The 120,997-nt window shown below is 37.2% G+C and overlaps 5 protein-coding genes, 2 long non-coding RNA genes and 3 pseudogenes across 8 annotated transcripts; 2 read left to right on the top strand and 8 right to left on the bottom strand.

Annotated features, from left to right (window-relative positions):
• Positions 1-21,089: 21,089 nt before the first annotated feature.
• LOC125589803 lies at positions 21,090-21,788 on the bottom strand (annotated as a pseudogene).
• Positions 21,789-27,908: 6,120 nt separating this feature from the next.
• On the top strand, positions 27,909-29,036 carry LOC106445618 (cold-regulated 413 plasma membrane protein 1). Its single transcript, XM_013887202.3, has 4 exons — positions 27,909-28,187; positions 28,282-28,389; positions 28,460-28,530; positions 28,612-29,036. Exons 1-4 carry the CDS (start codon positions 28,018-28,020, stop codon positions 28,854-28,856), a joined length of 594 nt encoding a protein of 197 aa, XP_013742656.1. The 5' UTR covers positions 27,909-28,017; the 3' UTR covers positions 28,857-29,036.
• Positions 28,825-30,574, bottom strand: LOC106445617 (pentatricopeptide repeat-containing protein At2g15980). Its single transcript, XM_013887201.3, has one exon. The coding sequence runs from the start codon at positions 30,572-30,574 to the stop codon at positions 29,090-29,092; it is 1,485 nt and encodes a 494-aa protein (XP_013742655.1). The 3' UTR covers positions 28,825-29,089.
• Positions 30,575-45,572: 14,998 nt separating this feature from the next.
• LOC125590319 lies at positions 45,573-48,561 on the bottom strand (annotated as a pseudogene).
• An 11,612-nt stretch (positions 48,562-60,173) lies between these two features.
• Positions 60,174-61,610, bottom strand: LOC125590713. Its single transcript, XR_007326715.1, has 3 exons — positions 61,569-61,610; positions 61,340-61,435; positions 60,174-61,237 (listed from the first exon to the last, which is right to left on the bottom strand). It is a non-coding gene; the product is annotated as an uncharacterized LOC125590713 (long non-coding RNA).
• Positions 61,611-66,669: 5,059 nt separating this feature from the next.
• Positions 66,670-69,027, bottom strand: LOC106445616 (phosphatidylserine decarboxylase proenzyme 2-like). 2 transcript variants are annotated; one of them, XM_048764443.1, is made up of 5 exons: positions 67,673-69,027; positions 67,477-67,589; positions 67,212-67,312; positions 67,090-67,137; positions 66,671-66,984 (listed from the first exon to the last, which is right to left on the bottom strand). In XM_048764443.1, exons 2-5 carry the CDS (start codon positions 67,484-67,486, stop codon positions 66,850-66,852), a joined length of 294 nt encoding a protein of 97 aa, XP_048620400.1. In that variant the 5' UTR covers positions 67,487-67,589; positions 67,673-69,027; the 3' UTR covers positions 66,671-66,849. The 2 variants fall into 2 exon arrangements, with proteins under 2 accessions (XP_048620401.1, XP_048620400.1); XM_048764444.1 differs by lacking the exon at positions 67,673-69,027 and having other exon boundaries at positions 66,670-66,984; positions 67,477-67,633.
• A 14,086-nt stretch (positions 69,028-83,113) lies between these two features.
• Positions 83,114-86,197, bottom strand: LOC106449342 (annotated as a pseudogene).
• A 3,519-nt stretch (positions 86,198-89,716) lies between these two features.
• Positions 89,717-91,100, bottom strand: LOC106445615. Its single transcript, XR_001288510.3, has 4 exons — positions 90,861-91,100; positions 90,662-90,705; positions 90,481-90,568; positions 89,717-90,165 (listed from the first exon to the last, which is right to left on the bottom strand). It is a non-coding gene; the product is annotated as an uncharacterized LOC106445615 (long non-coding RNA).
• A 7,013-nt stretch (positions 91,101-98,113) lies between these two features.
• Positions 98,114-99,890, top strand: LOC106445614. The gene is made up of 2 exons (XM_013887199.3): positions 98,114-98,773; positions 99,458-99,890. Exons 1-2 carry the CDS (start codon positions 98,328-98,330, stop codon positions 99,738-99,740), a joined length of 729 nt encoding a protein of 242 aa, XP_013742653.2. The 5' UTR covers positions 98,114-98,327; the 3' UTR covers positions 99,741-99,890.
• Positions 99,891-107,719: 7,829 nt separating this feature from the next.
• LOC125590400 lies at positions 107,720-108,618 on the bottom strand. Its single transcript, XM_048763962.1, has 2 exons — positions 108,084-108,618; positions 107,720-107,979 (listed from the first exon to the last, which is right to left on the bottom strand). The coding sequence occupies exons 1-2, from the start codon at positions 108,616-108,618 to the stop codon at positions 107,720-107,722; spliced, it is 795 nt and encodes a 264-aa protein (XP_048619919.1).
• Between the last annotated feature and the right edge of the window lie 12,379 nt (positions 108,619-120,997).

The following is a 120,997-nucleotide window of genomic DNA, read 5'->3' as shown; positions in this document are numbered from 1 at the left end:
GGCATCTCAAACCTTCTCCATTTTCTATTCCAAATATCATTTTGTAGTAAAATTTTCTTCAACCCCACTCTATTTTCAACTCTAAAATGAGGTAATTATGGCTAGGGTTACTCCATTTATGGAGTAATCTTACTCATTACTCAATTTTGGAGCTGAACTTTTTATTTATTTATGAAATAGTGTCTTAAGTCTTTAATGTTTTTACTTCAATAATATTTAAAGATGATACAATAACATGAAAGGAAATAGAATATTCCAGAAAGGATTATTTAATAATTTTACATAAAGATGCATAAAATAATTAAAAGAAAAAACAAAACAATCATAAAGAATATAAAATAAAGATAACATAAAATAAGTGATTTAATAATCCTGCAAATCGCGTCTGGATCCGTTAAGATCGGTAAAGTATTGTCCAAACGGAGAAAAAATGAGAAGGAGCTTGTTGATCTTGTGATTCAGCATTTCGCTTTGATGTTATTTGTACTTGCTGAGCTTGAATATACACAAGGACATTAAGAATATCAAAGATAAAGAAGCTCATTTTTCATTATGAAATTCATTAGTTGATCATTTGTGGGGAAAATATTCTAATGCTCGTTATTGAACCAAAATATATATTCTCCTTTTATGATTTATTGTACTTTTTAACAATAAATGTTTAATTTAAAAAAAAATATAGTTGAAGAAATTTTCGTAAACATAAAATAGTTGGAGTTAATTGGTAAAGTTTTATAAGTATAAGATATTATTAACAATTATTAATAAAATAAAAATAGTATCATTTTGAAATATTATGTTTGGACTAACAAAGTGGAGTAATACATAGGAGTAAAACCTAACTTCATTTTGGTGTTGCACTATTTTAGAGTAGAAAATAGAGAAATACATTGAAGATGCTATAATAATTATTAAAATTATTAAATAAATTTATTTGTAGAAATTAATAACAAATAGTTTATAATCAATTAATATAGTATATAATCTCTTAATTTATTCTACAGATAACAAAAAAAAGTTAATTATTTTACATTATTGTTAAATGTTATTTTACGCACAAAAATTTGTATGGAGATTTTATATTTATAAAAATATTATTTATTTAATTATTAGTTTATTAAAATGGAGCACTCTATGAAAAGAAAAGAAAAGAAAAGAAAATTCGTTGTTTATAAAATATCACAAAATTTGGTAAGTCTCCATGTATGAGTTTTCTTCATTTTGTAACCTTTTGTTGTTTAAAACTCTTACTTTTTCTCAATTTAAAACTTTTCAACCTCTTTCCAATCGCGTTTAACTTGAAAACACCAAACTTTATATCAGTTTCTCATTTTTGTCTTATGTGTCTCTCACTAATTTATCTTGTTTTTGCAGGTTCTCATCTTTCACTCTTTTAAAGGTAGATCTATAAATTTTGGATATGTATTTTTTTGTGTTCTATAAAGGTGGATCTATCTCATCTTCCACTCATTTCGAACGTTTTTGAATATGCATGCTTTTCAGATGTGAGTCAGACTTTAGAAAAATTCTGACGGAGTCTTCTCCCATATAAGGTGGAGTCCAAGCTTATATTTATAAAAGAATGATCTATAACTCCATATATAATAGTTTTGTTTATGATATGTTTTGTGAACTGTATGTGTACTCTTTAGTTGTGAATTATTTTCTAAATTTGAATAAATGTTAATGAAAATAATTTGGTAAATATGTTCATGTGTACAATATTATCTTGCCAAAAGTATTTGATATTATGGAAGTTATTGATACAACTTCAATAAGAAATCACAATAAAATTAGTCAAATCTATTAAACCTAAGTGAGAAGATTTACAAGAAAACTTAGTAAAATTAAAAAAAAAAATCAAACATTACATAAGTTCAAACATATAACATTTTCACTAGAAGTCTTCTGGAAAGTCTTTGGAATACTCGGAACACTTCTCAGAAGACTTTTTGGAAGACTTAAATTTTAAGAGGAAAATTAAATGTAAGCAGAAAACTTAAATTTTAAATAAAAATTAAAATTTTAAATCTCATCAAAGTTAAAAAAGTATGTCTTATGATCTAAGAATACACATTAAACCAAATGACTTGATATTCTTGAAGTTACTTAACCCCTTTGAAAGTAAAAAACATATCTTGAAGTTAAAAATAAAAGTTTTACAAAAACTAACATAGTAGACTTCCCCAGAAGACTTATCTTATTAGGTAGAAACATTAATAAACATGGATGTTGGTAACATCATAATTATCTCCAATTAAGTTATCAATTTCATTCAGTTGTCCTAATATTGATTAATATACATGAATTAACAAGAAAATATTGAAAAGTCTTAATAATTTTTGAAAAAAACGAAACTTTATTAATCATTGACTTATACGACTTCCACAAAAGTCTTCTTTGAGAAGACTTCCACGGTAGAAGACTTATAGGAAGTCTACCATATATGTCATTTTTGCAATTGCAAATTTACAAAAAATGCTTCCAGGGAAGTTTTCCACCGACAGTTGAGAGGACTTCCACCGATTGTTGAGAAGACTTCTCAGGACTCTTCCGACATAAGAATTCTGTAGAAAGTCAAATTTAGGACACAATTTGGTCAATTGCAAAACTAAAATTTTTTTATGAGAAGACTTCCAGGGAAGTCTACTCGTTTTTTTTTGTTGACAAAGAAAAGTTGAAAGACTTCCAAAAAAGTTGAAAGACTTCCAGAGAAGTCTTCTCTAAGTCTTCTCTAAAAAACACATAGAAAGACAATTGTAAAACTAACATATGCATTGACCAGATAACTTCCACATAAGTCTTCTTTACGAAACAGATCTGAAAAAAATTCAAAGATCATTCTTTGATCCGGTGAGGTTCATGCATGTTTAGCTTCTCCAAACACACATAACTTTTTATTGAAAATTATCCACTCGTTCTTGACCAATAATTATTAACTTGAATAACTCTATTAAGCTTAAAAATTTTGAAATAAAAAGCTGGGATTTTGGGATGAAATAAGAGATGAAGTGAAAAGGAAATGGTTTGTGTGTGTAAGAAATATGAAGATGTAGATGTTGATTTTTGGTGAATTTAGAGCTTGAAATTGGTTGTTCATGGTCGCTGGTGTATTGATGAAAATGACAATGTTGTAAATAAAAGAGGAATATGAGGATGATTGAGTAAAACATGTATTTTCGAAAGTAAAAAAATAATAATGGCATTTTCAGGAATAATCCGAACTTATGGGGTGAATATGACAAATGAAAGTTCTGAAAAATCATGGTTTGTTTTGCATTTGGCTTTTTGTTTAGGTCATTTTTGCAAAAATCCCCTTGTTTTTTTCATTAACTGATTAAAATTTGGAAAACTAATCAGAAATTTATTTTTTTAAATTTATTTTTTAAAAGTCGTGATTGGTAAATAAAATAGTTTTAGAAAAACTAAAACTAAAATCTAAATCTTGATCGGGTAAAAAATAGTTTTTGGAATAATTAAAACCACAAATTATTTCAAAAACAGAAACAGTCTACACCTAAAATGTAGTTGTTATATTTCTATTGATAATTTCTGTTTTTATTTTATTTAACATTTTAGAATATAATCGATAATTATTTTAAATACATATTTTATTTAGGTATTATTTATATTTTGTGTGTTTTATATGAATATGTAGTAAACATATGGATGAAAGAAACTGAAAAAGATCTTGGGTAATACTTACATTATTAAGATTTTTAAAAATAATTGAAAATATCGAGGAAATTTCCAACTTAAAAGTAACATAATTTTCAATACAAAATTTTATCATAATTTAAAATCTTCTTTTATACCATGTTTTGTATTGTTTACATAGTTACAACCATCACCTTTAAGTTTTTTTGGAAACTCGCTAGGCGTTACTTGTACGCTCAGGTTGGATTTAACACCTAATGAAAAAAGCAGAGTTTGATCCATGATTAGTGGCGATTATTTTTAGCTGGTTTTCAATTTTCTAATACACCTATATATAATTAGTAATTTATATACGTTGAAATAGTCATCCGACTTTCTCTATATCCTCTGACCTCTCTCCCCGCTTTCAAATCGGTTTAGTGTAGCTCTGACGTTCAGACAGCGCGTGAGGGCGCATTTCGGCACCAGAGGCTGTCTCAGTCTCTCGTTTGCTCTTTGCTTTGTCGTAGACGGCACCGGAGGCTGTCCGTTTTCAACGCAATTGTGTGCTTGGAGATCTCGCCGGTATTCGTTTCTACGCGTAGAGGTGCGGTGCCAATGTAGTTCTACTGGGTCATGGACTACAAGAAAACATAAGTTTAATGAGGGCGGTTTTCCTCGTGAGTTCGTCGTAAAAGAGGCTTTACGAGGAATTAGCGAGGAAACACGTTTCGTCGTTACTCGTTCGTCGTAACACATATTTCCTCGCCAATTCGTCGTAAATTAGCGAGGAAAATATTTCGTCGTAAAGACGAAGTAATCATTTCGTCGTAAAGACCACGTAAATATTCCACGTAAATATTCCACGTAAGGAGATCGCTAGATTTCCTCGTAAATACCTCGAAATGTGTTCCTCGTAAACTACACGTAAATGCGTAGAAATATTTTCCTCGTAAAGTACACGTAACAACCACGGAAGTATTTCCTCGTAAAGTACTCGTTTATCTTTCCTCGTCATATCCTCGTAAAAGTTTCCTCGTAAAATACTCGTTTATTTTTTCTCGTCATTTCCTCGTAAAGTTTCCACGTAAATAGGTCGTAAATTAGTTACGAATTTACTTCGTAATTTTATTTTACAGAATTTAAAAATATAATTAAAATTTTTTAATTTATTAATAAAATTAAATTTTTTTTAAAAAATCAATACCAAATATTTTATATATAAATAAGTTTTGAATTTATAATTCAACAACCGAAAAAAAAAACTAAGAGTCGTTCATCGCCCGGTAGAATTCATCACTCATCCTCTCTACATCCGCCTCGAGATGTGTGTCGGATGATGACTCGCCTGGAATGGGATTTTGTCGTCGCAAGTTCCTCAACAAGGACTCTCATTCCGGATTTGTGGCCGCTACAATGTCCAAGAAGCCCTCGAGTCCACCCATACGAGCTGTGAACGCAGATCGCGTCGAGTCCATCTCATTACGCAGCTGAGCGGACTCTCTACGCAGCTGCTCGGACTCTCTATGCAGCGCAGTGACTTCATCTTCCCGTGTCTGAGCATAAGACGATGTCGCTCTCGGAACATCATTGACGGAACCAATCCCCAACGTACGTCCCTTTTTTTTAGGGACAACCTTAAAAACAAAAAAAATAAATATTGTTAGTAAAAATTTAAAGTTAAATTAAATGAATAATAAAAAAAATTAAATTTTTAAAAAATTTACCTCCTCGTAAATCTTATCCACTTCATGTGAGGATAAGGTGACGGGTAATCCTTCGGTGGACTGCTGGGTCAGCTGGGTCTGGCGGTCGTCAACCTGAGCAACCAAGTCGTTGAAGATTTGCTCGGACTTGCCATCTAAAAATTGGCCCGCCTTATTCTTGTGGGTTCTCTCGTAAAGTTGTATAAGCCAAAAAATATTTAAGAAAGTTAGAATATACATATATATATATATATATATATATATATACTAAAAATTTAATTAAATAAAATATTTAATTACCATTTCCAAACGGACACCGGCGTGGGGTTTTTGGCCCGTAGAGTGAAGCATCGACATGTGGCCGTGCTCATCTACCGTGTTACGGGAGGCAGAGCAAGACTGGGCGATTTTGATGGACTCAGGATCCCGCCAATAACGGATGATGCCATCCCACACATCCGTGGTGAGCTCAGCGGGTTTGCCACGCTCATACCCCTTCACGATCCAGTCACCCTTCCAGTTGGAGAACGTGTCCAACAAGCGAACTTTCACCTTCGCGTAAAACTGTTTCCTCACCCTCTCAGTGACCCCCATGGACCAATGATATTTTTTCTGCAAAAAAAAATTAAATTAATAATTAGTTAAAAAAATATATATAAATCATGAAAAAGTAAAAGTACATATAATTAATTAAAAGTAACTTACAGCGTAAATTTTGAACCACATCTTTCTGACGTAGATCGGCGTCTTTCTCCAGTTCGGATGTGGCATGGAGAAGTAACCTTTGATAGTGTCAGTTACGTCTGATGCAACACAATTGTCAACCCCAAACCTGAAAAAACAAATTTAAAGTATAAATTATTTATTAATGTTATAAAAGAATTGAAAAAAAATTGAAAAAAAAATAATGTAACATACCACAAAGTTCCGTCCAGTCGGTCGGGGTCTATGACTGGTAAACCTTCTCTGTCTGGCTGACAGAGAAGGACCTCGACAGTGTACTGCGAGTAAGGAGCACTCGGAGGCACCATCAAATAGGGATGAATCTCGGCGGGCATCGGAGGAGGCACATGAGGAGGCATCGTCGGAGGAGCCATCGGAAGAGACACATGAAGTGCACTAGAAGAAGGCGACCGAGAGACTCTCTGAGAAGACTGGGTCTCGGGGACTGTTTCCGGATCCGAAGAACCGGGAGCTGAAGAAGACGGGTCTAAACGACTACCAGGCTCACCGAACATCTCTCTATAATGGGGAGTAAGTCTGTTTTTTCGAATCGTCTGGAATTTTTTTTTTAATTTTTAAAATTAATATCAACAGTAATTAACAAATTCTATAAACCTATCTAAATTCCCTACACTAACCACCTAATCAACACTAATTAACATAAAATCCGTAAACCCATCTAAATTCCATACACTAACCACCTAATCTATCATAAACTAATCAAATTAGAGAGGAATTAGAGAGAATTACCATTGCTACGAAATAGAGAGGAAGTGGAGAGGAATTTGAGACGAAATAAAGAGTGAGCGCTCGGGAGTATATATAAGAGATTACATGTCCTCGTAATTTCCTCGTAAAGTTACGAGGAATTACAAAGGCTCGCGTTTTACAATACGAGGAAATAGCGAGGCCCGCGTTTTACTATACGAGGAAATAGCGAGGCCTGCGTTTTCAGATTACGAGGTCTTTACGATGATTTTGCCTTACGTGGAATTAACGAGTCCTCCCTTTACGAGGAATTAGAGAGGCCCGCTTTTCTATAAATACCCACAAGTTTCCTTCTCAAATCACACACAAACTCACAAATCACACACTATCACAAATCACACACTATCTCAAATCACACACAATCTCAAATTAGAAAGATTTGAAAAAAAAGAGAGGAGAAGAAAGATATTGGAACACATGTGGGCTAGACTTACGTAGGTCTCGCCACATGTGATTCCAATATCTTTCTTCTCTTCTCTTTTTTTTTTCAAGTTTTTATTCTACGAGGAATTACCAAGGCACGTGTTTTCCAATTACGAGGTATTTACGACGATTTCCTCTTACGTGAAATTACCGAGCACCGCGTTCTTTATTTTTTTATTTCGTCGTTATTTCCTCGTTAGCATACGAGTTGTTTACGATGATTTCTGCTTACGTGGAATTAACGAGTCCCGCGTTCTTTATTTTTTGGATTTGTTGTAAGTTCCTTGTTAGTATACGAGTAAATAACGAGGATTATGTTTAAATCCCTAAAATCCGAAACCCAAAACCCCAAACCCCATCTTTCTTATCTTCTACTTCATATATTCCAAACCCCAAACCCATCTTCCCTTTAACCTCAATCTATTCTTTAACCTCAATTTATTCTTTCCATTCCAAACCCCAAATTCTAAAACCACAATTCCTTAACTTATAATCTCAATATATCTTATTTCTAAAACAAACACCCATTACCGTACATAAAATCAAATACATCAATCGGATACATCAACATTCTCGTCATCACTAGAAACATCATCATTTTCATTAAACTCGTCTTCAACAGCTTCGTCTGTGGCATCGTCTGTAAGATCTTCGTACTCGTGATTATACGGATCAATGAGAAGGATGTCATCAATTTCTTGTTCAGGTTCCTCGACTTCATTTATCTGTTCATCTTGCAATGGTGGTTCTTCTCCACTGATGATTCGTCCTCGAGGTGTAACTTTGATCACGGCTAACCAATTTATACCTAAATCTCTCATCCGAGGGTATGGAAGGAAGCTAACTTGGTCTGCTTGTGAAGCTAAGATGAAAGGCTCGAATTTGTTGTATCTTCGTCCACCGTTGACATCAACTACACCGAATTTGTTAAACCGAACACCTCTGTTGACGACGGGGTCGAACCATTCACATTTGAAGAGGACGCATTTCAGCTTCAATATCCCTGGGAATTCGACTTCAATAAACTCCGTCAAGATCCCGTAGAAATCTTTTTCCCCTTTCACACATATTCCATAGTTACTGGTTGTCCGCTGTCTACCATATTCATATGTGTGAAAAGTATAGCCTCGTGTGAAATACATCTGTGATGTGGTGACCTTTACAAGTGGAGATTGAATTACTTCGTGTAACCACTTAGGATAATCTGCATCGTCGTCATAATCAACCTGCAAAAATAAAGAGAACGTTGAAATACGAATCATGTATGAAAAAGAGTTTGAGTTAATACATGATTCTTCAACCACTTAATAAAGTGTTGATCTTTCCTTTTGTCTACGTCACTTGTAAATATACCTGGAAATGTTTCTTCGACTTGAGAAATAAATAGGTTGTAAAATCACATTTTATATTAATTAATCTTTCGCAATTATATACTTATATGTGTTTAGAAGTGTCCATATATGTTACCTTTCAAAATAACGCATCAATGGATCCTCGCAATTGAGTAGAATATAGGTGTGTGCACTATGAGCGTTGTTCACTCGACCACCAAACCTCTTTTGATTTCCCACCGAGTCGCCCAATCTGGCTAAAGATGTCTGGAACACCATGAACTGCATATGTTGGCGCAACACCACCATCATCATATCTTCTTGGAGCTCTTCTCCGGGTACGTACTTTTGACGCAAAGTAGTACGATGTGAAGTGAGAAATTTCTTCCGTCAAACTTTGAGCAATTATAGAACCTTCAACTTTGGCGAGGTTCTTTGCTTTTCCCTTCAAATATTTCATGGCTCGCTCATACTGATACATCCATCCGTAATGTACAGGTCCACGAAGCAATGCCTCATATGGGAGGTGGACAGCTAGATGCTCCATGACGTCAAAAAATCCCGGAGGAAATATCTTCTCCAAGTTGCACAATAAGATGGGAATGTTCTCCTAAAGTTGTTCCACAACTTCTTCTTTAAGAGTGCGTGTGCTCAGATCCCTGAAAAATGCTCCAATGCCTATTTTATATTCCAAAAACAATTAAACACATTATTAGTCATATATTATTGCAAACTAAACCATTATAAAATTACTGCGCTATAATATACTACCTGCAAGTGCTTCATGTACGTTTGTTGGAAGTAGCTCCGCAAATGCAAAAGACAGTAGTCGTTGCATAAAGACATGACAATCATGACTCTTCATCCCGGAGAACTTTTGACCCTTTTCAACACATCTGGAGAGATTTGAAACATACCCATCGGGGAACTTCACTTCTGATGCCACCCACTTGAACAACACCGACTTTTTTTCTGAAGACAATCTGAATATCGGAACGAGAACTTGTCCATTACTTTTTATATGTAACTCACTTCTTGAGCAAATATCCGGCAAGTCCAACCTCGATTTTATGTTGTCTTTTGTCTTCCTTGGGACATTCAATATTGTATTCATGATGTTCTCAAAGAAATTCTTCTCTATATGCATCACATCGAGGTTGTGGCGTAGAAGAAGATCCTTTCAATATGGCAACTCCCAAAATATACTCTTCTTGTGCCAGTTGTGATGAACACCGTAAGAATCATGCATATTACGAGGGACATGCCAATTACCAACACAACGAACTGTTTCGTTAGCTCCGTAGTAGTCGATTTGCGTTTCAATTTGTTCTCCAGTTAGATATGGAGGAGGAGTGTCTCTCACAACCCTTTTGTGCCTAAACAAATTCTTGTTTCTTCGGTACGGATGGCCAATGGGAGGAAATCGACGGTGACAATCGAACTAACTTGTCTTCCTATCATTTTTCAGTTGAAACGCATCTGTCGTTCCATTACAATATAGACAAGCTAATCTCCCATGTGTAGTCCATCCAGACAACATCCCATAGGCAGGAAAGTCACTTATGGTCCACAAAAGCATCGCTCGCATCGTAAAATTCGTCTTCGTTGAGCAGTCATACGTCCTCACCCCTGTTGACCACAAATCCTTCAACTCTTTTATCAGTGGTTGTAGGAAAACATCCAGAGACCTTTTTGGATGGTTCGGACCAGGTATTAATATGGTCAAGAATAGCAACTTCCGTTGCATGCACAGCTCCAGTGGCAGGTTGTATGGCGTAAGAAAGACTGGTCACAATGAATATTGTCTCCCTGACATTCCGAATGGACTAAATCCATCTGTGCATAATCCGAGATACACATTCTGGCTATTGCTAGCGAAATCCGGATGTACTTTGTTAAAATGTTTACAGGCTCTTGCATCTGATGGATGAGTCATCTCACCATCCGTCTGAGTATGCTCGACATGCCATCTCATCTTTCCAGCAGCCTGCTCTGATTGGTACAATCTTTTCAATCTGTCTGTAATTGGTAGGTACCACATCCTTTGGTACGGTACCCTATTACGTCCCCGTCCTTGCGGCTTGAATCGTGGCTTCTTGCAGAATCGACACTCTTCTAACTTTTCATCATCTCCCCAGTAGATCATGCAGTTGTCGATGCAAACATCTTTCATCTCCGAAGGCAACCCAAGACTATAAACCAGTTTCTGAATCTCATAATAAGAATCAACAGACACATTGTCTTCCGACAAATACTCTTTAAACAAGTCTGCCCATTCATTCATGCAACTTTCAGGTAGATTGTGATCAGTTTTAATATTCATCATTCTAGCAGCCAACGACAATTTAGAGAGACCTTCTCTACAACCACTGTAAAGTGGCTGATTCGCCGCGTTTAACATTTCATAAAATTTTTTTGTATCTATAATAGGTTCTTCATCTTCATCATGAGCCACGAATGCATCAGCTACCATATCATGAACCCTATCATAATCTACCATCTCCTCCTGATGGTAACAATGTTCATTATGCAAATGATGATCAACCGGTTCTTCCTGGAAATTGCTATTACTACTACTAGCTTCATTCTGATCATAATTATAACCTTCCCCATGTTGAAACCAGATATAGTAATTTGGCGTGAAACCTCTATTTATTAAATGCTTCCAAACATTTTCACGGTTTGCCAATTTCGAATTGCTGCATTTCCGACAAGGACAGAACATCTTACCACATTCTTGGGCGAGCGGTGTCGAATCTGCTTGATGCATAAATGTCTCCAGCCCCACAAGGTATTCTTTCGTCACTCTCCCGTTAGCATCTCTATGCATATACATCCACTTCCGCAACTAGAAAATATTCCCGGAGCCCTCCATTTTTTTTTCTTTCACGTTTTTGTTTTTTGGTGTGTTTAAAATGATGTTAAAACGTCCATATTTATAGGAAACTTTCGAATCTGGTAGTTGTAATTTTCCTAGGAATTTACGAAGAAAATTAGTTAGGTGGCCGGAAAAAAAACGTGTTAAAACTAAAATTTCCTCGCTAAGTACACGTAAATTATTTCCTCGTAAAGAACACGCTAATTTTACGTCGCCACGTCACTTTACACCGACTTTACGATGAAACGGTTTCGTCGTTAATTTACGAGGAAAAAACGCTGATTTTATTTTTCCACGTAATTTCCTCGTAAACTCGACGTAATTTTACGAGGATTACTTTTCCTCGTTAATTTTCGTCGTTAAGCTTGTGTTTTCTTGTAGTGATGGAGTTTGAAGGTGGTGTGTGGTATGGTTTTTCGTGGCGAAGTCGGCTTGGCTTTTGAAATCGGTCCCTTAAGCCGGTTGGAGGGTTGGTGGTGCGTGGAGGTGTTTGTTCGGTTTTATCTCCAGATCCGGTTCTCAGGTGTTGTCTCTGCTTCTCCCATTATGTATATGAGTGGCAGTGGTTGTGGGTCTCCTCGCCTCTCCTTTGTCACTTGGAGAGTCAAGCCCTTTCATCTTTTTCCATGGGAGCTTCGGAGGTTCAGTTTAGCTCGTGATCGTGCTTAGCTTGCAAAGCTGGCATGTGTTGGTGTCAATGGTGGTGGCGCATGGAGTGAAGGGACAATACAATGTCGGTTGGACTTATCGATGGCTCCTCTGAGGTGTTGCTGACTCCTCCTCTCATTTGCATTTTTCACTTCTCGGCTTTTGGTTTCAGCTTTCATCGGTGAGGTCATTGTTCTCTCTTTCCAATGTGTTTCTAGCTCTAGATTTTCTTGGTTATCGATGTCACCGGTTTTAACTTTTAAATGTCATATTGATATATGATTTTGGTCCTCGAAGTCGGCGTGTGGCGAGGATTGCAATTGTTTCAGTTTTTCATTTTTCTCTATGTCTCCTCGGTGACACCTCAAGGCAAAGCACGACATCCCAGTTCTGTGGATTCACCTTGAATCTCATGGTAGTGTTGATATCTATCCTTTTTATGCGGGTATGGAGCTATCTCTGGGTCAAAAGTGGCTGCCATCTTGTGCCCGTGTTTATGCATTTCGTCATTGGCAGAGGTGCCCTCGTGGTCTTTGTTTGTGTGTGGCTTTAGCGATGTAGCGGAAATTTTACAAAGAGGCAATCAAGGTCTTCTTGGTAAGCGCTGTTCTGTCTCTGTGTTCACTTGTGCTTTAGTGATAGTCTAGATATTAAGACTAGTAAATCCATCGGAACTAGATACATTTAGTGACGATGTGAGTAGATCCCAGCAACCGAGGAAACAAAGTGAACCTCTCCTCCTCATGGTTCTTGTTGAAGGTTCGAACGGCAACTGATTCTCAAAGATTTAAAATCCGGTTTCGGGATATGTGTTAGTGCAGTGACGACTGAGTTTTAGAAGCTGAAGAAAAACATCTCCTCAAGGTGTCCATCTACCAGTCGTGAAGTACTACACGGAGTCGTACAAGAAGTGCTACATGAAGTGAAGCTGTGTAACTGACTTGAAGACTGGACTTGGAGTCGACGTAGAGCTAAACTACAAGATACTTGGAGGCTAAGCAAGCTATGATTTACCCTGGAGAAGGGTAAATCATCAAGGGAAGATTTCCAAAAGGCTTTGAAGAAGTTTTGGAAATATTCCATAAAGGAAAATTTGTGAATATCTCTTCCTTGAGAAGTTGGGAAGGATAAGCCACGAAGTCTACATGTATAAGTAGACAGAGACGTGCCTTGGGATAGGTATCACCTCAAGAGAAGGTCGTAAGCATAAGGATTTTGGTGTTGAATTAGAGTAGACACAAAACATAAGGGCTAGGGGTCATGAGGGGGTCAGAGGGGTTCTTGGGTTAGTTTGATCTAGGAACGTGTTAGGCTAGTGTCTCTGTCTGGAGTGTGACATGTTAGTCAACTCGGAAGAGAGCTAGTAAGGCACTTTATCTATGTAAAGATAAACCTTCATTGTAATCATGTTATAGTACTTTGTGAAATAAAAAAGAGCATTGTACTTGTATGTATTACTCTCTGTAACAGACTCGTCTTGCACCTTCAATTGGCAGGTCACCTAAGTTACTGGTGTGATCCTGAAGGCAAGAGGGAAGACTGAAGACAGAGTACACCAGGAAGCATGGTGGTTGAGCTGAAGCATGGTGGTTGAGCTGAAGCAGTGTCTGAGCGCCGAAGCAGTGTATGGGTGATGTATCACTACAAGAAATATGTACATTGTTAGCGCTGAAAATATGCTATATTAGATGTTTGATAGCGAATTCATAAATGCTATGTATACGGCAACCATCATAGGTACCCCTTCTACGATAGCATTTTTTTGGAATGCTATGAAATATACACATATCATAGCAATACTCGTATGATGTTATTACCTTTTACCATAACATTTATAGTTTGCTATTATAGAATGAAGATTATAATAGCATTTATCTATGAATCTTGATAATACATTTTCAGTGCCATTGAATTATATATATATATATATATATATATATATATATATATATAAATTATCTGGAATGTATATTTAATTTCTTTTTAAAACATAAATTAGAACTAATTTATAATTAAATCGGTTAAGTTGACTAAAAATAATAAATTGGTATTTTTATAAATTGAATTTTGGTTTACAATTACATTGGTTTACAATTACATTGGTTTACGGTTACAAATTGGTTTAGTAATTAACCCTAATTAACTCTAAACCTAACCTGTATGTTGTTGTCGCCTCCCTAATTAACTCTAAACCAGAATTAAAAAACTAAGTAAACCAGAACACCCTAATTAACTCTAAACCCTAATCTGTATGTTGTTGTCGCCTCCCTCCTCCTTTGCCTCTTTCTTCTCGATGTCTTACTCTATTCTGTCTCCAAATGACGCATCTCAATCTGATGATGACCAGTGCTGGTGATGATATCTCAATCCAATTGACTCATCTCAATCTGCAGCCACAAGAAGAAAATGTTCCACACTTTAAAGTAATGTTCCATTGCAATTATCGAACAGTTTAAGGGCAAGAGAAAGTGAAGAACCTTCTACATCTCAGTCTTGGAAACAAAGGACCTTCACCATCGACCTTCAACAGCTTCTTTGTTGAGCACACAGTGCGCAGATTAGAAAATATAATCGGACAGTTAAAGGAATGAAGAGACTAAGATTAGAAAAAGAGAGAACAAATTCTGCAAACATACAAGACGGGGAGGAAGAGGAAGAGAGAGAGATAGCAGGAAGTTAATAAGAAAAGAAAAAAATCGATTAATTATATCCATTGGATTGAGATCAATCAACGGTGGAGATTAATACTTTAGTAATCCTCACCATTCACCCTCATTGGTCGAGGCTTTTTCTATTTCTATTTTTTTTTTTTTTTACTTCTTTGTTATTGTAGTTTCTCTTCTTTTGTTCTTGGCAACTATTGTAATGTGTAAATATAATTGTAATTAAGTTAAAATTTAGGATAAAATTATTGAAAAATAAACTAATAAAGTTCATTACGAAAAGATAGAAGATTAATTTTATTTAAAATTAATATTTAATGTTTTATGATATAGGTTAATGTGAGGTATGTGGTTTAGGGTTTAAGGTTGAGATTTAGAATTAAATATATGGTTTGAGTTTTAGAATATACTTGGAGTTTTATTTTTTATATTTTATTATAAGTTTGAGGTTTAGATTTTTAAAACATTAGGGTTTAGGGTATATGAAATGAATATGGTTTATGAAAAGAGTTTAACGTATAAAATTATGGTTTTGGAATTTGGGAATAAGTATATAATTTGAGATTAAATTTCAAAAATGATTAAATTTAGAATTTTATATTTAAATTTAAGCTTTAAAATATTATTCTTGAAATTTATATTTAGGATAGAGGGTTTGAAGTATGTAGTTAGGTTTAGGGTATGTTTAGGGTTTAGAGCTTTAGGATAGATGGTTTGAGGTATATTAGTGTTAGATTTTTTTTTAATCATATTCTTGTTATGTTGTCTTTGAATTTTATGATGAAATATTAAATAAAGATTTCTCACAAACAACAGATCTATAAATAAAAGTTTATATTTCATTCATTTTATAAAACATATATTATTTCTTATATCATCTAAAATATACATCAACTTGCAATACATATTACAACTCCCATCCGTGCCTTAACCCATCCGTGCCTCTAACCCTGCAAGCAATTACATACAAAGGCCAACTAATATAACAGAAAACCTCATCTTCCTCTTCCTGAAAATACAGAGGATCCTTATCCTAATGACATTGAATTACACGATTAGATAAGTTGTCTCATGGCACAACAGACCCAAAAAGATAAAAACTAACAAGACGTTTGGGGTTGGGGAAGCTCTTGTGTCCCTCCTTGACCACGTCTTTATCTCCAATACACAGAACATCCTTTTTGACATTGTCAAAGAACTACAAATTTATGGAGAATCACAACAATTCAATCATCTAGATAGAGAGTATCCAGGGTGTTAATAAGAGCAATGATGAGCTGCTTACCCCTCTACTATCAGGGAAACAACGCCAAAAGAAGCCAGGACGAGGCCGACTTACAGCATCCTTAATAGCATCCGTTATGACACCAGTAACGAGCACACAAAACAACAGACCTGAAAACACAAGAACACACCTCATAAGTAAAGAACTGCAAAGAATCTGAAACATCAAATCGTTATCAATATCAGACATGTTACTGCCTTCACCATCCCAAGCTATTGATTTGGCAAGTCATTGCATCACCTGAGAGTTATTACGTTTAAGAGTTCCATGTTAAGTCCATCTTATGAACAACTGTTAGAAAGATGGCAAGGACATACATACCGCATCAAGGCATGCCTGAAGCTGTGCAGCTTCCTTACAGTTCAAAGAATATATAAAAGGTGATCCAATAGTCCGCTCGCCAAAGCAATGTCTGTGCCGTTAGTACTCGTGTCACCATCTACCTATAAGACCATACTTGTCATAAACCAGAGCCTGTAAATGAAAAATCGATATCTTTACAACAATGTTTGAAATGTTTAACTCACTGTGATCATCCCAGAGCCTTTTGCCATACCTCCAACTCAAATTGTGGTTCCTCCAATCTGAGCAGTTTCAGATCTTTGTAAGATATATGAGATTACAGGAAAAATAATGCAACTCAGTTTCTTAAACCTAACTGTGATTCAACTGCCACACTCTTGCTTACAATATCAGTTTTCATGATTGCAATAGCAGCAGAATGCCAGAATCTGCCATGCATTAATCAACAATGCACTCGCCTGAAAGAATTCAAAAACTTACTGATTCAAAAGCTCATAAGCACAACATAATTAGGTCCAAGTCTAGTTGATTACCGTTTTGGAAGTCTCAGTAACCTTCTTACAGTAAACTACAGGAGCAACGACCATATTCTGATATTCATTGTAAACACCACTGGGAAAAAAAATCTCACAAGAAGAAATTCACAAGTTGGGAATATTTTCTTCTTAGCAAGATCACCAGATGCTCCAACCACCGTGACACTAACTGTTGACTCCTGTTCCCCACCATTACGCTACGTTGCAAGCTTGTCTGCTTCTTATGATGGAATTGATAAAAGTCTTATCTTAGCGTTTCTCAGCCGGTTTTGAGTTCGTGACTACTACTGCCACTGAAACCAATTGTAATCTCATTAGCGAATAGAAACCAATCCACATTTAAAGTTTCAAGCTTAACCCGGAAACAAAAAAAAGAGCACAGAGAATCCAATTAAAGTTACCATCTTGCAATACAACAGAGCTTTAGAACGGACTTCCTCTGCGATCTAAGACACAGCTCCTGAGGAGAGGAATGAGAGTGAGAGTCGTCAGTCTCCATTGACGAGGGAAGAGTGATTCGAGAAGACGACTCCGTCTTCTGCCTTCTCTTCTCTCGAGACGAGTTTTGAAGAAAGGTACAAGCGGCGACGGATCTCGAATACGGCGGATCTATGAAGCAGAGGCGAAAACGGCGGAGACAAAGCAAGACCCGACCCAACCCAAGCTCTGCTTATCGGAGACGAAGCAAGACACACCCGAGCTCTGTCTCCTCTCTATCCCTGTTTCGTCTCTTCTCCCTTCTCTTCTGTCTCTCATGTCTCAGACCCTTTTTTTTACTTTTTTTGTGCACTCGTGGCTCAGACTCAGACCCTAGAAAGGAAAGGGAATAACAAAGATAGGGTTTAGGTGGTTTAGGTGAGAGTTGAGGGTGGGAAAATGAGAGTTAGGAGAAGGATAATGATTAGTTTAGTGATTTTCATTAAGGTAAAATTTAGTTTTAGGTTCCAGCTTGTTGAAACTTTATCGTAGCGTTTAATTATACTATAGCATTTATCTAACGCTATGATATAATATAAAAATTCCTTGATCATCTACGATAGCAGTTTAGTAAAACGTGCTATAAAAATGTGCTATCAATGTAGACTTTTTTGTAGTGTATTCTAAAGCTCAATCATCAAGGGGGAGATTGTTAGTGCAGTGACGACTGAGTTTTAGAAGCTGAAGAAAAACAACTCCTCGAGGTGTCCATGTACCAGTCGTGAAGTACTACATGAAGTCGTACAAGAAGTGCTACGTGAAGTGAAGCTGTGTAGCTGACTTGAAGACTGGACTTGGAGCCGAGGTAGAGCTAAACTACAAGATACTTGGAGGCTAAGGAAGTTATGATTTACCTTGGAGAAGGGTAAATCATCAAGGGAAGATTTCCAAAAGGCTTTGAAGAAGTTTTGGAAATATTCCATAAAAGAAGATTTGTGAATATCTCTTCTTTGAGAAGTTGGCAAGGATAAGCCATGAAGTCTACATGTATAAGTAGACAGAGACGTGTCTTGGGATAGGTACCACCTCAAGAGAAGGCCGTAAGCATAAGAGCTTTGGTGTTGAATTAGAGTAGATACAAAACATAAGAGCTAGGGGTCCTGAGAGGGTCAGAGGGGTTCTTGAGTTAGTTTGATCTAGGAATGTGTTAGGCTAGTGTCTCTATCTGGAGTGTGACATGTTAGTCAACTCGGAAGAGAGCTAAAAAGACACTTTATCTATGTAAAGATAAACCTTCATTGGAATCCTGTTGTAGTACTTTGTGAAATAAAAAAGAACATTGTACTTGTATGTATTACTCTCTGTAACAGACTCATTTTGTACTTTCAATATGAGTTTAGCGAAACTAGATAAGAAATTTCTGAAAGTAGCTATTTTGTTCGAACCAGTCTTGTAATCGAAACTATTATTCCCATTTTCGGGTTGCATTTTTAAAATTTTAATTATTTATATAATTTTTTTAAAAAGAATGTGTGCGGTCTGGTAGAAGCTGACATGTTCAAACAACAACACGTCCTGTGTTCGAAACTAAAAGGGATTTCATTTTGCTCCTTTTATTTACGATTTGCAACAAGGTAATAGTCTTACTCGGAACAATTTAAGGGTTTACTATTTTTGCAATTTTTTCGCGGCCACCATTAAAATTTTCATAGAATCCTTCAAACTATTGCTTTTTAATTATTGTTTACACCTTAAACTTCTATATCTATCCTATATTAATTGATTTTGAACTTAGAAATATAAAAATAAAATCCAAGTTTTCGAACTGTTCCGCACAATCGTCCGAATATAGCTAATCACCCCGTTCGGTTTACATGGAGCTTTAACCGACGCTCCATATTTCTGAACAATGATTTTAAGTGAGCTTCAAAAGCATTTCTCCATACTGAGAATATCGACAGTGGAGAACAACCGTCAGTCTTTGTCTCTTACTACCTAAATAGGCTCTTTCAATTCAAATATTTTTTTTTACTTTATAACCAGGCCCCATCCAATATTGCATTTAACCCAAGATTCTATTGGAGGTTTCCGTTTATTTCCCTCACTTTCCACTTCGTTGTATATACTCATTGAGCTACGAACCAACAATGTAACTTTTGGAATTCATATCAGTTTATACTATTTATAAATTAATTTATGAATTTATATGCCTAGAATCTCATGTCAATACTAAATAAATCTAGATCTTAAGGTTTCGAATATATCTGGTTATTCGCAGCGGAATGATGAATAAACCAAATCAAAATTTCTATCACTCCAAACGTCGTGCCTCTACTGGTATCCACACGCACACAAACTGGATCAAGACGGGATGCTAGTACCGTTGAGATCAAATCTCAAAACTTGACGAACACTTCGCCTTTATGAATAGGTTTCGGCCATAAGTAAAAAAAATCCATCCACATATCATAACATACTTTCGTATATATACATATGTGAAGCACGTAACCAAATGCAATTAGGTTTGTTATGGGCTTAGCCCATTATTAACTTTGTCCAATAATAATGACCATCATTATATAATTCAAAGTAATTTTAACCTCTTTTATAAATTCACATCACGTATGTGAATATATATATATATATATATATATATATACATATATTATATCATATATAATAATTAGTATAAAACCTAATACATAAATGATTCAGTTTGCTTAGGTGTGTGACCCTGTAGGATCATATAATATTAGTAATGAATTCTCAATTCATAGAGTATAAACGGTTTCTAGCAAAACATTATAACCACCTAATATTATACGATTGTCGAACCTCGACGTTACAACGTTATTAAGAGTAAGTACAAATGATTTTAGGACATTCCCAACAATCTCACACTTGTACTAGAATCATTTATTCTCATAATCCCTTTGTCTCTATATCTCGATCTCAACATAAGGCAAGCACCAGTGTCATCCTTATTAAGCTAGATCACGTTTATCGAACTCTGATTTATACTGATAAAACAAACGACTGACAATCACCTCGTTTGAGCATGACCATGCATTTCTCAGTTTCAAATCTTCGATAGGCCATGAGATATTTATCTCCCGTTATATAGGAGGGACAAATCTCATCTTGTTCCATCCATGTTCCTTACAAACTTCATAGAACACCTAATCAATGCCTTTATAATCACCAGTTACGGCTGACGTTTGACAAGGTCAAAGTGAACTAATCCATAAATAAAGAATCATGACGAACTCAGGTCTAAGGACTATACTCTATAGTCGTAATGAGAAACTCTCATGACACTCATATAACAATCTTGTAGAGTTCTCATAGCGGGTCATTCTGATCATGTGTTCTCTAACACATATCCATGTGATTGACTTCAATACCACATATTGAATGACTCCATGAAATTCAGTCATCAATCACCTCACATACTAGTCATTCTCAGTTATTAATGTCCCAAGTTAACAACCTTAACTAGGGACCTCAATAATTTATAACATCTCTCACCTATAGGGTTTCATGATCAAGTCACGTACTTGATGACCTATAAGAATGATATAAATTATTTTGGAACTTTTATTTAATTATCCAATAATAAAATAAATCTGAAACAATTTTATTAATTTAAAAACATAACCAAATGTATGTAAACCTGAACATCATATCATAAAAGAAAAGTCTCCCACTAGAATCAAGATCACATCTTAAGAAACTTTATGCCTATAGCAGTAGTATGACTCTCATGCTTAGATCATGGAAGAGGTTTAGTCAATGGATCAGCAACATTTGCATCCGTTGAGACTCTGCTAATCTTCACATCTCCTCTATCGACGATATCACGAATGAGATGATATCTCCTTTGAATGTGTTTGGATTTTTGGTGGGATCTAGGTTCCTTTGCCTGTGCGATGGCTCCATTGTTGTCACAATAAAGATCCACTGGGTTAGAAATACTCGGAACCACACCTAGTTCAGCAATGAACTTCCGAATCCAAATAGATTCCTTTGCTGCTTCAAAAGCAGCGATGTATTCAGCTTCAGTTGTTGAGTCTGCTACGGTGCTTTGCTTGGAACTCTTCCAACTCACTGCTCCTCCATTAAGACAAAAGATGAAACCAGATTGTGATAGGAAATCATCTTTGTCCGTCTGAAAGCTGGCATCAGTGTAACCACTCACAACAAGTTCATCACTTCCTCCATAGACCAAGAACTTATCCTTAGTATTTCTCAAATACTTGAGGATAGTCTTGACTGCTGTCCAGTGACTTTCACCTGGATCAGACTAGTATCGACTCGTCATGCTCAAAGCACATGCGACATCTGGACGAGTACAGAGCATGGCATACATGATAGATCCTAGAGCAGAAGCATATGGGATTCTACTCATGCGCTCTCGCTCATCATGTGTCGACGGACACTGAGTCTTGTTGAGAGTTATGCCATGGGACATCGGCAAGAAGCCTTTCTTGGAATCATGTATCTTGAATCTATGCAAAACCTTATTGATATAAGTATCTTGACATAATCCAATAGTCTTATTTAATCTATCTCTATAGATTCTTATTCCAAGTTCATCACTTCCTCCATAGACCAAGAACTTATCCTTAGTATTTCTCAAATACTTGAGGATAGTCTTGACTGCTGTCCAGTGACTTTCACCTGGATCAGACTAGTATCGACTCGTCATGCTCAAAGCACATGCGACATCTGGACGAGTACAGAGCATGGCATACATGATAGATCCTAGAGCAGAAGCATATGGGATTCTACTCATGCGCTCTCGCTCATCATGTGTCGACGGACACTGAGTCTTGTTGAGAGTTATGCCATGGGACATCGGCAAGAAGCCTTTCTTGGAATCATGTATCTTGAATCTATGCAAAACCTTATCGATATAAGTATCTTGACATAATCCAATAGTCTTATTTAATCTATCTCTATAGATTCTTATTCCAAGTTCATCACTTCCTCCATAGACCGAGAACTTATCCTTAGTATTTCTCAAATACTTGAGGATAGTCTTGACTGCTGTCCAGTGACTTTCACCTGGATCAGACTAGTATCGACTCGTCATGCTCAAAGCACATGCGACATCTGGACGAGTACAGAGCATGGCATACATGATAGATCCTAGAGCAGAAGCATATGGGATTCTACTCATGCGCTCTCGCTCATCATGTGTCGACGGACACTGAGTCTTGTTGAGAGTTATGCCATGGGACATCGGCAAGAAGCCTTTCTTGGAATCATGTATCTTGAATCTATGCAAAACCTTATCGATATAAGTATCTTGACATAATCCAATAGTCTTATTTAATCTATCTCTATAGATTCTTATTCCAAGAATATATGCAGCTTCTCCCATGTCTTTCATTGAGAAACAACCTCCAAGCCAAGTCTTTACAAAATTAAGCATAGAAACGTCATATCCAATGAGAAGTATGTCGTCTACATACAACACTAAGAAAACAACTGCGCTCCCACTAGTCTTCTTGTAAACGCAAGGCTCTTCTTCATTTCTAATGAAATCAAACTCTTTGATATTCTCATTAAAACGAAGATTCCAGCTACGAGATGCTTGCTTCAAACCATAAATGGAACGTTGAAGCTTGCATACTTTCCCAGCACTTCCAGGGACTGTGAAACCTTCAGGTTGTGTCATGTACACATGCTCTTCGAGATTTCCATTAAGGAAAGCTGTTTTCACATCCATTTGCCAAATCTGATAGTCATAATGAGCAGCAATTGCTAGGAGAATCTGAATGGACTTAAGCATTGCAACTGGTGAATAGGTTTCATCATAGTCAATACCATGAATTTGTTTGTAACCTTTAGCCACCAATCTAGCTTTGTATATCCGTATATTACCATCCATGTCAGTTTTCTTCTTGAAAATCCATTTACACTCAATGGTTTTAACACCATCAGGTTAATCAACCAAAGTCCACACTTTGTTTACTGAAATGGAGTCCATTTCGGATTCTGCGGCTTCTCGCCATTTATCGGAGTCTGGGCCCATCATAGATTCCTCAAAGGATATAGGTTCATCACTCTCTATTATCAATAGATCATGATGATCTGTCACCCAAACCCCATATCTAACAGGTTCGTGACGTGTCCTTTCGGACCTACGTACCTCAGGTTCCACAGGTGTAGATTCTACGACTCTTCGTAAATCTAATTGATCATCTTCCTGAGAGGATGAAACATTTTCCTGTGTTTTTCGAACTTCTTCGAGTTGTACTTTACTCCTATTGTTCTTCTTAGAAAGAAACTCTCTCTCAAGAAAAACGCCACTACGAGCAACAAACACTTTGTTCTCAGTGGAGTTGTAAAAGTAATAACCTTTGGTTTCTTTGGGATAACCAACGAATAAGCATTTATCAGATTTTGGTCCAAGCTTATCTGTAAACATACGTTTGACATAAGCATCAGAACCCCAAATTTTTAGAAAAGACAAATTTGGAACCTTTCAAGTCCACATCTCATATGGAGTCTTTTCAACTGATTTTGATGGACATCTATTCAGCGTAAACGCATACGTTTCTAGAGCGTATCCCCAAAAGGATGGTGGAAGATCTGCATGACTCATCATAGATCGAACCATATCTAATAAAGTTTGATTTCTCCTTTCGGACACACCATTCCATTGTGGTGTTCCTGGAGGAGTGAGTTGTGTAACAATTCCACATTCTCTTAGATGATCATTAAACGCTTGACTCAAATATTCTCCACTTCGATCAGATCGAAGAGTTTTTATTTTCTTGTCAAGCTGATTTTGTACTTCTTTCTGAAATTCTTTGAACTTTTCAAAAGATTCAGACTTATGTTTCATTAGATAAACATAACCATATCTACTGAAGTCGTCAGTAAATGTAATGAAGTACTGATAGTTTCCTCTAGCATGTATACTCATTGGTCCACATACATCAGTATGTATAAGTTCCAACAAGTCTTCGGCTCTTTCACTGTGTCCAGTAAAATGAGCCTTAGCCATTTTAACCAATAAACAAGATTCACATTTTTCATATGATTCATAATCAAATATATGATTCATAATCAAATGAGCTCAAAAGTCCATCACTATGAAGCTCTTGAATGCATTTCCCATTTATGTGGCCCAAACGACAATGCCAAAGAAAAGTCTGATTCGTGTCGTTAGATTTGAATCTTTTGGTATTGATATTATAGACAGACACGCTTTGGTCTAGAATATAAAGTCCATTCTCTAATGGACCGCTACCATAAAAGATATCATTACGATCAAAGGAACAACACTTGTTTTTGATTGAAAATCGAAATCCTTCCAAATCCAAACAAGGAATGAAAATAATATTCCTACTTATAGCAGGTACATAGTAGCAATTCTTAAGTTCTAAAACCAAGCCTGAAGGTAAAGACAAATGAAATGTTCTCACGTCTAATGCATCAACTCTTGCTCCATTTCCCACTCGTAGGTCCACTTGATCTTTCTCCAAAATTCTAATGTTGCTTAGGCCATTCATATTCGTACAAATATGAGCACCACAGCCGGTATCTAATACCCAAGAAGTAGAACCAGAAGTAGTAACATTTACTTCTATAACATAAATACCCTTAGACGATGTTTCAAAAGTCTTTTTCTTTTCCAGATCTTCCAAGTAGGGTTTAAACTCTTGTTTGAGAACAATTCTCGGGTTTCGATACCATTGGAGGAAATTTGATCCATTCAATTTGTCCTTCTCAAGGGCATATTGGAATGAAAATGGGTTGTGAGGAGTTAACATTGCTGGAATAGAATAATAGCGAATATTAATATGATGTTCAGGAATTACAGAAATCTTAACAATTAAAAAAACTCATATTATATTCAAATTATTTTTCTCAAACTGAATATAATATCCAAGATCCATATTTCACTAAAATTCGAGTGAGCATTGGCTCATCGCCCGAATGTATAGCTATTTAGGTAAGCAATACTTTGCTAATTATATCCAATATAATTCTTGGTTGTCAGATAACATCTTAGGTCTTATCCAACCTATGTCTCTAAGCCCAAAACCGTTTTGATAGCCTAGTCAAGTAAACCAATTTTGTTTCACATGGTAACCGTTACCATCCACTTCACTCATGTAATTGTATACACCTTGCTTTGGCAAGCCCATCTTACAACAAAACGAGCCTTGATGGTTGATAAAATTGGATAGACATCAAAAGTACTTGATATTAATTGAGAAACAAATTTTAATTCAATTTTAGTTTATATTTAAAATTTATATCATATATAAAAGATAAATACAACTAATACATATCTAATATGTAATTTAATTGAATTATAAATAATTAAATTAACTTTAATCTAATTAAAATAATTAATTATTTATATATTTGATTTTAGAATTTAATCTAATTAAATTTAATCAAACGATCAAATCAATTAGACTGACCGGTTGAACTAATATTGAATCAACCGGTGTCCTAATTTGCTAATGCGAATTATGTCAGTTTGAGAATCACATTCATGTATTACAATAATACGTGTTAACTTTTAACAACTAAACATGCATGAACACATTATAATATGTACGCGTTAAGCAACAAACAACACATGCAGTTCACAGATATCTGGCTTGTGTAATTCAAATACCACAAATTTGAAACAATTTCAAAACAAACGATTACAATCATATTATAATCCTATAACTTAAGCAACTACGATGATCACTAAACAATTTAACAAGATCGATCATAACAAATTATTTATTTATATCAATATATAAACTAAATAAGATTCAATTTCAATATTAGACAAGTAGGCTCTGATACCACTGTTGGAATTCATACCGGTTTATAACTATTTATAAATGAACCTATGAATTTATATGCCTAAAATCTCATGTCAATACTAAATAAATTTAGATCTTAAGGTTTCGAATATACCTGGTTATTCGCAGCGGAATGATGAATAAACCAAATCGAGATTTCTAGCACTCCAAACGTCGTGCTTCTACTGGTATCCACACACATACAAACTGGATCAAGACGGGATGCTAGTACCGTTGAGATAAAATCTCAAAACTTGATGAACACTTCGCCTTTATGAATAGGTTTCGGCCAGAAGTAAAAAAAACCCACCCACATATCATAACATACTTTCGTATATATACATATGTGAAGCACGTAACCTACTGCAATTAGGTTTGTTATGGGCTTGGCCCATTATTAACTTCGTCCAATAATAATGACCATCATTATATAATTCAAAGTAATTTTAACCTCTTTTATAAACTCACATCACGTATGTGAATATATATATATATACATATATTATATCATATATAATAATTAGTATAAAACCTAATACATAAATGATCCAGTTTGCTTAGTTGTGTGACCCCGTAGGATCATATAATATTAGTAATGAATTCTCAATTCATAGATTATAAGCGGTTTCTACCAAAACATTATAACCACCTAATATTATACGATTGTCGAACCTCAACGTTACAACGTTATTAAGAGTAAGTACAAATGATTTTAGTACATTTCCAACAGTAAAATTCATGAAGCTCATGTCCGATATCATTTGCCCGGATTGAAATTCTTTTAAAGATGAACTTAATTATGTTCGTCCAAATGTTCCATAACATCCACATGAACATTCTTCTTTTATTTAAAAGCAAGGCATGGACTTAATTGTACCTTGTGTTGTGTGGAAAAAAAAAAGAGCTTCCCTAGCATACATATGTCACATATGATATGTGTAGTTTGACTTTGTGACTAAAGCAAAAATTAATTTTACTCGACAATTTCTGAATGGCCTAAAAATGTGTGGATACATCCCAACAAACACAATGCTAAGAAACGATTCAAACTTTAGTTGGTGAGTGCACAAGGCAAATAATAATGTTCAAAACCAAAAATATCTTCTGCCGACATCAAATACTAAATAAATAATTTAATCCATCTGGAAAGTCTATACTACGCTATGTTTCGATTTTCGCTCAACCGTTGATAATTGAGGTTCGATTTTTTTCCGGGGCTACGGATTAGTATCTTATTTATATATTTATTAATTTATATTTAAGTATATTTTAAATTTTTCTGGTTACAGAATTTATGAATCGAAATTATAATAGAAATCGAAACCACACAAGTGCAAATACGCTTTTCTTGTTTCACTATTGACTGACTACATTTAAAACTGGTCGAAACATATAATTTTACAATTAAATTAGATTAAATATCTCAGACTTATGTTTCACCATCCTAATCTTATGATTTATCCATGCTAAGATATTCTTCCACTATAATTAAATTACAGCTGGCTCGAATCAGCGTTGCTTACGTCCACCAATTACACACTCGTAGAAGGTCCATCGTAACGTGGGAGAAGTCACAACTCGACACGTGTCAACTGTCTTCCTCAGCCATCGATTGGGTTAGTAAAGTATACTATAAATGTATAAAATACTGTGAACAAAAAAATATAAAAGATCGATACTACATTTATATAAGTTAAAAATATTTCCTAAAAAGATCTCACGTGCCACGTGGCGAGGAAGTATACAGCTATTCACTTCTATATTATGTTGTTACACCAATCACGAGTCTTTCACACCCATCTTCTCTCTCTCTCTGCTCTCGAATTTTCAAAGTCGCCAACTTTTTTTCTTCCTCTGTATTCTTCGGCGAAGTAAATGACTTTCACGCCGATGAGGAGTGACCATGGAACCCTTCAAAACATGCTTGGAACAGATCTCAACGAGCTCGCTACCGCTGCTAAGAACCTTGCTAATCACACCTTCATGCTCACTGGTTTAGGCTTTGGTACTTCCATCCTCGAATGGATTGCTTCAGTCGCAGCCATGTAACCTCTCCCTCTCTCTCTCTCTGTCTTTTACTCACTTATCTCTCTCTTGCTTGGTTTCTTTATGCTGATCTTGTGATGTAATGAAATGCAGATACTTGTTGGTCTTGGACCGAACTAACTGGAAGACCAATATGCTCACATCACTTTTGATTCCTTACATCTTCTTCAGCCTTCCTTCTGTCATCTTTAGCCTTTTCAGGTAAACCAGATGCAACACTTCGATTTATTCTGAGATGTGTCTTTAACTTATAATGTCTTAAATTTCATAGAGGAGAAGTTGGTAAATGGATTGCGATTGTAGCTGTTGTTCTACAACTCTTCTTTCCTAAACACTTCCGAGGTTTGTTACCATTCTAAATAAAATTGATTCTTCTTCACTAGCTCATTGCTGATTGACACTTTCTCTGTTGTTGTTTGTAAGAATGGTTTGAGTTACCGGCTGCTGCGATCCTACTCATTGTGGTGGCTCCGAATTTAATAGCCTACACATTCAGAGACAACTTGGTTGGCTTGATTATATGCTTAGGAATTGGAGGTTACTTGCTTCAAGAACACATTAGAGCTTCTGGTGGATTCAAAAACGCATTCACTAAAGCTAATGGCATCTCCAACACCCTTGGGATTATTGCTCTTGTCGTCTTCCCCGTTTGGGCTATCATCTTTTAAGCAAACATCATTTCACAACTTCTCTGTTTCTTTTCCCCATTTGTGTTTATGCAAGAGTGATTTTTATGATTACTGTCTCCTCATAACTTGTCAACCAATCTTGTTTTAGTTTTACCCTCTTGACCTATTCACAAGTCGAGACTTTCAGAAATAAGAATGGTCAATGATGTGTTTGTTCAATATGAATTGAGTTGAGATTTGTCATTTGCAACATACATAGAAAGCTCAAAATTCTAGCTTTCTTCTTCCTCATCTCTTAGCTTGAGTGATTCAGCCATTTCTATAGCCAACAATGAAGATGTTTCTTCATCACCTGCTCTTCCATACCCGTCAATAAAAGCTTTATACGTCTCTTGGCTAGGTTTAAGTCCTCTTCCAACCATCTCAGCCTGAATGCTCAACGATCTATCCATCTTCCCTTCTTCACACAACCTCTTTATCAGCAACTCATAACATTTCCGACTAGGACAAAACTCTGATTCCCTCACCGCTTCCTTCACGATCTCCGCGGCTTCAACAACTCTTTCTTTGTTACCATCACACAATCCTTCCACTAACCCTTCAATGGTTAAACCCTCTGCTACAAAACTCTTACTTTCCATCTCCCTATAAACAACCATAGCCGAATCAACATCCTTCACTTTACAATACCCTCTAACGAGATGATCATAAGTTAAAGAAGTACACTCTAGTCCCTTCGACCCCATCTCCTCAAAAAGCTTCTTGGCTTTAGTAACCTCTAAGTTACTACAAAGGCCACCAATCATAGTGTTGTAAGCCACAACATCATGAACCACTCCTTTTAACCTCATCTCTTCCCACACCCTCTCTGCTTCAACCATCATACCTCGAAAACAATAGTTCTCCATCAAAACACTAAAGCTATAAACATTAGGAAAGCATCCAACCACTTCCTCCATTTCTCCCCAAATCCTCTCCACCATCTCTGTTTCACCTTCTCTGTAGAAACTCACCATCATCAAGTTAAAAGTGTTAACATTTGGCTTAACCTTCTTAGCTTCATCTAATCCAAACACTTCTCTGTATAGCTTATATCCAGTGGAAGCATCTCTACGCCTTGAGACCTCTGAGATCAAAGCATTGCAAGTACTAATCTGTAAATTGATTCCTCTAGACTTCAACTTCCTCATCACCATCACAGCACCATCGATCTCTTTCGAGTCGAGACACGATTTCACCAGCAAATCGAAGACGAACGGCGCAGAGCCACATCGATTGTAACTCTTGATCAACGAGCGGAACACTCTCGGGACGCGATCTTCGGAGGAGGGGATACGGAGAGCGAGGCGGAGCACGTCGCGAGCGTGGCTTTTGAGGCGAGATCGGGAGAGGATGTGGATTAGAGTTGAGCAGGAATCGACGTCGTGGGAGCAGAGAGAGTTGCGGCGGGTGAAGAGGAAGAAGCGGAGAGAGAGGTGCGCGTTGTTGCGGAGGCGGAGAGCGATGTCGGAGAATTGAGAAGGAGTGAAGCCGGAAGGGGTGAGTGATCGGAGAGTGGACCATCGGGATTTGGAGCGGTGGTGAGTGAGGATTGAGACGGCGTCGGTGACGAGTGGATCTGGTGGAGAAGTAGGGTTTGAGGGATCGGACGGTGGAGAAGAAACGGTGGTGAAGAGAGAGATTGAAGAGAAATGGGTCGAGTCGGGTTTGGTGTTTAGGGTCCGGTGGAGGATCCGTTTTAGTGTTGAGCTTGACATTCTCAAGTGAGTTAGTTATGTTTCAAACTTTTTTTGAAGGAATGGCTTTGGGGTACAGTTTTGTTCCAGTATTTCAGATTTTTTGTTCTAGATTCCACTTTAAAATCTACTAGACCTTAGACCCGTGCAAGCATCGAGTATGTGTTTTCATTTTTATATACGTAAATTTTTTTTTCTACATTGTTTTTTTTTTCGACCGGCAGCTATTCTATGACTCAAAATTGAGGTACTCTAGTTATTCAGACCGGAATAGAACAACCAATAAAGCAAAGAGATCTAAGAAAAGAACGAACATTCCTAGCTAGAAAATCAGCAATTTCATTATGCGTTCTTAGCAAGTAGCTGATCTTGAAGTCCGAATAACACATCTGAAAAATTTGAATGACCTCTAGTTTAGTTGATAAGTTTGACCATGCTTGGAGGTCCTTTATCATTGCAATCACGTCCTTGCAATCTGTCTCAAATCTTTAACATGTTGAATGGTGAAGCATGCTCTCCATTGCTCATTTTAACGCTTCCAGTTCCGAGTGTAATGATGTCTCACGCCAGTTCTGTGTCCCCATAAGTTGGTTTTTTCCCGTGCTATCCTTCCAAACCCATCCAATTCCGCTGAATTGATCCGTGGAAGTCCATGAACCATCCACCATACAACTATTATCCAAGCTTAAGGCCTGTGTTTCTTCAACAATTTGTGCATGTGGAAGAATAGGTATGGAATCTTTTGCGTTGTACCAGGCCTGACACTTACTCTCTGCATTTCTACATTGTTAATGGTAAGTATTTTTAACATTAACCATATTTTTAAGCGTTTATGGTTTTTTGAAAAAAATAATGGCAGGTCTTTTTCTTCCTTTAATTCTTTTACCATTTTTGCAGATAATTTCATAATTTTTAAAATCATATATTTGTTTGATCTTACTCCATAAAACTTTGTAGTATATATTTTAAATTATTTTTCACAAACAAAAATGTATATCACAAAATAAAGTTGCACATTCTATTCATAAATTTAGATTGAAAAGTAAACTATCCAGTTATAAAAAAAAGTAAAATTAAAATTTTAATAAAACACTTATGATATAAATTTCAATTATTCATACTAAAACAATATAGAGTTAGGTCATAAATCTTTCTAATTCAAAATTTTTAGCACCCCTTAAAATAAATAAAATAAATTTAAAAAATTGGAATTATAATTTCTATTAAAATAATTTTGTTAAAAAATATTATTCCGCACTATTATTGTTTATTCCTAGAGTTTGACCTGTGACCGTCTGAATATTTGTTTTCAATTAAAATTTTTTTTTTTGTACTAAATGGCATAATATATACTTGTAAATTAAAATGTATTATAGCATAAGTTAGGCCCGTTTTATTGAAGGGTGGACAGAGCACACTGTCCAGCTCGGCCATCCGCCGAGCTGGACCAATCCAGTTCGGCGGATGGCCGAGCTGGACCAATCCAGTTCGGCGGATGGCCGAGCTGGATCGACAACACGACAAGCTCGGCCATCCGCCGAACTGAACCAGTCCAGCTCGGCAGATGGCCGAGCTGGATCGAACACGCGACCAACTCGGCCATCCACCGAGCTGGACCAGTCCAGTTCGGCGGATGGCCTAGCGAGATCGACAACACGACCAGCTCGGCCATCCGCCAAGCTGAACCAGTCCTGCTCGGCGGATGGACGAGCTGGATCGAACATGCGACCAGTTCGGTCCAGCTCGGCGGATGTCCGAGCTGGAACGATTGTGCTTTCTTCATCACGTCCTCACAGTTCCCCCCTTCGGGATTAGAACGAACCTGCTCTTGTTTCATCTCGATCGGAGTCATCGTTGGAACTTTACAATTTAAAAACCGCAAGAACTCGTTCTCTCTAATAACATTCAGATTGATCGTATAAAATGACAACGGTTAGCTGAACACCTCAAATTGTCTACGCTATATGAGGAATTTGAATATTCTTCGGAATCGACGTCGTTTGGAAAGCACTCTTTTTATAAAATCGTAAAAATGCCTAAGTCAGAAAATGGCCAGACTGGGCCCAGAACGCGGTTAAGAGCCCACTTACAATTTTATACAAATCAAGCCCAATCGTTACGACGGTTTATCTTTCGTTATGCAGGAGAAGATAAAGGTCAAGTTCGGAGGATAAATGTGAAGTTTCCAAAGATAAACACGAATATCGAAAGAAAATGGAATATTTCCACGAAGCGATAAACTCGACCAAGTGCAGAATGGGAAAGAGCAAACCGCCTCTAGGAGGAGTATATAAGGACGTCGAGGTTGAAGAGGCAAGAGGACAATTCTTTTACTCTTAGAACTCTCTGCATTTAGAAACTTTAGGCATTATTCTCGACATGTTCTGTTTCTATGACTGGAGCCCGATTACCAGACGAACTCGCACAGGCAGTTCGATCTCTTGGTTCACTCTTTCAATCGAACTACGTTTGGCTTAATCCTCAAAAGGGGTACGTTGGCAGCCTTTCATAAGGTTCAGTCCGAAATCAATCAAAACCTTTTCCGTATCTTTTTCTTCTTCTGTTATCGAGCTGCGACTCAACTAGGTTTAAGGTTTTAGGTTGCTAGAACTAGGTAATTCGCTGACAGCTCTTGCGGCCGAAGCTTTTATAATCTCTTGTAACAACGCTCTTACGTGGATTCGAAATAAGATCTACCTTTTCTATAAATTTTTTTTTTGTTATCTTTTCATATTTTCCGCATTTATTAGGTCACTTGTCGTTGGCTCTCGCAGAGAATCCGAGACCTCAGAGAAATTTAGGGTTTCTTGACTTTCCTCCAATTACGGAAATCGATGGTGCAAATTTCAGTTCCCACATTAACTAAATCGCCTGTATTAAAAGGAGATAACACTTTATTATATTAGATCAAATTGCATCAAGTTATAAATTTTTTTAATATAATATTATGTACAAATATTTTTTTTTTATTATCAAACATCTATATTATAAAATAATATATTCTACTATATATGTAAATTAAAAAACATAAAAAAAAATATGCATGAAAATTGTTTATAAAACAAGCAGTTTATGAATTTATGTTAAACACAAGTTAAATCAAACACCCGCGCGGAGCGCATATCAAGTTCTAGTTATGTTTATAGTGTCTTTGTTCTTCTTAACCATATCCTGACACAATCAAAATTTCTACATTTTATAATTAAACCAGAATATATTATTCTTAGCACATTATTATCATTAAAAACCTAAATAGCTAAAACAAGTTTGCACATGGCACATGTAACAGTGAAGTTATCCTAAATATATTAATCATGGAGCGTTACAATATGTTTTCTTAGCCACGTGTCATCACGAAGATGATTATTAGAATTGTTAGAAAAATAAGTTGGTCCATATAAGCATATTCTATGTTTTTTATTAAAACTAACTATCAAATTAATTAGTAGTGCACAAAAGAATATTTTTCTTTCCTTAAATAAAAGCTACGGAGTTACCTAAAATTATTAATGTATATATGACAATTAATGCTTATGAATAATACATATTTGATAACAATTTTTGTATCCTCTCTCTTTTTTGTTTAATTTTACATTATTAAAAGAAATTAAACAATCACATTAAAGTATATAATAAAAAAATTCAGATTTATTCTTATATGTAATATTTTGAATTTATAAATAATGACTATAAATTATTAAAAATGGTAAAACTCCCACGTTGAAAATTTTGTGATTAATGGTTTAATTTTTTTTTTGTTCAAACAATACAAATGATCATATATGAGAGGGGTGGGCGTTCAGATACCTGTTTCGGTTCGTATCGGGTATTTAGAAATTTCGGCTATTTCAGTATAAAGGTATAGAACCCGTTAGGGTATTTCTACACTTCGAGTCGGGTTCGTGTATTTTATATTCGGGTTAGGATATTTTGGGCCAGGTTCAGATATTTAAAGTTTGAAAAAAATAAAAAAAATTATTCATTGTTTATGTTTTTTTTTTTGTATTTAAAATATACTTTTAACTTATCTGGTTTTCTAATTTTTAAAAGATTAAACTACTAATATGTTTAGAGATAAAACTTTAAAAATAGAAAGACACTAATTTAGTTGTTGTTTTAAAATTTTAGATGAACTTTTGTTAATGAAAGAAACAAGAGCTTGATATGTATTTTTAATGAGTAGCAAATAATTTTGTCTATAATTATATGTATATTATCTAATTTTGAGCAATGTGCATCATTAATATAAATATTTTGAATAAAATAAGAGAAGTAAACTAGAAATATTGGGTTAAGTATACTTATGTTTGGTTATCTTTAGATATCCGTTCGGCTTTAGTTGGATATTATCCATTATAGTTTGGATTTTACCTGTTCGGGTTCGGATATTACCCATTGTGGGAACCAAACTTTAGGCATTGGAGAAAAGTCAAGAAACCCTAACTTTCCCTGAGGTCCCGAATTCTCTGCGAGAGCCAACGACAAGTGACCAAATAAATGCGAAAAATATGAAAAGATAACAAAAACGAATTTATAGAAAAGGTAGATCTTATTTCGAATCCGCGTAAGAGCGTTGCGATTATTACAAGAGATTATAAAAGCTTCGGCCGCAAGAGCTGTCAGCGAATTATCTAGTTCTAGCAACCTAAAACCTAAAACCTGGTTGAGTCACAGCTCGATAACAGAAGAAGAAAAAGATACGAAAAAGGTTTTGATTGATTTCGGACTGAACCTTATGAAAGACTGCCTACGTACTCCTTTCGAGGATCAAGCAAACGTAGTTCGATTGAATGAGTGAACCAAGAGATCAAACTGCCTGTGCGAGTTCGTTTGGTAATCGGGTGCCAGTCATAGAAACATAACATGTCAAGAATAATGCCTAAAGTTTCTAAATGCAGAGAGTTCTAAGAGTAAAAGAATTGTTTCCTTGTGCCTCTAACTTTGACATCCTTATATACTCTTCAAGAGGCGGTTTGCTCTTTCCTTTTCTACCCTCGGTCGAGTTTATCGCTTCGCGGAAATATTCCATTTTCCCTCGATCTTCATGTTTATCTTCGGAAACTTCACATTTATCTTCTGAACTTGATATTTATCTTCCGAACTTGACATTTATCTTTTCCTGCATAATAAAAGGACAAACCGTCATAACAGTTCAAGCCCGATTTCATAAAATCATAAGTGGACTTTTTGCCGTGTTTTGGGCCCTTTCGAGCCGTTCTTCGACCTAAGCGTTTTTATGATTTTACAGAAAGGGTATTGTCGAAACGACGTCGATTTCGAAGAACAACCAAATTTCTCGTATAGCGCAGGCAGTTCGAGGTGTTCAGTTAACTGTGGCTGTTTTACACGAGAAATACGAATTTCCTTCAAGTGAACGAGTTCTTTGCGGTTTTCAAACTGTAAAGTTCCGATGATGAATCCGATCGAGACGAAACAAGAGTCAGTTCGATCCGATCACAGAAGAGGGAGCTACGAGAATGGCATGAAGGCAGCATGGTCGGTCCAACTCGTCCATTATGATCGGTCCAACTCGCCCATTTGGCGAGTTGGACATTGTGGTCGGTCCAACTCGCCCATTTGACGAGTTGGACGGTTTTATCTGTCCAACTCGCCAAATGGGCGAGTTGAACAGTGTGGTCAGTCCAACTCCCCCGTTTGGTGAGTTGGACGGTGCGTTCTTTAGTAAAACCGGCATAACTTCTGCTACAGGATGCTGATTGACCTCAGACCGGTGGCATTAGAAATCTAACTCAAAGCTCTATCTTGTGTCAGAAGATGGGCTCAATCAAACCACGGGAAGGTCTTCACCCATAGCTAAACATCTGACGCGTCTGTGCAGTTCTGCAGCTCATTAGGTTCGAACGAACAAGTCGGACATCTTGTTTGGTTCCGTGATCCATTTCTCTCGAGTCTTTTGCTCAGGAACTTTTGTCGAGAGTGTGTCGAGAGAATTTTCGTACTGAATTGCAATTTTTAGGCGTTTATTTCGAGATAACCGTTTTTGACCCCAACAATGTTTGCTTCTTGTTCTCGGTAAAATAATTCTAGAACGTCGTACAACCTTTTCAATAAAAATTATACGAAATTTATTTTGCGAGAAATATTTTCCGGGGACTTTTAGACATTGATTCCGTCGTGACCGATTTTGACCCCAACACCCATTTGGGTTCGGATATCCAATCTCTCCGAATTCAATAACCGTTCGGGTATTTTGCTACTTCAGTTTGGATTTTTGGATTGGATTCAGATATGGGTTTGGGTATCCGATAAAATGTCAAGTCCTAATAAATCATATGAATATGAAGTCTCATTAATAGATGATCATATTATATATATATATATTAATATCATTTGAAATAAATTATATACTATATAAAAATATTAAAATATATTAATTTCAAAATTTGCAGTGAAATATTATTGAGATCTTAAAATTTTAATTTAATTTTTTTTTTTTGAAATATCTAATATTAATTTTTTTTGTGATTAATGGTTTAAATATTTGTTACAACAAATATACAAATGTTAAAAAAATCATATGAATAGGAAGTGTCAATAATAAATAATTATATTAAAATATATTATATATCTATCTCAATATCACGAATTTTAATGTATACCATATAAAGTAAATAAAATGATTGTTTTGATTTATTTACCAAAAATGTGATTGTAAATAGACAAATGGTATTGGTCTTAATTTATGTGCTTACTTAAATGTATATACTTTTATATATACAAATTATTTTTTAAATAGGTGGTTTCTAACTTCTTATTTGATCCTGACAATCCTAGAAGCACACTTCTTCAAATCAAAGTTATTCTTAATATTGGAAGCACTATATATATTATTTCATTCAGATTAAATAATTTAGTCTTAATTTTTATTCCTATTTTTTAAAAAAATATTATGACAAGATTCCAATCACCTCCTTTTGAGTTTGTTCGAATAATGAGAGATTTGATCATTCGTCTAATATTTGTTTCTCCCTAATACCTGATATAGCTATTATAATTGTAAATATGAGAGATTTGAACTATTTATTATAAGTTTTTTGGTTTATCATTTAATAAATCAAACAGTTATTATTTTATATAGAGTTTACATGTACTAGAATGGTAAAGTATTATATATTTTTTTTTATCTGTGTACTCTTAAGTAACTAAACCTCAAAAGTGTAGGCTAATAAAATAAGTAATTTGTTTTGTTGTTGTATAATTAGATGATTTTTAGACCGAACTGGTGAATATATACTAGATTGACATTTATATTTCGAGTCCGCGGTTATATTATATAACAACTCGATATATTAGATTTGAACACTAACCTGTTAATAGAGTTTGCCGGTGATTTTCTTCAAAAATTTATTCTTAGATATGTATCTCGAGTAGAACTAATTTTTACAAATGTCTATCTTTTTAAATTGACACTTATGTAATTCACCGAATTCATAGAAGAATTTTAAAAAAGAAACTAAACTCATATCAATGAAACATAGACGAAAAAGAAAGTACAATTTTATAGAGGTAGAAAATGAAATCACTTATTGAGAGTCAATAATAAACAAATCGAGAGCAGAAAACCTAATCCGTTTTCGTCATTATAAAATCGATGTAGCCTATTTGGTTTTGGTGATTTGTGTCAGCCGCAAAACTTAATTTCCTTTTGTGTATATGAAGCCTTAAAAATAATTAAAATGAGTTGTAATACGTTAACTTTTCAACAACGATGATATATTTAAGAAACCAACATTTGTATTCGTCATTTTAAAATCGATAAAGATTGCTGTGTTGCAAAATGTTAATACCATTTAATGAACAATCATTATTATAAAAACTGGGGGCATAGGCCTCCGCGCAAGCGCGGAGCCAGATATGTTATTGATATATTGTGTTGTGTTGTTTTGCGTATGAGACTTTGCCGTTTGTTTTATTTTATATATATTTGTTCTCCGATGTTATCTATAATGGTGAAGATTGGGATTTACAGGCGAAACAACTCGATTAGGTTGATATAAAAATGACCAAATAATTCATATTTGTTGTTATTTTCATGGCTTATCTCCGTATTGATTTGATTAACCATTAGTGTTATTAGCGCTTTCATGTTTGAAGTTGAGGTTTATGGGTTTTGTTGTGATTATGTAGGTAGTTATTAGTATATAAATCAAATAAGTGCTAAGGAGATGCTGTAGTTTGTGAAGTTATTGAAACTGTGCAGTAGATGTGATTGTGAGTAGAATTGTGTATTATGTGTTTCGTGGGTTTTCTTTTTGGTAAACCTTAGGTCGCTTTGTGTGGCTAGAATACGTTGTGGTGAGTTTATGATTTTTATTTTATTTTTAGTGTTCAAATGGCATATTGCGAAGGTACGATTATATGTTTGTTGTTTCTTTAAATTTGTTTTTAAAAAATGTTTGTGGTTTTATATGTGTTGCGGTTAGTTTTTTGTTGTGGTGGTTTCTTTGAGTTCGAGGGAAGGTTATTTTAAATAATGCAGAGTTTGTAACTGAAGTTGCATCTGAAATTGAGATATAAGTATAATCATATGTGTTACGTTTAGCAACAACACAAACTTAATATAATTTGTTGTAATATTTTTCTCCTAAAAGGTTTTATTCTTTGTTTGGCTGAAGGAACTCTCCGAATTGTTTTCTTTTCAGAATATCAAAACATACAAACACTCCAAAACAACTCTTATGATGAAATGTCTTTACTTGAGTCAAAAACTTTGGCTAGTGGTAGTTTGAGAATTCATTCATCGTTTATCTCTTGCTTTCTATTGAACACATGAGGTTTCATTGGATTATTATACCTTAAGCAAAAGGAATCCGATTTTATATGTAACAAATACTACATCATAAAATTTAAGAATCAAGAATAACTGTGATTATTGTTTGTTATAAACATTGTGTATTACCATTAACCAAGACAAGAAGAGATGGCCCATCAGGCCACGACCAGGCTGGCCCATCAGGCCACGACCAGACCCAACCACAGCCGTTTCCAAGAGGAGAGAAAGTCGGCGGCTGAGGAGAGAGAGTCGGCCTATCCTTTGGCCGACCTTAGATCTAGATGTTTTCCATTTATGTGTTTTAGATCTTTTCCTATTTCATGTTGTATTAGGTTTTGGATAATTTCATTTTTCCTATTCCTTGTAACCCCTATATAAGGGAACACTTTGATTGAGTAATAATATACAGAGACACACGAAAATATTCAGTCTCAAACCCTTCGTTCACAACACGTTATAAGCACGATAGTCTCTAGACCCTGAGACAAAACCCTAACCTAAAATCCGTCACACATAAACCCTAAATCAGGCGGAACTTCAAATCGATCTATCTCTCCAACCCCGAGGAACCAGAAGACGAGCCACATATCAAATTGAAGCTCTAGACGAGAAGAATCTATCTGGGAAAACCGTTCGTCAATCCGATCTCAGACGCGCCCACACTCGCAGAAACAACAGACGGCGCCGACTTAGTTCTTTGGAACCCTAATCCGAACCAACAAGATTTTCTAGCCAATTTCAAATCATGTTGAAAGATAAGTTTATCATACCTCAGTTATTTGATGATACCTTGTTTAGAATATGGTGTTTCATGTAATCTAATACTCTTTGTTTAATTGTTTCATGAGCTGAAGAGGAGTTAGTGCGAAGAACCCTAACTTGTTCTTGCTTGAGTTCTGGCTTACATACATCTGATCAGATCCAGCCCTAAGGTGTTCCTGATCCCAGACGTCCTCAGCTCCCTGTTCAAAACAAGGCCAGCCCACGTTTCAAGTGAGACAGCTCGCAATCCAGATCAGCGTGCATTCGCAAAGGAAACAGCTCGTGATCCGATAGGAGCCAGCGTCCGTCCGCATGAAGGATAGAGTTTCATCATCTCTCTTGGTGGTCCGGTTCAACCCTTCAAACAGAGGTATACCGTGATCTGAGAACCTAGAAAGAACAAACCCTAAAATCCTAATCCATGATTATGGACTCCCTTTGTTCTTGATGAAACCCTAAATTGATATAACCTAGAATTGATCATCTCATAAATAACTAGATTAAAATCGATTCCCTAGAACATGTTTGATTGTTTGATTGTTTCTGATTTGAATTCAAGAAACCCTAAATTTGGAATCGTAATCCTAGAAACCCTAAAACCCTAAAATCGGTTTTGACTTCATCTGATCTATTGATCATTGAGGTTTCTAAATTAATTTATTGATTGATGATCTGAGATATTAGGATTGTTTGATAGATTGATTGATAAATCTAAATCTCTAAATTCGAAATCCTTAAGGCCTTGAAACCCTTAATCGGCTACTTGAAAGTTTTAAGATCCTAAATCTCGTTTTGATTTCCTAAAAGTTTTGAAATCTTAAATCTAATAAAAGTTTTAAAAGATTGAAAGTTTAAAAATGGTTTTTGAATGAGAGTTAGGTTGCTAGATTGATTGATTCTAAAATCTAGTTGAAACATTACCAACCTTGAGAATTGGTAAACTTGATATGTATTGTGTGGCATTGTGTTTTGTCATAAATCATATTGGACGACCGTAAGGTCTAATGCATTGCACACACACGTGGCCTTGAAGCCTTTTTGGCTTAGTGCATATCTATGTAGCCATGTGGCCAAGCATCCGGATGGTTATAGAAACCGGATTGCATAATGATCCAATCCTTAGGATTGTTGTATCACATAAATACCGTGAAGCTTAAGGCATCACAATGTATGACCGTATGGTCTAGAGAGACATCATATCTGAATGATCATGCGACCTTGTTTGTATATCTCATGAACCGATCTTTAAGATCGTTGTATCACAAGACATGGCCGTGTGACCTGACTCACACCATGATCGATTGTTTTCATAGATGCGTAAGACTTGTTTGTGGCCGAGCTTGTAAAATATCATGCGGCTACATGACCACATTTTGAACCTAAATTTTAAATGACAATGTGACTCAGATATCGAAAAAGGACTTGGTGATACAATCACCAAGGACAACAATGAGAATGAATTGGTACAGTATTCCATCATCTCATTGAAGGTCTAAAAGATCAGTACATCACTATAGAAAATCCACTAGACTTTTGGGATGCTTTACAGCATAGAAATTACCACCAGAAAACGGTGTTGCTTCCAAAGGCAAGAAATGACTAGAAGAATCTAAGATTCTTGGATTACAAAGTCATGGATGAGTACAACTCAGTCTTGTTTAAGACAGTCTCGATGCTGAGATTTTGTGGTGAAGTAGTAACCAAGGAAGAGTTACTAGAGAAGTCCTATTCCACATTCCATGTGTCGAAAGTCATACTGTAACAACAGTATAGAATAAAAGGCTTCACCACTTATACTGATCTAATTTTCAAAAGGACCAAATTTCGATACGACTAGTCTTATTGCTTTATGATTGCATTCGTGTTTACTTTAATCTAAGGATCATTCACGATTTATATGGAATTGGTTTTAAGTTCATTATATCTTGCCTGATCTTACTTGAACATATGAATGTTTTTACTGATAAAGAATTGCCTAAAGGGCATAATATCCAAGTAAGAAATCGTGAAAGTAGTATAGTGAGCCTAGTAAAGAAACTATGGCTAAGGCATTGTCTAAAGGACATTAGATACACCCAATAATATGTGACCCATTGAGTTATGATAATATGGTTTCTAAATAGAAACAATGGGCAAACAAAAGGAAACAAGTTCCTTCAGATTTTGAAAGAAAATCACCTAAGACCTTATAAGAAAGTGATCGAGACTATACCTAATGATCTCTACTGATTTAAACTATGCTATAAGATCAGTATGATGAGAGGCAAGAACCGTGGTGACCATATTGAGAAACACCACGAAATTTTACACTATATGGCATGATAGGATTAGCCATCCTAGTATAGAACTTGATGCAAAAGATTAATATTGAAAAGGCACAGAGTTATCCCGTAAAGATCTCACGTTGTGAAACATGTACACATAGGGAAACTCATTAGGCTTAATTATCCCAAAGCACCACGACCTTATAGTATGGTCATGAGGGGGAGAGAGGATAAACCCATGATCAATACTACAAGTTCGTGTACTATGGTCTAAACACCATGATATATGGCTCGGCCATTACTAGACCATAAAGGGCCATTACCCGGCCAAAGAGAGGCCATGATACAAACGGCCAAGTCCAAAGAGGCATGTGACTTGTCCATTACAAGACCTGGCCATGACTTGGCCGTGACTTGTCTGAATAGTGCAGGCTTGTTCACACACAGTCCATGACTCGGTCAAAGAAGCCGAAGAGACCATGAGAGACAACGGTCTGGCCGCAAAGGCCATAACCGGTCCGCAAAGGCCATTACCTATAAAAGGACTGTCCATTACCTATATGCTTGGGGACATTATGAATATACATGTACAGAATGATAATAAGCATCAGGCCATATAAGTGAGCATAGATATTCCCATCTAAAGAATGAATACGGGTCATTAAAACCAGACAAACCATCTTAAGAGATTCTGAGATAAAACCACCACATACATATATGTGCTGTCTAAGATGAAACCTCAGAAGAGGATTGGGAATATATGTTGGATAGGAGTAATACTTTCTCCCACAAATTCAAAGAAAGCTTGAGCCAAAACATGGGTGATTAAAATAGTGGCCAAGTACGGATTGCATGATCAAATGGATCCGACTATCCAAACATTAAAGGAGAAAGATTATAAGCTGGATAAAGAAAGAGTAAAGGAATGATAAGAATGGTTTTAACCATCATTGTCTTGGCAAGATCCTCGGACTATACATTATGATATAAGACGTCCAAAGAAAGATAATATAAAGATAGCCAATTGAGAAGCTAATCGAAATGCCAGACACTGACCCGGAAAAGAATGACTAACCAGCTTAGCACCAAACAAAATTTAAAGTCCTAGAAGAGACATAATCAAGTTGCTATAGAGTCTATGCAAGATAGACAAAGTGTTCCATAAGAGTAAAGAAACTCGGATAGAAAGAAAAGGTGCATAGACAGATCCGAAGTCATGATAAGAGAAACCATACCAGACATAGAGATAAAGGCTGGCCAGCTACACATCTAAGGTACCAAACCAAGAAGTCTTGGGATGCCAAGCTGCTAGGTAACAAAGGTCCTGGATAATGAAATCTCAAAGTGATCAGATCATGTCTGGAACATAGTGGAATCACATGAAAGTGTCGACACACACATTTGTATAAAGATACATAAGAGAATAGCACTTGAACATAAGCGAGGATCATGTACCCACGAATAAGTACTCATCATACAATCATAGAATCATAAAGATTATAAAGAATAGAAAGATAAACGTGGAGGTTCAAAGTATCTAAAGAGAGATGAGCGTATTGGCCATGTACATATACAGAAACGCCATCTGATAAACCAGTGAAATAGATGAATCTTGTGAGATAAAGAAACCGTGAGAGAGGACACATGATCACGTGGCCAAGAGTGTCTATGTCTTCATATTAACAGTATTAGATCATAGCTTGTTTACACAAGGTACTCACAGAGATCAAAGGAACAGATTATAAGGAGATGAACTCGTATGTGGTGATTGCTGCTACAGATTTTCGATATTAAACCAAGTCTGGTCATAAGAAAGAAAATAGATACACTAAATGTAGTAAGCAGCATATAGATCACTGGATAAGATAAGATAAGATAAGATAAGATAAGATAAGAGAACAGCTTTGTTCCTAAGCTGATTCATAGACTGAAGCAAAAGCAGCTGCATAAAGTATATAAAAGAAATTGATCACACATGATCATTGATCTTGGAGTTGTGTAAAAGACAATCCAATAACAGTCCATATACATATGAGAATTTATAAAGAAATTCCTTGTGCTTATACTAAACCTAAAGAAGGTTAGTAGATATAGAATGAAAATCTATGTGGGTGTCTGGCTAAAAACGTCCAGCACACCAGCTAAGAGCATCCGGCTCTCTGGCCAAAAGCGTCCAGCCCTCAGGCTATAAGCATCCGGCCCCTTCTACCAAGGATGTCCGACTCATATCCTTTGATCACGGCTAGTATAAAAGATCAACCAACAGGTTGTAATCCGACATCAGATCCCTTAAGGATCCGGGATAGCAGAATAGTTTACAGCTGCTGTGTAACCTACACAAGACTTTGTCGTGAGGATAATAGGAGATATTTGATCTACCCTTCCCGATCGGATACCAAAAGTATTGTAAGCCCGTGGAGTCAAGATCCATGACCTAACAATATATATTAAGCGTGTGATATGATCCACAACAACTAAGGTCATGAGACGCCATCATATGGCATTACCTAAGGCAAAGGAATCAATGTCCACATCCATGAGTGTGTTCGGCCTAAGAGCCACAACAAAGATTGATCATGAACACTCATGAAACAAGTAGTGAACATGTATAGACAAGGTCTATGACCTGGACATATATCGACCAGATTGAAACATGGTCGAATGATAAACCATATTTAGTATGCTGTCCATAAGTACTTGGTCTGTCCGACCTAAGTAAAGGAGTTTGATAAGTAGACAGTCACGTCTAGACTATGGACAGATGCAAACACGTTTTGCAAAGACCAACATGTGATTCCCGAGGATAATGTGGTTCACATTGCTTAGCACACATGCTTTAAACGGGACACTCAATGTCAAAGGACATGAGAAACGACCTAAGAGGTCTAAGTGGTCTTAATTACGGTGCAGTAATGAAACTGGCCGATTACTCCCTTCCTACACAGACAGGATAGATCACGCATCAAGATGCGTAGTATGTAGAACTTACACCGAGGTTCACATCAGGGGGAGTAGTGCGTGTTATACTCTTTTTTCTTCATCATGGTTTTGTCCCACTGGGTTTTCCTGATAAGGTTTTAATGAGGCAACATTAAGCGTACTACAAATCCTGTATGGTTATGGCATCCAAGGGGGAGTGTTATGAACATTGTGGATTGCCATTAACCAAGACAAGAAGAGATGGCCCATCAGGCCACGACCAGGCTGGCCCATCAGGCCACGACCAGGCCCAACCACAGCTGTGTCCAAGAGGAGAGAGAGTCGGCGGCTGAGGAGAGAGAGTCGGCCTATCCTTTGGTCGACCTTAGATCTAGATGTTTTCCATTTATGTGTTTTAGATCTTTTCCTATTTCATGTTCTATTAGGTTTTGGATAATTTTTTTTTTCCTATTCCTTGTAACCCCTATATAAGGGAACACTTTGATTGAGTAATAATATACATATATAAGGGAACACTTTGATTGAGTAATAATATACAGAGACACACGAAAATATTTAGTCTCAAACCCTTCGTTCACAACATTGTTTATATTTTATCTTTTTCCAACATGGAATTGGAAAATCGAGTTTTGATAACTAACAAAATCAAAAGCCAAGCCAATATTGTTCATCGTTGTTTGCAATGCAAGCCTTGCGTCTCTCTCTGTTCGATCATAATTCAACAAAATCACAGCTTTCTTCCAATAAACCAGATGTTTGTTTTCATGTTAGAGAAGAGACAAAAATCTTTAATATCAATGCTTTTATGAGAAATGTTTTTTTTTTTGTGCAAAACTTTTAAGAGAAATGTTAGTACCATGAATTCATAGAAAATTCAGAGAGAACATCAGTAAGATCTTGGCCGTAAGTCACTGACGTTTTTTATGGGAGATAGAAGAGTCTAGAAAATTTTACCTCACAACCCATAATCATATATATAAATATAATGCCACTCTTTTATGGGAAATAGAAGAGTCTAGTCATCCTACTTCTAAAGCCGCATGTAAAGACAGAGGGTTTTGTGTAAAGTGAACCTTTCCAAACTCTGATGTTGATATAATTGCCAGGGTTCGATTATTTTCGGTGAATTCGTTACAGTATTTGCTATTGATTGCTATGGGATTAACCTGAGAAGGAATGGTCTATCAACAAACATGAAAAAGTGATTATTATATTTTTAGGAATTTTTTTGACCAAGTACCGTATATAAACTTCCAGAAACATCGCCAAACTTTTCAATGACTCCAGAGACAGGGACATGAAAGCCATGATCAGGGCCGGTTATTAGGGGGACAAGCGGTGTGACTGTTCCGGGCCCAAGCCCATGTCCTCTCCGTATAATACTAATTAAGGGGTCCAATTTTTTTATAATATATATTTTTATATATAAAAAATTATAAATATAATAAATAAAAGTGAAAAGGGCCAAAATTATTTGATATGTATATAGTTTTATTTTCATTACAAAATATTACGGATTAAATTTTAAAAACATTTTAAACATTATCTACATATAAATTTTAGAGGATAAAAAAAAAATATTTTTCACCCTGGGGCCCGTAAGAGTATTGAGCGGGAGCTGGCCATGATAATCCTATAACAGTTTGTGAAGAAACGCATCAGTGACTGTAGAAGTGTTTTTTAGCCTTTTGAGAATCGTTATTTTAATACGGAAATAACTATTCTAGTTGTGTACCTGAGGTGCTAGTCGGAATATCACCAAAGATCCATCAAGAAAGGCATTTCGATTCACATTCTTCCCAAGGAGGCCTCTAATCGAAAACTTCCGGCCCTATCAATGTACAAACGATATTAGGATGTATTGCAACATATCAGTTAACATCATTTGCTCTGAGAGTTTTCTAAATATTCGCAAAATAACAGTTATTATGGTATATAGTAAGCTACTATGTAAACAGTTTTACCTTGATCCAGAATCTGGTGCTGTCCTCCACTGACTGGAATACCATTAATCGACAATCGGCAGCACATACAGCAACATCATCACGGTTCATGTATGCCATTGTTCTCGCACCAGGTTTCAACTCCCTTATGAAAAATTCATTGAATGTCTGCAAGTTAAAAAAGAAACACTTAGTCACTTCCTAATATGACTTTCATAGGAAAGACACATCTGAATGTAATGATGAAACTATAAATACGATCTCCTTTTCTACCTTGAAGTGCTGCAGAGGATACTTGACTTCAGCCATGTTTATTTGATCCTGCGACAGACAAAACCTCATTTCCAAACCAACACACATTATAGCTTGATAGAGAGAGTAGTAACTTTCCATACCTTAAAGAACTTAAGAAAGCTGGCAATTTTTAGGGCGGATTCAACTGTGTTCATTTTTTTCCCATGCTTCTCAGAAAGTTTCTGCAGAATCTCCTTTGCCCCTGGATCAAGAAGATATAAATCAAACCGTGCAAGCTTACGTTGTTAGAATGGATTCATGAAGAGAACGCGAAGCTTGTATGCACAAATGAAACTATATAATGATAATACAATAGCTTATCACATAGGTTGCATTTGAGAAGTAAAAAAATGCTAATTAGTTTACCTTGATCCATAAGTCTAAGCCCAAATTTTGGACTGGTAAATAGCTATCATGGACAGAACAATCTTTGAGTCTATCAACTCTTCCACAAGCCTCTTAGTCTTCCTGTCAATCACCTAAAGCAAGAAACGACAAAGACTTGGACACTTGAGCAAGAGATCATGAGACTTAACAAAAGAGAGGACAAAGAAAAGCATACCTCAATGTGAGTAGCACTTGAACCAGTATTCAAATCAACGTCATAAGTAGATAAGTGTTTCCATTCACTTAGTTTGAACATCCATCTGAACATAATAAATATGGTGTTGTTAAGGAGAATCTATTAGTTTATGCGTGGTTATTAAGTTTATAAGAAGGAGAGACTTCTCTCTCACCCACTAGACGCTTGTCTATCAGTCAAAAACCTACCAGTCATCACTTGATTGCCCGTTCCTTCGTCAAAACAGAGAGTCAAATTTGAGATGATAATAACAGAAATCTAAGAAAAATAACAGAAACCTTTGACCAAACGAAATTAAGGTTTTTTTTACCTCATCTTTTGCTAGAAGCATAATTCTGTTCTGTGGTTTCTCTTAGTCCCATCTCAGTATCTCCCAGAGTCTGTCCTTGCAAATTGTTGTCTCGCATGTATCAAAAAAAAAATTAAAAACTTACTTATACTTGTTCCTAAAAGAGACAAAGGAGATCAATCGAAAAGAATATTTTTCTTTCCTTAAATAAAAGATACGGAGTTACCTTAAATTATTAATTTATATATGATAATTAATGCTTATGAATAATACATATTTGATAATAATTTTTGTATTCTCTCTCTTTTTTGTTTAATTTTACATTATTAAAAGAAATTAAACAATCACATTAAAGTATATAATAAAAAAATTCAGATTTTTTCTTATATGTAATATTTTGAATTTATAAAAAACGACTATATATTATTAAAAATGGTAAAACTCCCACATTGAAAATTTTGTGATTAATGGTTTAATTTTTTTTTTTTGTTCAAACAATACAAATGATCATATATGAGAGGGGTGGGCGTTCAGATACCTGTTTGGGTTCGTATCGGGTATTTAGAAATTTCGGCTATTTCAGTATAAAGGTATAGAACCCGTTAGGGTATTTCTACACTTCAGATCGGGTTCGGGTATTTTATATTCGGGTTAGGATATTTTGGGTCAGGTTCAGATATTTAAAGTTTGAAAAAAAATAAAAAAAATTATTCATTGTTTAAGTTTTTTTTTTGTATTTAAAATATACTTTTAACTTATCTGGTTTTCTAATTTTTAAAAGATTAAACTACTAATATGTTTAGAGATAAAACTTTAAAAATAGAAAGACACTAATTTAGTTGTTGTTTTGAAATTTTAGATGAACTTTTGTTAATGAAAGAAACAAGAGCTTGATATATATTTTTAATGAGTAGCAAATAATTTTGTCTATAATTATATGTATATTATCTAATTTTGAGCAATGTGCATCATTAATATAAATATTTTGAATAAAATAAGAGAAGTAAACTAGAAATATTGGGTTAAGTATACTTATGTTTGGTTATCTTTAGATATCCGTTCGGGTTTAGTTGGATATTATCCGTTATAGTTTGGATTTTACCTGTTCGGGTTCGGATATTATCCATTGTGGGAACCAAACTTTAGGCATCGGAGAAAAGTCAAGAAACCCTAACTTTCCCCGAGGTCCTGAATTCTCTGCGAGAGCCAACGACAAGTGACCAAATAAATGCGGAAAATATGAAAAGATAACAAAAACGAATTTATAGAAAAGGTAGATCTTATTTCGATTCCGCGTAAGAGCGTTGAGATCATTACAAAAGATTATAAAATCTTCGTCCGCAAGAGCTGTCAGCGAATTACCCAGTTCTAGCAACCTAAAACCTAAAACCTGGTTGAGTCACAGCTCGATAACAGAAGAAGAAAAAGATACGAAAAAGGTTTTGATTGATTTCGGACTGAACCTTATGAAAGGCTGCCTACGACCCCTTTCGAGGATCAAGCGAAACGTAGTTCGATTGAATGAGTGAACCAAGAGATCAAACTGCATGTGCGAGTTCGTTTGGTAATCGGGTGCCAGTCATAGAAACATAACATGTCAAGAATAATGCCTAAAGTTTCTAAATGCAGAGAGTTCTAAGAGTAAAAGAATTGTCTCCTTGTGCCTCCAACTTCGACATCCTTATATACTCTTCAAGAGGCGGTTTGCTCTTTCCTTTTCTGCCCTTGGTCGAGTTTATCGCTTCGCGGAAATATTCCATTTTCCCTCGATCTTCATGTTTATCTTCGGAAACTTCACATTTATCTTCCGAACTTGATATTTATCTTCCGAACTTGACATTTATCTTCTCCTGCATAATAAAAGGATAAACCATCATAACTATTCAGGCCCGATTACATAAAATCATAAGTGGACTTTTTGCCGTGTTTTGGGCCCTTTCGAGCCGTTCTTCGACCTAAGCGTTTTTATGATTTTACAGAAAGGATATTGTCGAAACAACGTCGATTTCGAAGAACAACCAAATTTCTCGTATAGCGCAGGCAGTTCGAGGTGTTCAGTTAACTGTGGCCGTTTTACACGAGAAATCCGAATTTCCTTCGAGTGAACGAGTCCTTTGCGGTTTTCAAACTGTAAAGTTCCGATGATGAATCCGATCAAGACGAAACAAGAGTCAATTCGATCCGATCACAGAAGAGGGAGCTACGAGAATGGCATGAAGGCAGCATGGTCGGTCCAACTCGTCAAATGGACGAGTTGGACGGTATGATCGGTCCAACTCGCCCATTTGGCGAGTTGGACATTGTGGTCGGTCCAAATCGCCCATTTGACGAGTTGAACGGTGTGATCGGTCCAACTCGCCAAATGGGCGAGTTGAACAGTGTGGTCAGTCCAACTCCCCCGTTTGGCGAGTTGGACGGTGCGTTCTTTAGTAAAACCGGCATAACTTCTGCTACAGGATGCTGATTGACCTCAGACCAGTGGCATTGGAAATCTAACTCAAAGCTCTATCTTGTGTCAGAAGATGGGCTCAATCAAACCACGGGAAGGTCTTCACCCATAACTAAACATCTGACGTGTCTGTGCAGTTCTACAGCTCATTAGGTTCGAACGAACAAGTCGGACTTCTTGTTTGGTTCCGTGATCCATTTCTCTCGAGTCTTTTGCTCAGGAACTTTTGTCGAGAGTGTGTCGAGAGAATTTTCGTACTGAAATGCAATTTTTAGGCGTTTATTTCGAGATAACAGTTTTTGACCCCAACAATGTTTGCTTCTTGTTCTCGGTAAAATAATTCTAGAACGTCGTACAACCTTTTCAATAGAAATTATACGAAATTTATATTGCGAGAAATATTTTCCGGGGAATTTTAGACATTGATTCCGTCGTGACCGATTTTGACCCCAACACCCATTTGGGTTCGGATATCTAATCTCTCCGAATTCAATAACCGTTCGGGAATTTTGCTACTTCGGTTTGGATTTTTGGATTGGATTCAGATATGGGTTTGGTTATCCGATAAAATGTCAAGTCATAATAAATCATATGAATATGAAGTCTCATTAATAGATGATCATATTATATATATATATATATATATTAATATCATTTGAAATAAATTATATACTATATACAAATATAAAAATATTTTGATTTCAAAATTTGCAGTGAAATATTGTTGAGATCTTAAAATTTTAATTTAAAATTTTTTATTGAAATATCTAATATTAAATTTTTTGTGATTAACGGTTTAAATATTTGTTATAACAAATATACAAATGTTAAAAAAATCATATGAATAGGAAGTGTCAATAATAAATAATTATATTAAAATATAGTATATATCTATCTCAATATCACTAATTTTAATGTATACCATATAAAGTAAATAAAATGATTGTTTTGATTTATTTACCAAAAATTTGATTGTAAATAAACAAAAGGTATTGGTTTTAATTTATGTGCTTACTTTAATGTATATACTTTTACATATACAAATTATTTTTTAAATAGGTGGTTTCTAACATCTTATTTGATCCTGACAATCCTAGAAGCACACTTCTTCAAATCAAAGTTATTCTTAATATTGGAAGCACTATATATATTATTTCATTCAGATTAAATAATTTAGTCTTAATTTTTATTCCTATTTTTTTTTAATATCATGACAAGATTCCAATCACCTCCTTTTGAGTTTGTTCAAATAATGAGAGATTTGATCATTCGTCTAATATTTGTTTCTCCCTAATACCTTATATAGCTATTATAATTGTAAAAATGAGAGATTTGAACTATTTATTATAAGTTTTTTGGTTTATCATTTAATAAATCAAACAGTTATTATTTTATACAGAGTTTACATGTACTAGAATGGTAAAGTATTATATATATTTTTTATCTGTGTACTCTTAAGTAACTAAACCTCAAAAGTGTAGGCTAATAAAATAAGTAATTTGTTTTGTTGTTGTAGAATTATATGATTTTTAGACCGAACTGGTGAATATATACTAGATTGACATTTATATTTCGAGTCCGCGGTTATGTTATATAACAACTTGATATATTAGATTTGAACACTAACCTGTTAATAGAGTTTGCCGGTGATTTTCTTCAAAAATTTATTCTTAGATATGTATCTGGAGTAGAACTAATTTTTACAAATGTCTATCTTTTTAAATTGACACTTATGTAATTCACCGAATTCATAGAAGAATTTTAAAAAAGAAACTAAACTCATATCAATGAAACATAGACGAAAAAGAAAGTACAATTTAATAGAGGTAGAAAATGAAATCACTTATTGAGAGTCAATAATAAACAAATCGAGAGCAGAAAACCTAATCCGTTTTCGTCATTATAAAATCGATGTAGCCTATTTGGTTTTGGTGATTTGTGTCAGCCGCAAAACTTAATTTCCTTTTGTGCATATGAAGTCTTAAAAATAATTAAAATGAGTTGTAATACGTTAACTCTTCAACAACGATGATATATTTAAGAAACCAACATTTGTATTCGTCATTTTAAAATCGATAAAGATTGTTGTGTTGCAAAATGTTAATACCATTTAATGAACAAACATTATTATAAAAACTGGGGGCATAGGCCTCCGCGCAAGCGCGGAGCCAGATATGTTATTGATATATTGTGTTGTGTTGTTTTGCGTATGAGACTTTGCCGTTTGTTTTATTTTATATATATTTGTTCTCCGATGTTATCTATAATGGTGAAGATTGGGATTTACAGGCGAAACAACTCGGTTAGGTTGATATAAAAATGACCAAATAATTCATATTTGTTGTTATTTTCATGGCTTATCTCCGTATTGATTTAATTAACCATTAGTGTTATTAGCGCTTTTAAGTTGAGGTTTATGGGGTTTGTTGTGATTATGTACGTAGTTATTAGTATATAAATCAAATAAGTGCTAAGGAGATGCTGTAGTTTGTGAAGTTATTGAAACTGTGCAGTAGATGTGATTGTGAGTAGAATTGTGTATTATGTGTTTCGTGGGTTTTCTTTTTGGTAAACCTTAGGTCGCTTTGTGTGGCTAGAATACGTTGTGGTGAGTTTATGATTTTTATTTTATTTTTAGTGTTCAAATGGCATATTGCGAAGGTACGATTATATGTTTGTTGTTTCTTTAAATTTGTTTTTAAAAAATGTTTGTGGTTTTATATGTGTTGCGGTTAGTTTTTTGTTGTGGTGGTTTCTTTGAGTTCGAGGGAAGGTTATTTTAAATAATGCAGAGTTTGCAACTGAAGGTGCATCTGAAATTGAGATATAATTATAATCATATGTGTTACGTTTAGCAACAACACAAACTTAATATAATTTGTTGTAATATTTTTCTCCTAAAAGGTTTTATTCTTTGTTTGGCTGAAGGAACTCTCCGAATTGTTTTCTTTTCAGAATATCAAAACATACAAACACTCCAAAACAACTCTCATGATGAAATGTCTTTACTTGAGTCAAAAACTTTGGCTAGTGGTAGTTTGAGAATTCATTCATCGTTTATCTCTTGCTTTCTATTGAACACATGAGGTTTCATTGGATTATTATACCTTAAGCAAAAGGAATCCGATTTTATATGTAACACATACTACATCATAAAATTTAAGAATCAAGAATAACTGTGACTATTGTTTATATTTTATCTTTTTCCAACATGGAATTGGAAAATCGAGTTTTGATAAGTAACAAAATCAAAAGCCAAGCCAATCAAAAGCCAAGCCAATATTGGTCATCGTTGTTTGCAATGCAAGCCTTGCGTCTCTCTCTGTTCGATCATAATTCAACAAAATCACAGCTTTCTTCCCATAAACCAGATGTTTGTTTTCATGTTAGAGAAGAGACAAAAATCTTTAATTTTTTGTAACACAAACTTCATTAGCTAGAACTTAAAACCCCAAAGAGTACAAAACAGAGTTTTCAGAAAACAGAGCATGTTTTGCCAACACATCGGCCTCACTGTTCCTGCTACGAGGAATCCAAATAAAAGAACAGAATTTGAAAGAAACAGCACAATGGAGGATATCCGCAACTATTCCATACAGTTCCGGAGGTGCCGACTGCGGCTTGAGCGCTGCTACCAGTTGAGTAGAGTCAGACTCGAAGATAACCTGCTGGATTCCCAACTCTTTACACTTCATAATCGCAGCTCGAAGGGCCAAGCCCTCAGCACTAAGCGGAGATCTGACTGATCTCGATGCAGTTTCAAACTGAACCTTACTACCTGTATGCTTCATAACCCAGCCGAATCCTGCTGTATTCGAGTCACCCCTCCACGCCGCATCAACCGCAACTACTGTAGTTCCTTCCGGTAGCCTCAGAGGAAGGGGTATTGCCTTCTTACGTGGTGTCACCTTTTCCTGGGACAGGAACCATTCTCGGGCCATAACCACCGCCTTGGTAATAGTTTCTTCCGGGGTTGATGTCTTGTTATTGAAAATCAGGTTGATCCTGGCTATCCAGATCGCCCATAAAATCCATGGGACCAAAGACCCAGCTTGTAGGCCGACTGGGGGAAGTGAGACTACTCTACAAAGGTCGGGCCACAACTCTGCCAAATCTACCAATCCTCTAAGGTCAAAGCCTGTGCTAAGCGGAGCCAACTCCCAAACCTTCTTAGCAAACCTGCAATGAAGAAGAAGATGATTCGTAGATTCAATCTCATTGCATCTTTTGCAGTGTTGATCAACGTTTATATGGCGTGCCACCAGTCTCTCTCCTACTGCTAGAGCTCCTTGAAAGATCTTCCATAGGAAGAGCTTAACCTTTGGCGCCACTGGTAGCCTCCACACATCTCTATGCCAGTTACTCAGAGTTGAGTTAGCAAACTGGCCATCATCACATTCTTCCAGGGCGGCGTAGTAACCTGACTTAGTAGTGAAAGCGCCAGATTTTGTCTTCAGCCAAACCAGCTTATCCGGAGCCCCGTTAGTACTCGGTTTAATGAGCTTGATTCTCTCCTCTTCAAAGGGGATCCATCGTCGAATAGCTTCGCTGTCCCATTCCCGCGTGTTTGGCAGGAAAAGGTCTGACACTGTAAGGGATAAGCTGTCTTCATTTGCTGGTCCCATTGGTCGCTCCTGTTGGGTGAGACTCAGCCATGCATCGTCCCAAACTCCAACTGAAGCACCGTCACCAATCACCCAACCCGCATGCTTAAGCGCCAAATTTCTCCCTACCAGGATCCCATGCCACCCGTGGGAGACCGATGAAGCTTGTTGCACTGTAAGAAAGCTTTCCTCATGACAATATTTGCCAAACAAAACTCTACTGAGCAGGCAAGAGGGGTTATTGATGAGCCGCCAGCTAAGCTTGGCCAGGAAATCATCATTAAAACATTCAAAGTCTCTCACCCCCAGTCCACCCAGAGATTTAGGTTGTTTCATTTTGTCCCACGACACCCAAGCCATCTTCTTATTCCCATCCGGTCCATCCCACCAAAAGCGGGTGAGGGCCGATTGGATTCTTCTAATCAGTGATGCAGGAAGCTTAAAGCATGTCATGGAGTATGAAGGAATGGGTGAGAGGACACTCTGTAGCATCGTTAACTTTCCAGCGGTAGAGAGTTTCCGATTAGCCCAGCTCTTTGCCTTTTGTTCAATTCTACTAACTATTGAGTTGAAGAGATCTTTCTTTTTGCGCCCAAAGTGCTCGGGGAGGCCGAGATACTTGCCAACTCCTCCCTCACCATGAATTTGCAATATGTCTGCAACCCTTCCTTTCAGCGCATCCGGATTCCTTTTAGACGACCATTTGCTTGGGCTTTGTTACATAGTCCCGAGAGAACTTCACTACACAATATGAAGATGTATGGTGAGAGTGGGTCTCCTTGCCGGATTCCCCTACTCGGTTTAACTCTTCCTCTAGGCGAGCCGTTGATGAGGAAGGCGTATGTAACTGAAGTCACGCAAGCCATGATCAAAGTAACCCATCGGCGATGAAACCCCAATCTCAGCAGAACATGCTCAATAAAGTTCCACTCTAATCTGTCATAGGCTTTGCTCATGTCGGTCTTGACCGCCATTGAGCATCTCTTCTCAGCGTCAGAAGTCTTCAGATAGTGCAAAACCTCATGCGTGATTAAGACATTATCTGAGATGGCTCTACCGGCAACAAAAGCGGACTGGTTTTCTGAGACAATAGATGGAAGCAGAGGCTGCAGTCTCTTGGATAGCAACTTAGAGATAATTTTGTAGTATACATTGCACAGGGCTATCGGTCGATAGTCAGCCACTGATTTCGGAGACTGTATCTTCGGTATCAATCGGATAAAGGTCTCATTTACTCTGTTCGGGAGAGAACCAGTAGCAAAGAAAGCTTGTATCTCCTCCACAATTTCCTTTCCAATGGAATCCCAATTGGAATGGAAAAAACTAGCTGAGAACCCATCGGGTCCGGGCGCTTTGTCGGAGTGAATCGAGAAGACTGCATCCTTAATCTCTTGCGACGTGGGGGGGCTAATCAGTTGCTCATTCTCAGGATCAGAGATAATTGGCTGGAGTGCTTCCTCGACTATCTCTCTGCTGTCTCCGTGGCCAGTAGTGAATAATGTCTGGAAATAATTCACTATAGCTTTGCTGATTTTGTCCTCCGTGTAAACCAACTCTCCTGATGCATCCTCGAGAACAGAGAAGGCATTGATCCGCTTACGATTTCTGGTAATAGCATGAAAGAAGCCTGAGTTTCTATCTCCCAATCGGAGCCACAGTAAGCGACTTCTCTGTTTCCAATACTCTTCTTCTTTCCTGTAGGCTTCTTGCAGTTCAGAGGTAATTTTCTGGATGAGGTTTGTATCATTTGCCATGTCCGTTTCGGCTGCTTCCAGAGCCTCCTTCATCTTATCGATAGCAAGTCTACTGTTACGTTGTTGCTTCTTACTCCAGTAGGAGATTGCGCTTCGGGTAAGGGCTATACGCTGGGTGACTGACTTATTACGAGCTTCCCTCCACGTGGTTTTGATCAGTTCCTGAACTTCAGGGTTATCTCGCAGTCGTCGATCAAAACGAAAGACGCCCCTTCTCCGTTTCTTCTCAGGTTCGAAAATGGAGGCAATAGGTTTATGATCACTTCCTTCGTATGTAAGATACACGCTTCTGGCTGTAGGGAAGCGCTCTGCCCAATTGGAGTTGGCAGCAGCTCTATCAAGCCTACATCGGACCAAATAATCACCTCGCTGCCCTCGCCAAGAGAGAGGATCCCCCGAGTACTGAAGATCATATAGGTCTCCTTCTGAGTAAAAGGTTCGAAGATCATTGTAGGAGCTTTCAGGTCTTTGTAGTCCCCCCTCTTTCTCAGTTTCATTTAAAATGTCATTGAAATCTCCTGTAATGAACCAGGGGGCATCTCTAGCATCTGATACTGATATCAAATAAGTCCACAACTCGCGGCGCTTAATATAGTCTGTGTCAGCATACACGAACGAGGAGAAGAAGCTCTTGCCCTCATATTCCACTACCGTATCGATCAGGTTAGCATTTGCTTCAATGACTTCCACTTTAACTCTTTCCTTCCAGAGTAAAGCTAAACCTCCCGCACCATGCCCCATTGGGGAAACGATCTCAAAAAAATCAAAGCCTAGCTGCTCAAGTTTCTTCATTACAAACTCGTTGGGATTTTTTGTTTCAGAGAGAAAGAGGATATCCGGATCAATATCATGCTTGATATCCTTCAGATGTTGGACCGTCGAGGGATTCCCTAACCCTCGAACGTTCCAACTTACAATTTTTAAGGACCGAGAGTTGACGGATTGTGAAAATCCGTCTTCCTCTTGCGGGCTAGTGGAATGAGATTGCAGAGGGGTTGGTTATCTGAGCTTCGCGTTCCTGATCTTTGCGGTTCATCCCTGCGAGAAGCTTTACCCACTGCCCCAGTACCACCGCTGCCACGAGCTGTACTCAGCTTTCTTCTAGCCAAAGGCGGTTTGGTCTGTTGGGTCTTCCTCTTCTTTGAGCAGGAGCCCTGGAGCGTTTTTGGACTACTCTGAATTCTTCTTGGCCCTGGTGGTCGACCAGGTTTGCGTTTTAAGATCGGTTCTGCCATCTCAGGTGGAGCAGTCTCTATCGAGGGCCCGAGCCATTGGAGAGCCGGAACCCGGGGGCTTACAGTTGTTGGTTCCTCTAAAGGGGTCATCTCATGGCTAGCTAACTCCGCCAGGAGCATATTTGTAGCTGCTTCCTCAACCTCCCCTTCTTCTTCTGCTAGTCTAAATCTCTCTTGACGCGCCGCTCTTTCGGTAGGATCAACACAATTGGTGTACTTTGTCATGACATCTCTAACTTCTTCCATAGCTCCCTCAAGGGCTTCGTGAGGGATTTGTTGCAGTAACTGAGGTGATCCCTCCTGAAGGGGAACCCCCCTAGCAGGAGTCTCATTTACACTCCTTGAAGAGCTTGATCTTTCCCGTCTTTGAGTTTCTCCCATAGTTTGTTGTTTCCTCTCTGTTCTTGGACTGGCCTCCCTCTGCTCCTTAGAGTATAAATTTCCTTTAATGGGGGGGGGGGATTTTGGGGAGTTGCCCCTGATTACTTCTCTATACTCCATCTGCCTTTTATTTGCTTTACCTCTAGAGAGGAGAGTCTCTCCTCTGTCCCTAGGTGCTTCATAGCGGGATCTTTTGTAGGCTAGAGGTTCTCTGTGGTAACCACCACTTAGTCTATCTTTCAGGAAATCCCGAGATCTTTTGTACGTCTGATGAGAAGTATTGTCATGGGTGACATCTCTTCTTCTCTCGTAGTGTGGCGGGATATTTTGAGATCTAGAGGAGACCCTGTTGTTAGAGGTTTCCCTATCGCTCCCCGTGTGGTGGTTCACTGAGGATTGAATTGGTGGTGGATCTTTTCCCGCAAGTTGGCGTGCTGCTTCCGCTCTCTTCTGAGCTTTGAGTTCCAGACAGTCTCTGAGTTCGTGATCCAGACGACCGCAGACAGTGCAATGTTTCTCTAGTTTTTCATAAACTAGAGTGGCCGTGACCTCTTCTTCCTCCGAGAATTCCACTACGGTTTGTTTGATGAGTGGGAGCCGACCATTGATGTGGACTTTCATTCGGAATACAAGGGACGTAATCTCCGATGTATCATAGATTCCAATGTTTTCTCCAATGGTACGTATCGTCGCCTCTGTCCACAAATGGACAGGGATTCCTTGGACCTTAATCCAGAATGGTATTAAAGATGGGAAGTCTGGTGATGTAGTTGGCTGCCATCTCTCAAGGATAATCATCCATTTAGCATAGTGGAAAGGTCGCTGCTCCAGAACCGCTAAGAGATCTGACTCCAGAGCGAACTGAAATTGGAAAAGACCTTGGCCAAGGTCTGAGCCCATTGGTTTCACCTCTGTCTTCCAATGTTCAGTGAAAAAAGGGATGAGAGACCAGACTTTCTGGACTGAGGGATTGGTGACTTTGCCTATGATGGTAAGAGTATGCTTCTTGAGTAAGGCAGAGTTATCCGACGCCGGAATCTTAACTCTGGCTGTTCGCGGGGCCTGGTAGGGTTCCAATTGTAAACCCTTACCCTTATCTACAGCTGGTAAGCGTCTATGAGCCATGGTTTCAGGTTTGTAGGATACTGAGAGTATTACTATCAGAACTAGTAGCCACCAGTAAGGGAGATAGTAACTGGGGAGAGCTTTCCTAATCTGCAGACAGCTTGAGGATTAGGGTCTTTCCTTCTTCATCAGTTAAGCCCTTCTAGCAGGCATGGGTAGCTAGAGAGGTGGACGGAGGCGGTCCCTCCGACCATGTCGGGGGAGTGAACCCGGCGGAAAGGTCTGCACGCTCAAAGGAAGAGTTGTAATATCCACTGGATATTTCCAAAAGCAGAAAGAATTTGAAAAAGATTTCTGGTTTGCAGGAAAAAGATGCTAAACCCGGAAAGAAACCGCTAGATAAACCGAGATTGCTACAAAGGTCAACTTGCTATGGACCGTTCTTGGTTAGTGTGCCTGGGAGAGAAAAAGCTTTTTTTGCGACAAAAATCTTTAAAATCAATGCTTTTATGAGAAATGTTTTTTTTTGGTGCAAAACTTTTAAGAGAAATGTTAGTACCATGAATTCATAGAAAATTCAGAGAGAACATCAGTAAGATCTTGGCCGTAAGTTACTGACGTTTTTTATGGGAGATAGAAGAGTCTAGAAAATTTTACCTCACAACCCATAATCATATATATAAATATAATGCCACTCTTTTATGGGAAATAGAAGAGTCTAGTCATCCTACTTCTAAAGCCGCATGTAAAGACAGAGGGTTTTGTGTAAAGTGAACCTTTCCAAACTCTGATGTTGATATAATTGCCAGGGTTCGATTATTTTCGGTGAATTCGTTACAGTATTTGCTATGGGATTAACCTGAGAAGGAATGGTCTATCAACAAACATGAAAAAGTGATTATTATATTTTTAGGATTTTTTTTAACCAAGTACCGTATATAAACTTCCAGAAACATCGCCAAACTTTTCAATGACCCCAGAGACAGGGACATGAAAGCCATGATCGGGGCCGGTTATTAAGTGGACAAACGGTGTGACCGTTTCGGGCCCAAAGCCCATATCCTCTCCGTATAATATTAATTAAGGGGCCAAATTTTTTTATAATCTATATTTTTATATATAAAAAATTATAAATATAATAAATAAAAGTGAAAAGGGCCAAAATTATTTGATATGTATATAGTTTTATTTTCATTACAAAATATTACGGATTAAATTTTAAAAACATTTTAAACATTATCTACATATAAATTTTAGAGGATAAAAAAAAAATATTTTTCACCCTAGGGCTCGTAATAGTATTGAGCCGGAGCTGGCCATGATAATCCTATAACAGTTTGTGAAGAAACGCATCAGTGACTGTAGAAGTGTTTTTTAGCCTTTTGAGAATCGTTATTTTAATACGGAAATAACTATTCTAGTTGTGTACCTGAGGTGCTAGTCGGAATATCACCAAAGATCCATCAAGAAAGGCATTTCGATTCACATTCTTCCCAAGGAGGCCTCTAATCGAAAACTTCCGGCCCTATCAATGTACAAACGATATTAGGATGTATTGCAACATATCAGTTAACATCATTTGCTCTGAGAGTTTTCTAAATATTCGCAAAATAACAGTTATTATGGTATATAGTAAGCTACTATGTAAACAGTTTTACCTTGATCCAGAATCTGGTGCTGTCCTCCACTGACTGGAATACTGATATGCTACAGAGAGTGTACGTGAGGAGGAAGAGAGTAGAGGGAGGAAGAGAGGAGAGGAGAATGAAGTGTAGAGAGAGGAGAGGAGTTGTTATGAGTTTAATAAAAGGTTACACGTGTGGTATAGAGTTTGTTACAGTTGTTATTGGGCCTCGCACTATATAAGAGGACCCAAGAGGAATATGTGAGGGGGGTTAGTTGGTGAGTCTTGAGCTTGCTTCTCTTGATGAGCAAGATCGTATTGGCTTGAGTCTCTGGTTTGTGGAGATCAAGAGTGGGAGGTTGGGCGGTTCTATCAATATACACCTTTGGTTCAATGAAATTGGTGCGTCGTGAGCGTTCTGGATCGAGACTTCGCGACAATCGCGCGCGATGACGAAGAAGACGAGAGATGGCGGAGATTCGCAATCGGAGCTGCCGATAACCTTGGACGGTCTAGCGTCGACACTTCAGGAGCATACGGCATATCAGATCGCGACGAATCGTCGATTTGTGGATTCGTTTTGCGAGTTGGAGAAAAACGCGAATGCAATGGAGTCGCGAATCGAGGCTTCGTTGGAGGCGAAGATTGACGAGTGCTATGAGAAGATGTGTGCGCGTTTGGAGAAGAAACTGTCGAAGAGCATCGAGGTTCCCGACGATTCGCCACCTCCGTATCGCCATCCGAATTATCAGGTACATCACTCGAATATGGAACCTGGCCGTAGCGTGCGAATGGATGAAATGGGAGATCGGAACTCGATTGTGGGGAGTAGGGAACGTATGTTGAAGAGAGTAGAGTTACCAATCTTTGATGGTACGGATCCTTATGGTTGGTTTGCTTTAGCGGAAAGATTTTTTCGGATTGGAGGTTTTGATGAAAGAACGAAGCTGGAGGTTGTATCTGTGAGCTTAGCGGGAGATGTATTAAGCTGGTTCAACAGTGAGATGCATAGAAGAACCTTTCGAAGTTGGATGGAGTTTAAAGAAAAGATGATAACGAGGTTCAGTAAGAAAAGTTCAGAGATCCCAGTCAGCCGTTCTTTGCGGTAACACAGACAGGCTCGGTAGCACAATACATTCACACTTTTGAAGATCTCTCAACACAAGTTACAGGGTTAACTGATCGTCAACTGGAATGGATATTCATGAATGGTCTGAAGGCTGAGATGAGAGAAGTGGTTAATATGTGTAAGCCTGTTGATTTGGAGGAGATGATATCGACAGCGTATCAGATGGAAGACAGTGTACTGTATCGAGTTGTTTGTCGGGAGCGGCAACAAGACGCAAAGGCAGGTCAGAAAGGAACGTTTACTAAGTCGTTTACGTCCTCTAAAAGCAGTTCAGGTTGGACACCTAAACCTCCGCAAGTTAAACAAGGCGAAACAAGTAATCAGAGACCACAGCTACGTTTAACTGAAGCGCAAATTACAGAGAAGAAACGATTGGGATTGTGCTTTACATGTGATGAAAAGTGGTCACGACAACATTGGTGTTCAAATCGAGCCTTACAAGTGCTTACGGTGGTTAATGGTTTGGAAATGGAGATATTGGATCAGTCATTGATACAGGTTGAGGAGGAAGTAGAAGGTACAGAGGCTTCAATGATGGGATTGTCTTTCAGTTCGTTTTTGGGGTTATCTTCTCCGACGACAACAAAACTCAGGGGATTGATTAAGAAGAACAGCGTGGTAGTGATGATCGATAGCGGCGCAACACACAACTTTATCTCACCGGCAGCAGTTCAAAAGATCAAACTCACAGCTACTAGGTATGACAACCTAAATGTGCTGTTGGGAACGGGTGTATCGGTGCAGAGAACAGGTGTCTGTCAGGGTGTGCAGGTGGTGTTACCGGAGATGTCATTCACAGATGATTTTATAGTACTGGAGCTGGGCAATGTAGATGTTATATTGGGAGTACAGTGGTTGCGGACATTGGGCAAGTGCAATGTGGATTGGGAGAACAACGAGTGGTCTTTCTATTATCAAGGGAAGATGGTGACATTGAAGGGAGATCCATCGTTAAATGCGCAGAACATGTCATTAAAAACTCTATCCAATAGCGTGAGGACAGAAGCGAAGAAGGGAATGCTTAATATGGAAATTACGGAGGGCGTAGGGGAGCAGTTACCGACGATCGTTGAGCAGACATTGAAGCAATATGAGGAAGTGTTCCAGAAACCAAAAGGCTTACCGCCAATGAGAGGCAGAGAACATTCTATTACTCTACAACCAAACTCTCAGCCTATTAGCGTGAGGCCCTATCGATACCCTCATGCGCACAAAGAGGCCATGGAGAAGTTAGTACAGGAGATGTTGGAAGAAGGGTTGGTGCGACCGAGTCAGAGTCCGTATTCAAGCCCAGTCCTTTTAGTAAAGAAGAAGGATAACTCACACAGATTTTGTGTAGACTACAGGGCTTTGAACAGAGCAACCGTTGCAGATAAATATCCGATACCTATGATCGACCAGTTGCTAGATGAGTTACATGGAGCAAAGGTATTTTCGAAGTTAGATCTGAGAGCTGGGTATCATCAGATAAGGATGACTGAGAAGGATATTGAGAAGACAGCTTTCAGAACGCACGATGGTCATTTCGAGTTTCTCGTAAAGCAATTTGGGTTGACAAATGCACCGTCGACGTTTCAAGCGCTAATGAATGATTTGTTTCGAAAATTTCTGAGACGTTTTGTCTTGGTCTTCTTCGACGACATTCTCATTTATAGCAATTCATTGGAAGAGCATGTGGAACATCTTAAGTTGGTGTTAGAAGTGTTTGGGGAGCAGAAATTGTTCGCAAATAAAAAGAAATGTGCTTTTGCTCAAGAAAAGGTTGAGTATTTAGGCCATATAATATCCAGCTTAGGAGTGTCTACGGATGGAAGTAAGATTGAAGCAGTGGTGAAATGGCCTATTCCGAAGACGGTGAAGGATTTGAGAGGATTCCTTGGTCTGGCGGGGTATTACAGGAAATTTGTGCAAGCATATGGGTCTATAGCAAAGCCGTTAACAGAGCTGTTGAAGAAGGATCAGTTCGATTGGTCTAAGTTTGCGGAAACAGCATTTGTGACGTTGAAGGAGGCTATGGTTTCAGCTCCGGTACTGGCTCTACCGGACTTCAACAAGCTGTTTATCGTGGAGTCTGACGCGTCGGGATTCGGGTTAGGCGCAGTGCTCATGCAGGACAATCATCCGATATCATTTTTTAGTCGCGGGTTGACTCAGAAAGAGCAGCAGAAGCCCATATATGAGCGGGAGTTGATGGCTATTGTGATGTCTATACAGAAATGGCAACATTATTTGTTGGGGAGAAGATTTCTTGTGAGAACTGATCAGCAGAGTCTGAAATATTTACTGGAGCAGCGAGAAATCACTTTGGATTATCAAAGGTGGTTAACACGAATTTTGGGGTATGAGTTTGACATTGAGTACAAGGTGGGGAGTGAAAACAAGGTAGCTGATGGCCTATCTCGCATTGATTACTCAGCGGTGACAATACAATCTGCGGAGTTGTTGGCGTTGACAATTCCATCTTACTTACAACTTCAGGATTTATATCAGGAAATTGATGAGGATAAGGAGATACAGGAGGTGTTGTTGAAGTTGCAGGAGGGGAAGGACGTGAAGAGTGGGTTTGTGATTGTCAGTGGCCGTTTGATGTATAAGAACAAGTTGGTTATTCCGGCAAACTCTAAACAGATACCGCTGATTTTGAGGGAATTTCATGACAGTATGTTAGGCGGTCACGCAGGGGTGTTGCGGACATTGCAAAGGGTTAAAGCAATCTTCTATTGGTCCAAGATGAGAAAGCGAATTCAGGACTATGTGGCTGCTTGTATGGTGTGCCAATCACACAAGTATTCAACATTATCACCAGCAGGGTTGCTTCAACCTATTGATTTACCGGTAAAGATTTGGGAGGATGTGGCTATGGATTTCATTGAAGGATTACCAACTTCAAATGGCGTCAATGTAATCTTGGTGGTGGTCGATCGTTTGAGCAAATATGGTCATTTCATTACGCTGAAACATCCGTTCACAGCCATTGACATCGCTCAGAAGTTTGTTAAAGAAGTGATCCGCTTACATGGATATCCAAAATCGATCATTTCAGACAGAGATAAGATCTTTTTGAGTTCGTTTTGGAAGGAGTGTTTTCGAATGTCAGGGACACGTTTACGGTTTAGCACAGCCTTTCATCCTCAATCTGATGGGCAAACGGAAGTTCTCAACAGATGTTTGGAGACATTTTTAAGGTGCTTTGCTTCAACTCACCCGAAGACGTGGTCCAAATTCATTCCCTGGGCGGAGTTGTGGTACAATACTTCGTATCACACAGCTTTGAAGTGTACGCCGTTTCAGCTAGTTTATGGGAGAGAACCACCTTCTTTGTTGAACTATGAGATGGGTGCGACGCAAAACTTTGAAGTAGAGGCGATGTTGTTGGAAAGAGAGAAGTTCTTGAGTTCCATTAAAGAAAATCTGTTACGAGCTCAAGAAAGAATGAAGACTAATGCAGATAAGCACAGGAGGGAGTTAGAGTTTGAGGTAGGATCTAAGGTTTCCTGAAGTTGAGACCGTATCGTCAACAGTCGGTGAGTAAACGATTGTTTCAGAAGCTTGCTGCGCGATATTATGGCCCATTTGTGGTAACGGGTCGAGTGGGGAAGGTTGCTTATCGGTTGCAGTTACCTGAGACATCACGGGTTCACCCGGTTTTTCATGTGTCACAGTTGAAACCGGTGATCGGTGATTCTGTGGTCACAACAGTACTGCCCGAGGCTATGGAGACAGAGCTGGTGATTGAGCCGGAAGAGATACTAGAGACCCGTTATAATGAGACAGGCCATTTGGAGGTGTTGCTGAAATGGAGGAATTTACCGGACCATGAGACGTCTTGGATGAAGGTTGGCGAGTTGAAGAATCAGTTTCCAGGATTTTCACTTGAGGACAAGCTGAATCTTACGAATGGGGGTATTGATTTGCTACAGAGAGTGTACGTGAGGAGGAAGAGAGGAGAGGAGAATGAAGAGTAGAGAGAGGAGAGGAGTTGTTATGAGTTTAATAAAAGGTTACACGTGTGGTATAGAGTTTGTTACATTTGTTATTGGGCCTCGCACAATATAAGAGGACCCAAGAGGAATATGTGAGGGGGGTTAGTTGGTGAGTCTTGAGCTTGCTTCTCTTGATGAGCAAGATCGTATTGGCTTGAGTCTCTGGTTTGTGGAGATCAAGAGTGGGAGGTTGGGCGGTTCTATCAATATACACCTTTGGTTCTATCAAATACCATTAATCGACAATCGGCAGCACATACAGCAACATCATCACGGTTCATGTATGCCATTGTTCTCGCACCAGGTTTCAACTCCCTTATGAAAAATTCATTGAATGTCTGCAAGTTAAAAAAGAAACACTTAGTCACTTCCTAATATGACTTTCATAGGAAAGACACATCTGAATGTAATGATGAGACTATAAATACGATCTCCTTTTCTACCTTGAAGTGCTGCAGAGGATACTTGACTTCAGCCATGTTTATTTGATCCTGCGACAGACAAAACCTCATTTCCAAACCAACACACATTATAGCTTGATAGAGAGAGTAGTAACTTTCCATACCTTAAAGAACTTAAGAAAGCTGGCAATTTTTAGGGCGGATTCAACTGTGTTCATTTTTTTCCCATGCTTCTCAGAAAGTTTCTGCAGAATCTCCTTTGCCCCTGGATCAAGAAGATATAAATCAAACCGTGCAAGCTTACGTTGTTAGAATGGATTCATGAAGAGAACGCGAAGCTTGTATGCACAAATGAAACTATATAATGACAATACAATAGCTTATCACATAGGTTGCATTTGAGAAGTAAAAAAATGCTAATTAGTTTACCTTGATCCATAAGTCTAAGCCCAAATTTTGGACTGGTAAATAGCTATCATGGACAGAACAATCTTTGAGTCTATCAACTCTTCCACAAGCCTCTTAGTCTTCCTGTCAATCACCTAAAGCAAGAAACGACAAAGACTTGGACACTTGAGCAAGAGATCATGAGACTTAACAAAAGAGAGGACAAAGAAAAGCATACCTCAATGTGAGTAGCACTTGAACCAGTATTCAAATCAACGTCATAAGTAGATAAGCGTTTCCATTCACTTAGTTTGAACATCCATCTGAACATAATGAATATGGTGTTGTTAAGGAGAATCTATTAGTTTATGCGTGGTTATTAAGTTTATAAGAAGGAGAGACTTCTCTCTCACCCACATGACGCTTGTCTATCAGTCAAAAACCTACCAGTCATCACCAGGGCCGGCTTAAACTCTTCTAAGGCCCTGGGGCGAAATTTTTTTTTATCTTCGTAAAGCAAGAAAAATATGGCTTATTGCAACAAAATAAAACAATTGTGTTAATCAAAACAAGCAAAACAAATGTGTAACATCTTATTATGCTCACTGAAATAACTAATGTCGTAATCTAAAACCAACAGAAACTAAATCATTTGACTAAGAAACGTTATTCATACGATCAAACCCGAATTTTAATCAGCACTTAAGCTTTTCACAAATCTACTTGAAGCACCTTTTGTGTGATTGAATAAAAAAATCAAATAAAAAGAAAAATAACACTTAGGAATAGGAATCTGAACGTCCAAAAGAAAAAAACAAAACTGGGAAAGACCAACAAATATACGTTGAACTGTATTTAAGAAACAAAAATATATTAAGAAAAATAGATATAAGTTGAACTGTATTTAAGAATCTGTTGGGTTTTCTTCCTGACCACCTTCAAGCATACAATGATTTTTGATGAAAGTGTGTTAACAAATAAGTGAATGACCAAATAACAATATGGTTTCGGTTTGGCTCTAGAACCATCATATATAATTTATTTCTTATGACCGTGTACAAAACAAGAAAACATATTTTTAAAGCCTAAAATTGAGAAATTTAAAAAACTTTTATTCAAACCCGTTACCCATTTTCAATCGACCATGCGGAGATTTAAACTCTAATGATTATCTTTAAAACCTAAAATAATTTAATGCTACAAAAAATTAAAAAATTTATGGATCCTTTTTGTGCATGGACCCTGGGCGGTCGCACCGCTGGCCCCACCACTTAAGCCTGCCCTGGTCATCACTTGATTGCCCGTTCCTTCGTCAAAACAGAGAGTCAAATTTGAGATGATAATAACAGAAATCTAAGAAAAATAACAGAAACCTTTGACCAAACGAAATTAAGGTTTTTTTTACCTCATCTTTTGCTAGAAGCATAATTCTGTTCTGTGGTTTCTCTTAAGTCCCATCTCAGTATCTCCCAGAGTCTGTCCTTGCAAATTGTTGTCTCGCATGTATCTAAAAAAAAATTAAAAACTTACTTATACTTGTTCCTAAAAGAGACAATGGAGATCAATCGAAACTTACTTGTACTCCTTTGTCTTCACAATATAGAGTTGTGGCTAAAGAAAAAAGTGAATTGGTGATTGCTGACTTATGTGATGGGCCTAACTCACACCCAAAAACTAGCTCAAGAGTGGAAGATTGCCCATACACATATATATTGCCCAAGGACCATGTCACCACACGATGTGGGACTTTAATAGGCCCCCTCGAGATATGGGTGGGTAACGGTCCAATGGAAGCAGCCCAAACCCAACATTTCGGAAATACCACAGCAATATGAGCCATTTTTACAGGCTACATAAGTAGGAAACTGTTTATATGGGAAATCATATGCTGGACCAAACCTGGCTCTGATACCATATTAGTGATGGGCTTAACTCACACTCAAAAGCTAACTCAAGAGTGAAAGATTGCCCATACACTTATATATTGCCCAAGGAAACTTATTATTCCCGATGTGGGATGTTAATAGCATCGTTTGATTTCGATATCTGACTCGCCGAAATGGGAATAGTCCACAGACCAAAGATCTCGAGTAAAAGAACAAACGGGCCGAAATGAAAACCTAAAGCCCATGCGAAACACAAAACTTTAGGCAGAAAGAAAACATCACGCGAGGTAACAAAAAACGGCACGCAAGTTGAGAAAAAACAGGAGATGGAACCCACAAAACGTTGACGTGTCGTCTCAGGAAAAAGGGAACTGCCTCATTATATTATAGATTTACTCTACGTATGCGCGCAAATTATCTTCTTGTATAAGGTGAGTGAATTATTTGCTGGTCGTCATTGGTTACGTTTTTTTTATCAACTATTTTATTTATATAAATTGTAGAGGTACATACAGAATAATAGAATATTAAAACAACAAATATAGCTAAAATAAAACAAAGACAACAAAGCAAACCAAGAAAATATAAGTTGTTTTTGTTGAAAGGTTTTCCTTGTGAAGAAAGAACCATCACTTCTAATCTTCTTGCGACCTTCAAGTTCATGTCGCATTAAATACGTCTTCAATTCCTTTGGTTGTATAATACTGGCCAAATCCCAAATTAGAACTATAGATATTTCTCGGATTACAATCCAATATACTGATTCGTCCGAAGAACATAAAAAGTAGGGGTGGGCAAAAAATCCAAACCGAACCGATCCAAACCAAACCAACCGTAGTTAAACCGATCCAAACCAAACCGTGCTCTTTACATAACCCAATTGGTTCATGTTTTACTCAACCCGAATGGTTTGGTTTGGTTTGGGTTCAAACCGAACCAAACCAATAATCCAATATATTTTTATCTATAAATAAATAAATAAATAAATATATATATATATATATATATATATATATATATGTAAACATATTGTAAATTTTAGTTAAAGTTTTGTTTTCCATTTTTTCTTAACTTCCATATATTTAAAAAAAAAATCCAAATATGATTCAAATAATCATAATACCTAAAGATTGTATGAAAACAAAACTTAAAAATTATAAGCATCTAAATCGTAGCCATCTCGTTTCGTTCATCTTCTCCAATTTTCATTCTCTAAATTATGTAACAGTCATTATAGGATCAATAAAAACAAAATGGTTGATGCAAATAGTCGTTTAGTTAATAGGTTTTGGAATGCTTACAAGTCTTTGTTACGCTAATTAGATTACAAATAGTCTGCTCTTTGCTTATTATGTATTTCTTCCTTTGACGTGGTTAAGAGTTTTGTCATCGAGCTTGTTTTTTGTTTCATAGATTTAAAAAAAAAACCAAACTAAATCTAAACCAAACCGAACTAAACTGAACCAAACTAAACCCAAACCGAACCCAAACCAAAGCTACTTTGGTTTTAATTGGGTTGAGTTTTATAAAACCCAAATTAACCAAACCAAACCCAAACCGAACCCGAAACTAAACCGATATGCCCACCCCTAATAAAAAGTGAGATCGCCAGTTTTCAACGATTGTACGAATATGGCCGTACAACCAAAAGAATACACTTCCAACTCTAAACCAATGACTCATCCATGATGGCTGCCATAAATTCAAGTAATATACCATGGTGGCTTTCGAGGCGGACGAAACTTCCACAACAAATCCGTTTGGATTTGTTTCAAACATCGGAAAACCACCAAAAGAACATGATGGCCACCGGAGACTTCATACTCTTGTACAGAGTAAATAATAACACCGTCCGCCAATAACCATAAAAGAAACAGCAACAAAATCACTATCGCTGTCAAAGAGGATGATCGAAGAGCACGAACAATGGTGATCAGCAAACAGGAGAAGAAACGTTTGGGTTTTATCCAAAACGATAACATTGTCATCGTAGATTTGTTAAATAAAAAGTGTGAAAACACAAATTGAAAAAAGAAAGATGAACACTTGTAGAAAAGGAAGAAACTATGTAATTAAAATCTACAGAACCACCGGCCCAAGCCGGCGGTCTGAGATTGAGGAAAAGATGGTTTTATTAATCGCTTGTTTGATCCCCTGGTAACCACCCTCTCTGACAACTTTAAGGATTGATTGTCGTCATTGGTTGCGTTATTGGCCATTCTTAGGAGTTTTGCTCAAATATAAATAAAAAGAAACTAAGGAAAAAGGAAATTTCTTTTAAAAAATCATAATTCTAATAGAATGTACGCTACATCAACAACTGAACGTGTTATATTTTAAAAATTCAACAAATAGTAACGTTTTTATATGAACGAAAATTAACGTGCACAATCTTGTTCATTGACGCATCGTCACCGTGCGTGGGGCTCGAGTGATAGTTTACAATTCTGCTAGTTTTTCTTGCTTTCTCTAGTGATTGTTTACAACCTTTGTTATTCTATGTTATATAAACAAAACGTGACACCCGTCACTTTGAAATAATAATACAAATAACACGATAAATAATAATATCTGAAATCTCTATTTATAAATATTTGAAAGTCAACGTACACGCTGGAAATCTAATAAATAAAATAAATGTTAGAAATATAAATAACAACATAAAGTCAAAAATCTGAAATGTATAAATAAGCGGAAACATCCGAAACCCAAAGGTCCGAAAGCCCAATAACATCCAAAGCACCAAATCGATGTAATCATTCTTTGTCGTTAGTTTCACCTGAAAAGGGGAAATGAAGGAGGGGTGAACAATATGGGAGTTGCCCAGCGAGGTATGGGATGCTAAATCGCAAACCATTGACTCAGTTCATAGCACTACAACTATGCTATAACCAATGCGATGATAGTACATAGATACTCTCTGGACCCCGCATTCTCCTCATAAGGATATACGTATATAACTCTCTAGGCGTCCCTAGTACAATAGTCAACACTGCACCCCACAAATCTCTAAGGCGTCGTAAGTACAAACGTCTCTGTACCCCCGCAAATCTCCACAAACATGGCAGCCAATACAAACGTCTCTGCACCCCGCAAATCTCCTCAAATATGGCTGCCAGTACAGACGTCTATGCACCCCGCAAATTTCCACACATGGACTCGTTTATATAATATATATAACAGTTCTTAACATCAAGCATTTCAATCAACCGTTGAACCCTCTGTTATCCTATTTCTATTTTAACAGTCAATAACAATAATAAACAAGCAAAACTCTCAAACATACTCGATTCACAGAGACGTATCATGTTTCGAAACTAGACTTTCCATAACAGTAGTACTAAACTAGTTCGGGAATTAAATGGAGAAGCCCTCACCTTAGCAGCAAGAAGAAGTGGTATCTATGAACTCCAGCTGCTCAAATAGACTCTAAATCTGAGACCATGGCGAAAATTCGAGTCAGAACGCCCTTCGAACGGTTTAAAACGGATCTGGTCAATGTTACAGAAAAGTTAACCCGCTGGTCAAAAGTCAACCCGATTAACCCTTGACCAGAAATCAATTACCGCCGGTTAACCCTTAACCGATTTCGAATGCAATTGAACCAGATCCTAATTAATTTCAAACCGGTTTAATCCTAACCGGAATCAATTCCTAATAACCAGCCGATTTAACCTAACCGAATCTAAATCGATTTAAACTGGTCAACGAGTTGACTCACCGAGTCACCAGCGAGTCACAGCAGTCCGGTGGCGGCAAGGCGGCGGTCCGACGGTGGCGAGGAGGCGGTCCGGCAGCGGTACGTGGCGGCGGTCCGGCAGCGGTACGTGGCGGAGGACGGCGGCGACGGGAGTGGCGATGATTCCTGGTGGCGGTGCGTGGCGAATCTTATGGAGGCTCTAACAGCTTTGTCTGAGCTCCGATTGTTGCGTGGTCGGTGTCTACGGCCTCGCCTCGACGAGAGGAACATGATGGTGGCTTTATTTATGCCAGATTCTCAACGGTTACGAAGATATGACCGATTTACTGAATGAACGAAAAAAAAGCTCAAAGCATGGCGGTTTCCGGCGATTCTCAGCTGCGGTGAACGGTGGTGACGAGCTTGGCGTGACCTCGGAGTGTCGCTCAGTCTCTCTTGTGACTCCATCTACACAAAGGTTTCCCATTTCTTTTTGTTCTTGAACTCTCTCAGTTTTTCTCTCTTTTCTTCTTCTTCTAACTTCTGATTTTTATTTCTTTGCAGGTGGAGAAAACAAGGTTGGGAGGGGTATTTATAGGCAAACATCTTGGGTTTTCGAGTATTGCTTGGGCCTTAGCCGGCTAACGAGTTCTGAGACCGGAATCAGGTCGTTACTATTGTCCCCCACTTACAAGGAATTCGTCCCCGAATTCGAATCATCTGTTGATATCCAATATCATCGCAACAAACCTCTGAATTAATCGATCTGCTCAGTCTCTGAGGCCTGCTGCTGAGCTGTATCCCTCCTAATGAACTCTGACAAAAACTATCGACATTTCTTGAATTGCTTTCAGTTGTTGATCTAAAATCTCAACTAGCTGACAAGGTGCATACAGTCTCCTTGCGGTGATTTGACGTCTGCTGCAAAATGAACTTTGGCTCTCCCTCAACATTTTTCAACGCTGACACATGGATCACGTCGTGGAAGTTTGATACACTGCTAACAAATCCATTCTGTAACCAACTGCTCCAATCCTCTCCACCGAGGAATACAGTCCCATGTACCTCGGTTAAAGCTTCTTTAGCTTATGAGTCTTAGATCCTTCCTGAAATGTCCTTATTTTTAGGTATACTAGATCGCCATATGTAACTCCAAATCCTTACGGCGCTTAGCTGCATAAATCTTCTGACGGTCATGGGCTTCCCGAAGCCAATCTTTAAGCATGTCCATTTGCTCTACCGTCTCTTGAACAATCAATAGTTTTAACTCATGTCCCTCCTCCACTTTGGTCCAACAAAGCCTACCATAAAATAGCCTCATATGGTGATATCTCAATCCTCGAACGATAGCTGTCGATGTGTGCAACCTCTGCTAGAGATAGATGCGTTCCAAGCTTTCATCCCACAGGAAGTCGCAATCCCTGAGCATATCTTCTAATGTTTTAATAGTTCTCTCTGACTGACCATCTGTTTTCGGGTGGTAAATCGTACTCATATGGACCTTTGTCCCAAGAGCCTTCTAAAAGGCTCTCTAAATGTAGATGTGTACTCGCATTCTGATCCGATACAATGTTGATAGGAACTCCATGCAACCTCACAACCTCGCTGATATAAGTCTACGCCAACTGATCAATTTTGTATGTCTTCTTAATTACTAAGAAATGGACTGACTTGGTAATCTATCCATGACTACCCGTGTGGCAACCTTTCCACATATGGTGATCGACAATACAATAACAACATCCATAATCACCATCCCTCATTTCCACTCTGGCAAAAGCAAGCTCAACAATAACCTGAAAGGCACCTGATCCTCAGACATAACCATCTGACATGTCTGACACTGCGACACGATGTAGGTACAACCTTTCTCGTACTAGGCCAATAATAGTAGCACTTCATATCTTTGTACCTCTTGGTGTTCTCGATGGGTAGAGAAACACGAGTGATGTGTTTGTTGTAAGATCTCTTTTCTTAACAACTTATCGTCTAACACACAAACTCGGTTTCGGTACAGGTACATCCTGTTCAAACTGTATGATATCCAATACTCTCAATCTCGATCTACTCAACCAAAACCATAACCGTAACCTGTGCTTGGCGTATTATCCCTAGAAAATATGTCTGCTACAAGCCTCAAGGTCTTATGTCTTTCCCTTGACAGTAACGGCACACAATCTGAGACTAGTAAATGTCTCAATAACTCATAAACCTCCTTGTTTCCCGATACGTCGCTCATATGCCTACCCAAGACATTTGTCACCTGGTTGTCCTTACCAGATGGTATGCGATATCCAAACTGTAGCCTGTTACAAACTCAATCCAATTGCACTGTCCAAATACAAGTCTTAACGAATGAAGATCACTTTTAGATTCTAGTGATCCCAGAGAATCTGAACTTCTTTCCTGTACAATTAGGATTTTCAAACTATAACGCAAATACTATTGCAGCCACTTCGAATCATGAATAGGGTAGTGAGTCTCGTGAGGTCTCAACTGACGCAATGCATATGCAATGACCTGATCATCATGCATCAATACACAATCTGCAAACGTTCATCATGCTCTATATACTCCAAGAATAAATCAAAGGGGTTGTCGCTGAGTACAATCGCGCACTTGTCCTATGAAAGACATCATTCACAAGCTTCATGAATATTATCGGTGCATTCGTCGACCCAAAATGGTATCACCAAAACTCATAATATCCATAATGGAAATCCGTATTCCATACATACTCCTCAGCTATAGCAATCTAATGATATCGTGATGCCAAGACAACCTTCTAGAACCATGAACCTCGCTCCATCTAATCCAACAACTTATCAATATGATGGTTACCATGTTCAAGTCTATGTATTCGATACAAAGCCTGAAACTCCCATTTTTCTTCCTTACAAGCAATACTGGTGCTCCCCACGGCGAAGTAGTCGGTCTAAAAAAAATATATTTCCCTGATGGCTCCTCCAACTGTACTCGACCATCTCTGCTGGTGCTAAACGGTATAAAACTCGTGAAACCAGTGCTGTCTGTGGTTCCAACTCAATCACAAGAGCGTCTCCTATGTCTAGTGGTGACCCTTCTTGAGGCCACAAATACATCCTCATACTCTGTAATAACTAGAAGATCCTGCAGCTCGCTATCCATCATTCTTAAACATCGAAATGATCGCCAAAAAAGTTCCTATGCTCCTATATCCAATAACTCCTCAGCATGTGGCGTGCATGCAACTAAAATCTGCTCTGCTCCAGAAATATGAACTCTTGCCCTCAGACAATCCAACACTACTTGATGTCGTAAAAACCAGTCCATCCCATAATTGATATTGTAAAAACGTAGCTCCATCTCTCACGAGTCTACGAACAAATCGGTCCACCAAACATAACTGGTACACCATGATGAATATAAATAGCTCCCAACGTCCAATGCCAGTTGTTCGAACTGGGACATCTTCTGAAACGATCAACCCAGCCAAAAACTGGCAAACATACCAAGCGTAACTCCAATATCAAAACAACGAAAGTTGTCGCACCCCCAATCCAAAAAGCAATCCCTACGAGTTTGCAAACTAACCATGCCTCCAAGGCAGTCAATATACTCATCAACACGAATAACACATGCCAACTCATGTCTCACATCTCATACCACTTAATCTCCAGTAACAAAAACTCGTGGAGCGATGGCTTGAAGTTTAGGTGGTGGCAAAAACATCACATATCCACTCGTAGACAATCTCTGAACACAGAAGACGAAACTGATAAACACCTGAGCAATCTATCAAACTGTGATCATGCGTCTGTCGAACATCAGGCTGAAACCCTGTTAGCTAGAGAATAGATGACGATGATAAACTAATCGTCAATAAAAAGACAATTGGGTTAGAAGTTACTGAACGGAAATGTGATGTGTTTTTCTTTCTCTTAAAACTCCCAAATCCCAAAAATAAATTTGAAAATGTCTTGAAACTGATTAAACCGAGTTAAAACTGAGTCAAATCCGAGTCACAATCACGTCCCAACAAATCCATCCCGGGTCGGAATCGGGACGAAACCCCGCTTTGATACCAATATTGTGTCACCCCGATTTACATAATAAAATCTTACGATAAATAAATAACTCTGATACCAAAATTTTGACACCGTCACTTTGATATAATAATAAAAATAATACAATAAATAATAATATCTGAAATCTCCATTTATAAATATTTGAAAGTCAACGTACACGCTGAAAATCTAGTAAATAAAATAAACGTCTGAATTATAAATAACAACATAAATTTGAAAGTCTGAAATGTATAAATAAGCGGAAACATCTGAAGCCCAAAGGCCCGAAAGCCCAATAACACCCAAAGGACCAAACCGATGTAATCACTCCTGGTCGTCAGTCTTACCTGAAAGGGGGAAAGGAAGGAGGGGTGAGAAACATGGGAGTTTCCCAGCGAGGTAAGGGATGCTAAACCGCAAACCACTGACTCAGTTCATAGCACTACAACTATGTAGGTCTAGCTCTAGCATGAGACAATCACAGTGCCTATTACACCACACAAAACAATCAGCATATGTCTAGTGCACTAGACATGCTACAACCAATTCGATGATAGTACATAGATACTCTCTGCACCCCGCATTCTCCTCATAAGGATATACGTATATAACTCTACAGGCGTCGCTAGTACAGTAGTCCACACTGCACCCCGCAAATCTCTAAGGCGTCGTAAGTACAAACGTCTCTGTACCCCGGCAAATCTCCACAAACATGGAAGCCAGTACAAACGTCTCTGCACCCCGCAAATCTCCTCAAACATGGCAGCCAGTACAAACATCTCCCCACCCCGCAAATCTCCACACATGGACTCGTATATATAATATATATAACAGTTCTTAACATCAAGCATTTCAAGCAACCTTTGTACCATCTATTATCCTATTTCCGGTTTAACAGTCAATAACAATAATAAACAAGGAAGACTCTCAAACAGACTCGATTCAAAGAGACAGATCATGTTTCGAAACTAGACTTTTCATAACAGTAGTACTAAACTAGTTCGGGATTTAAATGGAGAAGCCCTCACCTTAGCAACAAGAAGAAATTGTATCTATGAACTCCAGCTGCTCAAATAGACTCTAAATCTGAAACCAGGGCGAAAATTCGAGTCAGAACGCCCTTCGAACAGTTTAAAACGAGTATGGTCAATGTCTACAAAAAAGTCAACCCCTTAGTCAAAAGTCAACCCGATCAACCCTTAACCAGAAATCAATTTGACCTAACCGCCGGTGAACCCTTAGCCGATTTCGAATTCAAATGAACCAGACCCTAATTAATTGCAAACCGGTTTAATCGTAACCGAAATCAATATCTATTAACCAACCGGTTTAACCTAACCGAATCAAAATCGATTTAAATCGGTCAACGAGTTGACTCACCGAGTCACTGCGGTACGTGGCGGCGTGACACAGCGGTCCGGCGGAGGTGAGGCGGCGTTCTGACGGCGGTCCACCGTCGGTGGTTCGGCGGCAGTCCGGCGGTAGCCCGACGGTGGTTCAGCAGTGGTCCGGCGGTGGAGGACGGCGGCAACAGGGTGGCGACGATTCTTGGCGGTGGCGCGTGGCGAATCTTCCGGAGGCTCTAACGGCTTCGTCTGGGCTCCGATTGCGGCGTGGTCCGTGTCTACGGCCTCGCCTCGACGAGGGGAACACGATAGTGGCTTTGCATGTACGAGATTCTTAACAGTTAGGAAGATATGGCCGATTTCGTTTCAGAAGAAATAGAGACTGAATCAATGGCCAATATGATTTGATGTAGGGCAGAGCATAGAAAGTATGTCAGGACCCAAAATCTAAAAGAAAAAAGAAACAGTTAAACCTTGATAAAGAAAAAATCCTTTCCTGATAGTAGACTGATACTGACCATCTAGAGAAGATAATAATTAATTACCAAGGTTAGGTTTTCATAGGAACCTATGTCATATGGATGCTTATAGACTTGCCCACATTTCTCTGCTAACCACATAGCTCTCACCCCTTCGTGGGACTGCTCAATATCCGAAACATTGTTTAGCAGATGAACAAAAACTAAGCAGAGTTAAGAAGATCATATTAGCAATTGAAAAAAAGAAAAAAAAAAACCCTCAATGGCTGTTTTGTTTTGTAAACTGAGGTAAATGTGCCACTAGAGAAGACACCTAACGCAATGCCCATGGATAAGAATAAAACCTGAAATTACTTGAGGTTAAAAAATCATAAACATTAAAGTAAACATGAAAATTGTTGGTAGTTTCCGAAACAATAAATCATTACATATGCTCTTAGATAGCATCCCATCTCTTGGTCTTCATCTGTGGTTCAACAGTACGCCTTCCCACAAGCAAAACCTAAGAATCCAAAGAATATACATATACGACCCGGGGCAGATGCAGAATCAGATTTAATGGGGGGCACAGAAAAAGTTTTCACTATATTTTGATTTTGGATTGGGGGCACTTCTATACTCTTACAGTAATTGTTAAAGAAAATAAAAAGTTAGTTGGGGCACGTGCCCCCGTACGTTACAATTTGTGTCCGCCCCTATATACGACTCACATACTAAGGAACGCATAGGGAGATATATTAAACCTCTAGAATTTTGGAAACGCACCAGAGAGAATGTATGTCCCAAGTTGTTGATCCAAATACAATGGTGGTCCTTTAAATCAAATACAGCTGAATTAGCATAATATAAATGGTTATTTGCAAAATTGACTCAAAACTCAAAGTCAAACATAAAATTAACGCATGTTTTTTTTAGATTTTTCTTTTTCTTTATTCACTCCACAAGTTCATATTATTCACGAAAATACCATTAGTTTTTTTTTCTTTTCGAAAATGACATTTTTACTCTCTTAACCTCATCATCTTCAAGTATTTACAAGATTCTCAATGCCATCAATACACCAACCCTTATGAACAACCAATTTGAAGCTCTTAATGCACCTCAAGTCGATTTACACTCTTTCTTTCTCAATTCTTATGAATTAAAAACAACATCTCTTTCACTTTCTCTCCATATTCATCCAAAAAAACCCCAAGATTTTGATTCTAAAAATTTTATGGTTCATACAGCCATTGAAGCTTACGATTCTTAGTAGGTCGCTTTTGTTTGAGATTCTGTGTGCTTTGAAAAAACTTTTGTGTGCTAAACAAGTTATCTCACTGGTTGAAACAATGAAATTAGTTTTTTTTTTCAGATTTGTTCGTCCAGACAACTTCCGGATAAGTCAATTACAAAACTAACCTCTGCATTGACCAGAAGACTTCCATGTAAGTCGTATGGCTGTAGAGGACTTACATGGAAGTCTTCTGGTCAATGCAGATGTTAGTTTTGCAATTGACTTTTAAATGTGTTTTTCTTGACGACTGACATGGAAGTCATCCATCTTTGTTTGTTAAAAAAAAAACAATTCGAGACGACTTCCATGTCAGTCGTCTAAGGTAAACGGGTTAGTTTTGCATTTGACCTGATTGTGTCAGAAATTTGACTTTTCTGGACGACTTACATGTAAGTCTTCCTGTAGAAAATTAAAAGATCAATATTTTATTAATTGAAAAATAAAACAAAAAAAATTATTTTTGTCTATACGACTTACACGGAAGTCTTCCATGATTTTATTCCGAGATTCTGGTCAAACCTTGCTTATCTTGGAGGACTTCCATGTAAATCGTAGGACGTACGACTTCCGTGTAAGTCGTCTAGAAAAAAGAATATTTTTTGTTTTATTTTTCAATTGCAAAACTAACCTGAGACGACTTACATGGAAGTCATCTAGGTGCAACAAAATATTAATTTTTTAATTTTCTATTGGACGACTAATGTGTAAATCGTCCAGGAAAAGTCAAATTTCTGACATAATTTGGTCAAATGCAAAACTAACTCGTTTTTCCTAGATGACTTACATGGAAATCGTCTAGGTTAAAAATCAATTGCAAAACTAACCTAAATGGACGACTTCCTAGAAGTCTACCAGACGATTTCCGTGGAAGTCGTCTGCGTCAATGTTTAATAAACTTTCAATTTCTCTAAAACTATAAAGACTTTTAAATTTTTTTTGTTAATTTATGTATACTAGTCAATATTGGGGCTACTGAATGAAATTTATAACTTAATTGGTGATATTTATGAGGTTACCAATATTCATGCTTAGTAAAGTTTCTAGCTAATTGAGAAATCTACGTTAGTTTTTGTAAATTTGTTAAGTAGTTTTAAGATATGTTTATTTAATTTTTAAAAGTGTTAAGTGACTTCAAGAATATCAAGCAACATTGTTTAATGTGTCTTCTTAGATCATAAGATATACTTTTTACTTATGTATCTAATGAAAGTGTTCTATTTTTGAACTTATGTAATGTTTTATCTTTTGTGAATTTGGCTAAGTTTTCTCGAGAATTCTTCTCCCTTAGTTGTAATAAATTTGAATATTTTTTTTGTGTTATTGTGTTTTGCTATTGAAGTTGTATCAGTAACTTCAATTATGTCAAGTAATTTTGACAAGATAATATTGTGGAAAATGAACATATTTACCAAATTTTTACATTAATATCTCTTCAAAATTATAAAAAAAGTCACAACTAAAAAGGAGTACACATGCAAATCACAAAACAAACCACAAACAAAACTATTATAGACCATTCCTCTACAAAGACAGGCTTAGACTCTATTTGATATGGAAGAAGACTTCCTGGATGTCGTCTGGAAGACTTTCTAGAAGTCGTCTCGAAGACTTTCTGAAAGTCTTCTGACGCATTATATTTTAGAAGAATTCCGAGAAGACTAAGTCTTCTAACGCATTATATTTTAGAAGAATTCCGAGAAGACTTCCCATAAGTCTTCCAAAGTCTGATCCAGATCTGAAAAATATGTATATCAAACCCAGATCTGAAAAACCTGCATATCATATCAAAAAATGTTCAAATGGCTTAAAAATAGAGAAAATGAGTGGAAAATTAGATAGATATACTTTTATAGAACACACAAAGTACATATCCAAGTGAAAGATGAGAACCATCTGATTAAAAACCTGCTACAAAAAGATAGATTAGTGAGAAAGACATGAGATAAAAATGAAAAATTCATATAAAGTTTAGTGTTTTCAAGTAAAGAGATTAGAGTGGGTTTGGAGAGTTTTAGTTTGAAAAAAAAATATGAACTTTACGCAACAGGAGGTTACCAAATGAAGAAAAATCAGACATAAAAACTTACCAAAACGCTCAGATCTATTATGAAAGGGAGACATGGGAGAAGACTCCGTCAGAAAACTTCCTGGAAGTCGTCTGGAAGACTTACTGGAAGTCATCTGGAAGACTTCCTGGAAGTCGTCTGGACGTCTAGAAGTCTTCTAGCCCAGAAGTCTTCCAGATCTGAAAAACTTGCGTATCCAAATCCAGATCTGAAAATCCTGCATATCAAAAAATGTTCAAATAAATTAAAAACAGAGAAAATGAGTGAAAAATTAGATAGATCTTTCCTTATAGAACACACAAAAATACATATTTAAAATTAATAGATTTACCTTTAAATGAGTGGAAGATGAGAACCATGTGATGAAAAACCTGCAAAAAAAAAGATAAATTAGTGAGAAAGACATGAGAAAAAACAATAAATTGATATAAAGTTTGATGTTTATAAGTTCAAAGAGATTAGAGAGAGGTTGGAGAATTTTAGAATGAAGAACATTACATTTTTGTTGCAGCCATTTGGGAGGAAGAGAGAAAATATGTAAATTTTTCTTTATATAGGGAGACAAAAAATCCAATTAAGTTAAATATTTTCGATTCAGAAGACTTTCAAGTAAGTCATCTAATAGAAGACTTCCTGGATGACTTACTTGTTAGTCGTATAGACCCTAAACATAACCTCTAAACTAAATTAACTAGCTAAACACTTCATAAAATCAAATTAAACTTAAAAAGTGTTTTACTATACACATAAATAAACACATATAGGTAAAAATTTAATTTTTCAAAAAATCATTTAAGATTTCCAAAAGCTAACCCTAAGAATACATACAATACTACAACATATGTTGCAAGACCCTAAACCAAAGAATATCATGATTAACTACTTTCACTCATCTATGTTGAAAACTATTCAATTTTATTATATTTTAATTTACATCACTTAAAACTGTTTATAATTACATGATTTTTATTTTTCACTTGTCAAAATATTTTTTAAACAATTTATAAACTATTTTTAAGATCAACAACACCAGATGACTTATCTGGAAGACGACTTCCAGTATCTCAGAAGACTCAAACCTTTGCGTAAAAATGAGTTCTGTTTTTTTGTTTGGTCACAAAGGGTTGGATGTATTTTTACAAGACTTTTAGGTTAGTTTTGCATTTGATTCAAGTTTAGGTATAAGTTTACATTTCAAATCAAGTTTTGAGTCATATTTGGCAAATTCCCCTAATATAAAATGGGTTTGGGCGATTTTGATGTGTTTGGCATGATGCAAGAGACATGAGTGTTCAGTAGAGAAAATACCTTAAGCTCACATCTTTTTGCAAACTCGGCATGGTGAACTTTCGGAGGTTTGAAATGTGAACACTTCTCACAATACCTCAAATCTCCTCTCTGAAAAGGAACTTATAATAGTTCATCTACCTATAAAAAAATCAAATCAGCAAACTGAAAATATATAATCTTAACATTCAAAATAATATAAGTATACTAAATAAAAAGCAACAAAAAATTTCAAAGCATAAGAAAGTTCAATGGCTTCGTTTTTTTTATTGAGAGTGTCTTGTTTATATAGTAAACTAGTGGTATTCCGGCGCTACACGCCGGGTTCGTATATTTTATTCTCTAATGAGTTCAAATTTTTTTTATTCCATTAATTTTTGCTTAAATCATAAAAACAGTTTTTATGTGCTTGTGGTAGTAGCTTGTGCCACATATGTTTTGATGTTGTTGAAGGTAATTTTTTTGTATTCGTAATTTTTTAAGTAACATGGTAGCATGATTACTCTAATCTTGTAGAGTGATTTTTTTTGATGCACCTCAAACAATAGTTCGCTTTCTTTTTGTTTTATTTTCATCCTAGTTTTCCGGTATATTTTTCTAATGTTGAACTCTCTCTGGAGTAAGTAAGTAAGTAAGCAATATAAAAATATCTTAAAAAACATATTAAAAATATTTAGTTTACTCTCAATTTAAAATGATAATAACTTTACTACTTATGTTTTGTTATTCTTATTAGAGATTATCTGTTTAGCAAAGCATACATAATATTTTCCAAATAGTATATTTCTTAACTAATTTCCATATACATATACATTTATGCATATTATTTTAAAAAAATTATGCTTAATTATAATTTTGCGCATTTACCAAAAAGATATTTTAGAAATCGCCGGTGTTTATGACTGAATAAACCTTCAGTTTTGTTATTTGGCATATGTGTAAATATATTTCATCTTACAATTAAAATCCCATAAGAAATATACATCTTTCATCTCCACTTTTTGTATCTGTGAATGTTTACTTTAAGGTTTATTATTATGGATTGGATTTTAGTCCTTTTTGTTAAAGGTTGTTAATTCTTATTGTTGATATTTTTGCTTTTTTTTTTTTTTTGAAACATGAGTTTGATCTAAACTGTCTAGGTCTAACTATTGATTGTGATGGATATAAGCATTATAGTTGTTGAATTCATAAAAATGTTTATTTTATGAAACTCTTTTAATTAGTATTTTTTATTTCTGTCTTTTTTGTATTTTATTTGATACATTTTATTTGATACATTTTATTTGTATTTTAATGTCAATACTTGTTTTTTTCTTTCTGAAATATTGGCAAGAGATTTGAATTATTTGATTGATAACTCATGTTTTAGAAGCTATAACTGAATTTGAATTTTAAGAATATATTTTGATTACGAATTAATTATTGGATGTGGTTATCTATCAGTTTTGTTAATTTTATGAACTTAATGACCGAGAAAGAAAAAAATCATGAAAGCCGATTCTTATTTTATCTTTTATCTTATTTGGTCTTTGTTTGATTAGACATGAGAAAAAATCATAAATGAATTATCTTGTATTTATGAATTTTTATTTGTTCTTTAACTTAAATATTTGTGGATTATATGTAAAATGTAGCTGTAAATCATTTACAAACGTTAATCTCATAATGATATTTCCTTGCCGAAAACGTGACATTTCTTTTAAAATTCCTGCAAATTGTAAGGAATTGAAAATTTTAAGGCAAATCGATTAATTAACATTCAGCTTCTTCACAAGATTACATACACTTTTGTTTTCTAGTTAAACTTGAAACACTGGATTTTTTTACTTAGCTAGAGAGGGGGGAACGTCAAGTTTTGATAATTGAAATTGATTCCAGACTGTTTAGGTATTATGTTCAGAGACTATATATTCAGTGTCTTTCCACCAAGAAGTTTCAGCCTCTCTCACATGAAGCCTTTCTTAGGGTTTTCCAATGCCGTCTGCAGCTCTTTTATCTCCTTTTTTTTTGTCTCGTCTCCATGAGCCTGTGTAGCCTTGTCTCCAGCTCATAAGGACATACTCCTTGTTCCTCCAATGGTTCTGAGCACATATGTCTGACCCTAGTTCCTTCTAAATACTCACTCTTCTCTGAAACCTCATATAAACCGTTTCAGAAAAAACAGTTCCATTAGAGAAGACAATAAAGATTAATGTTATGTGGGAGCCTAGGCGTTGGAGTTGAGACAAAGAATCCAAATCTTTGACCGCTTGAATATCAAGGACTTTAAAGTCAAGTAGTTTACCTTGAGCTTGGAATAGTTACCCTCCTGTTTTTTTCCAATCTGAAGAAGTTCAAACTCAGTTTGAAGTTCTGCTTCAACCTGAAATTCTAATAATTTCTCTATATTGCAGCATATCTTAATAACCTCTTGATGTTTTCGTCTCAATACATCGTTCTAACATTCAAGAAGCCTCTCTACATCGTTCCTTAGATTGACGATATTGTGAATCTCTACTCTACCAGTAAAGACCAGATGTAGTAAATAACAAATCACTCCAATGCTGAACAAAACTCCCTTCTTTGCAGTTCTGGATTAAGACAAAATTGAGAGACCAATTAATCAATGGACTGTCTATACAATAATTGATAATAAATTCAAGCTCACTGGGGATATACTTAACCGATTCAGTTTTTGCTGCAAACGAAGTACCATCATTGAATCGAATGGAGACAGGGGAGTCTGTATGACATCGAAACCACTGAGCTAGTACACAAAACCTTCACTGAGATGATGTCGGGAAGTGTTAAGCCGGTGAACACATATTGATGTCTGGATTAGCGAAGACTGATAAGGGGAAGTGAAATAAGATAACATCAAATTGAAAAGTTGATAAATGAAAGCAAAGAAATTAATAACCAACGTATCTTCAAATCGATGAGTTCAACGCCTATCAGCTCACCGGCTTTCTAAAATAAGGTCAGACAATCAGGTTTCTGAGATATGTATGCAATAGTCATAAGTAACGAATCAAGCTGCAGGGGTTACCTTCTCAGCAGATGGATATCAGTGGTGTTTAAGCATCTGCAGCTTTCAAATCGGCGAAAAGAACATATGAAGTCGACATAATTCGAGGTGATGCTTGACAAAGTTGAATCTTGCAGATATCTGAGCGGTGGAGGTATACAGTGCATCGAAAATACTCATTTATAGCTCGAGGTTGTAGCCGTTACCTTTGACGATGATGAGGCTCAAATAATGAGCGGAGGGGAAGGAAGTTGAATGCAGTTTAATGAGTCAATTGATGGAGGAGTTAAGCAGAAACTGCATCCGTTACAGAGATTTTGATCGGATTCCATAGGTACGTACACAAATGGTTATGGCGTCTTCTTCACCACATGCGACATCGTCTTGCTAAAACCCTACACAATACTGGGCCAGCCTCATCATATAAATAAGGATCCACTAAAATAAAAAGCCTATAACTTAGTCTCAGTTGATTTCGGCGCGAACACGGGAAAGCTGTTTTAAAGAGTTAAAAAAGAAATCGCCACGTGTCATCGTTTGCCCCTCTCTTCCGGATGATATGGAAGGACTAAACTCAACTTTATTATTATATATATATATATATATATAGATAGATAGATTGATGGAAGTTGGCTTTCATGATAATCTATAAAATATAATATTCTATAATAATTTTTTTAAAAAAATACTATGTTTTTAAAGGAAAAAAATAATACCTCGAGACTAACTTTCACCAGAATTTTGATTGAATTTTTTTACTATAAATATTTAAATATTGAATGCATGATATTAAGAAAGAAGATATATCGTGATTTGATTGCAACTGATTTTTGATTGATAAATCTCACTATAGCTATTTAAATATTAAATATAATAATAAGGAAAAAAAGAGTAGAGAATATATTGTATCAAATTTTGAACGAACAAAATAATCATATCAACCATGCTATAAATATCTTATTATAAATTTCTAATACATAAATAATAAAAAATGTTAAAAATATCATATTATATTTTATAAAATTATAAAACTATAACTTATAAATAAAATATATAAAATATCGTATATATATATAAATATCGTATATAAAATTTAGAATAAAAATAATTATATGATAAATATTTATAAAATAGTAATAGTATTCTTTATAGTTTCACATAAAACTATACAGTTGACTAAATGTGAATTTATAATATATATTTTATAATATGATAATGTTGTATAGAATGATATATTGACATAATATTATTTGTTAATGATTTTGTAATAGTATTGATTAGACTTGTATGTATATTAATAGCCTTGAATATAGTCATATATTGACATAATATTATTTAACTATAATATTTGACTAATTTATTGGGTTGTCTACGAAATGAATTGGATAGTAATGTTTTTATTTTATTTAAATCAAATTTTTTTGTCTAATCATTAAGTTTGGCAAGTCTAATCCTAGTAACATATGACTAGACATTTTATGTCATCTTTGCTTAGTCACAATTAAAAATTAAGCAGCCAATCAAATTATAGCGTTTTTTCTTAAATGTTTTCTCAATTAATGGAATGATTTAGCAGGGTTTGTTAAAATAGAAAATATTTTTTTTTGACATCAATAGAAAATATTATTTGTAGTAATTTTTGACTAATTTCAGTTTAATTTAAAAAAATAGTTCAGTTTGATAAATTATAGTTATTTTGGTTCATATGTATAAGGGGCTGAAACCGGTAAATACCAAACCAAACCAAATGCCAGTTAAAAGCAACATTAGTTATAAATTTTGTTAAATTAATAGATTACTAGGGTCGGCCCGCCCTACGGACGGAGGGCGGGATGATAATTTAAAAATAATTTAAATAGTTAGAATAAATATCTTTGATTTTTGTTTAATATTTGTTTTTATTTTAAAATATTTTGTTCTATAAGAATATGAATCATTATTTTATTGATTGTTGTTCGTTATTCAGCTTCATTCTCATTATAATTAACTAAATTTTTTCCTCACGATTAATAAGATTGTTTATTTAAGGTTTTATTCTGTTTTTTATTTTGATGGTGTAGAATTGTTGAATTAAAATGACAGTTACCTTCAACGTTCTTTGATTAATAACATTATATTTTTTATATTTATTTTAGTTTGAAATGTTTAGTTTTATAATATATAGTAATCATTATTTACTATTATAGAAATGTGCACATTAGTATATATATATGTTGGAGAAAAAGACATAGAAGAATTATTATAAAAATAGTTATTTTTTATCTGTGACAGACATAAATCCACTAATATGTTTTATCCTATAAATTATTCAGATTGTGTAATAAATTTTCTACTATAAAAATAACATTAAAACTTTTGTAACGCAACTAATGTACACAATTATTTTGTACATTTGTGAATAATTTGAAATCATATATCTCAAACCAATCAGCTTCTTTCTAGAAATATTTCCTTAGGAACGACAACATGTAAAGTTGTTTCAGGTGTTATTATCTTCTTATATTTAAACACGATAAATTTCACTTGTATATGATAAATTAAACTGAATGTCATTAGAAAATAAGATAATTTATTTTCGCATCTCATAAAAGCATGATAGAATCATAACATTTTTGGTATGCTCTTAGGGTTATATATATTTAAAAATAAAATTATTTGAATTCTTCTCCTTGGTTTAGTGAATAATGTTTAAAAGACTTATAATTTTAGGAAATCAACAACAATTTTTCACTTTCTCTTTTCAAATCATTGACAAACTATATTAAATGTTAGGGAAAAAATATCAAACTATTTTGTAGAAATTATGTATTTTCATTATATTATAATCTGCTGACTGAAAACGATATTAAAAATTTGTTTGAATTGAAAATTAAATACTAATGATAGAAAATGATGGCTAAATGTCTAAGTAGATTTGATCTTAGTAGTAAATAAAATTGAAACAACCAAACAACTCACCGGATCAACCCAGAATTTAGAGAGAAAATTTATAACTTTCTTTTTTTTATTCTTTTACTTAATTAAATAAATGCTATTTTAAAATTTTAAAATTTTGAAAATTAACAACAATTTTACACTTTTTCTTTTCCAATCATTGGCAAAATATTTTTTTAACTGTTAGGAAACAAAAGATCGAATTATTTTACAGAAACGTTGTCCTATAGTGTTTATTTTTATTTCCTGGGAAGTAAACAAAACACTTTTACATAACATCCACCAACAATATGATATTATTTTATTTCTTCAGTGGAGATAATATAATATGTTTTATACCGGAATTTACACTTGAATTTATATTTGTCCCCTTCTCATTATTTTCATGCTAATGAGCATGTTCCTATAAAAATCTAACATATATAAAATCAATGCAGTGCATACACTCGGGACAATTCCCCAACAATATGGCCATCTACTAACAGCATGCTCAGTAACTACGGAGGCTTCTAAGCTCCATCTTCCTTATCAACTCATCCGAGAAGTCAAGACTACATTTGAACCGCTAAACACAATCTTTTTTTTTCTTTTTGAAACTAAGTGTGAAAAAGTGGGAAGCTAAGTGTCATGACACTGCAAGCTCCACATACTCGCGGCCTGACAGCAGTAGATATAATCAAACAACGATCTGCGATTCTGAGATGCTCCAACGCGACGAACTCCTACGAAGTTGAAAAGTTAAAAGGTCACAGGCGAAGAAAACAAAGTAGAGCAGTGGTTTTCTGCAACTCTAAGAAAGAGATCCTAACGGTCTCAAATAGAACAAATGCTTTTCCCTAAACATTAACCAAGAAAAACAAACGATTAATTGCAAAATCACTGTAACTCGGGAAAAAGAGAAGAGGACAAATCTCGGAAGAGTGCTTATAGGATGAAGAGAGACAATGTTAGAAACAAATGATTTAACAATTAACACCAAAGCCTATCCAAAACTAAAGATATGATCCACTACAGATCATCAAAAGATGAAAGCTTACAACAATCAAAACCCGTAAGAAAGGTACATATAGTTTCATGCGGTTCTGGAGTGCCTCTGTTTCTTCTTGATCCATTTGCAGTGCTTATCTAAATAAATATACAGCAGTGAACTCTTCTCATTAACATCTAAGCAAAAATACAAAATACAGAGAAACTGAAAAGAAGATGATGAGAATATACCCAAATTTGGTTAATTGTCGTTGCTTTGTTTTTCTTGGTCCTTCCTATAAGAAATTGACAAAAGTCATGTACGTAGAGTAGTTAATTAGAAAGAAGAGATGGAGGATACTTAAATTAGAGCTAGCCATTTTCCAGAAAATAAAGGGATATATATGTTTGAATAGGTTGGTAGGATGATTTCGAGAATAGGAATGGTAACCTTTTTATACTGAGATTTCCACTGTCTTGCAAGAGAGAAGCAGACAATTAATGTAGATCGTGTATGATTGAATCAAGGAGGCCTTTAAGAAGACGAAAGGTGAAACTGATTAAAATCAGGGTCTGAGGAAGAAGATGAATCAAAACCCTAGAGTTAGAGCCTACATCCGGACGGCGGAGAAGAATAATGGTTCAACCATTGAAATCGAAAACGAAGTGTTTAGTGACAAAACTAAACTATTTTGGAGATGGGCTTTTCAGAGCTTCATCTAAAACCCGTTTGTAATCTAAAGCCCAAACAAAAAATAAATTAGAATAAATGAAACGCTGTGTTTTGTAAAGCGGGACAAGTGTCGTCACAACGTCGACCGAATTGTTGACGTGTCCGCCTACGTGGACCATATGGGAGGGATTCAAGCTCTTCTATATATATATAAAGATGACCCGAATGCAGACCGAATTGGCCAAACTTCGGTTTGGGGCTCTGCTAGTTGGTTGATATTCATGTCGAGGCATAATTCAAACCCATTAGTTATGACTTTTGAAAAAATTACCGGTTAATAGGCAGTATATTTTCAGTTTGGAACCCAATCAAAGTGAAGGCATGTTTTCGATATGACCAGAATAAATTAATGTTTTATCTAAGACCTAAAGAATCTATATTATTAAGCTAGCTTTTGTTGAATGTTTAACCTAAAATTGTGTGCGTTTGATATCACTATACCCATGTCGAGGGAAAAGCACCTATTTTAACCTGAGTTTTACCCGTCGTGTCTATTTCCTCCCGAATTTTGAAATGGTGCGTATTCCATACCGAATTACATAAAAACTACAAAGTACTATATAAACTTTAAGTGTGGTGCCTTTTTCCTTTCCGAACTTTATAGTAGTGCATATATTATACTGAACTAAAAAAAAATTCAAAAATACTAAATAAATTCTCAAAATTGTGCTAATATATATTAATCGTCAAAGGTGTATTCAACCATTAATCTATCAAACGATGTCGTTTTTTGATAAATTCCGTAAAATGTAAAATTTAAAAATACTACATAAACTCTCAAAATCGTGTTTATATATATATTAACCTCAAAAATATTAGTCATCCGTTAATTTATCAAATGATGTCATTTTAGATAAATTCTGTAAAAATTAAAAATTAATTTTTGGAAGGTTTAAACTCTCATACTGGTGGACAAGTAAGATCAGATTAATTACTAGACCAAAGTAAATTTTTTGTATAAATTTGTAAACAGTTACTGATATTTAAGTTTTATTTTAATCAAATAAATATTATCAAAATTTTTTGTTACAGTTTTATAAAAAAATATATAATCATTTATGTTTTAATTGAACTTTAAAAATCATTATTTTATAAATTTAGACCAATTCGGTGGCTGCTGCTCAACCCCTAGAAGGCTATTGATTCTTTGCATTCTTTATAGAGGACACACATAGCTAGATTGAGATGTATATAACTTTTTGTCTTTTGATTGATCAATAAATATGAAATTTCATCCAAAAAAAAAATTTAGACCAATTATTATTAATTTAAATATTTATTTTATAGTATTACTAAAAATTGAAATATATTGTAAAAATTTAGAATTTTGTGTTGGTTTGCCTTTAGATCATAGGCAAAAGATGTAGTTTTTGATAAATTAAGTAAAATTTAAAATTTGAAAATATTACATAAACTTTCAAAATCGTGTTTATATATATATATTGACAATCAAAGATGTTAGCCATCTGTTGATTTATCAAAATGGTGTCATTTTAGATAAATTTTGTAAAATTAAAAATTAATATGTAAACACGATTTTTAAAGTTTATGTAGTATTTTTAAGTCATTAAAAATGTAGTATTTTTAAACTAAAAATTTACGGAATTTATCGAAAACAACGTCGTTTGATAAATTAATGGTTGAATAATACCTTTTGATGGTCAATTATATATAAGCACGATTTTGAGAGTTCATGTAGTATTTTTGAATTTTTGTTTAGTTCAGTATGAAATATGCACTACTGTAAATTTCTCGAAGGAAAAGGCACAAGGCTTAAAGTTCATGTAATATTTTTTTGAGTTTTTATGTAGTTTGGTATGGAATACGCACTATTACAAAGTTCGGATATGCATAACCACGATGGGTAAAGTTCGGGGTAAAGTTGAAGGACAAACTAATGTGGATAATTAAACATTTTTAAAAAATCAGCGAATGATCATGTGACATATATAGAAGGGTGGCCCGATGGGTGTGTCAAATACTATAACTACCTATAAAAGCGTCTAGAAATAGGCAAATCCAAATCAGTCTCATGACATGTTGACATATAGTCATGTATTTCATGTAGCAAATCGTACCTATCTTTTAAGTGTCAAGGATACGCATATCTCATCATATCAATTCTTCTATATAGCGTATCTCTGTTTATAGTAACTACATTAACTCTACGTAACCTAGACGTCTCTTGTATATATACTCACTGTAACCTCTTCTAAATGAATGAGAGAGACATAACATTTACATGGTATCAGAGCAGGCCGTCAAACCCTAAAATTTTCTTCTTCTCTTCCTCTCTTAACAATCTTTCTTCTCTCTCTTGCTTCAACTCGCCATGTCTACTACATCGGCTGAGACAGTTGAAACTGCTCCTCACACCCTTCTTAATATCAACATGACAAACGTAACCAAGCTTTCCGCCACAAACTATATGATGTGGAGCTTGCAAGTTCATGCTCTCCTTGAGGGGTATGACCTAGGTGATCACCTTGATGGTTCTGTTCCTCCGCCTGCTGCAATCGTCACCATTGATGGAGTTCAATCTGTCAACCCAGCACACACGCTTTGGAAGCGCCAAGACAGACTGGTCTACAGTGGGCTCATTGGATCCATCACTCCCACCGTTCAGCCACTGGTATCCACCTCCAAAACTGCTGCAGACATCTGGAAAACACTTGCAGACACGTATGCCAAACCGAGTCGTGGTCATATTCAACAGCTCCGCCTACAAATCAAAAACTGGTCAAAAGGAACTCGATCTATAGATGAGTACATACAAGGTTTCACTACCCGGTTTGACCAGTTGGCCCTATTGGGCAAACCCATTGAACATGACGATCAGATAGAATACATACTTGGAGGCTTACCAGAAGAGTACAAGTCCACTGTTGACCAACTTGAAGGACGTAACATAGCACCATCAGTCATCGAGATTCATGAAAAGCTACTCAACCGAGAAGCCAAGCTACTAACGGTCTCTACCTTGCCAGCTATTCTCCCGATCACAGCCAACACTGCAACTGCTCCATACAGTGGTCGTCCTCAGCAGTCTCAGTCTCAACACAACCGTCAGTCTCAAAACTGGAACAAGAACAGCAGCCCACGCTATCAAAATCAACGTGACAACCGCTCCGTCGCAGGCAGAGGCTATCAAGGGAAATGTCAACTATGTGGCACATATGGGCATAGTGCTCGGCGTTGCAACCAACTGGTCACCTACAAGCCGTCAAACAACAACAACTACGAAGGCTCTTCGTACCCGCCTTGGCAACCTAAAGCCAACATTGCGATGGGATCACAACATGAGGACAGTCACTGGATCATGGATAGCGGCGCCACTCATCACCTGACAAGCGATCTCCACAACTTGAACCTACACAAGCCATACAATGGCGATGATGCAGTTGTCATCGGTGATGGTACAGGTCTCAAAATCTCTCATACTGGTTCACTATCTCTTCCCTCTTTATCTCGTCCTTTACACCTCACCAATGTCCTTTGCGTACCAAACATTCACAAGAACTTGATTTCCATTTACCGGTTGTGTAACGCTAATAAAGTTTCCGTCGAATTTTTCCCTGCTCACTTTCAGGTCAAGGATCTGACGTCGGGGGTCCCATTGCTGCAAGGCCAAGCTAAAGGAGATCTGTATGAGTGGCATGCCTCACCGAAAACCTTGTCCTCCTTCTTCGTTGCTTCTGCGCCTCAAACCACACTTGAAGACTGGCACTTTCTCCTAGGCCACCCATCAGCCTCTATTCTGAAAACTGTTGTTTCTCAATTTTCTCTTCCTCATTCAAAAACTTCTTCTCATTCTACTTTATGTCCTGCTTGTCCTATTAATAAAACACACAAACTCCCTTTTTCTACACACAATGTCGTTTCTTCTAGACCTCTCCAATACATTTTCACAGATGTTTGGACCTCACCTCAAATTTCAGTCGACAATTACAAATACTATGTTATCCTCATTGACCATTTCACAAGATATACCTGGTACTACCCTCTAAAAACCAAATCCCAAGTCAAAGAAATTTTCCAGCCTTTCAAAAACCTTGTTGAAAACCAGTTTCAAACCAAAATTGGTACCTTGTATTCTGACAATGGAGGCGAATTCATCGCTCTTAAGGGGCTGCTGTCGACTGCAGGCATCTCTCACATGACTTCCCCACCTCACACTCCCGAACACAACGGCATCTCTGAACGCAAGCACAGACACATTGTTGAAACATGCCTTACCCTGCTCACTCATGCTGGGATTCCCAAGACGTATTGGACCTACGAATTCGCCACAGCCGTTTATCTAATAAATCGGCTTCCCTCCCCGGTGATCTCTATGTTTTCTCCCTATCAGAAACTCTTTGGCGTTGCACCCAACTACAAGAAACTCAGGACGTTTGGATGTCTCTGCTTCCCCTGGCTTAGACCATACAACAACAACAAGCTGGAGAACCGCTCAACTCCATGTGTTCTTCTTGGCTACTCACTCTCCCAGAGTGCCTACTTATGTCTCCAACCCACGTCTGGCCGCATATATGTCTCACGACATGTTCAGTTCGATGAACAAGCCTTCCCGTTTCGGAAATCACCTCTCCAACCCACAGCCACCGAAACTTCGCCCAATCAAACCACCTCAACCGCACCATTGTGCCACTCATCAGATCGCCTTCGCCGCCGCTGCAGCAGGGACAACCGACGACAGCTCCGACGCCAATTGTGTTGCAGGAAAATCTCGATCAAGACTCAGGTATGTCTTCTCCGGCAATCTCTGTGTCTGGAATACAGGAAACTGTTACGCAACCCCACCAGGCCCAAACCAGAAACCACACAGCCTCTCCAAACCTCAGCCCAAACACAACCCCCTCAAGCCCATTTCGAACCAGCCCAAACTCAGCCCACAACCATTTCAACCTCAGTCTTCCCGACTGAAACTCTGCCTGCGATTTCTTCCTCGTCGCAACCTGCAACTCAAAATCCCGAACCAACAAATCATCATCCCATGACCACTCGTCGGAAAAATAACATCCTTAAACCCAACACCAAACTCAATCTCTCTGCAGCCCTGTCTACCCATATTCCACCTGAACCACGAACCGTGAACCAGGCATTGAAAGATAAGATCTGGCGTGGCTCGATGTCAGAGGAATTAGATGCCTTTGCTAAGAATCAAACAATGGAGCTTGTACCACGACCACAACATCAGAACGTTGTAGGTTGTCGTTGGCTCTATAAAAATAAGTTCTTTTCTAACGGTACTTTTCGCAGGCCTAAGTCGAGACTCGTCGCAAAGGGGTATACTCAACAGTATGGTCGGGATTACACGTCTACCTTCAGTCCAGTCATTAAATCCACAACGATTCGCATCGTACTTGATACGGCTGTCTCTCGCGTCTGGCCCATCCTGCAGCTTGACGTAAACAACGCTTTTCTTCAAGGAACTCTAGCTGAAGAAGTGTACATGGAGCAGCCTCCAGGATTCCTTGACCCAGACCATCCTGATTATGTTTGTCGACTTCGTAAAGCAATCTATGGGCTTAAGCAGGCACCACATGCTTGGTATGTTGAGCTCAAGACTTTCCTACTCACGCTTGGCTTCAAAAACAGCTTAGCCGATGAATCTTTGTTCATCATGCATAAAGACAACAAGCAAACCGTCTACTTACTAGTGTATGTCGACGACATACTAGTCACTGGAAGCAGCAAGGATCTCATCAATACTATACTCGTGAAGCTAGCTGATAGATTCTCTGTCAAAGATCCAGAAGATCTGAACTATTTTTTGGGTATTGAGGCACATCGCACGAACAGAGGACTACACTTATCTCAGCGGAAGTATATCCTGGACCTCCTTCACAAGTACAACATGATCGATGCCAAGCCAGTGGCAACACCCATGGCTGCCTCTCCGAAGCTAACACTCAATGGCGGTCACTCCTTGTCTGATCCAACCCCTTATCGACAACTCATTGGAAGTCTTCAATATCTTCAGTTCACTCGACTTGACATCGCCTTTGCCGTCAACAGACTCTCGCAATTCATGCATCATCCGACTGAAGAGCACTGGCAAGCCGCAAAACGCATACTCCGCTACCTTGCAGGCACCACTACACATGGGGTTTATTTTGCAGCAGACAATAAGCCCTTGCTACATGGTTTCTCGGATGCAGACTGGGCTGGGGACACTGATGACTACATCTCCACTAATGCGTATATCATCTACTCAGGAAAGACACCAGTCTCTTGGTCATCCAAAAAGCAGACTGGAGTCGCAAGGTCGTCTACAGAAGCGGAGTACCGATCCATTGCCAATGCCGCAGCTGAGATACGTTGGATATGCAATCTCCTTACAGAACTTGGCATCCGCCTATCTTCACCACCAACTATTCTCTGTGACAACTTGGGCGCAACATTTCTTTGTGCCAATCCTGTCTTCCACTCCCGTACGAAGCATGTTGCACTTGACTACCACTTCATTCGAGGACAAATTCAGCGCAATATGCTCAGAGTTTCTCATGTCAACACCAAGGACCAACTTGCGGATGCGCTGACAAAACCCCTCCTCCGCGGTCGTTTTGTTGAACTCAGGAACAAGATTGGAGTGTCTGCAGCCTCTCCATCTTGAGGGGGCGTGTCAAGGATACGCATATCTCATCATATCAATTCTTCTATATAGCGTATCTCTGTTTATACTAACTACATTAACTCTACGTAACCTAGACGTCTCTTGTATATATACTCACTGTAACCTCTTCTAAATGAATGAGAGAGACATAACATTTACATTAAGGACATAGAGTTTTAACATAATTTTACAAGTTAGAGTAGTTGTTATTATATCTCCGGCTAGACCCCAATGAAATACTTTTCTTCGTTTCAGAAGAGTATAATTTAAGTGGGAGAAAAAAGAAAGTTTAAAATAAAAAATTAGAAAAATTCAAGAATTATTTTGGAATATATAGTCTCATCAATTATGGGCAAAAAGTTTTATACCATCATATTCTACACTCTTATTCTCTCTTTATGGACTTTCTTACATTTGCAGCAACTTAGAGATTCCACTTGATAACTCTCTTCTTTTTTTTGATGCTTCAAGTCAGATTAAAGCTTCTCAAAAATCCCCTCTATAAATTATGATTTTTTTTCCAAACTTATGTACATAAAACTATTCTAAAAGAAAACTAACTAAATATGAAATACGCAGAGATATCTCATTTTAGCCACCCAAAACATAACCTCAAATACGACTACATCGAGAAGCCCTTCAAGTGTGATGGCTGCAATGAAGTAGGGATCGGGTCTCGCTATCGCTGCTCCAGTGATCATCAAAGCTGCGATTTCGATCTTCATGCACACTGCGCGTTACCTTCCGCCAACATAACACATCCGTTCTACAAAAAATGTAAGTTTCAGTTTTTGGCTAAGCCGCCAGGGAATGAAAGACGATACTGCAACGCGTGCCAGAAGGACGTGTCGGGATTCGTGTACCATTGCAGGGCATGTGGGTTTGATCTTCACCCGTGTTGCGCTATGCTTCCTATGGTTTTGGACGATGGAGAGACCAAGCTCTTCCTTTACCGCAACGTTAGCTCGTCCTGTCATCGATGTGGAAAAAAAGGCCGTAGCTGGAGTTACAGGTTTCTCTTCTTTGTTCTTTTCTTTTTCTTGTATTATTATTATAATATCAATTTAAAATATTCTGATTTGTTTTTTTATATTTAATTTGAGATAAGCGAAACATATCAAATTATGATTATAAAGAAAAAATACCATGCCTAATTAATTGTATTTGTCGTGAAAGTTTTCATTGGTGTTTTAGTCAACATTAGCATATATTCTAAATCAACATCTCTGAAGAATATTTTTAATAAAGCAACTTGAGTTAAAATTTGGATTACGTCGATAGTTTGATTCTTGAACATGAACTTCGTTTTTACACCGAATATATGTTTAGGGAAAAAGAAAGATTAAAGCGATGGCATTCAAACAAGGATTTAAAGCAAATGTCATTTAAAGTTTAAACACAATACTTTCTCCTTTTCTTTAAGGAAATGAACTTGTGTGGTAATTGGTATACAAGTTACATAGCGTGCACTCTACGTTAGCTTATTATTTGTCGCAAAACTATAGTATTGTTACAAAAAAAAATATTTCTGAATTTAACAGTTTATAAGATGTGGTTGATTATATAAAAGTATAATTTCTGTGACTGATAAGGATGTAACAGTGTAAAACAGATTATAAAATGGGGTTCATATAAATTATAATTTCTGTGACTGATAAGGATGTAACAGTGTAGAAAACATATGAACTAAATACAGGTCGTCTTGCAAAAAGTACAATCTCCACGTAGCGTGCGTGAGGGAGATGTTGGTGGAGAATTGGCGGGAGCTGTACAAAGGACAAAGTGGTAAACGCATAGAAGGCAAGAGCCTGGCGTTGAAGAACACCCTTGAGCATCACCACCGTAGCAGCAGCAAAGGCAAAGTCCAGAAGTGCTGTGAGATCGCTGGAATGGCCGTGCAGTTCGTTATCTCTGCCGTGCTTGGTGATCCAACGGCCCTTATCGCCGGAGTTGTAGGCTCCCTCATCTCCCGAGGATGATCCACCTTCTAATTAATCACATCTCCATCTTCCTACTTTGCGTGTTTTAATTATCGTGTTATATCCATTTACAAAAAAGAAAAAAATTATCGTGTTATATATAAAAACTTTAAGTAGATCATCAGATCAGTAATGGGTTTATTCGACCAACTTCCCTATCCATAAGAAAAAGGTTTAATTGAAACCAAGAAACAAGAAAAAACTGTTGAGACCTGGAGTCCGCAAATAAATGTGTTCGAAGCAATAGTTGCACAAGTATAAAGTGTTATGATGTGGCGTCATCTTGCTGGTTATAGATATTAATTATGATTCGGCAAGAGATAATGGTTGTAATCCTTAAAGATAATGATGAATAAGAAGATTTAGACTTATCAAGATTAAAACGAAGATTGGCTTTAGAGGTTAAAGGGATCAAGTTTTGAGAGTTGGTTTTCAGTGTTTTTGGAGTGCAGAGAGAAAACAATGATGTATCGAAGTTGAACAAGGTTTTGGGTGTTGAACAAGCCGGAAAACTTGGCTGTTAGATTAAGGTTGGGTAGATTAGAAATTGGCCAGTGTCGATTCACAAATGTGAAGTCGAGTAAATCTGATTAAACAAAGAATGTAATTTGTTTAAGAGATTTCTAATAAAAGACAACCATTATTTGAAGAATCTTGTTCATTAGTATTTTGTGTCTTATGTGTTCTTTGTTCTTACAATTGGTATCAGAGCATGTCACCTACCTAGATCTAGATATCTATAACAGGTTGAGATCCTGCGGAGAACATGGAAACAACAGAGTGTGTGGCGGCTCAGAAATCACTCATGTTAGATGAAAAAAACTTTGGGCACTGGAAGGTACGCATGAAACATCGACTCAAAAGGATTAAGGAAGACGTCTGGACAATGGTTGAAACAGGATGGACAGATCCAACAATATTTACTGAAGAGAATGAGGAGATACCTAAACCTAAAACTAAATGGACAAAGGCAGAAAAGGCTGCATCAAAACAACGCGAAAGCGCTATCCGAAATCTTTAACGCAATTAGTTCCGATCAGTTTTAACTCTTGCAAGGATGTTGTTCAGCCAAGAATGCATGGGACACGCTTGTGGAATACTATGAGGGAACATCCACTGTTAAAAGAGCAAGACTAGACTATTTGGCCTCTCAGTTCGAGAACTTGAGAATGGCGGAAGAAGAATCTGTCACGAGCTTTAGCTCAAAGCTGAGTTCTATTGCAAACGAAGCAATTGTCCTTGGTAGGAACTTAGGATAAGAAACTGGTCATAACCCTCTGCTGATGTGCTGGGCTGTTGCATTGTTGCATGAAGAGATTGTCTGCTCCTGGCTCATGAATTGTAGTTTCTACTGCATAGCTTTCGTGATGGTCATCATCTGCCCAACTGCCAATCGAGTAATCTTCTTCTCGTGCACGGTCGACTCCAGTGTCGATCGATGGGTAGTAGGCAATGTCGGTCAATGCTCGTTATCGGCTTGTCTGATGAAGATGAGTGTCGATCGATGTTGAGATGGTTCTGTCAATTGACGGCGCATTCCTTTTTTGAGAGGAATGGTGGAGAAGTCTATCTTCCTCATCAAGAATGGCTCTGTACTCTATAGGTCGTTCCTCCTCATAATCTTCATCATACTCCTTTTTATGCAGGGTATCTCTAGTGTGTGCCGCCATGGTGGGATTATAGTAGTCGTTCTCCCAATCGCCTGGACTATTGTCGACCTATTCTTCTTTGGGAATGTCGATCGATTTCTGGTGCGCACTGTCGATCGATGTGGCGGTGTGAGTTTCGATCGACGCCGAATATTGTGTCTCATACTCAGATCCACAGTGGCATGCTCCAATGAGTCTTGGATCATCAATTCTTCTGGAGGACGCATGTGGCTTCATGACTGGAGTAGGATTGTAGTGGACATGTGGATCTATGAGCGTCATGCACAACTGGTTGGTTTTCATGTTGCACACTGCTCCTACTGTTGACAAAAAGACTCTCCCAAGCAACAGAGAAGAGTTCTAGTTCAACTTGATATCCAAGACATGGAAATTAACTGGAACTAGGGCATTACCAATCTGCACCTCTAGGTCTCTTACAATTCCTCATAAGCTTCTATGAGAACAATCCACAAAAGTGAACGATTCCTTGGAAGGCTCCACCTTCAGACCCTGATGGTCTGCCATAACCCTAGGTAGGATGCTGATTGATGCTCATGTGTCACATAATGCATGTGGGAACTCAATACCCTTCACCGTGCATGGTACTGCAAACTTCCCAGGATTACTCTTCTTCTTCAGTGTAATCCTATTCTTCATCTTTTCTCTGGCCTCATAGAATATTCTCCTAATGTCATCTTCAGTTTCTCTGAAGAACATCCCAAATTTATGGGTAAAATAGGCCTCCTCGAATGGTTTCTCTAATGGAATCCTCAAGACTCTCTTTTGGAAACTTTCCATCTCCTTCTCATTAGCTTCCCTTTTCAGATGCTTAGCAACCTTTCCTTTTCTATTCCTCAAGGTTCTCCCCATAGGAGCCTTATCAACTTCCATAGGCTCTGCTGCATCATCTGAATGTGTGTTGGTGGTCTCTGGAGGGTTAGCTGAAGGTTTGGGTTGTGGCCTGAGTGCATTGAGACGGACGACGTCTATTTTTGGCATCTGCACTCAGTATGTGAGAGGTGCGCGTCGATCGATGGGCGCTGGAGGTTGTCGATCGATGGCGGTCTCTCTCTGTTGATCGATGGCAGGACCAATTTTCTGATCGATGGCATGACCAATTTGCCAATCGATTTTTACATAAACAGGGCTGTGCGGATGTGGGTGTCTTGCTGTGAACTCCTCGTGAGTCATAATCCTCACGGCATTGCAAGATGCGGTCGACTCCGTAGGTGTCATCGATCGGTTTTGATTTAAGTCCGTCAATCGATGTTCGAAGTCTGGCGTCGATCGACACCAATGCGATCCGCTGAAGCTCATCGAGCTTTCTACTTCGAAATCTCCTTCTTGCAGCTTCTCATGCTTCACCACTTGCCAGAAATCATCATCTATGATGGCATTCACGTGGTGCTTCATGACATCATCTCCTACCCCTCTTGTTAAGGCTTCTTGCCTCTTAACAGCTTATCCTGTCTGAACAACCTGCATCTCCAGCTTCTTCACATGAGTGCTCAAAGTCTCAAACTGTGTGTTCAGGTTGTTGTAGACAAAGTCAATCTTCCCATTAAAGTCCACCGTCACGCTCTGCTGTCCCTCAAGAAGCTTATCGAGTATCGCTTCAATCTTGCTCTCCTGAGTAGGTGGTGGTGGCTTCAGGTAGAATGAGTTTCCATAACTCATGTTGTTGCTGTAGTTGTTGCTGTAGGGTTTCTGGTGCTACGAACTCTGGTTGAAATTACTCCTTTATCCATAGAAGTTTCCATTCTGGTTTCCAGACCTCTGAAATCCAGTTCCGCTGATGAAGTTCACATCTTCTTCTACCTCTGCTTTACCCTCTGTGTCTACAGCTTCTGCATCCTTAACTAAGCAAGCTTGCTTCCTGAGAAGCTTGTGAACACTGTCCAGCTTTGCTCTGACCTCATCCATCTGATCGTTCCCAAGGATGGCAGTAGATCTCTTCCTCTCAAAGTCAGTGTTCTTGGTGCTGTTGTTGGATGCTGGATGCAAAGTTCTCAATAACTCTCACAGCCTCCTCTGGATTCCTGGTGTTGAAGTTCCCATAGCTGGACTATAACGAAGATCGCATAGCAGTTGCGAAGAGGAGGAAGTCGACTCATTATAAAGAGAGAGGAACGAACATGAAGGGGGACACGTTGAAAACCCTAGAGAGAGCTACACACATACATCGACCTTGTTTTCATTCCCATCTTAGATCCTTTCTTTATACATCTCATTTGTAACATCCGATCTAGTTTAACTCATTGTATTCGATCTTATTCATCAATAAAGTCCATTTTTACCTACTGGAAACTGATTACATCGTTGTGTTCTAAACATATCGTTGCCTACATCATTTATCTTCCCTAGATTAAACTCCCGATCACTATCAAATACTTAGTGTAGATTTTAGGATCTACATCGGACATTAACTCTTTTAACAATATTGCTTGTTTTGCAGCTTCTGTAGACGCCATGAACTCCGCCTCATATGAAGAGAATGCTACAGTCGGTTGCTTACACGATATCCATGTGATCGACGATGTTCCTAGGTAGAACATAAACCATGTAGTGCTTCTTCCATCATCAACGTCTATGTTATGGCTGCTGTCACTGTAATCTGTAATCTCCGTTGTTCCATTCCGTTTGAAGAAGAGACCATACTTAGTGGTGCCCTTTATATATCGCAACAGATGCTTCACGGCTTGTCCATGTCTCTCTCTTGGACTTTGCATATATCTACTTAATACACCGACCGAGAATGCCAAGTCCGGTCGAGTATGAAGAAGATACCTTAAGCATCCTATGGTGCTTCGATACAATGTTGCATCAATCTCAGACTCTTCCTCAGCCTTTGATACTTTCAAACTCGTGTGCATCAGAACGTGAGTATAGTTACATGACGTATGAGCTGACTTGAGTTCATTTAACCACAAAGAAGAGCTTTCGCATTTTGACTCTTTCATATCTTTAAATAATATTGAATGAGAGAGAAGTTTAAAATTTTATATCCCATATCCGTTTCAATCAGTATTTGGGTCTTTTTTTTGTTTGAGTTGTACGAGATGAAATTCTCATATACAGTTCTTGGAGGGAGAGGAACCTTGGTTTACCTATGTCAATAAAGTTTATGATTGGTTCGAAGAACGTCTTCAGATTCAAGCGATTGCAGACGGTATAACTAGTAAATATGTTCCTCCGCATGTCAACATATTTTATTGTCTAGGAGGAATTACCCTTACTTGTTTTTAGTACAAGTAGATACAGGATTTGCTATGACTTTTTATTACCGTCCAACTGTTACTGAGGCTTTTGCTTCTGTTCAATATATAATGACTGAAGGTAACTTTGATTGGTTAATCCGATCAGTTCATCAATGGTCGGCAAGTATGATGGTCCTAATGATGATCCTGCACGTATTTCTTGTATACCTCACCGGTGGTTTTAAAAAACCGAATTAACTTGGGTTACTGGTGTGGTTCTGGGTGTATTGACCGCATCTTTTGGTGTAACAGGTTATTCTTTACCTTGGGATCAAATTGGCTATTGGGCAGTCAAAATTGTAACAGTTGTACCTGACGCTATTCCGGTAATAGGATCGCCTCTTGTAGAATTATTACGCGGAAGTGCTAGTGTTGGACAATCCACTTTGACTCGTTTTTATAGTTTACACACTTTTGTATTACATCTTCTTACGGCTGTATTTATGTTAATGCATTTCTTAATGATACGTAAGCAAGGTATTTCTGGTCCTTGATAAATAATATAGATTCTAGATATTTTTAATTACTAATTTATTTTATTACTTGGTGAACGAACAATCGTATATTATTGCTATAAATATGGATTATTAAAAAAATAAGACATGTATTTGGATATTTCCCTTCAACTCCACAATATTGTATTATTTTGTTGACATAAAAAGTTGAAGGGAATTTTATGAAGAGAAAATGGATTATGGGAGTGTGTGACTTGAACTATTGGTCGGGCCGTGCAGATATATGACTTTATCTGCTACATTGGATTTCACAACCAAATGTGTCTTTGTTCCAACCACTGTGTAAGCCCCATACATGGGATAAGCCATCAGCTCCTTTCGTTACTTATATTCCAAGATAGTATGTAAGCTTCCCGAGGTCTGACATCTCAAATCTTCTTGACATATCTTCCTTGAATTTCTTGATAACGTTGAGCGAAGTCCCTGTTACAAACAAGTCATCAACGTATATAGATATTATCAGAAGCTCCCCCTTCTCTTTCTTTTGATATACCACATGCTCCTTGGTGCACTTCATGAACTCTATCTCCTTAAGAAAACGGTCGAGTTTGATGTTCCAGTCTCTCGGAGCTTGACGTAAACCGTATAGAGCTTTGCTGAGTTTGTATATGTGGTTCTCTTTACCTTTCTCTTCAAAACCTTCTGCCTGAGTTACATATACATCCTTGTTTAAGTCTCCGTTTAGGAACGTAGTTTTCACATCTAACTGATGGATGTCCCATCCATTGGTCGCTGCCAAAGCTTAGAGTAGTCGTATGGTCTCTATCCGAGTGACTGGTACAAATACTTCATCGAAGTCTATGCCTTGTTGTTGCACGTAACCTTTTGCGACTAGTCTTGCTTTGTATTTGATCACCGTTCCATCTGCATTCCTCTTGATCTTATAAATCCACTTTAAACCTATCGGTTTTACACCTGCCGGCTTCTTGACGAGCTTCTAGATCTTGTTTTTTTATGATAGATTCGATCTCTGCCTTCATTGCATCGATCCAAGCTTGTATCGCTGCAGCTTCGATGTAACTTTCTGGTTCACCATCTTTGGTGAGCAAGAGTCTACCACCTTCAACTTCGGCGAGCAGAATGTAATCATCGAACCGCTTTGGTTTTCTTATGTTACGGCCATATCCCCATGTTACATGTTGGTCTTGGTTTGCATCGTTGTTCTCTGCTACTTGCTCTTGTTCACCTGCCTCTACAGCTTCTTCTTCTTCGTTATTGTTTTGCTCTTCGTGGTGTTGGTGATCTTGATGCTCATCACCATCTCCTTCTTCTGTAACATCGATGTGAGGAAGGTTGAAAGTTCCTGGTTCATCGTTTGTAGTCATCGTTGTTGTAGACCAATCCGAACTCTTCTTCTCATCGAAGATTACGTCTCTACTAACAATAATCTTCTTCGTGACAGGATCATAGAGCCTATAAGCTTTTGAACGAGGCTATGTCCCGAGATTAATCACAATCCTTGATCGATGAGATGTGGAGCATTGAATTTTGCGAAAGCTACACACCCAAAGACCCTTAGATGTTCAATGTTTGGTTTCTTAACATATAAGCCTTCGTATGGAGTTTATTTTTTAAAGCCTTTGTAGCAATGCGGTTGATTAGATACATTGAATGACGCACTGCCTCACCCCATTGTTGATTAGGAATCTTCATTTCTTTCATCAAGCTCCTTGTCATCTCCATTAGTGTTCTATTTCTTCTCTCGACCACACCATTTTGTTGTGGTGTATACGGTGCAGTGAGATGTCTAGTTACACCGTTTTCTTCACAAAAAAAAAATCAACTCAGAAGATGTGAACTCTCCTCCTCTATCGGTGCGACAATTCTTGAGTTTTATCTTCGTTTGTTTCTCCACGTACTCCTTGAACTTTTTGAACCGATCGAACGCTTCACTCTTCTCTCTTAGCAGCATCGTCCACATATATCTTGAGTAATCATCAATTAAGACGAATACTAATCTATTGTTTGCTGGTGTTGGTGGTGATATCGGACCGCACAAGTCACCATGTACCAGCTCCAATGCGTGTGATGCTCGATACTTTGCTTTATGCGGGAAAGATTTCTGAGTTTGCTTCCCAACTAAGAAGGCATTGCACACATCTTTCCCGTGTATCACCTGAGGCATCCCTACTACCATCTCCTTATCTACCATATTCTTCATGACTCCAAAGCTCACATGTCCTACCGCGCATGCCACGTCCATGTAACATCATTTTCTTGTATTTGAAGACACTTCGGATATTCAACCTCATTGGCGTCTTGTACAATTGGTTTGGTGACTTTGAGACTTGTACCGATAGCCTTCCACGGGGATCTTTCAGCATCAGTAAGTCTTCTCTCATATTAACCTCACAACCCATCTTGGTTGCTTGTCCAAGACTTATGATATTGTGTTTAAGACTTAAGATGTAGTAGATATCTTTGAGTGCTCTTCTCTCCTTTTTTTCCTTTGTACGTGATCAGACTTTTCCCAAAAATCTCGACGTTTGATCTATCACCGAATTTGACTTTGCCTATGACACTTTCGTCTAGTATTGAGAAGAACTCTCTCTTGACTGTCATATGGTACTTGCACCATTGTCAAGATACCATATACTCGTATTTCCAACACACTCGTCAAATCTTTTAGGAAACACTCTTTCTTTGTTGAGGAACACAACTTCGTGCATATATAATGCATCTGACTCTTGTGTCTCCGTTAGATTTGTTCCTTCTCTCGGTTGTGTAGGACAATGTGGCACAAAGTGCCCCATCTTGTCGCATCTCCAGCATTTAACCTTAGAGTAGTCCTTCTTGGTCTTGTCCGAAGCTTCTCCTCCTTTATTATGACCATCAGAACCATTAGACCTTCCTCGTCCTCTTCCTCTTCCACCATAACCTCTACTATGCCTCTTCCTCGCGAGTTGTTATGGCTTCCATGACCTTGCGTATCATTCTTTACAAACATTAACTTCGATTGATCTTCATCTTGGGTTTTTTCTTTTATGTGTTCTTCGAAAGTTTTCAATCTCCCAACAATGTCTTCGAACCCCGTTGAATTTAGATCCAGCACTTGTTTTAACAAAGCTACGATGTTAATGAACTTTGTTCTTAGAAGTCCCTTTAGAAACTTCTTTACCATCTTCGATTCTTCCGTTATCTCTCCTAACGCGGCTGCTCTCGATGCTAAGTCTGAAAGTTTTCCTGCGTAGTCATCCAACGTGTCTGTGTATGCCATCTTCAGTTTGTCGAACTCAGACATCAAAATCTGTAACCTTGCTTCTCTCACGCGATCAACACCTAGGTTAGGTGATTTGATAGCTTCCCAAATCTTCTTCGATGTATCATGTTCTCCTATCTGAAGTGTTAGCGCCTCTGGGACTGATTGAAAGATTAGAGCAATCGCCATATTGTTCTTCTTTGCGTTATCACTCCATAGATCAATCGTATCCCAAACTTCGTATAAATGAACCATCATTTTCATTCGCATTGACCTTACGGTGTAGTTGGTCGATGACAACGTGGGACATCGTATGTTTTTTTTTCATCTCAAGACCTTTATCACGTGCTTGAGAATTGTTATCGTCTCCCATGTTTTGATCAAATTACAACTCCTCTTGTAACCGATTTTTGAAACATGGAGCTCTGATTGCCAATTAAAGTTGCAAGAACACAAAAGATTATAAGAACTAACTCTTCTTATTAGATTTAGAAACTCTCTCAAAAACTGAATCAATGTGTTTCTCTTATGGAACAATTCTCCATAAGAACTCTTATATAGGACTAAGCTACTCCTTAACCTAATATATAGTAATATGTAAACATAAATCATAACTTCGATATATTTTATTTTTTTCTTAACTCACTGTTAACTTGCTCCTTAAGTTAATTGGAATTATTTAACATAGAACAAGTCACCGAGTACGGATTTCTCCGTCGAGCTCCTTTTAATCCATGTTCTAAAAATCGGCTGCCTAGCCGCTGGTGGGGTAAAAAACGGTTACGACAAAGTTAATATCCAAATCTCCGCAAAATACAAATATGTCTTTCCGCAACAAATCATGCTCGGTCAAGAGAACGTCGCAATGTATGTTCCCGAGATAAAGCTTTGTTTGAATTCAAACATAAGCCATCGGAAACATACCCAGACCAGTTACGGATAGCTCCAAATATGACGATCGGAAGATGGACGAACCAAGCACGGTCATTACGCAACTACCGCACATGCATGCTGTCCGGTCGCTACGTAGTGACCGAGCGTTCATTCCACTCGGTCGCTACGTAGCGACCGAGCGTCTGTTCCGCTCGGTCGCTACGTAGCGACCATGCTCGACCCAAAGCTCGGTCGCTACGTAGCGACCGAGCGTCCCTTCCGCTCGGTCCCTACGTAGCGACCGAGCTCTTCCGAAACGTCGATACGACATTAGTCCATGCATTCTCGTCTACCCTTCGATGCTATCTCCCGAAGACCGTAGCGAACCCATTTCATGTTTCCCGCCATTCTAAGTCATCGATCAAACTTTACGGTAAAAAACGCGGAAAGTTCGTTCTTTATCGAAAGAAGCTGTAATAAACGCTTCGAGTCAGAAGACGGCCCAAAGGGACCTAAGACATGACTCGAGGCCCAACTTACGATTTCTTAACCAACAGCCCGTAAGCCGCATGACGGTTTACGCTTGGTTCGCAAAGGAAAGATAAATGTCAATTTTCCGCGGATAATTACGAAGGTCGAAACAAAATGGAATATCTCCATTTTTACGCTATGACGGCTTAAGGGCAGAAGAGGAAATGCGCAAACCGACCTAGGAGCCAGTATATAAGGAGTCCTAGGTGAGAAGCATGAAAGGGAGACTTTTCTCAGAGCAAACTTAGCACTTAGGGTAATTAGGCAACTTTCCGTTTTTGTTATTCGAGCTGCGACTCAATTAGGTTTAGCCGTCTTAGGGTTGTTAGAACTAGGAATCTCGCCGACAGCTCTCGAGCCCAGGCTTATACCTTGTTGTAAACGCTCATACGAAAATTCGGAATAAGACTTCTCCTTGCTCTCTTTTTACGATTTCATATAATTTATCTTTGTTATCTCGTGTTCTGATTGCTTAGCGTGTGGTATTAGCAGATATCCGGGACCTCTGGGAAACTGAGTTCTCCTACTTTTCTAATTTAAACGGAAATCGACAGTGCGAATTTCGGTTCCCACAGCCGCCTAGGCGGCCCCCTGGGCGCTACGCGTCACTCTTCCGCCCCGATTTATGTCAAATCGGTTAAAAAAATCGGATATCCGATTTTCTCCGCCTAGACCGCCTAAATGACCGCCAAATCTATTTTTTTTATTTTTTTATTTTTTTAATAATATTTGTTTTTATTTATTTGATCTAAAATTTTATAAATATCATTTATATTAATAATTTTGATGAAAATTACACTATATTAAGTTTATATATTCTATTTGTGTGTTTTATACAATTTTAAACATGAATTTGTATTAATGTTATATACAATTAAAGATTAACATGTTTTATAACATAGTAAACAGTCTAAAAATTCTGCCCCGCATAATTTCCGATTAATCCCCGATTTTCTCTTTAGGCGCTAGGCCCAACCCGACTGCCCGACTAGCGCCTAGCGCGTTCCCGAACAAAGCTTTTAATATTGGAAAATTGTCTTTCTTGGCTGATGGCGTAACGGAAGAACAGCACATTTCAACTATTAAGGGTTCATGAACACCAAAGTGTTTAGTTGCAAATAATATTTTTTTTCAAGTATATAGAACTCAAGTATTCCAAACAGACTGCAATGATTCTCAAATAAGAACACTTATTATTAACTCTCGAAACTATCACAAAAACCTTAAGTTCTTATCTCTCAAACTCTTAAGTTATATCACAAGTTGATATCTCCTTATATAATACTTTAGATATCCTAAACTCATTAGGATAAACACAACTCAAGATAATCCTAAACTCATTAGGATTTACATTACTTATAACTCAAGTAAACTTCAAGTTTAGCCAACAAAGTACACGTTGACATAATGATTTTGTTTTTACCAGATATATATCATCATGATGGACTCGAGTGTAGCCTTAGGGTGCTCAAAGAATTTTTTACCGAGGAGCAGATGGTTAGTGTTCATAGGTTTTTCCTTGAAATTGCTAAGGCAAATGAATATCCTGTTATGACATTGTCTGATGAAGAGATGTGGGTGGATTCTTACATATGGGAAGAGGACTATGTTGACCGTGGAGGTATGATGTAAAGAGAAACTGGTTGCTCTATTATGCTACTAATACTCGTTTTAATTCATTAATATTACTAAAATTATAGAACTTTGATATCAGTGTTCTTTAATGTATTTGAACAAAACCGGTTAGTTAAAAGAAGTATGTATTTACGTATATATAACCAGTTATACCTGTAATACTTTGTTCCATATTCCATTTCATAACATATATAAGCAAGCATAACTCCTTTCGTTTATTTTCTGGCATTGATTCCACTGGGCATTTTAATAGACCCACCACTCATACCACTATCTGGATGAGGGATGGATCAAGGACCTATGGATCCTCTTGAAAGTGGCTACACACCAGGCGGGTTCGGCACTGATGTGGAACCATCTCATACGCTTCCGAACTTCCCTCCGTCTTGGGACGAAATAGATGTGGGCCCACGTTATTGGGATGTAATGCTTTCTCAGAGCACGATTATTGGGGGTTCTTAGAGTGGGGTTCTTAGAGGAATATAAGAACCCATCTCTTAACTTTTAACTAAAAAAATTAAGAACCGGCTCTTAAATAAGAGAACCCCACCCTAAGAACCCCTCAATAATCATGCTCTGAGGGTCGTAGATTCCCTCTCAATAACTATGTCAACCTTGTTGACTGTACTGAAATCGTTGAAATTGATAAAGGCGCCAACTCAGTAGAAGTGCATGGTAATCAAGGACTGACTCTTCCAGAGGTGCTAATTGTGGGAGCTATGTGAACACCATAGCTTTAAATGTGGTTCCAGACTTTGTAGAGACTGGCTTCTCTAAAGGACGTTTATTTGGAAAGGTATATTTTAGTTTTTCAAATGTATAACTCTGTTGTTAACAAGACATATTTTGGAAACAAAAATATTGTCGGACCAATTAGTTTAGCCCAATTACTTAAATAATAATTGGAAAATTAGAAAAGAAATGAGATGGGCTGTTGAATGAAAAAGCCCAGATAAGCCAATGTGAAATAATGAGAATGGACAAACTCCCACATCTACTAAACAAGGTGAAGTTGTGATGCATATATATGTTATCAGTCTCTCCTTGGTTTACACGGCTTGGAGGAACAGAAGGCTCCCCACGCGCGCGCCGCCGCCGCTGTCCAGCTCGGCTCGGCATGGTCTTGGGTTTTGGGTCCCTGGGTCTCGAAAGTTTTAAACGAGATAAGAGAGAGTCTTGAGGAAGAAGTTTCGGAACTCAACTTCCCTCGATCTCCGCGAGATTCTCGCCCACGTGCAGCAGCTGTTGTGGGAAGTGGGTCTTCTCCGTCTCTTTAAATATCGTCTCTCCTCTTCCTTCATTTCTGAACTTTTTTCGCATCGAAACCAACAGAAAAAATCCCTTAGCGTAAGTCGTAAATACGAGAGTGTTTCGTAGAGTTTATAGTTCGATAGGGCGATCACGAGTGAGGCGTGATTCGTCTGTCATGGTAGTATCCTGGGATTCTATATTCGTACAATCCCGTCTCACTAACGGAGCAAATATTTTGAGTTAAGGAAATAGATCATATCTCGAATCCATGTCTCTTTGCGAATACGATTTCTTATCGTTCTTGTATTCGTCTTTTACATTCGTCTATTTCCTTAACATCGCTTTTATTTTATCGTTTAGGTCAGTCTGGTTTTCCGGCGTCTACAATCTTAACTCAAAATCGCTTTACGTTTAAAGCTCTAATCGGATTGAAAAAACGATTAATAAAAACGGGTTTTGGAACCGTGTTTGCGATTTGCTTTCTAGCACTTCCGTAAAACATTTGTTCTTATCTTCTAACCGGGTTTGCGATTTGCTTTCTAGCACTTCCGCAAAACGTTTCTTTGTTCTTTTGAAAACGAGTTTGCGATTTGCTTTATATCCCTTCCGCGAAACGTTTTTTATTTGTTTCATACCGCTTTGCGGATTGCTTTCTAGCATTATCTTGAAACGTTTTTGATACATTATCAAAATGTTATTTACATGAATCGTTTTTATAACCGCTTTCTTAAGCGAGTTTGTGAAACATTCTAAGTCTATACAAAACGATTTCTGCGAACGCTTTTAAGCGAGTTCGCAAAACGTTTTTCTCGAGACTTATATCGATATGATTTGGTTCAAACACCAAAAATGAAAATCGATTTTAGACTATTATTTTTTGCTTAAAAATAATATGTTATTTGTTGATTGGAGTATTAATCCGTCTTCATGTTTTCTCTACAGAAAAATGACGTACGATAACAACACCCCCATTGATGTCACAACAACTCCACTCAACGTTGCAGCCACTGATGCAACTGTGAGAACCATTGGAAACATCACAGCGTCAACCACTGCAGCAACAACAAGCACTATCCTCCCTGCTGGAAATGCTGCTGATGAAACCACTCGCCGGAGTCTATTCGGTGCTGGTCTTTATCAGACGGGTTCAGTTTCAGCAACTGCAAGTGGTCGGGTGGCAGTTCAAACTCCTCCGGCTGTCCCTAGTGTGTTCACTCAAGGACTGATGGCAGACAAGTTTGATGGCAAAGGCTTCAAAACGTGTCAGAAGAAGATGATGTTCTTCCTGACAACGATGAAGCTGGACAAGTTCATCCAGGAGGACAAGCCCCTTATGCCTTACGTCATTGATGATGTTCACAGTCTCGCAACTATTGCCATATGAGTGCATTCCGACTTCATCTGCAAACGTTACATTTTGGGTCGTCTCATTGACCCATTGTCTGTGAGATCCCCACGGCGAAAGAGCTATGGAGATCACTGGACAAGAAGTACAAAGGTGAGGACGCTGGCTGCCAGAAGTATGTGGCCTCAGAATTCCACAACTTCAAAATGGTGGATTCAAAACCCATCATGGATCAGGTGGAAGCGCTTCAGCTCATTTGCCATGAAATCGCTGCTGAAGGAATGTCCATCTGTGAGACATTCACAACTCTCAGCTTCATTGAAAATCTTCCTCCAAGCTATGCGTATTTCAAGAACTACTTGAAGCACAAGAAGAAGAAGATGGGGCTCGAGGAGCTCATCATGAGGCTTCAGATGGAATCCAGAAACCGAACTGCTGACAAGGTCACTGCTAAGGAGCACAGTGTCAACATGGCTGAGCACAAAGGCAAAGGAAAGGCACACGCTAATTCTCCTGCCAAGCCTTCCAAAACTGCTGCAGCCTTGAAGGCTTCTGGAAAAAACTTCAAGAACAAAGGTATTGAGATCAATGCGAATATGGAGAAGTTCAAGGGGAAATGTCACTACTGCCACAAAGTGGGGCACAAGACTGTTGAGTGTCGTAAAAAGATCAAGGATGAGAATGCTCAGGCAAATATCACTGAGGAGGATCTCGTTGCTGTGGTGACTGAAGCCAACATGGTTGAAAGCAACAACCCCAAGGAATGGTGGTATGACACTGGTGCAACCACCCACATTTGCACCGATAGGGCGATGTTCAGCACCTATCAGAAAAGCGAAACTCAGGAGAAGCTCAGGATGGGAAACACTGCAGTCTCCAAGATTGAAGGACGCGGCAATGTGATTTTGAAGATGGCATCTGGACGTGAGGTCACTCTGACGAATGTGAAGCATGTGCCTGACATGAGGAATAACCTGGTCTCGGGAACCTTGCTCAGCAAGAATGGATTCCCCACAAGTTTTGAGGCGGACAAGCTCGTGATTAGGAAGAATGGGATGTATTTGGGAAGAGGGTATGTTAAGGGTGGACTTGTCAAGTTGAATGTATTGACAGTCCCTCCGAAAGTTGTAGCTCCAAAAGTTTCAATGAATAAGAAAGAGCCAGTTGCTTATTTGGTTGAGTCTTTTAATATATGGCATAAAAGATTAGGCCATGTAAACTACAATTCTATACAAAGATTAATGAATTTAAATCTAATTCCTAAATGCAAAACAAGTAAACAAAAATGTGAAGTATGCGTACAGGCTAAACTCACAAAAACGCCATCACCTCGTGTCGAAAGAACTAATAAACCTCTAGATTTAATTCACACTGATTTATGTGATTTAAAATACTACAAACCAGAGGTGAGAAAAAGTACTTTGTGACCTTCATAGATGACTGCACAAAATATTGCTATGTATATTTATTACATAGCAAAGACGAAACCTTAGAAAAATTTAAAGAATTTAAACTCGAGGTCGAAAATCAGCTTAAAACAACTATTAAAGTGGTTAGAAGCGACAGAGGAGGCGAGTATGATGGTCCATTCAATGCATTCTGTAAAGAACATGAAATATTTCATCAAACTATAGCTCCTTACTCACCAGAATCTAATGGAGTTGCTGAACGCAAAAATCGAACTCTAAAAGAGATGATGAATGCAATGTTGTAGGATTCTTCGTTATCCCAGAACATGTGGGGGAAGCGTTGCTTACCACTAATTATATCCTCAACAAAATTCCACATAAAGTAACTGGTAAAACTCCATATGAATTATGGAAAGGTAATTTACCTTCGTATAAATACCTCAAAGTGTGGGGGTGCTTGGAAAAAGTTGCGGTACCACCACAAAAAAAAGGTCACTATTGGACCTAAAAAAGTGGATTGCATCTTCATCGGATATGCACATAACAGTAATGCTTATCGATTTCTGGTACATAAATCTGAAATATCAGACATTCATGAAAATACAGTCATGGAGTCAAGAAATGCATCTTTCTTCGAAAATATTTTTCCATATAAGGAGAAACAAGGTTCAAAACGAACTCGAGAAAAAAGAGACAATGAAAAAAACTCAGAAACTGAGACAAACATCGAGATTTCTATAAATGATATTTCAAAAAATGAAGAAAAAAATGAACCTCGAAGGAGCAAAAGAGCTCGAAAGGAAAAATCTTTTGGAGAAGATTTCCTAATGGCATTTTTAGTAGAAAATGTTCCAAAAACTTTGGCAGAAGCCATGGCTTCACCAGAAGCTCCATTTTGGAACGAAGCTATCATGAGTGAATTTGATTCAATCATGCAAAATTATACTTATTACATAACAGATTTACTACCTGGCTGCAAGCATTAGGGAATAAATGGATAATGACACGAAAACCTGGTGGTAAATACAAGTATAGGCTTGTAGTAGTTCAAGGATTCCGACAAAAGGAAGGCCTTGACTATTTTGATACATATTCTCCTGTGACGAGAATAACATCAATAAGACTGATGATAGCAATCGCAGCCATAAGAGACTTAGAAATTCATCAAATGGATGTAAAAACTGCTTTTCTAAATGGTGATTTAGAAGAGGAAATTTACTTGAAACAACCTGAAGGTTTTGTCATTCCCAGAGAGGAAGACAAAGTATGCCGACTTGTAAAGTCACTTTATGGGCTTAAACAAGCTCCTAAACAATGGCACAAAAAATTTGACAATACAATGATGTCAAATGGTTTCAAAATAAATGAATGTGACAAATGTATATACTACAAAACTACCAAAAATGCGTATGTTTTGCTATGTCTACGTGTAGATGATATGCTCATTATTGGAAGCAATAAATACATAATCAATCAAACAAAGAACACGCTCAAAGGGACATTTGAGATGAAAGACTTGGGATTAGCATATGTAATTCTCGGGGTTAAAGACACAAGAAATTCAAACAGAATTATCTTAACTCAATCTCATTATGCTCAAACAATATTAGAGAGATTTAGAAATTACTCTAATAGTACGGCAAAAACTCCGTTAGATCTCCAAATGCACTTGACAAAGAATTCAGGTGAAACGGTTTCACAAAACGAGTATACACGTGTGATCGGAAGTCTCATGTACTTGACCAATTGTACTAGACCAGATCTAGCGCATGCAGTAAACATACTTAGTCGATATACAAGTAATCCAGGTCATACACACTGGAAAGCTATAACGAGAGTACTTAATTACTTGCGCTACACAAAAGATTTTGGGCTTCACTATGGTAAAAAACCAGCAGTTTAGAAGGATACAGTGATGCTAACTGGATATCAGATTCTAAAAACTCAAAATCCACAAGTGGATATGTCTTTACACTAAGAGGAGCAGCAATATCATGGAAATCTACCAAACAAACAGTGTTAGCCAGATCAACCATGGAATCTGAGTTCATAGCCTTAGACAAAGCAGCAGAAGAAGATGAATGGCTTAGAATTTTTTTGGAAGATATTCCTATGTGGGAGAAACCTGTGCCAGCTCTACGTATACATTGTGATAGTCAATCAGCTATAGCTCGGACTCAGAGTAATCTCTACAATGGTAAATCTCGTCATATCAAAAGACGACATAAAACCATTAGACAACTTATCTCAACTGGTGTAATCACAATAGACTACATCAAATCGGCTGACAACCTAGAGGATCCATTTACTAAAAGTTTGTCACGCAATGTTGTTGCTAAATCATCAAAAGGAATGGGTGTAAAGCCTATAACGAATGAGGATGCTTGATTGCAACCCTACCTATCATGACTGGAGATCCCAAGACGTAGGTTCAAAGGGAAAACTAAATCAAATAGAATCAAACCAAAGCACTTGAGACAAGTAGTCTCTTCCCAGCTCCTAAGATAATAAAAGTGCTAACAAATGTGAGAAGGATAAGCATAAGCTTTTAATGATTCCATAGCTTCTTAAGCGGAGTATTACTCAATACTTTTCATGGTCAATCACCTAATGAGTGTGAAATGGAGCCGTTTCTAGGAGAATGAATGAAAGGCTATATTCTCTAAGTTCACTCATGAAAACCAGGAATAGTTCAGGGCCACAATGAACACAATAGAGAACTAAGATCTACGAGAAAATGAAGCTGCATTATGCCTGTTGTCTCGGTCTACATAAAACACCGGTTGGTTCAAGACATCATGTTCACCTCCTGGTAAAGTAAACCCGACAGACCCGACATATATTAACTGTGAGTGGTTCAAGGCTTAAAAATGCCACCAACTCAAACACATTGAATTTTTCGCAAACACTCTCGATAAGTCTGTCTAGTCTAGTCAGGATTAGAATAAGTATAGTTTTTTAGAGTCTATCGAGTCTGCATATGTTTAGAGTCATTTCTATTCATGTGGGGGATTGTTGGACCAATTTGTTTAACCCAATGGCTTAAACAATAATTGGAAAATTATGAAAAGAAATGAGATGGGCTGTTGAATGAAAAAGCCCAGATAAGCCAATGTGAAATAATGAGAATGGACAAAGTCCCACATCGACTAAACAAGGTGAAGTTGTGATGCATATATATGTTTTCAGTCTCTCCTTGGTTTAAACGGCTTGGAGGAACAGAAGGCTCCCCACGCGCGCGCCGCCGCCACCGTCCGGCCGGCTCGGCTCGGTGTGGGCTTGGGGCTTGGGGCTTGGGGCTTGGGGCTTGGGTCTTGGATCTTGGGTCTTGAAATATTCTTTTTGGACGAAGTTAAGCTCAACGTTTTGCCATTTATTTCGGGAAAAAACAGCATGCAATTTTATTTAAAACGACAAATAGTTTGTCTAGAAAATAAAAACATCATGCTTTTATCCTCTCGAAAGTTTTAAACGAGATAAGAGAGAGTCATGAGGAAGAAGTTTCGGAACTCAACTTCCCTCGATCTCCGCGAGATTCTCGCCCACGTGCAACAGCTGTTGCGGGAAGTGGGTCTTCTCCGTCTCTTTAAATATCGTCTCTCCTCTTCCTTCATTTCTGAACTTTTTTTTCGCATCGAAACCAACAGCAAAAATCCCTTAGCGTAAGTCATAAATACGAGAGTGTTTCGTAGAGTTTATAGTTCGATACGGCGATCACGAGTGAGGCATGATTTGTCTGCCATGGTTGTATCCTGGGACTCTATATTCGTACAGACCCATCTCACTAACGGAGCGAATATTTTGAGTTAAGGAAAGAGATCATATCTCGACTCCATGTCTCTTTGCGAATACGATTTTTTATCGTTCTTGTATTCGTCTTTTACATTCGTCTATTTCCTTAACATCGCTTTTATTTTATCGTTTATGTCAGTCCGGTTTTCCGGCGTCTACAAATATTACATCTTTATTGAATAAAAACTCATAAGTTGCAACATGGCAAGGGAATATTCCAAGATGATGGATGATGGGAGTCATCATAGCATGAATCCATTGATAGGCTTAGAAGGATCTTCAAATGATTTTCCCAAACTTGTACTAAACCTAAGCCTAAGAATCATTGCGAGGGATGTTGAGGGGGAATCTGATTCTCCCTTTGATGTGGAAGACTCCGATTCTGAGGTTTGTAGTTGACAAGGGTGGGTTCTGAACTTTTGTTGATCGATATGTCTTATAACTACTAGTAGGTTTGTGTTGAAGTTGTGGGATGATCAAAAGCAATGCGGGAAGTTGGTTTTTGGAAGTTAATTCCTGATATAGCTTATAGTTTCCGGATTCTATAGACAATGGTTTCTAAATATATTCTCACAGGGATAAACCCTGCGCCTAACGCATGGTGGATTTATATGAAAATTATTTAAAAAATATCGTATGAAAAAATTAAATTTATATTCCTGATCAAATTAATATTTTTGGCCTTTAAACAATTTTTTTATTTAAATTGTTAATTACATAATTTGTTTACTGATGAGCTGATCCCATTTAAAAAAAAATATTCTAGGTCAAAAAGTCACTTATCGCATAAGAACCTAACATTTAGGCGAAAGAATTTCAGTCCTACTATTTGGTTACAATGAAACTATGTCAGCTCGATTTTATATCATGATTTAGAAATTTAAAAGTTAATTATGGTTATGAGAAGTTTACGTTCACGTGCCAATCCTATCTATCTTCAATATTTTTCTCATTTTTGTGACGTTTTTTCATTTTTGCTCGATATAAATATTGATTTTTGAGTTTATTCTCATTTCGTAATTTTGTTTTGGCCTGAGATTTAGAAGATGTTTAAGATTTAAAATTATTATAGAGATATATATTTAGGTTAAGATTTGCGCCTTGTGCAGAATAAATATTTTATATTTATTACTTATTTTATGTTTTTTGCATATTATAAAATAATGAAATAATAATTATATATTAAATACCTAAAAAATCAGTTACTATTATGTAATAAATTGGCATGTGCATATAAATCAAACGACAACTCTTGTTTATTCGCAATTATTTTAGGGTAAATAAATCAAAACAACCAATTTTATCTATCATATATGATATATAATTAAATTTAAATGATATTAACATAGACATATAGTATACTTTTAATACGAATATTAATTAAATGAAGTTTCTACTCATATGATTTTATGATTTTTTGCATATTTGTGTAACAAAATTTTACACCAACGATTTTTTTAATGTGAAATGTTTAATGGTTTCAATAAATTATAATTATTTTTTTAAAAAAATGAAGATTTCAAAATTAAAATATTAACTTTTTAATATATGTTCAACAAAGATATCAAAATATAAGTATGTATTTTCATATGAGGTATAGTTTAATTTAAACGATCTAACATATATATATATATATATATATATATCTGTATATATATTTACATAAACACCTATTAAAATAAAATTATTTATTCATATGATTTTATAATCATTGTATCTTATCACAAAAGTTTATGTGAGACTTTTAACAGTTTTATTAATTTATACTCGTTTTGAAAAATTCAAAATACAACATATACAA

Source organism: Brassica napus, chromosome C7 (assembly GCF_020379485.1).
Source record: "Brassica napus cultivar Da-Ae chromosome C7, Da-Ae, whole genome shotgun sequence".
Taxonomy (NCBI): domain Eukaryota; kingdom Viridiplantae; phylum Streptophyta; class Magnoliopsida; order Brassicales; family Brassicaceae; genus Brassica; species Brassica napus.
This window is presented reverse-complemented; position numbering and strand designations above follow the sequence as displayed.

Bases quoted from the DNA above. Each gene is read 5' to 3' on its own strand.
- LOC125590400 (XM_048763962.1), bottom strand. From the start codon at position 108,618: ATGATGGTTCATTTATACGAAGTTTGGGATACGATTGATCTATGGAGT. The intron at 107,980-108,083 runs GTCATGGAAGCC...GTCATAATAAAG, and splicing joins TGTAAAGAATGATACGCAAG to GAGGAGAAGCTTCGGACAAG.
- LOC106445614 (XM_013887199.3), top strand. From the start codon at position 98,328: ATGAAATACGCAGAGATATCTCATTTTAGCCACCCAAAACATAACCTC. The intron at 98,774-99,457 runs GTTTCTCTTCTT...AACTAAATACAG, and splicing joins GGCCGTAGCTGGAGTTACAG to GTCGTCTTGCAAAAAGTACA.
- LOC106445618 (XM_013887202.3), top strand. From the start codon at position 28,018: ATGACTTTCACGCCGATGAGGAGTGACCATGGAACCCTTCAAAACATG. The intron at 28,188-28,281 runs GTAACCTCTCCC...AATGAAATGCAG, and splicing joins ATTGCTTCAGTCGCAGCCAT to ATACTTGTTGGTCTTGGACC. The intron at 28,390-28,459 runs GTAAACCAGATG...TAAATTTCATAG, and splicing joins GTCATCTTTAGCCTTTTCAG to AGGAGAAGTTGGTAAATGGA.
- LOC106445616 (XM_048764443.1), bottom strand. The intron at 67,138-67,211 runs GTATGGAAAGTT...TGTCTGTCGCAG, and splicing joins GCTTTCTTAAGTTCTTTAAG to GATCAAATAAACATGGCTGA. The intron at 66,985-67,089 runs GTAGAAAAGGAG...TTTAACTTGCAG, and splicing joins ATCCTCTGCAGCACTTCAAG to ACATTCAATGAATTTTTCAT.
- LOC106445617 (XM_013887201.3), bottom strand. From the start codon at position 30,574: ATGTCAAGCTCAACACTAAAACGGATCCTCCACCGGACCCTAAACACC.